The 127208-nt window shown below is 44.0% G+C and overlaps 1 protein-coding gene across 6 annotated transcripts; it reads right to left on the reverse strand.

The window, feature by feature from the left end:
• Nucleotides 1–6624: 6624 nt before the first annotated feature.
• On the reverse strand, nt 6625–69774 carry Fbxo34 (F-box protein 34). 6 transcript variants are annotated; one of them, XM_038310458.1, is made up of 4 exons: nt 69633–69766; nt 36422–36650; nt 14953–15057; nt 6625–9438 (listed from the first exon to the last, which is right to left on the reverse strand). In XM_038310458.1, the coding sequence occupies exon 4, from the start codon at nt 9426–9428 to the stop codon at nt 7299–7301; it is 2130 nt and encodes a 709-aa protein (XP_038166386.1). In that variant the 5' UTR covers nt 9429–9438; nt 14953–15057; nt 36422–36650; nt 69633–69766; the 3' UTR covers nt 6625–7298. The 6 variants fall into 6 exon arrangements, with proteins under 6 accessions (XP_038166386.1, XP_038166387.1, XP_038166384.1 ...); XM_038310459.1 differs by lacking the exon at nt 14953–15057 and adding an exon at nt 21550–21635; XM_038310456.1 differs by lacking the exon at nt 14953–15057.
• Nucleotides 69775–127208: the final 57434 nt, after the last annotated feature.

Below are 127208 nucleotides of genomic sequence, written 5' to 3' on the forward strand. Positions count from 1 at the left end.
GGTATAGACAAATACATGCATAGCTCTCAGTTTGCATAATTGCTAGGTGGTTTTGGCAGCAGTGGCCAGAAGGCCGCCGTAGTGACTGGCAGATGGTCCGAGCAGCAGCCGAGGAGGAGGAAGTCTAGTCTTGACAGGGACATAAGCTGCGGGTGCTACCACTGATGGCATCAGGGAACTCTGTCTCCTCGATGGCCCTACGAGCTGCGAGCTTCCGCTGCACTGGGCATGCCCAAGAGGCTTGCTCCAACATTCCTCACTTTCTACTGGTATGAGCCTATAACTGCAAAATCAGTGTCAGCTTGGGAACTTGATAGAAATTCTGCATCTGGGCACTCCGTTCCCATTAAATAACAACCTTTCTACGCCTCTCTGTACTAAGGTCATTGGAGTAGAGCTACACGGTCAAGGGGAAATAAGAGAATTTTTTTTTTCTTCAAGACGGGGTTCTCTAGATAGCAACCCTGGCTGTCATATAACTCCGTAGACCAGGCTGGCCTTGAACTCAGAGATCTGCCTGCCTCTGCTTCCAGCAATAATAGAATTTATGCAGAGATTTGCTCATGGTCACACTAATTAATCTGAAATTGGAATATCTGAGTACTAAAGGCCTTTGGAAGAGCATGAAGACTTAGGCAATAGGTCTCCAAGCACAGAGGAGGATATTCTGAAGCAGCCTTTAAGGGGCTGTACATGGGGAAAGTCTCTCCGACAAAGTGACTGCATTCTTGCTTCGTGTATTCCACTCAGGGCTTTCTTGGGTTATCTCCCATTGCCCCTCCAGATTCACTACTTTCTGCTCAGTGGCCAGGAAACAGTGGGCTGCATCAACTTTTGATGCTTTCCTGTTTCATCCCATCTATTTCTTCCATTCCTTCCCAGGCCTATGAGCCCTCAGACCTCACTATACGCAAAGCTGCCACCTTGGACTCCCACTTCCAGAAGTTGATTCTATAGTTTAAGGGTGAGCCTTGAGCTTTGTCCTCCACAGAGAAAAGAGCCTTTAAGTGTTTGCTTAGGAGGGAGGCAGAGGTAGGTGTTTGTTAAGTTGGAAGTTAGTCTGGTGTGATTGCTTTAAGAAAATGATCCCCAAAGGGAGTGCCACAATTAGGAAATGTGGCCATGCTAGAGGAAGTGTGTTACTGTGGAGGTTGGCTTTGAGATTTTATATGCTCAAGCTACTCCCATTGAGATAGACCGTTTCCTTTTGCCTACCAGCCAAGCTGTAGGACTCACGCCATCTATCTGCATGTCACTATGTCACACCATGATGGTGATGGACTGAACCTCTGAAAATGTCAGCCACCCTAATTAGATGTTTTTCCTTTATACCTGTGGTCATGGCGTCTCTTCACCACAATAGAAACCCTAAGACACCAGGTCTACATAGTAAGTTCCCAGGATAGCCAGGACTACTAATGAGTCTCAGCAAGCCCTGCCGTGTGTGAAGGTGTGCCTCTGTGCAGGGGACAGAAAGGGGGCAGAGGTGGGAAGGTGGAGGATGGGATGAAGGTGGGTTTTCTGTCTTTGCCCTGGGCTTGGCACATATTGGGGACAGCACACTGCTATACCCACACTCTTATAATAAACACACGAACCTGCTCATTTTCACTGTCGTCATTTGTTCTTCAGAATCTGCTTAGCAGGTTCAGGAAGGCCAGGGCCAAGACTGCTGGCCATGGAAAAGGTCATGCCACAGGTCCCAGTTTGAACCCCGGGACAGCCAGCCTCCTGTCTGTTTGGGAGGGAGAATAAGGGCAAAGTGAGCCAGCGACTATACTCCTTGCAGCCACTCGAGGACTGGAGATGAAGAGCAGAGCGGAGACCAGCAGCTTGGTCCCAGAATGAGAGAGGTTGGGCAAGCCAAGCTTGGCTCGACTCCTACCAAACACAGCTACGCAGACGAGTCATGTGATACCACAATGTAGCAGGGACAAATTGGATTAAATGCAACTTTCCATTTTTCTGATTGTATCTGGCCACTGATTTTTAAAGAAAAATGAACATACTCCACGATGGAGCCCATTATCAGGTCATAGACTCGGTGCTTTGATTTTTATAGTTCAGTGTGTACAGAAGAGGGACGGAGGGAGGTCACTGAAAGGCACAGCAGATTGTAACCTATGCTGTTGCTACTTCCCAAGTCCTGTGTCTGCATACTGCTCACCACAGCCGCATCAGCTAGCCTTACCTGGCTGACATGACATGCTATGTACTGGTAATAGCTGCCTTTGACTAAGTGGTAGGCACCACATTTTCAAAGTAAATTTGGCCATATGCTACTTCTCCTCAGTACTCATTTGAGAACCTAGTTCCCATGTGCTTATCATTTCAAAGTGGAAATGTTCAAGGGCCTTGTTTTGATTTTTGCAAACCCACCCTAAAATATAGTTTGATGTGTATAGGTATGTATAGGTATAGGTATAGGTATGTATAGGAGTAGACAGGAGTATTCCGTGTTCCATGAGACCCTGCCAGAAGTCAGGAGGACTGGACGGGGGTGGTGCACGAATTTAGCACCAGCACTCTGGAAGCAGAGGCTGGTAGATCTCTGAGAGGCCAGCCTGGTCTACAGAATGAGTTCCAAGACAGCCAGGACTACACAGAAAAACCCTGTCCCAAATAAAGAGGGAGCAGGCATGGTGACTCATCCAGCCCTGAAAAGGCTGCAGCAAAACAAGTTCAGCTCAGCCTGAGCAACTTGGAACCCATTTCAAAATTCAAATGCAACAAACCAACCTTTAAAGGGCAGAGTTGCAGCTTAATGGTGACCCAGCTACCTAGCCTGGCTCTGGGTTGGACTCCCAGTACCAGTGGAAAACAAAGCCCCTCTAAAACAGATACCTTTGGAAACTCACTTCTGTTCTCTACTAAGGGGCCTTAGGAAAAGGTGAAAAATGTTCATTGGCTTTTTAAAAAATTATAGTTCTTACTAGAGGGGCATGTGTGCTACAAACATGTAGAAGACAGCTTTGTGGAGTCCATTACTAGAGGGGCATACATACTACAAACACGTAGAGGTAAGACGACAGCTTTGGAGTCCATTCTGTCCCCCTAAGTGGCTGTCAGGCTCGCACAGCAAGTGCCTTTACCAGATGAACCATCTTGCCAGCCCTCCCAGCCCTCGCTGCTATAAGTAGGTTTTCTCTTTCCACAAGGGATGCTACCTCTGGTCCATTCTGTTCTCAGCTGCTAACTAGTGACTTCCTTCAGGTAGCAAGTTCAGCCACCCAGAGTGGGGTGCTGCTCCATTGAGGTTCTGCTTCAACAGCTAGGCACAGATAGATGTGGGGCACCCAAAGGTGCCAAAACTGTTTGCTCTTTCGACAAGGCTTTGCAAACATCAGCTCTGGCCATAAATGTCCATAAAGTTGGGAGTGGCGTGCATGTGAGGAGGAGTTGTGTACTCCCCACACTTCTAACACTAGCCCATTTGAACCCAAAGCAAACAGATGATAGAATTCTACTGTGTGCACAACATACAGATGCAGGACTTAGTTCCTGATGTGCAGTGGGTCACATCCATTCCCTGCTGGCACTGTTCAGTGCGAAGATCGGCTTAGTGTCAAATGATCACGGTATATATGATGCAGTCGGTGGGTGAAGGAAGACAAACTGTCTGCTCAGCAAAGCAATGGCAACAACTGATGTGGCAAAGAGCTGGTAGTCCTCATGTGAAAACTGTCCAAGGTGCCCGGAAGGCTAAGAGGCTGAAAGTCACATGACCAGCAAGTAGACAGCGCCTAAGGGAACCCCCAGTGCCTGCCCATAGCCACTGTAGTGTATAGCAAGCATCTGTCATTGGGTTGGCTCCTGTAAGAACTTCTCTAGACAAGCATGGTCCCCTGGGATCAGCTCCGTCCAGAGGCAAAGATCTTAAAATTCTCTTCAGGGAGTCAGTGCCGTCCAAACATGCCTGCACATGTCACACTGAGTTGGCACTAGGAAGCCAGGTCTGGTGTACATGCCTGTAATTCCAGGTACTCAGAAGGCTGGGGCAGAAAGATCATAACTGTGAGGATAGCCTGGGCCTATCTCGAAAAAAATGTGAAAAGGGTTGGTATTTTGGCTCAACTATAGAGAGCTTGCTGATCAAACACAGTTGAAAACATGAAGTGTGTACCATGAGGCAGTGAAGACAGAAGCTCAAGCTAGCTGTCCCATGGATCTACGGGACTCCACACAGTGATAGAGGATTGTGTTGGGGCACCTGAGAGGCACCAGAAAAGGAAATAGGACTGCGTTCTAGCAGATGCTGGAGTGGAGCTGTCGGTGCACAGGACAGACATCAACAAGTTTTGTTGAGAGGGTCTCACTGTGTAGCCAAGGATGGACTTGAAAGGTGGGAGAAGCACGAGCAGGCGAGGCTGGAGGAGCTGAAATTGCAGGTGTTCCTTGGCTGCTAGGGGAGGGGAGGGCCCTGGAATGTTTGTCACGGTCCTTTAGCGATACAGGGAGCACCACGTTCTCCTTGGGGCTTCAGAGACGAGCTTAACACTGGCGACTCTTCCAGAGCACTGTGGTTCGGTTCCCAGCACCTACAGGACAGATCTCAACTGCACTATAATTTTAGGGGAATGATGCCCTCTTTCAGCTTCCACAGGACTGCATGCATGCGGCACACATACATGCAGGCAAAAACATCTTCATGTAAAATCTTAAAACCAAAGTCAAAGAGTGGGCTATTTCTACATTCGACACTAGGGGGCCACACAGTCTTTCTCAAAAAGCAGCATTACATTCTGGCAGTAGGGACCAGCATGGGTGCTTTCTGATACAACCAGCAAAAGCTTCTATTCAGCACCGGGAACCCTGTCCTGCCACAGGTTAAATCAGGCCATCTATTTCTGAGGTAATGCCAAGTGGCATGGGGCCATCCTGTGCCCCGGCTCAGTCAGCCCAGCCCCACACAGGTGTCTAGCATGTGATAACCAGTCAGGAATGCTGACTCATGAAAACCCAGTTATTTGTCCTGTGCATCCATGGGGAGAACCATGGCCAGCAAGAGTTGAACACTGTTTTCGTCCTGTAGGTTTCTCCTTTAATCTCACATTAGGAGGGACTGGACAACACACTGGATACTGACTGCCAGTCTGCACAAACCAACAGCAGATGTCTTGAAGACGAGCTGTTCTCAGCCTGAGTCTACAGGCCAGCATAGCATGGCCCGTTTGTCAGGGATGGCCTCCCTGGCATGATGTCTGCAGTTTCAGCCTGCCCTCAACAGTTATGGTTAAGAATAAAAGAAAAATCCAAACCAGAGAGATGGTTCAGCAGTTAGGAGCCACAAACCCAAGTTTGGCTCCCAACATTCACATCCTAATTTGTAATCCCATGTGCAGAGGATCTGACACCTGGCTTACTCATGTATGTACACACACACTTTAAAATCAAAACTCAAAACAACTATATTCCAGTTTGGAAGCCACTTTGCTCAACATAAGTCAAGCCAGCTCTACCTAGCTGTCGTCCTGACCTCTGCTCCCTGGGAGTCCTGGCCAAGTTTGTATCCTCCTTAAAAGGGAACCACTGCTCTTTCCTTCCCTTCCCATTGCTCGCCCACATTTGTCATCTGTTCTCCCTGCCTACAACTACAATAACAAGGTGCGTGAGTGTGCACACACGCATGTGATTGTGTGTGGGCATGCGTGTCTGTGTGCTTGATTTCAGACCGACCCAGTTTTTGGATTATTTTTTTTTTACAGCCCCAACTTTTGGTGGTATCTCCCTATGAATAATTTTTTTAGGGTGTGCTTGAAATTTTTAACCCTGGGCCGGGCGGTGGTGGCACACGCCTTTAATCCCAGCACTCGGGAGGCAGAGGCAGGCGGATCTCTGTGAGTTCGAGACCAGCCTGGTCTACAAGAGCTAGCTCCAGGTCAGGCTCTAAAGCTGCAGAGAAACCCTGTCTCGAGAAACCAAAAAAAAAAAAAAAAAAAAAAAGAAATTTTTAACCCTGGGACACTTCAAGCTCAGCAATGCTTGCCTTGCCCTCAGAGTTCTGCGATTTCTGGCATAAGCCACCACAAATGGCTTCAAAACAAAACTTTAGAAGGTCCTTAACGGGGCTGGAGAGATTGCACCAGTTAGGAGCACTGGTTATTCTTCCAGAGGACCCGGATTTGATTCCTAGCAACTGCACAAGGGCTCAAAACCCATTCTAACTCCAGTTCTTGGGTCTGATGCCCTCTCTTGGCCTCATCAGGCACCTGGGAAGCATACATCAAAGTTTGTTTTTTAAATTACAACTCAATTCCTAAGAACCTTTAAAAAACCTCCCGTTCCAGAGCTGGAGAGATGACTTCGGCAGAAGTGGGTTGGGTTCGTGGGGGGCCTGCCACCTCTGTTCTCCACGGTGGAGGGCCTGCCATCTCTGTCCTCCACGGCGGAGGGCCTGTCACCTCTGTCCTCCAAGGGTGCTCACACTCAAAGCAAGCACAGACACATACAAAATAAATCTTTGGCCTGCAATGCCTCGGCAGTTAAAAGAACTTTGTTGCTCTTGCAGAGGACCCAGGTTTGGTTCCCAGCACAGTTTCAGAGGGTCCAACACCTCCCACATTCACACATAAAATCTAAAGAGATTATATTTTACCCCTCCCCCCAAATCTCTGTAAACTCAGGTCCCATTTAAAGTGTGCATTTTTATTGAAGTTTCAAGAAAAAAAATGAGACCAGACAAGAGGATGGACAATGTTTTGATCTGACTATTATATGACACTGTCTTATTCTGTGGTCAGCTGTCCATAATATACAATATTGGGTCTTAATCATGTCATTTATAGAGGGGCCAAAGCACTCATCTCCAGGTAAAGGCGCTCAGGTTTAATGTGCACTTCCACAGCCCCATGCAAACACAAGCACACGCACACTGTAAACAGCACAGGGCAGACCCCAGCCGCAGGCGTCATTCTCACAGCATCAAGCATACAAGGTAGAGGGGAAGGGTGCCCAGTTTTCGGTGTTAGGCAGAATTCTCAGAGGTCCGCTTTCTTCTCCACTCACGTCAAATACAGTCAGTACTGGAACAAGTCAGGACCCTTGTGCAGACTGCTTGGTGACCTCGGAATGTCCTTGGTGGAGGAAAACAGGCAGTTCTGCACAGCTGAAAGGGTTAATGTGAGGCACTACTATACAAAACCATGAAACGAATCTCATGTACGTTGGTAAATTCAGAGTTAAAAACTGCCTGAGCCACGGCAGTCTGATCTGAGCAGAGACTCTTAAAGGGCGAGGATGAGGTCACATGCCTCGGGGCTGACCCAGGTGTTTCATGGTCCCTGCCTCTCACGAGGACTTCAGCACTCCTCTTCCGTTTCGCTCCCTCTTGATTTCTTATGGATTGCCCGGTTAAAGCTGTGGCAGGCAGGTAACCAGTGATTGTCATGAAGGCCCAGCTTACAGCCAGGAAAGGCCTTCTGAGAGCGGTGGCAGCACATCCAGTATCCAGGTCCATAAGGCAGTGCCTGGCAGTAGGGTTTGGGGTGCCACCGGCACAGGGACACATCCCCTTTCACATACTTTTTCTTGCACTGTTTGCAAGGGTCTTCTCTATAGCGTGGGTCTCGAACCCACCGAGAATCCGCTGGCCTGATGTTGTAGTATTCGATGATGAACTTGAAATAGCGGCAGGTACATTTAAGAACTGCTAGACTCCTGGTAGGGAGTAGCCTGAAGATTTTCACCATGATGTGGTGAGGCAGGCATACCATGTACTGCTGTGGCTCCAGAAGCTGCTGGATTTTAAACCTGGTCTCCAGGAAGTCCTGAGACACCTGCTTCTTCCAACTGGATGCCTCTAGCACTGGTAATGTACTTTCCCCCTCAGAGGCTGCTGGGACAAATGGCTCCACAGAAACATCCTTCTCTTCACATACGCTGTTGCCCTCAGCAGCATCTTGAGGGTTATTGGCCTCTGAAGCCTCTTGTACTGTATGTTCTTTCAACTGGGAGCATTCTGGCTGGTCCAGTCCAGGTGACAGGAAAAACAGCATCCCTGGGAGAGGCTCTTCACGGGCGTCTAAAGCAGAAGGCTGGGCTGTCTCCACTGTGCACACGGTGATGCTGATGCACACGGTTTCCTTTCTCTGGGCAGGACTGGGCTTCGTGAGTGGTCCCAGGGCTCGGCTCATACAGCGGATGGCATCTGAGGGCACCTCAGCGGCTTGGAGGCAGGTGTGAGAAGAAAAGGACGGCTCATCAAGTGCATCGGTCATTTCTATGTCATGTCGACTGCAGTTTCTCACAGCTGTTTGCTGACCTGGTTCTAATTCTCTACTGTCCGTCTGGAAGCTCACAACTGCTGGCAATGAGGGACAGCCCTGAGACATACCATCCCAGGCCTGGTCACCCACAGAACAGTGGCCAGCTGTGGAGGGTCCTTCACCCACAGACACCAACTGCATGGGGTGAGCCTGGGTGTCAGGTGCGTCTGTGGTGCTTTTGTTATTCTTGTCACTGGCCTGAGCACCTTTAGTAAGCAGCACCCTGCCTACATTTCGACGGAAGCTGTTATTCCGTGACAGGGTCCCAGGTTCCCTCTGGCCCTGGTGCTTCAGGCACTCAGACTCCAGCCTGGCTACCATGTCAAGGACACGGACTGGCTCGCTCTGTGATCTGCCAGCCTCAGGATTTCCTCTTTCCGTGGGTTCTTCACAAGTTCCCGGAGCAGAGAAGGGCTCAGGTGCAGGAGGCAAACCTCGGGACTGGCCAGTAATCCTCACAATGGCAGGCGGATCTGTGCAGTTCCTTGCACAGCTAGCTAGCAGAGCACTGGCTCTCTGCTCGAGGAAGGCAACCATCTGGATCACCGACAGAGGCCTCCCACTGTAGACGCCATCCCCGCTGTCACCCACATAATGCACAGAGCAGTGCTCGATGCCACACGCAAATGGCTCAGGCTGGCAGCACTGGCTGTTGATTTCTCTCATCCTTTCTAACTGCACCTTGGCTTTCTTAAGATCTCCTGATTTTTTCCTTCTTTTAGTGGCTCTCCCATCGATATCCCAGGAGCTTTTTATTTTCATAGATCCTATCCTATTGCTATACTGGTGGGCTGCAAAGAATGCAATTTTCTCCTTTGTGTTTCCAGGTTTGACAATAGCCCAGCTCCCAGGCAGCCCCTCTTCTTCACTCTGGGGTACTGTTGCAGACGGCACATTCTTTTTGGCTTTCACATTCAAGCTGTTCTCCGCAGGACTCTTCCCACTCATACTGCACAGAACATTTGGAGAAAGGATCCCAAAAGGTTTTCTAGGTGTTGCTTTGACAGGGGAGGCTGAAGGAAAGACAGCTGGTTTCATGTAGTTAGCTTTGTCTTTCTCATCACTGACAGTGTTTTGGTGGCTCGCAGCTCTTCTCAGGGGGTCTTTGCTGACATCGAGAGGGTGCTCTCTTTTCTGGAGTTTCCAGTATGGCTTAAGGTGCATAACAGATGCCCTGGAACAAGAGAGAACAGAACTGACTTAGTGTAGCTTCTAGCAAGAGAAATTTGCTTTTCAATTTCTAAAGTCTTTACCAAAAGCTGCATTTCAGTTTGTTGGGGCTACTAGCTACTAGTTAATTTAAATAAGCTGAATTTACTGAAACTGCTTTCTTATCACACCTTGGCACAGAGGTAGGAAGGACAAAAGAACTTCTCCGATCTCCTAGTTTGTTCATTTTGTCTTGTTTTTAGGAGATAGGGTTTCACGTAGGCCACCCTAGTCTATAAATTTCTCATCCTCCAGCCTCCATAATCCCAAGATTACACTTGACACTGGGGATTGAGCCCAAGACTTTGTAGATGCTAAGCAAGTACTCTATCAGCTGAGTGACAAACCCCAGCCCACCCCCTCTTATTTCCCATAACTAGTGTCTCATTACATAGCCCATGCTGGTTCCAAACTTGTGATCCTCCTGCCTTAGCTTCCCTCAATGCTGGGAAAACCAGCATGCATACTATGCCCAATCCTAGTAGATTGCTTTTTTTGTTGAATTTTGTTTGTTTGAGATCATGGCTCAGTATGTAATCCCGGGTGTCCTGAAACTCATAGATCTGCCTGCTTCCCAGAGTGCTAGGACTAAAGGTTTGTGTAGTGAGAGCTGCGGGCAGGCCTGCTTTTCATCCCGCCCGGCTCTCGGCCGCCTGGCCAACCTAAGGGCTGGCCTATTAAATGGGTCAAGGCAGTTTCTTTATTAACAAATGAAATCAACACAAACAGAAGACTCTCCCACATCAGGTGTGCCACTACTCCCAGCCCCTAGCATATTTTTAATCATGATCTTTCTAGGTCATCACAACCATCATTTCATCGGCTGCATGTAAAAATAACTATCATTTCTTTAACCATTTCCACAGTGTAGGCTATTCTGCTGTCTACAACTTTTTACTTGTCTGTGCTGTGCTATATTCTAGTCTAGGCTTCCTAAAAAAAATCTAGTCATATGAACTATCCATCTTTATCGGCCCTTTGGCCAAATGTCAAATCTAAATGTTAAAACTCCTGTAGCTATATCTTAAATAAAGCATAGAGCCCATATTCCTTACTAATTCTAAAAAAAAAGGTTGAACTAGTTCAGACAAACAAAACAAAAGTCATGGTGTCTTTTTTTTTCTTTCTTTCCTGGCCAGAGGGTAAGGATGAAGGCATTTCAAAAGTGAGACAAAGATAATTCCTGGACACTGGCCTGTGCCCTGGTCTCTGCGCACCCGGGCAAGGCGCCCCCTCTGTGAGTCTGAGGAGAGGTGTGAGCTGAAGGGTGAAATACTAGACAGTCCAGTGGCACACGCCCTAGCCCTTGCCACACAGACTCCCCGGGGCTGAAGAAAGTGTTTTCTAGAAATGTGTGGTCTTCTGGAAAAATCCTACCAACCAAAATAAGGATCTGCAGTCACAGGTTTGTGGGAGCAAGGCTACACTTGGGGAGATCCACTCTAGTGGAGATTATCGCTTAAGACACACATCCTGGGGGCAACAAAGTACAGCCCTCTGCATGGTTTTCCAAGCCTTTACCCACCGTCAGCTGTCAGCACTGCCCGTCAAGTGTGCACGCTGTTCTTTACCTTCCATTCCCACTCCCGTGGTTCTCTAGCCCAGCAGTCAGCTGCCTCCTAACTATGGAAATGTAAACTCTCAATTTTGGCATATAAAGTTACTTTAAAGTTTTTTTTACATTTATATATATTTATTTCATTTATCTTGTTTACTTACTTATTGGTTTTTCAAGACACGGTTTCTGTGTCACAACCCTAGCTGTCCTGGAACTAGCTCTTGTAGATCAGGCTGGCCTCGAACTCGCAGAGATCTACCTGCCTCTGCCTTCCGAGTGCTGGGATTAAAGGCGTGCGCCACCACCACTCAGCTACATTTATTTCTATATAAGCACAAGTGAATGCCATATAGCACATATGAAGAACTCAGAGGACAAATGGCAGAAGTTGGTTCTTCACCACGTGAACTCCAGGGATCAGATTCAGGAATCCAGGTTTGGTGGCAAGCACCTCTCCACATGGAGCCATCTCTATCCTGCGGTGGATGTTAACTAGGGCCTTCTGATTGCTCTCTGACAGCTCACAGTCTAAGCATCTGTAGAAAGCTTTCCTTTTCTGCACCACAGCATTTCAATAGCTTTCTGTCATGTGCTTTAATTTGGTCTTCCCAAAAGGACGACACAGAATTCTTCAAGAACAAGATGATATATAAATAAATAACAGTCATATTGAGTGCTCTCTCTTTGTGCTAACTACGTGCTGGGTTTTCATATTTTCCTGTAAGTAAACTGAAAGCAATGCCAAGTTGGGTGTGTGTGTGGGGGGGGGGGTAATAAATGATAATGATTTTATTACAGAATACCTGTGAATACATTTGCACTTTAGCAATGTGTGTGCTGTTTTGCACTGCACAATGTTTGCTTTGCCTCCCTGTATCCTCGCAGTATTTTCGGTGCTGGGTGCTGTGCTGCCTAGTTTCATGTCAACTTGACACAAGCTAAAAGGAGAGCACCTCAACTGAGAAAATGCCTGCAGAATGCTGTGTGTAGCGAGTCTCTAGGGCATCTTATTTATGATCGATGGGAAAAGGCACAGTCCATTGTGAGCGGGCCATCCCTGGGCTGGTGGTCCTGGGTTCTCTAACAAAGCAGGCTGGGCAAGCCATGGGGGAGCAAGCCAGTAAGCAGCACCCTTCCATGGCCCCTGCATCAGCTCTTGCCTTCAGGATCCTACCCTGCTTTTTAAAAAAATATTTATTTATTTATTTATTAAGTATACAATATTCTGTCTACATATATGCCTGCAGGCTAGAAGAGGGCACCAGATCTCATTACAGATGGCTGTGAGCCACCATGTGGTTGCTGGGAATTGAACTCAGGACCTTCGGAAGAGCAGGCAATGCTCTTAACCTCTGAGCCATTTCGCCAGCCCCTACCCTGCTTGAGTTCCTGTCCCGACTTCCTTCACTGTGGAACAGTGATATGGAAGTATAAGCCAAATAAATCCTTTCTTCCCCAACTTGATTTTGGTCATGGTGTTTCATCATAGCAATAGAAACCCTAACTAGGAAAGGCACTATTACTGACAGACATTTGTGAAGAAATTAGTATAATTAGGGGAGGCATTTGTTTATACAAAACCTGTAAAGTCCACTCTACTGACAATAACTGAATCAACAGTTTTAGCAAGATAAAAACTGGAGGTATCCCAAAGAAGGGAGTGAGGGAGTAAAGGTATCCATAATCCAACTGACTGCTGGGAAGGAGGGCTAGGAGGCACCATATTTGGGTGTTGCCACTGGCTGAAGACTGGCTGAAGACTTTCCCCCTTCCGCTGGTGAACCTAACAGTTCTGAGGGAAAAAAAAAACAAAACCCCGAGGCTCTGGTAAGACTCAGACGACAAGCATCTGAGTTTTGGTTGATATTGGTGGGGAATTAGGATATGATGCAGAGTACCAGGGCATCTGTTACAAAAACCCCAAATTAAAAACAGATGGTATCACATTGCCCACTCTCATCCCACTCTAGAGACAAGCACTGTGGAAAGTTCCAGCCAGGTTTCTATGGCTGCCAGTCTCCTCATCTCTTAGTCAGAACCTGGTCCATGCTGGGCGCTATCTGTGCTGGGTAAACACTCAATCACTGAGCTACATCCCCAGTTCTCAAAATTCTATTTTCAAAGTTTGCTCTAAGTAGATAGGCCTGGCTGCACGTGCCTACAATGCCAGTACCATACACAGGTACAGAGACAGGAGGATGAGGACAGACGGCGTGAGGGCACTGTCAGTTGTGAGCACCCTCAGCTACACAGTGATTAAGACCAGCCTGAGTGAGCTACATGACCTTGTTTTAAATGAAGTCTGATATAATTAAGTGATGTGGGATTCCCCTCTGAATGCTGTGAATACCATTGGTTAATAAAGGGACTGTCCTGGGCCTGCGCAGGGCAGAAGAGGTTAGTGGGGAAAACAAATTGAATGCCGGGAGAAAGAAGGCAAAGTAAGGAGACATCATATAGCCGCTGCTGGGAACAAATGAGCCTGAGCAGGAACTTTGCCAGTAAGCCCCAACCACATGACAAAACACAGATTACTAGAAATGGGTTAAATTAAGATGTAAGAGCTAGCCAATAAGAAGTCAGAGCTAATAGGCCAAGCAGTGATTTAATTAATAGTTTTTTGTGTGGTTATTTCTAGTCTGGGCAGCCTGGAATGAACAAGTGGGCACCTACAACTATCAAGTCCTCCTCTCGTGATTAAATAAAATTCAAACCTATTCAGCACATACATATCAGCTTCTTTGGCCCAGATTCTGTTTTAAATCTTACACAGAAGTTGGAAGGGACTTTGGTGGCTGTGCCACATCCAACAGAAGGTGTTGTGGGCCTTTGACTTCAGGCTGGGGAGCTAAAGGGAGTAAGGCAGAGTTGTGTGACAGGAAGCCGAGGAAACAGTCTGTGTGAAGCATCTGTCCTAAGCTGGATAAACAAAGATGAACTTCCTTGTCTTTCTCCTTGAAACAAAGCTAAGTGATGGGCTTCTTATTAACCAAGCCTTTAGCCTCAGCTGCTCAGATTCCTTAACAGTACCCCCAGGCTTTGCTTTCCTTCCTAGCTCCTGACGTCAGAGCTCAGTTCATTCTGTTTACAGAACATGATTCCTTTTAGGTGATGTCTAGATGACCATTTCTAGCTCTAATTAGTTCCCACACACGGATGATTCTCCACCTCATCATTTCCTGTGGCATACTCTCCTAATGAGAGCCTGCTGTTGTATGGTAGACCTCTCTCACCTGGATGGGTCAAAACCCAACACCACTATATGACCACAGCCTCAAGTACCCACACTAGCAAGCCAGAAGCAGTCACTTGGATTCCTTCTCCCTGGTCCTACACCAATCACTAGAACACACCCTCCCTCCTGGGCATCCTGGCACCGTGCTAGGTTTAGCACCAGTTTCTCTCTGCTGCACTGTCTGCAGAGGGCGAGAGTCCATCCCAGCCGACTGTCCTGCCCAGAGAGATGAACGCTAATCACACCACTGATCAACTTTAATGCAGGAGGCATAGAACACAACAGCTTCAGAACTCATTCGCAGCGGTGTCTCCTCCTATCTCCTTCTCTCTGCTAGCATGACTGACCACTCGCACCCGTACGACACAGTCACTGCTACAGAAGACAGAAAACTCAACCATCACAAGAGAAGGTGGTAGGGTACACAGGGTGGTATGGGTGCTGGCTGTGCAAGTCCATGAGGGAAGAGAGGAGGGTGGACATTTTAGAAGTAAGGCTACCAGCATTACACTCGAGGGGAAACAAGTCTCAGAGGCCCTTACTTTCTAAGCTGCAGCCTTGAAATATACAAAGTCCTAAGAAGCTCCAAAATAGATGTTCTGGGGAAATGCAGGTCGAAGGGTCTGGGCTAAGAGTCCAACAGAAGAGAGATGGTATGTGCACAAGCAAGAGGCTAAGTTCATTACAATTGGAGGGTGCAGGAGAGGCATCAAAGGTCCTCAAATTTATGGCTTCGGCAACTGCATGAAGAATGGTTCCTCTGGGGATGGCAACAAGCTGGCTGGCCAGATCTGCAGGAGGGAAGGCGAGGTAAGTTCAGTTTCTCAGAAATGTGCGGCTTGAGTGTCTGTAACTCAGAAGATAAGAGGTCAGGGGAAAGGAGGAAGACAGTTGCCACTGAAGTATTGTAATAAGAGACTGAAACACGTTGTCTCAACGGAAGTCTCCCAAAATTCTGCATGATAAAAAACTTTTATAATAGGAAAGTGCATGTATTACTTTTGCAATAGAAAACTGTGTATCAATGGCAGCACTGCCTACAAACAGCCACTGAGGCAGAGGGAGAAGGGAAGAATCTGATGGACACATGCATGCTCGCACCCCCACCAAGACTTCATCTCAAAAAACCAAAAACTAAACTAAAATGGGACTAGTCACTGACTGAAGCGACACACATGCAGTGTTGAAGAGAGAATGTGTAGGAGTAAGAGGCAGAGTGGTCAGGAGAAGGGCGAGGGGGGTGTCAGCTGGTGGAGCCCTCGGCAACCCACTGTGAGGAACTGCTAGGGGCAACGCAGAGTTCTGATGAGGCAGCTATGGGGGCTTAGCTGTGGGGAGAACATGCCTATCACATGGACTCTGCGGGGCTGTGGGGAGAGCATGCCTATCACATGCACTCTGCGGAGCTGTGGGGAGAACATGCCTATCACATGCACTCTGCGGGGCTGTGGGGAGAACACGCCTATCACATGCACTCTGAGGGGCTGTGGGGAGAACACGCCTATCACATGGACTCTGCGGGGCTGTGGGGAGAACACGCCTATCACATGGACTCTGCGGGGCTGTGGGAAGATCACGCCTATCACACAGACTCTGCGGGGCTATGGGGAGATTAACAATCAAGTTACTCAGACTTGGACAACTTCACCAAGTGATGGCCAAAATCTGGTTTTCCAAAGCTCCAGTGTCCTGGTTAGATGCTATCTAATTCCAGCTCATAGAAGCTTGAGAATTGAGGTGGGAGAGATGCTCAGTGTTTATGTGGCTGCTTTTACAGAGGGTTTATTTCCAGTACCCACACGGTGGCTCACAGTCATTTGTAACCAGTTCCAGGGACCCAGTTCCCAATGCCATCTCCTGACCTCTGTGGGCAGCACGTTACTCCTATGGTACTGTACACATAGCAGACATGGAGGCAAACATAAAAATAAATCTTAAGAAAAAAGTGGGAAACTCATATGAAGATAGTATAAAACCACAAGTTTAAGCCACAAAAGATTAAATTTATGTGTTAAAAAATGTGTATGGGGTGAGGTGTGGTAGATTAATTACACTTGTAATCCTAGCATTCAGGAAGGTGAAGATGGCTGTGAATTAAAGGTCAGCTGGCCATAGTAAGTGCCATGCCAGCCTGGGTGATGATTAACACTTATCTCACCCCCACCTCCAGCCAAAAGTTGGGTATGAGCACCAAGCCATCAAAAAGTCAAAGTAAGGTTTTCGTATGTACAGTGCTGGAAATCAAATCCAGAGCCTTGCACAGGTAGGCAAGCAAAGCGACTAGCTTCATCCCTAGCTCTTGGTCTTTTTTTTTTTTTTTTTTTTTTTGATTTTTTGAGACAGGGTTTCTCTGTAGCTTTGGAGCCTGTCCTGGAACTAGCTCTTGTAGACCAGGGTGGTCTCGAACTCACAGAGATCCGCCTGCCTCTACCTCCCGAGTGCTGGGATTAAAGGCGTGCGCCACCACCGCCCGGCTAGCTCTTGGTCTTTTGAGGTAGGGTCTGTGTGTAGTCCAGAGTTTACCTGTCTCAGCCTGTTGCTTGCTAGGATTACAGGTATTTACTGCCAAATAATAACTCTAGGTGGAGCGGTAAACTTGATCGGTAAGGAATTAAAAGACAATGTGATGAGAATAAAAAAAGGACTAAGAAGTTTTTAAAGTTTCTGTCTCAAATGTTCAAAAAAAAAATTAGTAGGCTTGGCAATGCTGGCAGATGCCTTTAACCGCAGTACTCCGGAGGCAGAGGCAGGAGGATTTCTGAGTCCGAGGTCAGCCTGATCTATAGAAACCCTGTCTCAAAAATGAAACACACAAAAAGACTTCTAGAAAACAAGTACTGGCAGATTCTGTGCGGAGTAGGGGTGATGATTTCTAGTTAACCTTGACTGTCAACTTGATGGTACTCAGAACCACCACAGAAAGCAATCTGTGGGCAGGTCCGCGAGGAGCTCTTAATTACATTAGCTGCAGTAGAAGGTCTACTTCATTGTGAGGTCCCAGCTCTGCCTTCACTGCTGCCTGCTTCTCAGCAGTGAATGCGATGTAAGCAGCAGCCCCCGCCCATCCCCACCGGGAACTGGGAGTCAAAACCAGTCCTCTCTCCTGCAGTTGCTTTGGTCAGGCACTCTGTCATTAAAACAAGAACAATAATGCAGGCATGACTTCTGGAGACCCATAGCTATGTCATGATAAAAATAAGATTATATTAAGGATAAAACTGCAAACTCAGAGCTGGAAAGATGGCTCAGTGATTTAGAGCGTCTGGAAACTTTGCAAAGGATGGGAGCTGGATTCTTTAATTCCAATTCCAGAGGGTCCACTAATGACCTCTCCTGGCCTCTAAAGCTATCAGGCATGAATGTGGTAGCACACATACATATATACAGGCAAACATTTGTACACATAGAGTTAAAAAAAAAGTCTTAAAAACATGGTACCTCTTAAATTACTTTCCTCTCTTAAAAAAAAAAAAAAGGCAAGCCAAAGTGGTAGCTCATACCACTTAGGAGGTTGAGGCAAGAGAATCAAGAACTGAGAGGCTGGCCTGGACTACATAGTAACACAAAACAAAACAAAAACAAATTTAAAACTCTTCTCACAGGTGCCTGCTAGGCGTGCTAGCACACACCTGTAGCCCCAGTTACTCAGGAGGATGAGGTAAGACTATGTTAGCTCTGGAGTTAAGGGCCAGCCTGCACACTACATCAAGGCCTCAAATAAAATAAGGAAGTAACAACAAAATGTCTAGGCCCATCTACAGTACAAATAAAATTATACAGGATTCTGAGGGCATTTATCAAAAGAGCTTTTATCTCTGAAGTGAAGTGTTCGTTCCACTGAACGACAGAAGAGCGAAGCGCCGAAACAGGCATCATCAGAGCAGAAGTCGGCACAAGACTCTCCACTGTGGCTAACTGGAAAAGGTGCCAAGGCCAGGAGGGTGTGAATTCAGACAGAGGCACATCTCTAAGCACTGACAGGATGCATCCAACTCCCACAGAACACTAAAAAAAAATCCTGTGTGTGGGAAAATAGCTTCTTAAAATGAGCTCCAGAAGGCGGGCTGAGGCTTTGTTCAGCTCTTCTATGTGGTTCAGCTTAAGAGAACAATGTTGTCAGGCTGGTCGTGAACCCAGGGCTCAGTGCCTTCCTACCACCCATGCAGCCAGGGCTGCAGACACCTAGCCTTGCTCATTCACACATGGCTTTAAAGGAACACTCACCAAAGCATTTATGGCTGAATTTGTCCTGGGGAGGGGAATCTCTCATTATCTCTTAATTGATGGTAAAAACCAACCACCCAACCAACCACAACAGGGAGAATGGCCTTTGGAAACACGTGGTTCTAAAGAGCCTGATGGTCACAGACAGCTTCCACCTTAGAATTGGCAATGGCACTGAAGACGGCCGTGCCCACTTGACCCAAGGTTAATTGTTACATGACTTTTACACCATAAATAAGATCAAACAAAACTAGCTTTCATAAAATAAGTAATTTATGGCAAACTCCATGGGACAATGAAGTAGCCAAGCACAGGAGTTAACACTAAATTAGCCTTTGACCCCCCAAAGCCTCATTTGAAGTCATTCTCTCCTCCTCTAAGGCCCTCTTTTTATATTTAGTCACACCCTGAGATACTGGGGGTGAGGGCTGCAGCAGACAAAGGGGGGTATATCTCCCAACACTGAAGTATATAAAAGCTCCCCAAGTTTAATATGCCTTGGAATCACACAAAAGAAAAATGACAAATGGATCACATAACTTTAATCCCCAAATGGGAGAGGTGCAGAGGCAGGTATATCTCTGTGAGTTTGAGGCCAGCCTAGTCTAGTGATAGGAAGAGACAGGGAAGAGAGAGGAGAGAAAGGGGAGAGAGGAGAAAAAGAGGGATGGAAGAAAAAAACCGAACAGGAAAGCTAACTGATAGAAAGCCTGTGTAATCTAAGATGACTCAAGGCCTCACTGGTGAGACTACAATGGAAAACTTCTAACTTTCTGAAAAATACATATGGAAAGGAAAAATGTTACATTCATGTCAATTAAAATCTCTTTTATATCAAGTACAGTGACAATATATACCTTTTTTTCCAGTCAGTAAATCCGGATCAAAGAAAATGAACCACTCCTGAAGAAATGGCACGTGTCGTCAGGTCTGTCACTGTTTCAAGACAGTTACAAACCAGTCCGCTCAAGTTCAACAGGGTCCACAGACTTAGGTCAGGGGGCACTAACTTATAGATCGCTTGTTTATCGAAATGAAAAACCTCCTTTAGGCCAGGGCTGTGACTCACTGCTGGCACAGTGCTTGTCTAGCATGCTGGGAGCCCTGGGTGTGACTCCTAGCACTGCAGACCCTGGTACTGGGACGTGAAGGCAGAGTCAGACGTTCAAGACAGTCTTCAGCTACATAGCAAGTCTGAGGCAAGCTTGGACTCCGTGAGACTCTCTTAAAAAAATAAATACAAAACTAAAGGCCTCTAAAAAGATGAGCAAGTCCGACAACTTAAGCCTGACCCCAGCAACCCACTGTGGAAGAGACTCAGTTGTTCTACTGTGTACACATGCACAATGCACATGTGCACACACACATACGCACACAAACAAGGAAAATTTTTTTAATCGAACAAAATGCTAGAAACTTAGATCGCCTTGAAAATGACGATGGAGAAACATGTCCACACTTAGCTATTCTCCAAGGCACCAGAAGACGCATAATCAATTCTGTAATGGATTTTAACTATTATGAGGTAAGAGGAAAAAAAGAATCAGTCTTTTGACAAATCTAAACTAGGGGTGGAGAGACATCTCTGTTGGTAAAGTGTGTGCCTTATAAGCCCATATAAAAACCTGGGCAGAGTGACATGCACTTGTAACCCAACACTGAGGCTGGAGACAGTGGACTGCTGGGTTCGCTGCCAATCAGCCTAGCCTACTTGGAAAAACAAGGTGAGCATTCCTCAGGAGCAGCACCTGTAATTCCTCAGTCCTCTACACACACACACACACACACACACACACACACACACACACGTAAGTCTCACAGGCATGTGCGTGTGTGCACATATACATATTGCAGTTGGGCATAAGTCACTAACAGGTTACCATTTCACCATGTCAGACTCACAGCACAAGGTACTACACTCCGACACTCTAAAAGCTGGCTGTACTTCTACACAGCAGATGTTCTGCCTGTCCTTTAAAGGGTCTGGCTCCAGGAGTGTTTAGACAGCCCTACAAAGGAGAGGTGGAGGTGCAGGGTCACATTCCGCCTGTGCAACTGTGCATGCCAGCTTCGTGGGGCAGGGGCTATGTGACTAGTTTAATACTACTGCCACAAAGCCTCACTCCAACACTGAATCTGAATAATGTATTTTATATGAGGAAGCCTTAATACAGAAAAGGGATGTTACTGTGATAACCATCTGTACTGTCCAGGCTCAGTCAAATCTCTCTGACTTTGTACTAGACCCAAGGCATTAGAACAGCACAGCAAAGCACAGAAAAACTGGCTTCTAGTCACTAGGAATATTTGTTACACTATTTTCTAAAATTACTTTAAAACTTAAAATGCTGGTAAGCTGCTGAGAAACTTAAATTCTGCACTGGCAAAACAAAACAAGTAAACAAACCTTAAAACAATGCCTTCAATAAGCAGTGCCAAAGCCACCTGGACTAGTATTTTACTACAGACATATTTTAGCCTCCAATTTTGAATCAAGCCCAGAAATACTTTAGAAAATAAGTGTGTGAATTCATTTTAAAAACTTACATATAGCTGGGGATATACATCTCAATAACAGAGCACTCGGCTAGCATTTTAAGGCCCTGGGCTCACCCCAACCCCCAGCACTACAGAAAAAGCAAGCAGGTAAGGCCTTAAAACGGCCACATATAGTAACAAGTACAGAAGTCCATGTTAACTTGCGCACAAACTGAACCCTACCAGGCTGAGAGATGAGTGTTATTAGGCAGTCTAAGGCAGCACCCTAATAAACTATAGGGAATCTCAAGTTGGACTGTTGCCCGCTCCCCAGTGTCACAGAGGACACTAACTCTGCAGACCACACTCAAAGCCAGCTGCGTCTGTGATGAGAGTAAGACTTCTCGAGGGTGGCGGTTAAAGAAGAGAAGGAACACAGAAGAAATATGCCACTCTGCAGCTTTTCCTATATTAAGGACTTGAAATGGTAAGTCACTGCTAACAATACAAAACTGAAACACAGAAAGACATTAAAGGGACTCCTGGTGAGAGAGAAAAACACTTTCAAAAACAAAACCTACCAACTGCAATCGGGTCAGTCCTGGAAAACCAGCCACCAATGTACAGGAAAACACGGAGAACAGGAATTAGGAATGAGGTTAGCCACCTGAGGGAAATACAGAACAGCAAAATCCAGACCAGGCGAAGTTTTACAACAGTTTTTTTTTTTTTTTTTTTTTTTTTTTTTTTTTTTAAATCTTGATTCTTCGGATAGCTTCCAAACTCAAAATAGGAAAAAGGTAAGGGAGGATATATTTAATAAGAGTTCCTTTTGATAAGAGAATTAATGAACACACACTGTTAGCACTTGGGAAGCAAAAACAGGATCAGGAGTTCAAGCCACCCTGGGCTATGTGCAGTAATAAACTGCTTAAGCTTCATTGTATAGAGTTTACTTTTCTATTTCTGTGGAGTTGAATCTTTCTATTTTACTGTTTAGGAAGAGACATAAATACACAGAAGCAGGGAATGCCCTGGATAAATGAGCCCTCGAGTGTTGACTGTGTGTGCACAGTGGGGAGCTACAGGCTAACTGACTTGGACAGAGGGTCGGCGGGTGGGGCAGCTGGGCATCCTGAGTCCCGCAGCTGCCATACTCCTTCCTGGTTCAGACAATGGGCACCAACATAAGTTCTTGCTTCATTCCACACCCATTACTGAAAACTGAACAGGAAGTAAACCAGGAAGCAACTTGAAAAGAAAGAAAGAGAGACACTAGGAATCTGGGTAATAAAGAGCTCATGTACAGCGACTGACAAGGAATGGTCAACAGCGACCAGTCTCTCTCTCTCCTTTCCTTTACAGGAAGTTCTAGATGCACTGATTTGGGAAAAGGTCTCACTACTCTAGCCCAGACTGGCTTGAATGTGAGAGCTTCTAAGAGCTGGTATTACAGGCACGAACGTCCATAGCTGGTTCAACCAATTCACTCCTTAAAAACATGATTTTCTTTCTTTTTTAAGTTATGTACATGGATGCATTGGGAGAGAGGTATGTGTCTCTCAGCACTTGTGTGGTCAGATAACAATCTGCAGGAGTGCATTCTCTCCTTTACCATGTGGGACCTGTGCCTCAAATTCAGGTCTTCATGCATGGTAGCAAAAACTCTTATGCATCTTGTTGACCTTAGACAGGTATGACTCTCATTCCCCAGTCTGCATACTATAAACAGCCTACATAGTACCTGAATCTATCTTCTTTAAGTACTATTAACTTGTACCAACTTTAATGTAAGATATATGTAAAAATTTAATTTTGCCATTTAAATTTGCTATTTTAAACATCTTTCTATAACAAGAATCAGGAGACTGCCCACATTTACTCATGTGGGGAAAAAAAAGAAAAGACATTATTATGTAAATGTCAATCAATTAGTCATTTTTATTGAGCACTGACCACTTAGCTAGATACAATTAATATTCTCATTTCACAAATGTTTAATTTATCAATTAAAATGTATAGCTCTTGGGAGTTAGAAAGATGGCTCAGCACTTAAGAACACTGCTGCTCTTCCAAAGGACGCAGTTTTGATTTCCCAATACCACATGGTAGCTTGCTACTGTCTGTAATTCTAGCCCTAGCGGGATCCTACACCTTCTTTTGGACTCCTCCAATGGGACATGCATGGGGTGCAGACATATAATGCAGGCAGAACACTCATTCAAATACATTTAAAATAGTAAAATTTATGGCTCTTGTTTGCTTTTTTGAGACAGGGTTATTATTATTACTATGTAGCCTAGGCTGGTCTTGAACCCATAATCTTCCTGTTTCAGTCTCCCAACTGCTGGGACTATAGTCATTAACTGCCTCTCCTGGCTAGGTCATTTTATTTTTTAATCCACAGTGTCAGGGTGTGTGAGAGACAGGTAGAGTGCGCATTTGTGTCTGCAGAGCTAAGGATCAAACGCTTAAGATATAGTCCTAGTACACTTTATAGCATTTAAAACAAAATCATGCATGTTTATACGAACCCATATGGAACAACCAACAGTCATAAATGTCAAATGAGTCATATAATGAGCTGTACAAAAGTTCCTATCAGTAAGCACAAGGCATTTGATTTTCCCTTAACCCTACTTCTCCACTCTCTAAAAGGAGATTTAATCACAGGTCAAAGTTCTCAGCGGGGTCTGGTGGCACAGACTTGCAGTCCCAGTGTGGTGGTCTGAGTAAGAATGACCTCCATAAGCTCTTATGAGTGGGTGGCTCAGTGGTTAAGAGCTTTTGTTGTTGTAAAGGTCTTGGGTTCAATTCCCAGCACCCATGTCCTTGGGAATCAGGCACACATGTGGTGTACAGTTGTACATGCGGGCAAAACACTTGTGAGAGATTAGCAGGGGTGGCCTTGTTGGAGGAGGTGTGTCACTGGACAGGGTGGGGAAGCTTTAAGATTTCAAAAGCCCATGCCAGGCCCAGTCTCACTTGATCTCTGCTTGCAACCTGTGGAGCACAGGTGAGCTCTCAGCCACTTCTCTAGCACCTTGTCTAACTCTGAAGCTGGAAGCATGTTGAAGGCTTCTTTTTAAAAGTTGCCTTGGTCATGGTGTCTCCTCAAAGAGAACAGGAACTACAACACCTAGCTGCCGGGAAGAACGGACAACATAGCTAGGGTAGGAAGATTTCAAGTTCAAGGCTTAGCTGGTAATTTAGCAAGCCAAACGTGGTGGCTTAGGTTAGGGACAGAGGCAAGAACACCTGTGGTTTCTAGGCCATTTGCATAAGGGTTTTTGTTTTTCCTCTGTGTAATAGCTCTGGCTATCCTGGAACTAGCTCAGTAGACCAGGCTGGCCTCAAACTCACAGAGATCCACCTGCCTCTGCCTCCCAAGTGCTGGAGCTAAAGGTGTGCACCAACACTGCTTGGTGCATAAGCGCTTTTAGTTTCTGCAGTAATGCCGTTAAAGAAAATCACAGGGTCAGATCAGGCCATCACTAAGGTGAAATACAGAGAACTAAAGCAGGTTGCCTCTAATTAGAAGTCCTTATGTTTATCCAGAATCTTGTCACAGCCAATTTTTTTTGTTTGTTTGTTGTTTAAATTTTAAGACAAGAGTCTTAACTATGTAGTCCAGATGGACTGGAGCTTGCTATAGAGCAGTCTGGTCTTGGAGCCCTAAGCAGGACAGCATGCCCAACTCGTCAGAGTCCTGCAGAGGTCTATAATGGAAAGACGGGCTACTGCTGTTACCACCCTTCCTTGCACTTTTTTATTGTTAAAAGTCTATGTAGATATGCCTTTAGACAGCTGTGTTTGGCATAGTGAGAAATCATGGGAAGACCTTACAGCATTTCTAGTTAAAACTTGGTGTCTTTATACTTTAATAAACAGGATTTGGGGCTTTTGAAAGCGAAAGTTGCTGAATACCTGCATAACTATCTAGACTGTTCTATCCCAGACGCTATTAGCAATATGAAAGTTGCTTTTGTGTACTTAATTCGGCAGTATTAAAAAGTAAATAAATGAGCCGGGCAGTGGTGGCGCACACCTTTAATCCCAGCACTCGGGAGGCAGAGGCAGGTGGATCTCTGTGAGTCTGAGGCCAGCCTGGTCTACAAGAGCTAGTTCCAGGACAGCTAGGGCTATGACACAGAAACCCTGTCTCAAAAAACCAAAATCCAAAATAAAAAAATTAAAATTAAAATTAAAAAAGCCAAACTATTATCAGCACACTTTCTGATAAATAGGCTCCTAAACACCTGAACTAGAGAAGAAGAGAATACCAAGAAGCATAAAAATACTTAGAGGTTTATGTTATAAAATTTAATTAAGCTGTGTTCTATCATCATGTCCTGGTTACTTCTGTATAATAAGTTTATATTCATTTTAAAAACATATTATTAACCTCAACAGAAAAGCCCAGTTTCCCTGGTTCAGAATTCTTAGAAAGAATGCACAGATCGCATCTAGAACTCTTTAGTATTTCTGTCACTCACAAAGGAGGCTGACAGCAAAGATCAAGCTTCGCCGCTGGCCAAAGTAGAGGATACTGTTATGGTCGGAACGTGAAAATCAACCCAGGCTCCTGTGTTTGAACAGTTGGCCCCAGATGGTGGCACTGTTTTGGGAGGTTGAGAACCTTTTGGACATGGGAACTAGTTTCAAAATGTAAGGCCACGGGGCTGGTGAGCTGGCTCAGTGGTTAAGAGCTTTTGTTGTTGTAAAGGTCCTGGGTTCAATTCCTAGCACCCACGTCCTTGGGCATCAGGTACACATGTGGGGCACAGTTGTACATGCGGGCAAAACACTCATACACAGAAAGTAATACAAAATAAATCTTTAAAAAATGTGGGGACATGAAGGCAGGATGCCCAGGTATAGAGCAAAGCTCTTCCTGGTCTCTTTCCAGGGCCCAGCAGAAGTGAGCAAGGTAAGCTGTGTCTCTCAGGTGTTTGCTACAGGAAGGAGAAGGAGCACAGAAGACACGTGGAGGAGGAAAAGCCAGGGGACAGAAGAAAACGGAAATGGCATAAAGGAAATGACAAATTTTCTTCTTCCAAAGTTTCTGCTTACAAATCCCTTCCATACTGTCCATTTATAGATAATAAGCAACCAAAGTCACAGCTAACAAAGTGCTGGGATTTAGGATACACAGTTTCAATCTTTTCCTTTCTAACACAAGACAGGATGCTACTTCCTTGCATTGCTTGGTAGTCAACAGCAGGCTGCTGGGAAATAAGAAAGCAGCTCAGATTCAACCCAGCCTTCTTCCCTAAACTTGGCAGTTTAGTAAGAAATGATATTTAGTAAGGAATGCTTTAAACCTATGGTTTTCATGACATCTCATTTGGTTTTTTCTATTGCTGAATTTTTTTAATTTTTTTAATTTTTTAATTTTAATTTTTGTTTTTTGAGACAGGGCTTCTGTAGCTTTGGAACCTGTCCTGGAAGTAGCTCTTGTAGACCAGGCTGGCCTTGAACTCACAGAGATCCGCCAGCCTCTGCCTCCGGAGTGCTGGGATTAAAGGTGTATGCTACCACCCAGCTTGCTGAATCACTTCTATCTGAGGCCCACTCTGCCAGCTGATCCTCTTCTCCATTTTCTCAGAGGTCCTGATTTTAGCACATCAGTGTCAGCCCTCCACATCTGTACTCCTGCAACTGTGTGCAGAAAAGGAGCTAAGTGCCCAGAAAATGACACCAGCTCAAGGTCCCTGTGCTTAAAAACCAGGGAGCGTGACCTTCAGTTGAGGAACTGCTCCCATCAGGATTGGCGTGTGGGCACATCTGAGGAGAGATTTTGTGATGAAGGGAGAGGAGGACCCACCGGAGGCAGTACCATCTTTGGACAGTTGCGGTGTGGAAAGCAAGCCAGCAGTAAGCAGTTCTACAGTCTCTACTTCAGTTCTTGCTTCCACGTTCTTGACCTGCTATCCCTCAGTGATAAGGCTGTGATATGGAAGTATACACCAAATAAACCCTTTCCTCCCCAATCCCAAAAGCCACAGACAGCCACTGCATACAGATCAACATTCCTGATAACACTGATACAAAATGTGACACTTTCTTTTAAATAAAAAGCATATTTAAAAAAAGTAAAAAATATAAATAATGAGTTATACTAAATCCCCATTATGAAAACATTTAGCAGTATGGTTTACTTCAGGAACTAATACACTTATATCTCTCAGTTCTAGACAGCTTATATAAGATAATCTGAAAAAAATTCTATCTAAGAAAGCTTACAGTGATTAACAAATAAGACTGTCTGGAAGCAAACGTGAAGCTAACTTGCAGTGCCTGGGCTGTCAAGGGGAACTTATGCAGACCTAGTTTACACTCGAGTAGACTTTCTAAAACCCACAAGCCTGTAATCTGAGCATTCAGGAAAAGGCTCAGGAGTTTAAGGTCATCTTCAACTAACCGCAAGTTCAAAGTCAGTCTTGGTCACACAAAGATGCTGTATAGAAAGAAAGGAGAAAAGAAAAAAAAGAAATAAGGAAGAAAGTCAGCTCTTACAGTGAAAGTAACATTTATTTTTGCCTTCAAACAGAATTTCAGTTAAGAAAAATATTAAACACCCTAAGATATCCAAGTATCACTTTTTTAGCTTTTGAATTCACTAGCAAAGCATTTGAACCCCTGAAGACAGACAACCGCAATGTACTAAACCCTGACTTCGTGACGGTGAGATGAAGCTGAGCAGTGTGCATGTGAGGACTCCAGCAGCAGTGGACACAGGGGACAGTGGAGAGAAGAGCTGACAGGCTATCCTATACTGCCTGACCTAGCCAGGCGCGACGGAAGAGACATGCCTGAGCTCGGAGCCTTGTGAAGAACCATCACGAGTGTGAGGCTAGCCTATCCAAGACAGAGACAAGACAGACAGGTGCACACACACACACACAAGGGAGGAGAGGAGGGGAGGAGAAGGGGGGAAGTAGGAAAAGAGAGGGAGGGGCGGGGTGCGCAAGCATGCACGAGTGTGCCCCCCAAATGATAAGATGGAATTCTAGGGCAAAAACTGTGGGATCTGTACTTAGACTGTAAGCATCAACCTCAGTCTCAAACCACTATTAGTCAACTTGATAGCAAAAGAGTATTTTGCTTGTTTGTTATAAAAGCAAACATAAGAGAACAGAACATAAACTAGAAAACTGCATACATGAAAGGGCATAATTTAATAAATTTAATAATGTTCTTTTAGATGGAATTCATTACTCAAATTTATATCCTATGACTTTAGATCAGGTATCATCCAGTGCAGAAGATGAGAACAGTGTAGGAAAAGCTATTAACAGATATAAACCAGAAGGTCCACTGGATGAGGATTTGCTTACTATTGTGTTAGCCTCTGAAAGTCTGAAAGGATGCTTAGAACCTAGGCAGGTGCTCAGGAGCCGGGGTGACTGCAAGGACCATGGCTTTGGTAGCTTTGGTAAGCTTCCGAACTGGGATTTGAGGAAGAGAAACAGTTTTACTTGAAGGATCTGATTAGAGGCTGGAATTGTTTTACACTTGCTAAATGAGATGGGGAAAACCTTCTAATTTGGAGGTGAACTTAAGAAGTACGCAGTACATAAAGAGTAAAGGCTATGGACAAAAAGGGCAGTGAGCACACACACAGTGCGAGAGGAAGGGCAGTGAGCATGCACACACAGTGCAAGAGGAAGGCTTCACAAGCTACTCTGCAGACAACCAGCTCACAAAATAAGAGCTGTTTTTTTTAGCTGCTGTTTTTTAACATAAAATCCTTGAGGACAATATGAGCACTCAGGTAATGACAAACAAGTAGGAGGATAAGATCAGGCTACTGCAGAGAAACAAAACAAACAGGAACATATTTTGGGGACTGAAACCAATCCTGATACACAGTCAAATCAGCACTTAAAAGTCTCAGATTTGAAATATTTAGGAAAACATATATGGAGACCTCCAACTACTAATAGGGAGGATGGAATAATACAGAAAGAAAGATCCCAGGAAGCAGGTTAAAAATCTGAATTTTTAAAGTGTTTCACATTAGCATAAGTGTAGAGGAATTAGGGTTTATAACCCTAAAATTGTATCTGGATAGTAAAAAAATTATGTCATGACTATATGATGAGACTTAGCTGTAAACTTTTTTCATGATTCTCCTGCTCAACCTACAGAGTTGGGATTACAGGCATGCACCGCCACACCCAGCTCTTAGCTATAAACTTCTGGGGCACAGTTATGGGAAAGCCATAAATCTAAAACCACACATACTGCCTTCTGCAGACTCTCATTTGGAGAGGGGAGAGGGAAGGAAAGGAATGTCAAACATCAAGAAAACAAAAATCCACGTAAGGTAAGCAGTAGAAATAGCAGTTTTTAATTTAATATGGAAAAGAAGGATAGCAATAAAGAAAATCACCACTGAAATTAATATGTTTCCTAATACAGAACTAACTAAAACAAGAAATAAGAAGGGCCAAGAAGCTAAGAGAAAAATCTTTGAGACAGGGATTCGCCTCGGCTGGTCTCCAACTGGCCTTGCGGCTATACAGCCAAGGATGACTTTGAACTCCTGGCCTTCCTGCCTCCACTTTGCAGTGTTGAGATTATAGCCATGCATCACCATGGCTGGCAAAAACCTGGTATACACTACATTTTCAGGAAGATCACGTCACTGTCAATTTCCCTTTTGGTTTTCACATTCACAAAGACTTTACATTACAAAACACCCTCCCACAAAAATTCATGTTTAATTGTTCTATCACATTTCTAAAAACCCCTGAAAGCTATGTACCGCCTTAATTTTTTCCTCAAATTATTACGGAATAGAAAGCTTTACCTTTAAAAATGCACAGACAAAAAGTATCAAGAAGCCTAATGAAATATCCTTTCCACAATCATTGTGCTGCTTTATTGCCCGCTAACAAATGATGTTCACACTGCTCAGAACTTGAACTAAAGCTTCTAGATGCTCATTCCCTGATCTTGAGGTTGGGGAGATGTCAGTCAGTCAGCACGGTGCTTGCGGCAAAGCATGAGGAACTGAGTTCAAATCTCAACACCCACAGAGGAAACCAGCACAGGCAGTGTAATTCCAGAGCTAGGAAAATGATAATAATCCCTGGGGCTTGCAGACAAGTCAGCCTATTAAAATCGTGCAGAGAGCCTATTTCAAAAAATAAGGCGGGGAGTGATAAGAAACACTCCCCTTACAAACACATGTCTGACCTCACCCACCAGAACCTGCCTCTTGTTTCTTGGCAATCATCCCATTTTTTTATAATCATTAAAGAAGTCAAACTACCCATTTTTTTCAGGAATTCCTTTATTTTTGTCTATTTTTAAATTGAAAATAGATTTTTTCATACAATATATTCTTATTATGGTTCCCCCTCCCCCAACTCCCCCTAGATACCCCCCTTTGCCATCCCAATCTATACCCTATCTCTCCTTATGCAGCAGCAGGCCGCTTGTTGGTTCCTGACCACTTAGCCTCAAAATCATCACACAGAAACTGTATTAATTAAATCACTGCTTGGCCCATTTGCCTCTCACTGACTAACGCCCACATATTAATTTAACCCATTTCCATTAATCTGTGTATTGCCACATGGCTGTGGCTTACTGGCTAAATCTGTCTAAATCTGTCTCTGGTGAGGGCTACATGGCTTCTCTTTGACTCTGCCTTCTTTCTCCCAGCATTCAGTTTAGTTCCCCCCCCCAGCTCTGTTCCCCTATAGCTATAGGCCCAAAGCAGTTTCTTTATTAACCAATGATATTCACAGCATACAGAGGGGAATCACACGTCATCCTATTTCAATTCTCTACATGCACATCAAATAAGCTTCTCAGGCTCAGCCATGTCCAAAGTAAAAGTTCTGATTCCCTTTGCACACTCCACAATCTTCCCCATTTTAATAAACATAAACATTATTTTTGTCATTTCTTAACATAAGAAACCTTGACTCTTTCTTGGTCCCTTTTCCTTCGTCACAAATCCCATTGGGTCTGCCTTCAGACTTTAACAAGAAGCCAACCAATTCTTGCCAGTGTTCACTGCTGTCACCCCGTTCTATAAGCCACCATAGTTCAACTCCATCTTGCTCTCTTCATGTATTCTTGCTTGTGAAAAAAATCCAGATGCTCTACCCTACCACCTTTCTTCATGTGTGTGTGTGTGTTTTCTTGCACATTTGTCAGTGCACCACATGTATGCCCAGTGTCCACTGAGGTCATAAGAAGGCATTGGATCCCCTGGGATTCCAATTCAGGTCTTCTGCAAGAGCTCTTCCTCACTGAGCCATCTTCCCCAGTTCCCATCTTATCCTTTTCCACACTACACTCTTCAGAAGTTCCAGAAGGCAGGCCCACTTCCCATTTCTGCTTACCTGCCTCCTTTGTGCTTACTCAGTTTAATGGGAAACTACTCTTTTTCAAATATCCTACGCTCCAGCTTTGACGCTTGCTAATATAAAATCTGCTGCTTCCCAGTGATATGCACTTGTGTCTTTCTCTTCTTCTTCCAGGTTTCTGCTTGTGTCTTCTCAGAACACAGCTAACTGTTTGCAGAAGACTGCCCCTCTATTTCTGCTTCACTCGTTCTGCACCCTCCCCCTCCCCCTCCTCCTGACTGTGCTCCAGGGCTGCATGCTCCTAAACTAGAACAGCATTTCTAGGTGGAGTCTGAGTTGTGCGCACTCCCCTATGGACATTTACAGATACACAAATATTGTCAAGTAAAACTTACTCAAATTGTACAGGAGGCCTAACGTTCAATTCCCAGAACTTTTCATCCCCCAAATTTTAACATCTCTTTTAAGTCTAATGTTCTAATTACATTAAACTATCCACAATGCTTGTAATATTAGGAGTTCTCCTATACTATCTCCCCAAATTTTCCTGTTTGGCTAACAAAACATGATGCTTTCTCAGATCATCCTACCTACAGATTTTATTTAGCTAATCCAAATTAAATATACTTTGATTTCCCCCAAACTCTTTAATTCTATTCATAAGTTAAAAGATGAAGCAAGCAACTATATTTTACTAACAACCAGAAAAAAATTAAATTTTTTTCAGCCTACAGAACTAGGGTAGACAGCTTTGGTGACATATCTCAAATCCTTCTATGTTCCTTTTATTCTGCTCCCCAGCAACACGCTCTGCTACACTTTGCTTTACCCTTAAAGAAACCCCTCAGATGACGTAGGCTCTAAACAGCCTTGCCCCATAGTTGAGACCTAAGAAACATACTTCAAAATCTCAACCACACATTTAGATCAAAGACTGTGAGGGTCTCAAGGCAATTTGGCCTAAGTAAAGTCACTTTTACTTTTGTCCCATGTGATTCTCTATTCTCCTAAACCCCTGCCAGTTAGCTGTCTTCAAGGTAAACAGGGAGAAGGATGGAGATGGTAATGACACTTAACAGGAAGTAGACAGGTTATCTATCCTCAGGCTTATGTAAAGCCATCTGGATCTGATCTGAAGTCTTCACAAGGTGACAGAATCCCAGCTCTGGGGACTGTCCTTCCCTTACAATATACCTGAGTTGTGCTGCCATATTTATAAGCGAAGGTTATTTGGACATGACTCTGAATAGATCACACTGTCAAGTCTTCAAGAAGGCATTTGGATTGTTTTTATATTTCCTGAAAGCAAGAGACCAGAACCCTGCCTCAGTTAGAATAAACTGACTCCTTGTTACCATGGTAATGAGCTGCTTCGCTGAAAATGCAGAGCATTCTGGGGCTTTGTTCTCATCAAGAATGAGATAGGAGCAAATGAGTCAATTCTAGAGTATATTTATAAACATAAGGTAATGTTTTTTGACTCTAACAAACATTTTAAATTGCTTGGTTCACAGTAAGAAGACCAAAGAAAACGAAAGTGCTGGGCTATATTCTGTTACACAGAGCTTCACTCCATCACAGAGCTCAGCATGTTCAGACTAGTTACAAACTCAGAACATACTAGGAAACCGCAAAGGTCCCATGCACCAGTCTTGTTAAAGAGCCACTAAAGTGAGACAGGGAAGCAGGGAAGCAGAGGACAGTGCAGAGTGGTGGCGCTGACTTGCTCCAGCGTGAGACGCTAGCTCAGCAAGCTCTTGAGACCTCGCTATTCAGCGCTGCTGTGCAGTCATGTTTGTGTGCCGCATGCTGAGCCCCTAATCCCCAGTGTGATTATGTCTGGAGGGGAGACTTCTCGGGCATCATTAGATCATTAAGACAGAGACCTCATGAACAGGACCCGCACCCTTATAAGAGATCTAGAACACCCCCTTTCCCTTCTGATAAAATGACCATCAGCTCACCAGGAGCCAGTTCTCACTGGGCTCAGTAAGATTTCAAGCATGAAAAACACAACACAGCTCAGTGCCACATCAGAAATGCTGTAAACTATCTCAAGAAAAACACCATATACGCCTACTTTGGGCTGTTATGCAAGAGACAGGGAAGTGGGGGTGGCCATTCCTCTTGGCAAGCCAGGGAGAAGCTCTTCCCATTGTGAGGTATCCGGGAATAGCCTCCTGTGAAGATGACTAGGTATTCCTGACAAGTAAAACGCACTTCTGGAAACTCACTCGAGAGTGGAGTTGTTTTTAGTTTTACTCTTCTTCTTTTGGGCCCACCACCCAGCTCACAAATAAATAAGTCACAGTCTTATTTTTATTTATGAATGTCCAGTCTTAGCTTGGCTTACTTCTAGCCAGCTTTTCTTAAATTATCCCAGCTGGGATTTTACCTTTCTCTATTTTACATGTCTTTCTTTACTGGTGTCCTGTCCTCCTCTCCTTCTCCTTTTCTCACTTCCCTTTTTCTTTTTCTCCTTCTATTTATTCCCTCTGCCTGGCAGTCCCACCTATCCTCTTTCTCCTGCCTTGCCATTGGCCATTCAGCTCTCTACTAGACCAATCTGGTATTCTAGGCAGTCAAAATAACACAGCTTCACAGAGTTCAACAAGTACAACATACAAGAATGCAATACTTCTTTGCATCATTAAAACAGCATAAACAAATGTAACACATCAACTAATATTCCACAACAGAAGAGAAAGCAAAAAAGCAAATGTCTCTATCAACTTCTATAAACAATCATCTTATTGAGATTCTTTTACTTCATAAAATTCATGACCCAATGGAGAAATTCTAAAGCCATCTTTGGTTATTTCTTTTGATCTCAGTTTTGTTTTTTGTTTTTTCTTTTAAGAAAAAAAAATCATGTGCCCTGGTGGGCATGTAGAGGTTAGAATTATTCTGCTTCCAAACTAGGGGAGGAGACACAGGGAGCAAACTCAGGCCATCAGGCAGAGCATCACATGCCTTACCCTGCTGAGCCATTTTGCCAGCCTGCTTTGTCTACTTTGGTTTTTCTCAAATGATGAATTAAAACAGGATTACAGCATTAACAAGTTACCCCAAATGAAAAATATTTTAGTGAATCATGGAGATATTTTTAATTATGATTCAACCTACATTGGTTTTTTTGGTTTACATGTTCCCATTTTATCGCAGCCATCTGCCACATCAACAGCAGTTGGTTCAAAAAAAAAGTTTGTTCAAAGGCTTGAACAAAATTATGACTGTGCATTAGAAACTACAAACTTTCTCACCTTAGAGCTGTACAGATTTGGAGGTTTTAGAGACAAGGTTTCAGTATGTTACCTCAGCTAGGCTCAAACACAATCTTTCTGCCTTAACATCCTCTCAACCCCAGCTTAAAGTTTATTTAAAAAAAAAAAAAAGCATCCACTAGGAGACTGTCCACAGAAAAGGGGTACACTAGTACACCCCAAAGCCCGCCCTGTCTCTTGGAAGTGAACTGTGGAAGGCAAATGGCAGCAGCTTCTGCTTCTCCCACCACTCTAGAGCTGCCCACGCTCCCACCTAAGGCTGAAAGAGCTTGTTGAGTGGCTGGTCAACCAGGTCCACACCGTCTTCCACAGGTCCAGTGCCTGACTAAGCTCTCCAGAACCCTACAGTCATGGCTGGAGGAGCAGTGTAATGGTAGACTATCCTAGTATGCACAAGGCTCTAGGCTCAATCCTCAGTCCAGCAAAAATAAAATAATAAAAATCCTATGTAATTCTCTCTGGACCATGCTTTAAAATACCCTCCTTATTTATAGATTCTGTATTTCAAATGCATGTTGTAGGCAATGCCAAGGCAAATGAAGGTCAGTTTCTGGGGAAGGTAGATTGGTAATCACAGGACCCAGTTAACTGCGTATAATCCCATTTTTCAGTGAAAGTAATTAGTCAAACATCCAAATCAAGATGATTATTTATATGAATAAAGTTCTGGAGAAGAGCCTTTCAGATACCATAGAATGTTGGTCTCGAGCATAAGCTACTAAAGAAACCTGGCCCACTCCCCTTGACGCCCCTTCCAAAAACAGAAGCAGGTCTGAGAGTATAAATGGGAATCACAAGAACTGAAAACAGCAATAAGCCCATAGAATTCTGACCTAGATTTCATTGCACAAACTAGGGGCAAGAAGAACAGAAAAATCTCTTGCATGCAAAACAGAACAGTGAGAACAGACTGAACAGAGAAGAGAAACTCATTTTGTATAAATACTTAATAAAACCTAGATATTGAATATCCCCATCCACTGGACAGGAACCACTTGCTGTGGTGGTCTGAATGACAATGGCCCCACAGGCTCATGTATTTGAATGTTTGGCTTCTTGGTTGGTAAAACTGTCTAGGAAGGACTAGGAGGTGTGGCCTTGTAGGAGGAGGTGTGTCACTGGAGGTTTCAAAAGTCCACCTTAACCCAGTCTTTCTCTCTCTGCCTCCTACTGTCAGATAAGGATGCTAGGTTCTCAGTGACTGCTTAATGCCATGCCTGTGTGCCTGCTGCCATATAGCCACCCTGCCATGATGGCCGTGGATTCACCCTACGAAACTGTAAGCAAGCCCACAACAACTAAATGGCTTCTTTTGTAAGCTGCCTTGTTCATGCTGTCACCTCACGGCAAAAGAACAGTACCTAAGCCAACTAGCATTCTTCATAAGGCTGAACTCCATGCTTCATCTGGTCCATGTGTAATTCACATTTTCAGTGTCGAAAGGGATCTGATCAAGAATCTGTTCCCTCTAGTTACAACAGTCACTGTGTTGAACCACAAAAACTTTACACATTAAAGCATGTGTGTGCAGTATGGGTATTATCTCAGCAGTAAAGAACCTTCCACAGCCCGCTTCACTTTCCTCCCCTTAGTCTGATAGCTCCATTCAGGGTTCAGCTCTCTTGCTCCACTTTGATTCCCTCTACCTAGGCATGTAATAAAAGTTCCATGTTCTTTGTGTTATCTATCAGTTGCTAGTATATTTGATGAACCAAAAATGTACCAAATGTGTTTACACAAGTTTAACTTTCTTAACCAGAGACTATGAGTATGTTTTGCTATAATCAAAGACTAAACTAGACAGGGGAATATTGTTTGGTGGTAGAGAGGTCACCTACCATGTAGAGTCCTGGGTTCGATTCCCATCACTGGGAGAGGTGGTCGAGGGCATGGACAAGGACAGATGGGGTAATGGGATCTCAACCAGGAAAAAGAAGACATAAGCTCCAAATAAGAATTCCACACAGACAGGCACTGCTGGAGGTGGGACACGGCAGAGTGGCTCAGCATAAAACCACGGGGTCCAGGTGGGCGGGAGTCCTCAGGAACACAGGGCTATTAGGAGGCCTGAGGGGACATGGAAAAGACGAACTAGATTAATAAAATAGGTAATATAACTATATAAATACCAGGGAAGTGAAGTTTTCTGAAAGTGCGCTAGCTTAAGTGAAGAGTGCTTTCAGTCTCAGCACGGAGACACCGAACGACAAATGGTTTGTAAAAGAGCAAAAGACAAACATTTCGGGGGATGAGGAAAAACACTAAATCCTCATACCTGACGCTGAAAACTCAACATCCAGAATGTAGGAATTCTATTAATGGTCATCCATGGTGGCAAAACCATGTAATCCCAGTAGCTGGAAAGGAGGCAGACAAGAGGCTCAAGAGCTCAAGGTCCTCCTCAGCTACACAGGAACTTTGAGCCTAACCTGGGCTACTTGAAACCCAGGTCAAAATAAAATAAAATAAAATAAAATAATAAATAAAGAAGAAACAATGCTGTTAATAACAGAGAGTAAGACAGGCATGGTGGCAAATGCCCACATCTCAGAGTTTAGAGGCCGAGGAGAGAGACTGCCGTGGTCTGAGGCCGGCCTGGGCAAGGAAGACCTATGGAGAAAATCTAAGCCAATGAAAGGGAGTACGCGAAAGCACTGTCTCCAGAGAAGCACTACTGCTTTTTAAATGCTGCTGTTCTTCAAAGCAGCTCTTACAGAGCTACTGAACACACTGCATGCATTTAATATTAGATCAAAATACAAAAGTATAACAAAACTTCAACTATTTAGGTCACAATTCCTTTATAAAAGATTTTAGTTTTAACTGTGTGTGTATGTGTCTATGTGTGGACGTGTGCACTTTAGTGTGGGTACCCTTGGAGGCCAGACTATCCTATGCCCCTGGAGGTAGACACAGTTTTTTGTAAACTACTCATGCGGGTGCAGAGAACCAAACTCCCACACACTGCAAGAGCACAAGGGTCCTGAACCACTGCACAGCCTCTTTCATGCCCCCCTCATAAGCACAGCGCTGCCTCTCATGCCCCCCTCGTAACTCCTTTTTCACACGAATCCTTTTCCCACAGAAGAAATTTTCTTATTTTAGAAACATTACATTTCCACAACAAAAACTATAGCTATCTGATTCTGTGTGACACTCCAAACTTTCTGTAACTCCAAGTTCTTTTTAATTGTTTTGTTCCCATGTCACATGGTATACCTAACTCATCTCAGGAAACGAGGGAGTTACTTCAAAGGCTGCTACATTCAGTCACACTCTGGTTTTCCTAAGACAATATTCAAAACACCATGAAGGGACTGTTTCCACTTAACACTGTGTAAGAAGTTAAAATGATCAACACAATAAATTACCAAATGTGCCCTAAGATGGCAACACCTTTGCTCTTCCATATTTCCCAACACTGAAGGTAATATTTTAGTACGTAAACAACCTTAAATATGAAATACACTGTTTTAACTGGATACCATTTGTTTCTAGTTTACACCTTTAAGTACGTTCTATAAACGTTTTTATTTTATTATGATTTCTGAGTATGTGTATTCAGGCATATGTGTGGAGGTCAGAGGATTTCTTTGGGGAGTCAGTTTTCTCCTTCCACCATAGATTCCTGGGATCAAACTCAGGTCATCAGAATTGTGCAGCAAAAGCTTTGACTCACTGAGCCCTACCTGTCTACCTCTTTAGGTAGCTTTAAGGTTGATTCTGTTCAGTTAGGAAAGTTACCATGGGTTGGGGACTTAGCTCAGTGGCAAAGCATTTGCCTAGGAAGCTCAAGGCCCTGGGCTGAGTCCTCCTCGGCTCTGAGGGTGGGGGTGTTACCAAGGCCTGAGTTTTCAAAACACAATTCATGCAGTAAATGATGTTTCCAGACAGGATGACAATGACTATGATGGCATCATATTAAAGAGGAATTTGCTTAGCACAGACAGCTGAGACAATATACAGACTGTAATCCAACCAAGGCAGCTACATGTTTGCATTTATTTCCTTAAGAGTAAACTTGTTTTAATTTGGTATATTATCACTTCTGGATTTTAGAAAAACTGGTTTCATAGCTTGCTATGCTAGTATTTAAGGTTGATTCTTAAATCAGCCGTAAAGAAATCCTAACATAAAAATTCTTTTGCTCCTAGCTCTGAAATAAAATAGACAAACATAAAGGCAGCCTACCCTTTCACCCTTCTTGGCCTAATGATGCTAATCAATACCTTGTCTCCATCATTAATTAGTAAACCCTGGTGTTAAAGAGCAGTGTGGTTTAAAAGTTCATGAACACTTCTCACTTCTAACACCTGGCAGAGTAATCCCACAGCATGAAATGTTACTTAAAATTTTCTATCAAAAGGCGGCTACCAGGGCCTGGAGAGATGACTCAGTGGCTCAGAGAGCTTACTGCTCCACTACAGGATCCTATGTAATCCATTTCTGGCACCCACATTAGGTGGTTCACAAGAGCCTGAAACTCTGCCTTCTGACCTTCTTGGGCACCTGTGCACACACGTATCCTACACTCACACAAACACACTTACACGTAAATAAAAATAAATCTTTCCTTTGTAAATCAAAGCTGCTACCAGATGTTTTTTACTAATGTAAAATTGTTTAGCCAACTTATATAAAAAAATCTAACTTCTTTATATAAGTGCACACCTTTAATCCCAGCACTTGGGAGGCAGAGGCAAATTCAAGGCCAGCCTGGTCTACATGAGCTAGTTCCAGGACAGGCTCCAAAGCTACAGAAAAACCCTGTCTCGAAAATCCAAAAACAAAACAAAACAAAACAACCCCCCAACAACAACAACAGCCCTAACTTCAGATTAGCAGCTGTTACCAATTTCACGCTCTTCACACTTCATGTTAACCTGCAGTCCTCCAGATGAGTAACACTGCTCTTTTCTGCCTTCTGGAGAGCTCACCGTCTTCCAGAGATGGCTGCCACTTCTGTCAGTTCCCATCTCACCATCCCTAAAAAACAGCTTCAAATTTTTGTTTTGAAACAGTTTGCTTTTTTCCACCCTGAGTTTTCCCAAACTATTTCTGGGCTCTGACAATCCTGCGTGACTAAGTCTCCTCCTGGGAACAGCTGCCTCATTATCACTATTAAAACAGCCCCTCCTATACCCACTGATAAGGATCTGGAAACTCATTGTAACCTATTGGCTAAAGATAAACTTGTTAGGCTTGGAATAATGGCTCACCCCCGACCACCTGACCACTCCAGCAGTCTTTGTGTTCCAATTAAAATTTTCAGTTTTCCATAAATTCTTACTAACATTGAGACTTTATTCCTATTTCTTTCCTAAAGCCAGTTAATCCTGAACTACTGTCGCTCCCAGTCCTCTCTCACTCAGGAGCCAATGACCTCATATTTCTAAGGTAAAACAACTTCCCAACTGACCTGTCTCAGAAATATTTTGTATAGTTAATGTGTTATTTGGTAACTTCTGTTCCTGGCAAGCTAGTCCTCCTGCCTGGAAAATCAACAACAGATAACCTCAAAAGGTCTTTTCCTAAGCCCATCAAATGGAACAACTACTTACAACCTTAATTCTTCCAAAAAAAAAAAAAAAGTATCCAAAACAGAGAAAAGAAAAACATCAATAAAAAGAAATAAAAGAAAAGCAGATGATCACAACCACAAATTTGTCTTTACTGCCACCCAAATCACGTGTGACATCAGCAGAAATCATCAGTCTGAAAGTCCTTGATTCAGTCTGATAGAGTGCTACCCTAAACCAGAACCAAGATGAGCTATTTAATCCTTAATCTTTAATCCAGTGGTGTGCAATAAACTCCTCTGGCAGAGCGTTCAGCTCTTCTCGGCATATTTTAAAGTGTGTGAATGTATCCACAAGAGAAAATCAATTCTAGAATTCAGCTGAGGAACTCAGGCATGCTACGTCAGCAATCTAACACTGAACCACGGCCCAGTCCAGTTTCTTAGCGTCAACCCCCAAGGCAGTCTCCACTGTGTAACCCTGACTGGCCTAGAACTCAAGAGATCCTCCTGCCTCTGCTTCTAGTTTTTCCTTTTTAACAAATTAAGTAGCATGCTCTAATAACAAGTTTTTACTACCTTAATTTCTAATTAGTGACTAACAAACATTGACAAGATTTCTGCAGCAAGCAGGATGCGATAAAAGATTACTTATCCTGCTCAACAGGAGGGAAACTACACCTGGTACTGGAAACCTGGCTAGCTACTCCGCGCTAGTGAGCGCACTGCTATCGGAGAACCTACAACCACTACTTTACTAAATGAGCACAATCCTAAGAACAACCTAAACACTGTCTTTATAACTCAACAAGCCAAATTTTCAGCCCCCATGATGAAAATTTCTCAGTATAACAGACAGGTGACCACTACAGAAAAACTACACCCAATCAAAACACAGAGTTGTCAGGCACCCACCTCACGAGACATCTACAAAATACTCCCACACCTAAGGCTCAGCAAACATTGCAGAAGAGGAGGTGGAAAGACTGTTAAGAGCCAGAAGATCAGGGAGTCTGCTCTGAGTGTGTCTCCAGTAATATCAGAAACGACACCTATAAGGTTTACCAACATGACTGCCCCAACAAGAGCTGAACGATGACACCAGTACAGCTGCCCACACAGAGCAGAAAAGCCCACAAGACCTCAACCCACAGAGAACTACAAGCAACTAAGGGAAGCTGGGAGTGACAAAGTTCTTTTCCCCAGGGAAGAGCACACCTAGTGATTATCCAATAACAATGGTCTGCCCTGAAAACATACATACCGGTAACATATACATACAGACTTAATGCTATAGTTAGGAATGTATATGAATATACATATATGCATGTAATAACCATTAATGGAAACAGCAGGAAAGAGTGAAAGGAGGGGTATATGTCAGGGTTTGGAGGAAGAAAAGGGAAGGCAGAAATGTGATATTATCTGAAATTTTTTTTAAAGAGAGCATTTCTACATTCTATTGATGATAATGTCAAAGGTGTTGCTAACAGAGTTGAAAGAAAACATTGTCTCATTAGAAATTCGTGGAGGTCAAGTACTCTCCATCAAACATAGATGCAGCCCCTCCTCAAGCAAACACAGATAGAGCCCCTCCCCACTACCTCCATGCTTATAAAACATACTCAGCAAGCCAGCAAGATGGTTCGATGAACAAGCAATTTAGAACTGACTCCTAAAAGATGTCCTCTGACCTCCACACGTGTGCCAGCACAGTTCCACACACAAATACACACAGTAAAAATGAAGTAGACTATAAAAAGCCATCATCAGCATTTAAAAAGGTACTGATGATCACCTCCTACAATCTCGTGATTTAAATATCAGCAAACTAAGAAAGAATGTATGATACTGATTGAAGTATTTCAACTCCTAAGTACTAGATATTGTTTTCTAGTAAACCACCATTTTCTTCTTAAAATCTGATCCTCAGATGTAGTAGTACTTAATACTTATATAAATGTAAATAACAATATGCTTCAAGCTGAAAAAAAGTTTTAGCTTGTACTCATTCTCTCTCCCCCTCGCTCCCTCCCCCTTCCTCTCCCCCCCCCCCTCTCTCTCTCTCTCTCTCTCTCTCTCTCTCTCTCTCATATTTTGGTTTTAGAGACAGGTTTCTGTGTAGCCTTGGCTGTCCTGGAACTTGCTCTGTAGAAAAGGCTGCCTTGACCTCAGAGAGATCACCTGCCTCTGCCTCCTGAGTTCTGGGATTAAAAGTGTATGTGTGTGTGTGCGTGTGTCACACACACACACACACACACACACACATACACACGGTGCTGCAATCCCAGTGCCAGGGTTATTACAGTGCATTTTCTGAGAAACCAAAGGTACTACACTTTCTTTCGATGTGTACCATGTCATATATTCAGTATTTTGTCATCCAGTGGCTTTCCCAAAGGACAAAATGACCCTAGAAATCAGTCACTTAAAGTAAACATTTAAGGAAGGAGCAGAGGGGGTAGACTTAGCAACTCCGTAGCCAGAACACTCAAGTACAAAGCCCTGGTTTCATCCTCAGAACAACAGTCTCAATGTGATTATGTATATGTATATACACATGTGTGCATACACATATTGTATATATAAATACATGTGTGTATATATATATATATATATATATATATATATATATATATATATATATATATATATGAATGAACTGGAATTATGTGCCTGCAACTCTAAGCAAAATGATTATTTTTTCTGACCCTCCACTTGTCAGTCAATAAAATGGAAATAAATGCTAATAGTCACATAAAGGTGCCATGAAGGTCTCTCCTAAAGAGGCCAGTGAGCAAGTATTATTGAGATAACATTCTGAAGCAATACAGGCACTTTCCTAATCTACGGCTGGGTATTTACATTCTCCTTCCATATCACTAACTAGATACGATAAAGGGAAGGTGTGGGGCCACATGCCAGCAATGCTAGCTTAGCAAAGGCAAGAATATCACCACAAGTTTAAGATCAGTCAGGCCTACAAAGTAAGACCCTGTCTCATTGAGAACTGTCTCATTGCACAGTTGTCTCAGGTCATCAAAGAATTTCTCCATAATTTAAAGTTAGCAAACAGCAATTATTTTTTTCTATAGAGTCTGATCTTTTAAAAAAAACATTTATATGTGTGGGTGTTTTATCTGCAAGCATGTCTGTTCTATATGTATGGTGCCTACAGAGACCAGAAAAAGGTGTCAAAACCCCTGTGTGCTGGAGTTACTGAGGCTGGTCTCAGTGAGTGCTGGGGACCAAATCCCAGGCTCCTGGGAGGGCAGCCAGTACTCTTAACTACTAAACCATCTCCCCAGCCCCCAGAACCAACTTGTTTAAAAGGAAATAACATCCAGGCATGGTGACATATACCTACAACCCCAGCACTGAGGAGGCTGAGGCAGAAAGATCCTGATTCAAAGCCTATATAACGAGCCAGTCTCAAACAAAACAAGACTAAATATAACAAAACACCACCACCACCAAACACACATTGATTATACAGTAGGGATGCACACTACCAACAGAGATTACCAGTCTAGTGTGTTGGCACATGCCTAATCCTAGCACCCAAAGCTGAGGCAAGATTACTGTCATGAGTGCAAGGTCACTTAAGATCTACATAGCCAGTTCCAGGCTAAGGAGAGTGTGGTTTGAATGAGAACGGTCCCCATCAGCTCATATATTGGAATGCTTGGTTCCTAGTTGGTGAAGCTCTTTTGGGAAGGATTATGACAGTGGTTCTCAACTTGTGGGCTGCAACACCTTTGACAACCCTCTATTTCTAAAAATATTTACATTATGATTCATTAACAGCAGCAAAATTACAGTTATGAAGTAACAACGAAAATAATTTTATGGGGGGGGGGGTCACCACAACATGAGGAACTGTATTAAAGGATCACAGCATTAGGAAGGTTGAGAACCACTGGATTAGGAGGTGTGACCTTTTTGGAGGAGGCGTATTACTGGGCATTGAGGTTTCAAAAGCCCAGGACAGACCCAGCCTCTCTTTGCCCACTGCCTGTGCATAGGTAAGCTCTCTGCTCCTGCCCCAGCACCGTGCCTCTCTGCTTGCTGCCATTTTTCCTGCCACAATGTTCATGGACTCGCCATCTGAAACTGTAAGTAAGCCTCCAATTAAATGCTTTCTTTTGTAAGTTGGCTTGGCCATGGTGTCTCTTCACAGCAGTAGAAAAGAGAGCTACGGTCTCAAAGAAAGAGGAGAGAGAGGAGAGAGGGGGGGAGGGAGGGAGGGAGGGAAAACAAGCACTATCCCAAAGTGTATATTCTAAACTAGATAAAAGTAAATAAACATTTGATGGACAAGAGTCATGCACAATTATTTAAGTGCTTAGCTGTTCAAACATACTTAAGTCGCACATTTTGCTTTGCTTACCACTGTGAAAAGAATTCAAAGGGAGAGTGAAGCCAGTCTAGGCAACACAGTAAGGCCTCATCTTACAAAGATAAAAAAAGAAAGAAAGAAAAAGAAAAAAGTCAATATGGTTAGATATACTGCACACATGTTAAGGTTTGAGTGAGTCACAAACACATTTAGTTAACAAGGAAGAGAAAATACAGTAGGTAGGTCGCTCGGGAAACACAAGGCATAGAAGTGTAGAACAGATTTTATCTACCACTGGGAGCAGCACTTTGACCTGCCAGGCTCTCCTGTTGTGCCCTTTTATTTGTAGAAGTAACTCTAGGCTGTGTAGAACATAATGGCAGTTGTTATTAGGGTACCTTCATGCTGTGCCAAAGCACACACAAAGCAATTTTGAATAATCAGTCTTAGGTTCAGGAGAGCAAAGGCTGCAGCCTAACGAAATGGGTGGAGATCACATTTAACTATCTTGGAATTAGCTATTAGGACAAAGGAACAACTGGCCCTTCTGCAGATGAAGTGCCCTTTCTCCTTACACAGTAAAAACTTACTACTTAAAAAACAGTATCGGAAGAAGGCTTCCTTTCTCAAGACATAAATAAGGTCAGTTTTTAAAAAGAATTGGAAGATCATATATTACTTCCTTATATAATTTGTAAACTTACATGCATTGGATGCTACATGTGAGATACCATTTTCAAATGGCTGCTTTGCAGAGGCAGTGTCAGCGAAAGTCTGTCAGGATACTCAGGTGCTGCAGCTCGAGAGCGAACTCCGCTTCAGATACAGTTAGCGAGAGCAGAAATGGACCGAGGACCCCCAGGAAACAACAGAAGGCCAAAAGTCTGGTCTGATGTATGCTACTGCTGTAACCCTCAGGAAACGAGCTATTTTCCTAACTTCACTCTCTCTGTTATATGAAGTCTAAAGCATTAAGCAATTGTTTTTGATGCTGTTCACATATCTCAACCATATGAGTTGGAGAGATGACCCAGGTTAAATCCACTAGCTACTCTTCCAGAGAACCTAGTTTTAATTCCCAGCATCCACACGGCAGCTCACAACTGTCTGTAACTTCTTCCAGGGGATCTGACGCCCTCCTTTGGCCTGCACAGGCACTGGATACAGGACTGGTGCATAGACACAACATGGAGGCCAACACCCAAATACATAAAATTTAAAAATGTGTGGAAGAAAATGCCCCGCATGCTCACCTGCAGGCCGATCTGATGGAGGCACTTTCTCAACAGAGGCTCACTCTTCCCAGATGACTCAAGGTGACAAAAAGCTGAACACAGTGGCACTGCCATTTCTAAGGTCTCATCAAAGGCAGCAGCAAACTACAACTTCAACTCGGCCACTTCTGCAGAAGCCACACGAACTTCCATCAAATAATCAGGTGCAAGCACACACACTCGAGGCCAGGCTCAGTTCTCTCTTCACCATGCACCGGGATCCAGGCATCTGAATTCCGGTTGTCAGGCTTGGTAACAAGCCCCTTTCTCCACTCACTGAGCCCTAAATAATTACTTCTTTGTTGATCCATTGAGTTGTCCTTATCACAGCCAGCACTGGATGCTCTAAACCTCTCACAGCCACTCAGAAAGACTGTCAGCCCCAGACATCCTATGGAGTCTTACTATGGCCACAGAAAGTACAGTAACAGCTACAGAAGCCACTGCTTCTGCTTCAACAGCTTCTCTATCAGCCACTGCCTCAGAGACTGCTTCAGCCACAACCATTCCAAATGTGCTGCCAAACCCCTAGGAAACTTTGTCCTCCACCCCACCCCTTGTAAAAGCTTTTACTCCCACACCCCGCCTCCCCGCCTACCCGGCCACCTCCCTGACTCACAAGAGACAGGACAGGCAAACCAAGTACTCCTGTGCAGCCTAGTATGACTGTGCAAAAAGCATGTGCCTAGCAGACAGATGTACGACTACATGCATGGCTGCCTATATAACCAGCCGTCCCCTCAAATGGTTCAGTCCGAGAGCCATGCCTTGTGTGCGTGCACTGCCTTCCCATGCTGTGTCACAGACCCCAATAAGACTTAGTTCAGTGACCTTACAGGTTTTGGGAAATACTCATGATCTTTTGATGCAGTTAGAACAGGCTGAGTTGGTTACAGGAAGAGCAGATAACACCAGGGGCAATTAGCTCTAAGCACACCCCCCAGCTAGAACGGATGAACCCTGGAGAGCAGTCAGGAAAGAAAGGAAGGTCTACAAAGACCAGAGACTGCGAGGGTGAAGGAGCAGCACAGGCACTGGTGGAAGGACCGTGACAAGGCTATGGAGCTGGCTGCTAAGCAGTCACCATGGTGGCAGGGAGCTGAGCTGCCAGCACTCAGGGGTATAGTGACACTGAGAACTGTAACCCTTAACACTTGGAGCTGCTAACCCTAAACAAACCTCGCTTGCCTGCTCCTGACTTCTATCCAGTTGATCAACAAACCCCCTAGCCTACTGGTGACTACCACTGATTTATTCCTCCAGCCCGTATTTCTAATCTCTCCCCAAAACATTTGTGTGTGTGCACATGAAAGCAGTGGGCGACCTTGGGAACAGTCACCAGCTGTGCAACCACTCTAGATAGGGCCTCTTACTGATCTGGAACCCAGCAAGTAGGCTAGGCTGACGAGTGAGCAAGCTCAGAAGATCCACCCACCTATCTCTGCCTCCCCAGCACTAGGATTCCAAGCATGTCACAGATTGAGCTGCCTTTAAAAAAAAAAAAAAAAAATGGGTTCTAGAGATCAAACGCAGGTCCTTAGGCTTGCAAGGCAAATATTTTACCTAATGAACCATCTCCCCAGCTTCTTCAAAAACATTAAAAAACATTGCACCAGCAGCCTAGAAAGATGACTATAACAAAAATGGGTAAGAGCTCAAATTATTTGGTACTTACAATGACTTAATGGGAAAAAAAAAAAACAACACTTACGACTGAAGCTGCTGGTAAGTCCTGAATAAACACACTAATATGAAACAAATTAAGTCCCATCATTTGCCAAAAATAAGTAACAAAAATTTTCTACATTATATACCAGGAATTTGAGTGAGGTTTTTTTTTTTCTTTGTTTGTTTGTTTTAGTGGTTTTCCAACAGGGTCTCACGCTGCCCACAACCAGCCTGTAACTCTATGTACGTAGGCTAGCCTCAGACTCATGACAGCTCCCTGACCGGGCCGGTCAAAATAAGAAAAGAATTAAAAATCAATATTCTACATATTCAGGACCTATTTAACTGACAGAACACAGCACAAAGACGACTAGCAAACTATTTCACTCAGGCCCCACACACACTCTGAAGTAGACACTGCTATTCTCTGGACACCGTGGGCGCTGCTACCTGCACATTTTGTGAAGGGTTTGTTGCTGTTTTGCAACTGATGTCTATGAATCAAAGAACACCCATAATGACTTTAGATCATGTCTAATTAGCACCTCAATATATTCTTAGACATATTTTCTCAGATGAGAGTGGCAGTAATTGTGCCAGTGATTTAGAGGACTAGTATTCCCAACTATTAAACATACTCCACTACTGACAACATCAAAAAGTACAACACTCAAATACACAGTAGATTTTTTTTTAAGCTTTTAATGGTAGAATAAAACCACCATGGCAAATACTAAAATCAGAAGCATAATCATATACCTTCAGCCAGCTTCATTAGAACTGAGGTATTTACTAACAACTTTGTCTCCTTAGCAGCAGAATGCCACACAATAACTAAGCAATAAATCTAGATATTATTCTTTCTTTTGTGTACCTTAAAAGCAGAAAAATCCCTTGTTCAATTTTTTTTACATAGAATCCCAAGTTTAATCGTATGTTTTTTTAAAAAAATGTTTTGATGCTCTTTAAAATTTGCATTTTAAAATATACATGCGTATATGTTAAATGAGTGCATCGATTTCTCAATGTTTGGATCAATCAACTCCTCTAATGACTCCCCATCTGGCTACTGTTTGGCTGATGGCTCATTAGATTACTCTGTAATGTCCCTCTGCTGTCACATCACAGACCCCATGTCCTCTGCTGTCACATCACAGACCCCATGTCCTCTGCTGTCACATCACAGACCCCATGTCCTCTACTGTCACATCACAGACCCCATGTCCCCTCTAATGTCACATCACAGACCCCATGTCCTCTGCTGTCACATCACAGACCCCATGTCCCCTCTACTTGAGACCCAGGTAGGTAGGTAACTGACCCATGCAATTGTTTGTTGCCAACAAGAGAACTCTCTTCCTCCAAAGATTAAGTATGCATATTTGTGTGACAAATCCTACAATATTCTTGAAAGAAAGTTATAGTAGTCAAAGGCAAAGGCAAAACTCTTCTTTCCAAATTCTATTCTGACATCCAATTTAGCACTGCAGAAACAAAGAATGATGTGTGCCAGGAAAATGCTGCCATCTTCTTAGTGAAAATAATTAGAAAACTATCTCTTGGTACCAACTGGCGGTAACACTCAATTGCCTAATAGTGGCATGATAGTTAGGTTTCTCAGAAGGGATCCCAGAAATCTGTACACATGGGACTTTCTCACTGGTCCCCACAAGAACAACCTGTGAGGAGTGTAGAACTCGAGTCTGAAAGGCAGTGCACTGCTGCTCAGCTACAAAGCTCAGTCCTTCAGAGCCAGAGACCACGCTCTACGTACTGAGAAAGACTACGATAACATGCATACTAAATCTCATCATTTAACCTAGAATTTAACTCCCAGCAAAACAATCATATTTCAGTGCCTACCTTTAAAACGAGACAATGTGTTCAAATAGGCATTTCTCCATTTTGTAGCGACTCTCTAGAGTCTCAAACTTCATATCTTGGTTTTTTCCAGGTATCTCCAAGTCTGCCCTTTTTCTGTTCGTTTTTGTTTTCTTTCTTCTTCTTCTTGTTTTTGTTTGTTTGTTTTGGTTTTTTTTTTTTTCAAAGAGTCAGGGTTTCTCTGTGTAGCCCTAGCTGTTCTGGAACTCACTCTATAGAACAGGCTGACCTCAAGGTCACTCAGAGATTCATCTGTCATTGTCTCCCTAGTGCTGGAATTAAAGGCACACACCACCACTGCCCAGCTTTCAAATTCGCCTAACTTCATTACCAATGATTATTGAACATATATTGGAAATGCTTTGAACACTGGGCCCCGAGTGTTGGAAGTGTGATCCTAGCATGGCACTGTTGGGAAGTGGTGTGGACTGCTAAGAGGTGACCCAAGTAAAACAGATCCTTAGGTGGCTCACTCCAGAGACCAGACAGAGGCAGGCGGATCTCTGAGTTCAAGGCCAGCCTGGTCTATAGAGTGAGTTTCAGAACAGCCAGGTCTACACAGAGAAACCCTATCTTGGAATGAATGAATGAATGAATGAATGAATGAATGAATGAACGAACAAACAAACAAACAATCCTTGGGTTGTGGTGGCTTTGCCTTTGGAAGGGTTAAGGTAGTGTTCCAGCAGTGCTCCCTCCCTCCCAAGCCTTTCTACCACTGTAAAGCCGTCCACCAGGAGTCCCCGCCAGAGCTAAACCAACTCCTCCAGAACCATGCTTTGAACCTCCAGATGAATCCCAGCAGTTGAGGTGGAGCCAGGAAGCCAAGAGTTCAAGGCTTGCCTGGGCTACTTAAGACTGCCTCAAACAGGGTGTTGAGGAGCTAGAAATGTGATTCATTTAGCAGAGTACTTGCCAAACCGTTTTCCCTTTCAGGGGAGAACAAGAACAGCCCTCACTACCAAAAACTATGCAGTCCACTTTCCCACATCTGGGGAGGCCACAGGGTTATTAGCACATCTGGAGAGCCATGGAAAACCATCTTCACGATCATGGCACTGCCTACTATTCTGGAAGCCTTAGGTCCAATCCCCAGACTATACAAAACCAGAAGCAGTTAACACCTATAATCCCAGCAGCTGTAAAGAAGCAAGATTAGAAATTCAAGGTCAACCTCCTCTACACAGTGAGTTCAAGGAACAAAACATAAATAAATGCTACCCAGACTCAGTCTCAATAGTCTGACTACCCTCACTTTCAAGGGTCTCAGGACATCAATGAAGACAAACTAAGACTATTACTAGCAACGAAGACTGACTATTTCTAGGCCTTAAACTAGGTTAAAACAAGTGAAGACAAATATCCCAGATGGACTATATGTAACAGGACATGTACATGTATTGGGCCCTGGGTTCAATCCTCAACAAAATAGGGTTTGAAGAGACATTTCTCCAAAAAAAAGATATACTAACAAACATGAAGAGATGGTCACTCACATTAGCTGTTGGGGAAATGCAAATTATGTCACAATGAGATACTCCAAGCCTGGTGATAGAGAGCTGTAAACCCAGCTAAGGATACAGCTCAGGGATGGAGCACTTGGCCTAGCATGACCCAGAGCTTCAAAGCCCCACCTCTAAGCACTACTGCATTAGCGGGAAAGGCTTCAATGCAGGAGCCCTTGGGAGACATTTCAGATTCAAACCACAACTCCAGATGAAGAATGAAGTCAAGCAAGTTACTACATTGCCATACCTCTCTCTGTTGAAGCCTCGAGGGCTCCGATAGGAGACAGATGTTTATTTGTACACTGTGGGACAACTGGAATCTAATGGAGTTTTCCTCACTATCCCATCCCTATTAAGCTGAAAAGATGCTACACTAGGCATGAGGTAGATGCTGTAGTTTTCTTTTGACCTTTCAGCTTCGTGTGTATATATAGTATACATATGTACAGGCGAACATGCACATATATGCACAGGTGTGTATATATAGTATACATATGTACAGGCGAACATGCACATATATGCACAGGTGTGTATATATAGTATACATATGTACAGGCGAACATGCACATATATGCACAGGTGTGGAGCCAATACAGGGTGTCTTCATCACTCTTTACTTCAATTTTAAGACCAGGGTCTCTCACTGAACCTGGAGCTCACTGACTCAGGTAGGCTGCCTAGCTAGCTAGCTAACTCTATCTACCTCCCTAATGCTGGGATTACAGCAATTATTGCAGGGCCTAGCTTTTTATGTAAGTGCTGGGGATCTGAACTGAGTCATATTAAGCCAAAACTCAGCGCCTTTTCCACCAACAGAATAAACAGTCTTTGCTGGGGATGTAGCTTAGCACAGTACACCTGTTCAGCATGTGCAAGGCCCTGGGTTGAAGACTCAGCAATGCCAAAAAAAGGGGAAAAAATATGTGTGTGTACACACACTCCTTGTCTGTTTATCCTTGCTATCATTACAGAACACAGTAGTCTCCAAAATAAATAATTTTTATTATTTTAAGCTCCCAAATTATTATTTTTATATTTATTTATTTGGGTTTTTTGAGACAGGGTTTCTTTGTGTAGCCCTGGATGTCCTGGAACTCACTTTGTAGACCAGGCTGGCCTTGAACTCTGAGTTCTGTCTGCCTCTACCTCCCTTGCATAGTGGCAGACCAATAAACATTCAGGACAAGGGGCAGGTATGACCCTCAGATGCCCACACTAGTGACCTTCTTCCACTAGCCAGGCCCCACAACCTAACATGCCTCCATGTGTGTGTGCAAGCGCGTGTGCATGCGTGCACGCGTGTGTGTTTTCCATTGCTTCAAAGTTGTTCTAAAAGGCAGGAAACAAAGTACTGGGATTAAAGGTGTGTACCACCACACTGGGCTCCACTCCTAAATTATTTTTTAATTAATGAAAATAGTTTTAAACACAAATATTTTCTATGTAAACTATTTTGTTGCTAACTTCATAGTTACATTCTTCCTACCTTCTGCAGGTGACAAATGTCTTCTGAGCATGTTAAGTACTTGGAATGCAGTAGACAAAGAAACAAAGCTCTCAAGGACTAACAGTTAAAAAGGGCTGAAAACAGCAGACATGCATAAATATTTCAGGCCAGGAGCAGTGGCACACATCTTTAATCCCAGCACTCGGAGCACAGTGCTAAGGTAAGAAGACGATCACAGATACCCACCGTCTTTCCTTCAGAGAGGGGAAGCGCAAGGGAGCTGGGAAGCACAATGGAAAATCAGCAGTGGCGATTAAATAAGGTGTCAGCACAGACCTTCTTGAGGTGATGTCTAATAGTCCAAAGGAGTTAGATTTATCTATTTAATGACAGCAACCCAGACACGGGGAGACACCAATATGAATCTCAGGGCAAGTGCTTGCTGGTCTAATTAGTTAGGTAATGGTGGATGTCAGCAATAAGCAAACCATCAGATACTGCCCTCAGCTTCTTATAGCTCCAGTTTCCCCTAAAAAGTACGTGCTCGTGAAACAAAACAACTTATATACTCACTTAACGAATCTCTCTGTAACACTATGGTTTGTGCCATTTTCAATGTAAAGTACGCGACCAGCATCAGTTTCTATTCTAAGCAGTAAAAACCTTATGACGGACCCTGGAGTCACACAGCTCAGTATTGGAGTCTTTGACATGCAGCCTTCACTGCTGTGTTGTCATGCTCTAAGAAACAGGAGAGATAAGGAGAAATCTGACCTCCGGACAAATGAAGGATTCTGTACTGGAAGTATCTCAAAACCCCTGTTGTAGGTAATGGGTACCAAGCTCTCATTAAAGTTTCTTTAATTAGTGATAATTCAAAAGTATGATAACTTGCATTATAATATTTAAGCTCCCTTCCCTCCTAGAAAGCACAAAACACTGCTACTGAGTTGGTCTGGCTGGAACTGAAAAGTCTGTTACTATCTTTTGTTGGGACACTTGTTTCCCGCCGAGGGTGGGCATCTGAAGGTCATCCCTACCCCCTGTCCTGGATACTTACTGGTCTGTCACTATGCGAATCGGCCAGCACCTCAGGCTCCCATTTGAAGTCCACTCCATCATCTGCCTTCCCTGCCAAGATGGACTGAAATTCTTCCAGAACAAGGAACCATAATAAACACTTTCTCCTTTATTTCTCTCAGGTATTTGGTAACAGCCATGTAAAGGTTCCCAATCAGAAACATAACCCTTTTTCTAACACTCCCCCAAAATTCAGAGAGAAAAGCAGAGTTCATATGTATACCAAGTACAAGGTAATATATGCTGTATGCCATGAGAGCTAAGAGATCTCTGCTAAGCCCTCGCCATGTGGTATAAAAATATACACATACTTTCCTTCATGGGGGAGGAGGGTACAGGCTCCTTATACAACCTAAGCTGGTGCTCAAGTCCTGAGCCCAATCTATCTTCAGACTCCCAAGCAGCTGGGGCTATAGATCACCTTTTAGTAACTGCTCCGACCTATTTCAGCAGTAAAGATAGCTTGGAACACTCTCCATAGTATTAGCTGGAAAAACACTACCAACTTTTCTTAAGACCAACTCACAGTTCCTATTTGTAGTTTTTTTAATTAAAAAAAAAAGTAAAAACAAAGCAAAACAAAAGAGAACAAAAACCCTCACTATGTAGCCCAGACTGGCCTCAAACTATTGGTCTGCCGTATGCATCTGAGTGCTGGAATTATAGGCATACCCTACCACACCCAGCATAGAAATGCACTTGAAACAACTCAACCGCCTACTAGAGAGTTTTGGCAAAATATATTTTATGTAATCTGAACCCATCTGAACTGGAGAGTAAAAAGAAAATTTAGAGAATCTCAACAAAAATAATTACATAAAAAAACAAAACATGCAAATTTCTGTAAAAGAAAGCCAAACAGGACATATGTTTATTACTTTGTTTTTTCTTCTTTAGGCTAAGAGAACAATTAGAAATCACAGCGCTGGGATGCTGAAGCACGTGGACTGTGAATAGTCCATCTACAGGTGAAATAGATAGGAAAGAAAAATAGACAAAAAATAAAAAATTAAAGTTAAATTAACCTTGTGCCCTAATCTAGCTTTCATTTTCACTGACAGAGGCTCTCAAACTCCTGGAGTCCACTCCTGCCCTGCGGCTGTACTGCAGCAGGCTGACACACTCCTGCCCTGCAGGTGTACTACAGCAGGCTGACACACTCCTGCCCTGCGGCTGTACCACAGCAGGCTGACACACTCCTGCCCTTCGGCTGTACCGCAGCAGGCTGACACACTCCTGCCCTGCGGGTGTACTACAGCAGACTGACACACTCCTGCCCTGCGGCTGTACCACAGCAGGCTGACACACTCCTGCCCTTTGGCTGTACCGCAGCAGGCTGACACACTCCTGCCCTGCGGGTGTACTACAGCAGGCTGACACACTCCTGCCCTGCGGGTGTACTACAGCAGGCTGACACACTCCTGCCCTGTGGGTGTACTACAGCAGGCTGACACACTCCTGCCCTGCGGGTGTACTACAGCAGGCTGACACACTCCTGCCCTGCGGGTGTACTACAGCAGGCTGACACACTCCTGCCCTGCGGCTGTACCGCAGCAGGCTGACACACTCCTGCCCTGCGGCTGTACAGCAGCAGGCTGACACACTCCTGCCCTGCGGCTGTACCGCAGCAGGCTGACACACTATGCTTCCTCCACTCATTACCACGCTGATCTGAAGCATTTCTGAGTTCAAGTCTTTCTTCTTTTCCATCAACCATTAGTTTCCTGTTAGGACAATGAAATGTGCCACATGTGTGTCAATCATCTGCTTGATGGACAGTCTGCATTTTCAAGGCACTGTCAATACATTACATTAGGATAGAATTACTTTCTCTACCTATCCTACTGGGCCAATCAGAGATGGCCTCGGCCATAATTCCTTTATACTTATGAGATTAGCAACTATAAAAACTGTAACAGCAAGAAAAAGCAGATGTGCTCTCCAGCTGCCTGTCCTCCGTAGCAGCTCAGCTTCTGGTGACTCACAGACAGCAGAGTGGTGTTCACTAGACACAGAAAGATGGTGATGGCTGGATCTCCAACCTCCCTGACTTCTCATGTGACCGTAAAACGCATCCTGGCTAGCAAAACTGCTGTGAAGGGGCAGCTTCTAGAAACTTTCCTTTTTAAAAGGCTGGCATGTAACCTTTGCTCCTTGAACCCCACTGCCTAGAACAGTTCCATCTGGAGAGGAGATCCAGACAGGCCACCAAGGACTTGGAGCATACATGAAGGGAAAGATCCCCCAGAGCCTGGAAAGCACCGGGAGGGAAGAGCTGGCGGCCAGACTAGATGATGGTGCTCATGAGTGCAGGCGGCACGTACAAGTACCGACCACCAAAACCCCAGAGCCAGCCGTGCCACATACATGCATTTTTCCAGTGTTAATTATACCTTAACTTAAAAGAGAGAGAGAAAGAGAACCATTACAAAAAGTGCACCATGCCTAAGTGCTTCCTGGACTCTTGTATCCGAAATACTTGCTTTTAACCTACTGTTCAGGCTTTCTATCTACTTTGGTCATATACTAAGATAAAGAATGACAAAAATGTTTTAAAAATTAACAAAAGCAAAGTACCATATATTTATTTTTTAAATTTTTTTTAGATTTGTATTTTATGTGTTTGTTTTTATATGTGCTGAAAGAGCAGGTAATACACGAGCAATCCTGTTGTTTCTAAAGAGGGGACTGGGTAACCAGTAGACAGATAAAGGAAACGACACCTTTGGAATTCTGAACCATTTACAACATGGTCATAGTTTTAGATGATTCTTTGTGGAACTAATTGCCTGAAGAACCACTATGTCTTAGTGTTCTGTTGCCGGAAGAGACATCATGACCACAGCAACTCTTAGAAAGGAAAGCATTTAAAAATGGGGCTAGCTTACAGTTTCAGAGGCTTAGTCCATTGTCATCACGGCAGGGAGCATGGCTGCAGGCATGCAGACATGGTGCTGGAGAAGTAGTTCAGAGTTCTACATACAGATCTGAAGGCAGCAGAAGAGAGAAAGCCTCTGGGACTTCTGAAACCTCAAATCCCACCCTCTCTGACACACTTCCTTCAATAAAGCCACACCTCCTAATCCCTCTTAAGTAGTGCCATAGACTGATGACTAACCTTTCAAATATATGGACCTATGGGGCCATTCTTATTCAAACCACCTCATACTAGCTATAAGAAAACTGAAGTGTTGTAAAGAGGAAAGGGAACGGAAAAGTTGAGAAGTCAATTCCTTTGAGGAGGGATGAGAAAATATGTCCCATTAAGCTACACTGGGTATCTTTTAGTGTCTCATTCACCTGTTTTTAATAGAAACAGGCAAAAGCAACCAAATGCAGTTAAAAAGCCAACAAGGGGCTGGAGATGGCTGAGCAGTTAAGAATAGCTGCTGCTCTTCTTCTAGATGACCCAAGGCTCAAATCCTAGCACCCACATGACAACAACTATCTATAACTCAAATGTCAGAGAATCTGACGCCCTCTTCTGGCCTCTGTGGGTACCGTATGCATGTGTTGCACAGATATACAAGCAAAACACTCAAAAGCATACAACGAAAAATAAATAAATCCGGTATTTTTAAGGAAAAAAAATCAACAAAAAAAGGTCCCATTAGCCAAAAGAATCATTTAACAGGGCTTATTGGGTGTGTGTGTGGGGGGGGGGAACGACAAGAATAGAGATCCTGAAGAATTGCAAATAGGAACATTTGCAAGCCTGCAGATGGATTAAATGCAGAAATAGATGTATCAAACTGACCACAGATGGTGGCCTTTTCAACAGGTTTTGTTTTCCCCCTTTTATTTTTGAAACAGGTAGTCTAAGCCAGCCTGAAACTCACTGTGTAAGTAAGTCAGGCTGTCTTCAGACTCCTGTGGTATCCTGCTACCTCAGTTCCTCAAGCATTAGGATTACAAGTGTGAGCCACCACATCCAGCTGTCAACACCACTTCAAATATGCATGTTACCCTTTCCCACGGCATAAACATAAATATGTAAAGTTTTATTGTTTGAGCCAACCTTGGTGGTACATCTCCCATAATCCTACACTAAGCAGAAGAATCTGGATGAAGTTCAAAGCCAGCCTAGGTTACATAAACAAGACCTGCCTACACCTACACCTACACCTACACACACACACACACACACACACACACACACACACACACACAGTTTTCTTTTTGTTTCACTGTATGTAGCTCAAGCTGGCCTTGAACACAAAATCCCCCTGCCTTAGCACCCCATCCCCTGTTAAGATTACTGGTAAGCATCATCATACATTTATAAATTAACTACTCTTAGATCATTTGAGATTGGGTCTATTTTTGGATATATAAGTTTAGACTCCATTTTCTACATATTTCTATGTAATGATTATAATTACATCATATAAAATAAAAAAAAGTTCTTTACTTTAGAAGTATACATTAAATCTGAGATGTTTAGCACCAAAGACTACTAGAGTCTTGCAGATGCTATGCACACAGAAAACTACATCTCCAGCAAGCCCTATTTTCTGGCACTAGTACTCAGCCGTGAGACACAGCTCTCCAGTGGGTATGGATCCACTGCAAACACAAATAGCCTTGAAGGCTAAGCATCCACACATTTCAACACAAAAGGAGACATCATCTACCATTTCTGGTGTCAAGAGAAAAAAACAACATGTTGGACCAAAACTATAGCTCAAAACCTAGGTTTTGTGGGGACCTGGGTTTCATCACCAGTACTGTATAACAAAAAAGAGTCAAATATCAGACTGTGTCTATTAAGCTTGGAAAGTTACAAACAAAACCATCAACTATTTAGAAATTCTTAGTCAGCAGTGGGTCCTCAGGAATACATGTTAGCATAGATAATAATCACTAACCTTTTCAAAGTAAACTCTCTTGAAGACGAGGCTGTACTTTCTAACATTATTTTTCAGCAATGTAGAACTGGACATTCAAACGTAGAAGGCTCCAAGCAGTCACACAGTTGGTGAGTGTGATGAGCAGTAACCGTTTGGAAATAAACACACCAACCGGGCGGTGGTGGTGCATGCCTTTAATCCCAGCACTCGGGAGGCAGAGGCAGGCGGATGTCTGTGAGTTCGAGGCCAGCCTCGTCTACAAGAGCTAGTTCCAGGACAGGCTCCAAAACTACAGAGAAACCCTGTCTCAAAAAACCCAAAACAAAAAGAAAAAAGAAAGAAAAAGAAAGAAACACACCAGGCAAATGAAATTAAGCTGAAATTCTCTGAATAAGATGTTTATACTAAGAGCCTGATAAAACCAATACAAAATGTCTTAAACAGCAATTAGTCTAATTACTGCAAGTTCTAGGCCAGCCAGGGTTACAGAAAAAGATCCTGTTTTGAATGAACAAATGAACAAACAAAAAAAATGAATAAATAAAATCAAAGTGGTAAAAAAAGATGGATTCAAGAGTTAGTCCAACCAGAAGAATGCTAGAAAACACTCAGGGCTCATGAAAAGACCTTTACCAAAGAAAGATTGCATTTTAAAAAATAATTACATTTTTATTTTGCGATCATTTGTGTGCTTCAGCATGGATGTGGGTCACAGAATAACTTGTGGGAGTACGTTTTCTCCTTCCACCATGTAGGCTCTGGGCATTAATTTTAGATCGTCAGGCCTGATGATCCACTGAACTGTCTTGCCAACACTTTTTTTTCCTTCCTGATGTAGGGTCTTGCCATACAGTCGTCTGGTCTCAGGCTTTCAAGTGTGGGGATTATAAGCATGGGACATTATGCCAGATCAATATCTTCACAAGTGTGCACTCCCCTTCTCACGTCTCCTAAAGTGAGTTAGGGGTGGGGTAAATCCTTAAGCTTCATTCTCTACATTAACATTTAATCAGGTAAATAGATCAGCAGGGTAAAGTGTTTCTTACCCAAACATGAGGAACTGAGTTCAAAACCCCAACACACACACACACACACACACACACACACACACACACACACACACACACCCAGGGCATTTCAGACCAAGTCTGTAATCCCAGCACCAAGGGGGCAGAGACAGAGGCTCTTGTGAGTGTCTAGTCCATCAGTGAATTCCAGATTCAGTGAGAAACCTTGTCTCAGAACATAAGATCAAAGGGGGTGAAGAGAAAGCTCGGCCATTAAGAGCACTTGCTACTCTTGCGGACCTGGGTTCAGTTCCCAGCCCCTACACAGGGGCTCACAACCATCTTTAACTCCAGGTCCACTGGGATCCAATACCCTCTTCTGGCCTCCACAGGCACTGCACACACATGGTGCACAGACATACCAATAGGCAACACACACACATAAAACAAAAACAAATCTTTAAAAATAAATAAGATAAAGAGTGATTACTAGAAACCCCTGGTGTCAACCTCTAGCCTGAGTGTGCTCAGCCACATACCCAGACACACAAAGAAAACACATTTCAAGCAAGACAGGCAAGCTAAAGATTCCCAAAGGCATATACTGTCTCAAACAAAAAAACTAATGCACTTAGCATCAATGCTATTAAATGGGTGTGCATTTCCCAGGAAATAATGGATCTTAAAATTCCACAAATGAAAGCATCAATGTATTTCTTTTTCATCAAGCTAATCATTACAACTGCCAAAGAACTGGGGGTGGGGGTCAAGTTCTCAGACCCTCTTTGAACTTCTTTTCCAGATCTTTTGATCGTCCTCTTCATAGCACACCAAAGAACCAGCATTATCACAATACCGAGAGAGTGAGAGAACTGTTCATCTAAAATAGCCAACAGCCTGGACCACAGAACCTACACTCTACAACTAAGTGAGTGGGGGCTGTGAAGTACTGAGAACCCCCAGGGACCAAGCCTGATGTCTGAACTTGAAATAAGATCTCCTGCCCTACTTTGGAAACTGGTCTGCCTCTTCTGGTTCTTCAACAAGAAAGTAAATGGGTCCTCTGAGACATCCTTATCAAATACAGATTTTTTATCTTAAGAAACTCCAGCTAATCAAAAGTTATTTCTGTAGTTCCTAGAGTGATTCTATGGCTTCAAATAAGCAATTATATAAACAATCATTTTAACTTTTAAAAAGCAGTTTCCTAGCTCATGTGAAACCCTGGGTTTAATCTCCAGCACTACACACACACACACACATACACACACACACACACACACACACACACACAAACTCCCAACACCCCAACGTGTTAACAACATATCTCAAAGTTAGTAACAAAGTAGAAAACTTTAAGAAACTTTAAGGATACAAATTTAAATAACCTGCGATATTATAACCTTATTAAGGAAAAGCTAAATCTTCAATTATATGTCTGCAACTTAGGGACATAATAACATGTGATGCTTATGATTTAGAAGAGGAAATAAGGCTAATACACATGAGACGATTGGAGAACAATTAAGCAAATGCACATATGTTGAAACAGAAGTACTAGGTAGTAAGTATTCAATATGCACATATAGGGGTTTAAGGAACCGGAAAGGTGAGGTGGACCTGAGGACCCAAGGAAGTTTGATGGGAACAGATTTTTCTTTTTAATAGATTACTATGGTTTGGGTTTGATTACTGGTTTTTTTGAGATAAGGTCTCACAAAGCCCCGGCTACCCTCAAACACAGCGGAGCCTGGCCTTGAGCTCCTGATGCTCCTTCCACCCCCGTCCCAGTGCTGGGAATGCAGGTGTGTCCCACCATACCTGGCTTTGGCTATATGGGAAGCAATGTAAAAGGACAGGCACGGCTGAAGAAAAAGTAGAAGAGGGTGAGGCCATGTAAAATAGTTACAAAAACGGTTTATAAGTATGGTAATCAAAAGTCAGGGTATGTTCAAACTTGAGAGTAGCATCAGTAGGTGAGGGGCTGAGCCAGGAGACTGATCTCTGGCTCAGCTTAGGCTGTACCAAATCTAAGACACAAAGTGACCAGAGAAAGGGGAGGAAACAGCACCTATGGAATTTTTGTCCAAAACCACACACACAATGATTTTCACAGACAACTGGAAATTGCACGTGTGATTCACACTGTTTTTTTATGCACAGACTCCCGTACATTTCTCCCCACCTCTCCTAACACGCTCATCCCCACTCTCGGCGTGCTCATGAAACAAAGGATAGTTTTCTTTCTTCTACCCACCAGACTACCCTACTTCATCCGAGGCTTAGGAAAATGGCAGATTAAATAGGAAAAGATAAATTCACAAACAAGTACTTGGCTGATGGGAGCAAGGAAAAGGTGGACTTAGGGCGGTGAATGAGCATGTGCTGTCTGCAGCTACCGGCCTCGGCCTTAGGAACCCCCTCTCCAATAGCGATGTGTAAGTAGTATGTTAGTCAAGTTCTGCTCAAGAAAAGGGGTCTCAGGCTTCACACACAATTCCTTCCCCTCTGCACATGGCATGAGGACATGAGATCTGAGCTATGACAATTGTACTAGGACCACAAAGGGACAAAAAGCATAAAAGTTGAGCTCATTAAATAAAGGAAGGAAAGCCAAGTGGTGGCAGCGCACACCTTTAGTCCCAGCACTTGGGAGGCAGAGACAGGCATGAGTTCGAGGCCCCTACAGAGCCAGTTCCAGGACACCCAGGGCGATTACAGAGAAACCCTGTCAAAAAGAAGGAAGGAAGGAAGGAAGGAAGGAAGGAAGGAAGGAAGGAAGGAAGGAAGGAAAGAAGGAAGCAAAACTGAGATCAGAACACACAAGTATGCAGTCAGTCAAACCCCATCCTTGGACTTCTCAATGGTACTAGCTTGTGAATGAGCTAGTTTTCTGTTATAACGGGCGCACGCCTTTAATCCCAGCACTCGGGAGGCAGAGGCAGGCGGATCTCTGTGAGTTCGAGACCAGCCTGGTCTACAAGAGCTAGTTCCAGGACAGGCTCCAAAGCCACAGAGAAACCCTGTCTCGAAAAACCAAAAAAAAAAAAACAACATTTTAAAAATCAAACAAACGTTACCATTGATTTCACTAGGCTTGTTCAGAAAACTACAAGCCATTGCTTTGTTGAGAAGCAACAAAATTAGAAACTTTATCTTCACACAGGATAATATGGGAGAATTACTTCCATTCTTCATATAGTACATTGCAGACAAACTCCAATTGTGGCATCACATGGGAACAAAAATCTCACATAAAGACAGAAATGAAATTCTCTCCAAAGGACTGCTATCAAATATAGTGGTGGCAGCAGCTCCTGGTTCAAACACCGACCCCAAGGTCTGTGCTGGCAGTAGGCACCTACTGCAGGCAAGGCTCTGCAGTCACTCTAGTAGAAGCACAGTTTAATGAAGCGAGTCAGCCCACCACTTACAAATACTTCCTTATGAACTCCGTGGCCACTACTATAGAGAATGCCATCCATCTTGAGCAGTGACCACAAAGTGAACAGACACACAAAAGAAGTTCTCCTCTTAGCAGAGGCAACCCTAGCAAATATAAGGATGACTCCTGAAAAGCCTAAGAGGGTCAAGGACACAGGACAGTCTGAATCTGGAGGGCAAAAAAACGCCAGCAAAGGTGAGAAGACAGGCAGGCAAGAAAGAGAGGAGAGCAAAAGAAACAATGTCATCAACAAAACCTAGGATGACAAATAGGCAAAGATGTCACTAGAGTCTGGTTTTCACATCACTCCTTCAAATCATGTTATGAAGGGTCTGGAGAGATGGCTCAAGGGTTCAGAGCACTGGCTGCTCTTCCAGAGGACCCAGGTTCGGTTCTCAGCACCCACATGGCAGCTCCCAACCATCTGTAACTTCAGTTCCAGGGATCCCAACATCCTCTTCTGACTTCAGCAGGCACCAGGCTGTACATGGTACACATGCATGTAACAGGAAACCACCCACACTTGAAAACCAGTTTAAAAACTTCTCCCTAAATTCTGGTACTCCTACTACTGATACTTTAGACCAAAACTTCTAGGCATTTTAAAAAGAGACAAAAAGTTCACTTCTCCGACTCCATAAATAAAGGCCTTTGTCTGGTAATGAAGAGAATGGACGATTTATGACAAATTTCTCATGGTTCTTGAGGCTGGGACTCGACGATCAATACAAGAGCAGAGAGGGCCCGTTCTTCCTAGCCAGCACCTTACTGTGCTCTCACATGGCAGAAGGGTCAGGGTTCCACCAAGACTCTTCTAAGCCCTAGCCTTCATGAGAACACACCTAGTCACAGCCTGAAGCTCCTAAGAACCCTTCACTTGAGTTTAGGATTCACTACAGAATGGGGGGGGTACACATATTCAAACTACAGACTTCCACCCCTAGTCCTCCAAAGGTCACACAAAATATCTTCACTCCTTAGCAACAACCCCAAACATCTTGACCAATCAAAGCAACAACTCAAAATTCTAACATCCAGGCCTTCATCTAAATCAGTAAATGAGAATCATCATAAAGCAAACTGCTGTCTAGCACGGCCTGTAACACCAAACAGTTCAAGTGTTTCCAAAATACAATGGTGAGTCAGGCACAGTTCCAAAGGGGAGTAGAACACACATTAAAAGATAAATAAATCATTTCTTAAAACTACTGCAAGCACAGAACCTCCCAGAGCAGTTAAGCCTCAAAGTTCCACAGTCTGACTTGATATTCTGCTTCCCAGACAAACCGTGCTAGGGACTGGACCCCCAAGGATACAAGTAGCAGCCACTCCCATGGTTTCACTGGACACAGCCCAAGTGCTGGAATTGTTAGCTAGAGATGCCACAGAGGTCGTAGGGACAAGCCCCAACCCTAAAGAGCCACTGAACTTTGTACTAGTAGGGGTGCTCTCCATCAGCGCCTGCCCATTGCAAGGGTGGAGTCTGTGTAGAATCCAAAGTTCTCTAGAGCAGACTTTGAAATCTAGGTGAGGCTGGGAGGTGGTGGCGCAGGCCTTTAATCCCAGCACTCGGGAGGCAGAGGGAGGTGGATCTCTGTGAGTTCGAGGCCAGCCTGGTCTACAAGAGCTAGTTCCAGGACAGGCTTCAAAGCTACAGAGAAACCCTGTCTCAAAAAAACAAAAAAGGAAGGAAGGAAGGAAGGAAGGAAGGAAGGAAGGAAGGAAGGAAGGAAGGAGAAATCTAGGTGAATACAGAATGTCTGTCCTGTCTACACTCTTGGCGTCTCTCTCTCTCTCTGTCTCTCTCTCTCTGTCTGTCTGTCTGTCTCTCTCTCTCTCTCTCTCTCTCACACACACACACACACACACACACAAAAAAAAAATTTGGCACGCTATTCTGAAGGAGCCTGAATCACACAGCCAAAGTTTAAGACCTCCAGAGCGAGGTGGCCGTTGTGAACAAGACTGCACCTGGGGAAGTGGGAAGTCGACACTGGAATGCGAGGAACAGAACCCTGAAATCATCCAGGGCCTGTGCAGGGCAGAGCTGCTGTAAGGAGTGGACATGCCTTCGGGATTACTGTCTTGATGAAGAGCACCTGGCATCCGTCGCCCTAATCTCTTTATCCAAAGTTCACCTGGCTACACCCTGCCTGCTCTGTACTGAGTATCTCTCTCCATTTCTAACAGGGCCAGTCTGAACTGTGCTGACTCTCTACTCTTTCCATCCCTCTTCCTTATCAAGTGTCCTGTGTAACTTGCCTTTGTCACTATATATCACTCTAAGCAGTTAGAGAGGCCACTTTGCTGAAGTGTCTCTTCTGCCACACACCTAGCGCTCGGACAGCATTGTCCTAAAAGCACCAGGACACAAGCACAAAGCCCCAGTTCTGCCCACTTTAGTAGGGACTGCCATCCCTACCTTTCCCAACACACTCGGCACTTCACCTGAGGCTACAGTAGTCCCAGCAGCCCCACTCACTCCAGAGCCACCCCAGTTTCAGTTACGGCTTTCAGGGCCACTCACCACCCTCACTCAAAAGGACTCTAAAACAAAACCCTCTCCTAGGTTCTTCCACAGAAGCAAAGGCTACGCTCTGTGGGCCAGGAAGATTCGGATTCCCTCACAGGACAGACAAGGTCAGACAGGTCTCCAACCTCTTCCAGTGTCCACTCTCAGTCAGTAACAGCCGGCATAAGCCTGCCCAGTGGTCACCAGGAGAGCAGGGAGGAGGGTTTAAACAGACGGGGCCAGAAGACTCACGAACAACAGAGACTCTCTGTGAAACCGTAATGCTCTGTGATCCTGACAGGATACACGGCTCAGGATATGTAGACACAGACCTGGACACTTTACCATACATGTTACCTAAAATCAAGTAAATAATAAGTATTCTGAAGGATTTACATGTGAAGTATACTTATTATAAAATACAACAAAAATCTAAGTTTGGCTTGTAGACAGGAGGGAAATGAGCAGGCAGTAAAATAGACCCACCTAACTATTTCATGGCTATGGAATTACAGATGTGGGTATTTAGATATTCAACATTCAAATATTTTTCTGTAACGATTAATGGTTTTCCTCATAAAGTGTCAGGAAGATATGAAAACTGAAGGCTAGCAGCTCAGGCGCTTCTCAAGTCCACAGACTAACAGAACTCACTTTAGTGAAAAGATCCACACATATCTTAAAGTGGAGACAGTCAGGCATGGTGAAGCTTGCCTAGAGCCTCAGGCCTTGAAAAGCTGTGGTAGGGAGACCATGAGTTCAAGGCCAGCCTGAACTATGTGATAATACTCTTGTCTCAAAAAGCCAAAAATTGAAGGGAAGGAAGGCGAAGAGAGGACACATGTAATTTTGACCGTCCACAGACTAGCTCCAGCCTTGGGCACTCATCCTTCTCACTCACTCCAGGACAATACACATCAGTGGTGTGATGAGTCCTTTGTCCAAGCCTATGTTAACTACTCCAGCCTTCCTACCCGAGTTTCTAACCCTCTTCACACTGACACTCGGGATGGAACACTTGGCCAGCCAAGTGCAACAGCAGCACCAGCAGTCTGCCTAAGCCGCCAGACCCAGTACTCACGCCCGTGAGTGAGCATTAAAGGTGCAGGACAGCTCCATCGATGAGGGGTAAAGTGCTTGCCATACCAGCATGAGGCCCTGAGTTCGGATCCCCAGAACCCGTGCAAAGCTGAGCATGATGGAGGAGGGTAATCTGTCTATGTGATACTCTTATTGGTTAATTAATTAAAAAAAAAAACACTGCTTGGCCTGATAGGTCAGAACATAGGTGGGTGAAATAGAACAGAATTGTGGGAGAAAGAAAGCAGAGTCAGACAGACGCCTCAGTCAGACGCCATAGCTCTCCTCTCTGAGATGGACACAGGCTAAGATCCTTCCCTGTAAGACACCACCTCGTGGTACTACGCAGATTACTAAATAAGGGTTAAAACAAGATATAAAAGTGGCACAGGCCTGGAGCACACTTAGACTCACACTGTGCGGGCACACTGGCACAGACCTGGAGCCGCAAACTTATATTGTGATTAAGGTATGAAACAGACAAGCTAGGTTATGAAGCTAAGCATTTCTGACGTGAGTGCAGTAACTAGAAAATGAAGTTGAAAATGAAAGGTTAAGTAATTTTAGTGAACACTGAGAACCACATACATTTTAATTAACTCCATCCTGGATGATACAGTGGGCTCATCTGCTTCAACATCCCATAGACAATGTAAGTGGGAAAGATAAGGTAGACAGGACCGACAGAAATCATTTCCAAATGGCCCTCTGTTGCTGCTCCAAAGGCCAGCATGCAGCTCATGCACTTGAATTTTGCCTGTCACAAATGACCTAACAAGGAAGACATTTATCACACCATAGTCGCTTCCCCCACGTATCTGGCTTTAAACAGCTGCAAATTTTGGAAAGTAGCTAGCTCTAAATGAAGTCTCTCGAGTATGTTCTCCTACCAACAAATATTAAGACACAAGTGAAGCCCAATGGGATTCCAGTATTACAGAAATTAAACTAGGTGAGCATAAAGTTTGGAAAATAAAGTAGAAAATGTTTAGCATGTTAGTAAAATAACTGAGCCAATGAGCATATCCTAAGGACTTCTATCTAATACCACACTCTGCTCACAATGTTGCCTTATTCGTCAGATGCCAAAATGATGCTTTAGTCCCTTTAAATTCTGTAAGTGAACTAAATGACAAAATGTTTTAAAAAATAAGCTTAATCTCCAATTTCCATAAAACCATTTAAGTAAAAGCTGCTTCCTGGACCAAAAACTGCAAGACGTGGGTGAGAAGCATCGAAGCAGAAGCAGGTTATAGAAATGTTCCATAGTCATGGCTTGTTATGCAATGACACACATGCAGGCGGCTTTCTTGTGCCCACCACCGTCTCTTAGTAACATAAGAACACACGAAGACTCTCATTCTCCACCCAGTCACTCTTCTTTCTCCACGTAAAAATAAAAACTAACACCGAAGCAAGATAGACAGTGAGGTGGCCAAGCACTGCCAAGCACTGCGGTCAGCTACAGGGTTTTTACTCCCGTTTAGACTGACCCCATCCCTTCCATTTATATTAGCACTGCCTATTTACATAGAGTGAGCGACCCCTTCACAGGGCTCACACACCAGATATTTACAATTCATAACAGTAGTAAAATTAGTTATGAAGGAGCAAAGAAATAGCTTTATGATGGGGGGTCACCACTACATGAGCAGCTGTATTAAAGGGTTGCGGCATTAGGAAGGTTGAGAACCACTGACAGAGCCAGTCAAATCCAACAGTCAGGGCCTGGGAATGTAGCTCAGTGCCGATCCTGCAGGAGACACTAGACTTGAATCTCTGGACACACATCCAAATCCAATATTAACAAATAATTTTTGCTTTCATTTCCTGTGCTAGTTTGCATTGCATCTGCATACTGATGCAAAATCCAGAAAGCCATTAAAAGTCTTCAAGGAGCCAGGTGTGATGGCACGCACAGGTAATCCCAGCACACCAGGGGCAGGCTGAGGGTTCAAGGACAGCCTAGACAGCACAGCAAGTACCACGCCACTCAGAGCTAGAGTGAGACCCTTTCAAAAAAAGTTATTAAGGATATATTTGCCTATAAAAATGCAAATATTTGAAGAGCAAATGGGAAGCAGAAAGTATTGTAAAGAGGGGACCCTACTATTGCAAGTAACTGTGCATGAGGAGGCACGGACAGTTCTGATGAAGGCTTCCTGCTGAGGACCCTATTTGTAAGCACGCTTCGGTTTTAAGTCTGCTATCTTTGAACAAGAGTCTAGAAGGAAGGAAAGTTGAAAGGACTGAGTCTCTGGAATGTCTCCTGCAGGTTAGTTCAGCACACCAGCTTCTAAGCAGGTCAAAGCCAAGAAAATCATCATACACAAAATCTCCTAAAATTTATAATTTCGCATTCAAAGCACTACTGATGAAATTTTAGTTACCAGTCCCAAAAGCAATCTTCAGATGTGTTATTATATTAAGTTGCAGCCCAGTCTGGGTTTTTTTTTTTTTTAAAAAGCAAAAAAATAAAAAAGTCTTGTTGCTGAGCTATAACCACAGAAAACCTCCAATTATCCTTCGGGGGGGGGGGGGGCAAAAAACAACTGGATAAATTAAATCCTCGGGTGATTATTATTTTAAAAGAGCTCGTATAAGTTCGTTTAAGATCTTGCCATGGCCATTCGCTAACAAAAAGGCTAACAAGCAGATCACTAACCAGAAAAAGGTAAATAAAGCCAAAGGCACTCCAGTTGGTTCTGCCCCCGCTCACCCCTCCCCAGCAACTGCTGTTATCAAACCATTAAACTGAGTTTAGCTTCCTGAAAGGCACTCACAGTGAATACCCCCAAACCCCTTCTCCCGCCTCCCCTCAAGATCTCCCACGATTTCTCTACTTCTAAACCAAATGTCCTTAAACTGTACTAACGATGCTTCCTGAAATGAAGTTTAAACACCTGACAATTATTACATTCAAATTCTACGAAGCCGATATCCCACGATTTCGGTTCAAATCTGCGAGGACTGAACTTCCTTTTTCTCCCCGCGGGTCCTCCCAGCCCTTCCGCGCGCCAAGGTCGCCACTCGGGGCCTGCTGTGACATCACGGTCTCTCCGGGTAGAGCCCTGACATCACAGGCACACACCGAGCCTCGGAACTGTGACCTCACCGCCGCAGGCTCCCACGGCGGGGCCCGGGAGGGTGGAGGAGACGCGCCGCTCACCTGCGCGGGGACGCCTCCCCCACTCCCCGCGCCCGGCACGCAGCTCCCCCGCGGCGGCCTAGCTCGGGTCGCCCGCCTCGGGGCCCGGGGACCCGCGGACGCACGACCTCGGGGCCAGGCCGCGCGGACGGCGCCCGGGAGGACGCGGCGGCTGCACCCCCGAGCGCGGCGCCCCGCGGTCCCCGCCCCCAACGCCCGGCCCCACCGCGGGGAGCAGCGGGAGCCGCCACGGTGTCCGCCCGCCGCGCGCCCGCGCCCCCGCCCGGCCCACCTGTGCTTCTGCCCGGCCGGGGCCTGGCCCGGGGCTGCGGCAGCCCGATGCGGCAGCGGCAGGCCTGACTCGCTCCCCGACACTGAGGCGGACCGGGAGCTCAGCGCAGCGCGGCGGAGCCCAACGCTCGCCCCGAAACCCATTTGTTTGGCTAAACCGGCGTGACATCACGCGCCGGCCCAATCGACGGTTGCCCGGGGGCGGGGCCGCGGAGCCTGCATGCGCCGGCGCCCCCTGCCGGCGGCCGCGAGCGCTGCGGAGAGAGGTGGATGGTGCCGGGAGGAGCGCCTGCGAGCCCCCAAGTGGTGGAGAAGTGGGGGGGGGAGTGTGACCGAGGGCAAGGACCCTAACCCTAGAGCAAGGTTAAAGCAACAAGTTTATTAGCGCTCCCGGGTGGTCCAGAAGTCGAAACGTGCTTGACACTTAGATGTCAAAAATGCCTGGGTCCTTATCTTGGTTCTGCCACTAGCTTAAATGATTTTATTTCAAAGTTCAAATTTGTAAAATAATTTGTGGGGTTGCTTCACATTTGTAATCCCAGAATCTGGGAAGTGGCTGCAGGTGGATGAGAGGGTCGCAGGGTGATGGTGGCACACGTCATTAATCCCAGCGCTCGAGAGGCAGAGAAGGCGGATCTCTGTGAGTTCGAGGCCAGCCTGGTCTACAGAGTAAATTCCAGGGCAGCCAGGCCTGTTTCACAGAGAAACCCTATCAACAATATACATACATACATACATACATACATACATACATACATACATACATACATACATACATACATGAATTAATAAAGTTAGTTCAAGGTCACTCTCAATAACAACACCACAAATTTGAGATCAGCCTGGACTGCTCTTCTGGGGGAACTCACTTCAATTCCCAGCACCAAAGGGTGATTCACAGCTGTCTGTAACTCCAGTCCCAAGGAATTAGATGCCCTCTTTTGGCCTCCTTAGACACTGAATGCACATGATGCACAGACACATGCAGGCAAAACACCAAAAACATAAAGAAAATTTAAATTTACCAGAAATTATATTTTACATGAAATTATGACAGAAGTACCCACCAGAAAGTACATAAACTTTGAGGTTGAAATACTAGTCTATGGCAACCTACAGGCTTGTCAATTAAAAAAAAAAAATCCCAGACTTCCAATACTTATATTCAAGTCAGAGAATCAATAAACTAACTTTTTAATAATCTTTAAAATTATTGTTTCCATTGAATAATTTTAACCACATTGTGCTGGGTAGTTCTATAATAACTTGACAGAAGCTAAAGTCACCTGAGAGGAGGGAGCCTCAACTAAGAAAATGCCTCCATAATATCAGGTCATAGGCATGCCTGTATACAGTATTTTCTTAATTAGTAATATGGGAGGGCACAATCTATTTGGGTGGTGCCATCCCTGGGCTTGTGGTCCTGGGTTCTATAAGCAAGCAGGCTGAGCAAGCCCAGGGAGCAAGTCAGCAAGCAGCACCCTTCCATGGCCCTTGCATCTGCTCCTGCCTCCAGGTCTGTGTGTGCCACATGGGTGGGTTCCTGAAGTAAACGGAGGAAGGTATCAGATTCTCTGGATCTGAAGTTACAGGTGGCTGTGAGCCTTCTGGAGGTTAGCCCAGGAATTGAGTACAAGTCAGTGTGTGAAAAGTACTGGGTTCAAATCCTAGCACCCAAATCAGGAAACTCTGGTTTTACCAAGCCCTTTAAGAAAGCAGGGGCTGGAGAGATGGTCCTGCAGTGATCTCCCACCTCTCCTTGCAGGAGACCTGAATTCCGTTCTGCGCACTCTCATTAGGTGCTCACCTGTTACCACCTGTAACTCCAGTTCCTGGAGAGCTGACACCCTCTTCTGGCCTCTGCAGGTGTCTGCATGTACACAGTGCACTTAACTCATCTAAGACACACACACACACACACACACACACACACAACGCATTATAAACATTCATGCTAGCCAATTATCTTAATATAAAACTACTCTTGGGAATGTTTGTTGGGAGTCTCAGGCAGGAGGTTTCGATGTGTTCGAGACCAGCTTGTCCAGTGTGTAAAACCCTGACTCACGGGTGGAGAGATGGCACCGCAGTAAGAAGCGCTGGTTGCTCTTCCCAGGGACTCAGCACCCACATGGTGGCTCAAACCGCCTGTCACTTCAGTCCCAGGGACTCTGACGCCCTCTTTGGGCACCAGACACATACCTGGCGCACATACATGCAGGCAAAACTCCCATACACATAAAACATTTTTTTAAACCTTACTCAAGCCAGGTGGTGGTGGCGTATGCCTTTAATCCCAGCACTCAGGAGGCAGAAGCAGGGAGATCTCTGTGAGTTCAGGGCCAAAGAGAGTTCCAGGAGAGGCTCCAAAAACTACAGAGAAACCCTCTGTTGAGGAAAAAAAGAAAAAAGAAAAGAAAAGAAAAGAAAAAAATTACTCAAACTAGAGGGGAAAAAACTTCTTGTAAAACATATGTGTGTGACCTGCGTGTGAAATTTAAGTGTCAAAATGTCAAAACTGTGCCTGTGAGATGACCCGACAGATAATGGTGCCTAACATCAAGACTGACACCCCGAGTTCAATCCCCAGAACCCACCTGATAGGAGAAGCAAACTGATCTCCAAAAGTGGTCCTCTGACCTTCACATATATACCATGAATGCCCCCCCCACACGCGTAAAAATAAGCCAAGCATGGTGGCACACATCTGTAACCCCCGAATCTGGGAGCCAAGACAGGAGATTGCTAGCAGTTCAGGGCCTATCTGGGCGATATCAGTACCAGGCCTAGTGGGCTATATCAGTCACTTTCTCTTTGCTGTGATCAAAATACTTCACAAAAACAACTTAAGGAATGCAGGGCTTATTTTGTGGGGCTGGAGAGATGGGTAAGAGCTCTCACTGCTCTTATAGAGGACCATGTTTCAGTCCCAGCACCCACATGGCAACTCACAACCTGCTATAACTACAGGTGCAGGGGCTCTGACTCCCTCTTCTGACCTACAAGGGCACCAGGCACACATGACTCCCAGACGCAGATGCAGGCAAAACTCATAAATAAGAGATAAAATTAAACATCCAAAGCTCTCTTAAGAAAAAAAATGAAGGGTTTCTGTTGCTCACAGTTTGAAGCGGAGAAGGTGCAGTGGCATTAGCGAGCAGCTGGTCACACGGTGTCCACAGTCAGGAAACAGAGGTAAATGACAGTACTTAGCATCTTTCTTACGTTCAGTCCAGAGCCCCAGCCCGTCCAGTGGTGCTGCCCACATTTAGGATGAGTCTTTCTCACCTTGCTAAGGAGGTAGGATCTTTGGTTGTTTCAGTTGCTAAGCAGCAGAAGGCTTTGTATGTATGTGTGTGTAGGTTCCAGGGATGGAACTCTGGGCATGAGTTTTGCAGCAAGATCTTTGACCCACTTAGCCATCACTTTGGATGTAGTTTTAAATGCCCTATTTTTTAACACCAGATACTGCACTAGAGTCCAGGAAATCAGAAAGAACTTTGGATAATGAGATGCTACCAGCATGCAAGACGCTGACATCTCAGTACAGTGGCGTCTGTGAGAGCTACCAGCGTGCAAGCTACTGACATCTCAGTACAGTGGCGTCTGTGAGAGCTACCAGCGTGCAAGACGCTGTCATCTCAGTACAGTGACATCTGTGAGAGCTACCAGCGTGCAAGCTGCTGACATCTCAGTACAGTGGCATCTGTGAGAGCTACCAGCGTGCAAGACGCTGTCGTCTCAGTACAGTGGCGTCTGTGAGAGCTACCAGTGTGCAAGCTGCTGACATCTCAGTACAGTGACATCTGTGAGAGCTACCAGTGTGCAAGACGCTGACGTCTCAGTACAGTGGTGTCTGTGAGAGCTACCAGTGTGCAAGCTGCTGTCGTCTCAGTACAGTGGCGTCTGTGAGAGCTACCAGTGTGCAAGCTGCTGACATCTCAGTACAGTGACATCTGTGAGAGCTACCAGTGTGCAAGCTGCTGTCGTCTCAGTACAGTGGCGTCTATGAGAGCTACCAGCGTGCAAGCTGCTGACATCTCAGTACAGTGGCATCTGTGAGAGCTACCAGCGTGCAAGCTGCTGATATCTCAGTACAGTGGTGTCTGTGAGAGCTACCAGCGTGCAAACCGCTGTCGTCTCAGTACAGTGGCGTCTGTGAGAGCTACCAGCGTGCAAGCTGCTGTCGTCTCAGTACAGTGGCGTCTGTGAGAGCTACCAGCGTGCAAGCTGCTGACATCTCAGTACAGTGACATCTGTGAGAGCTACCAGCGTGCAAACCGCTGTCGTCTCAGTACAGTGACATCTGTGAGAGCTACCAGCGTGCAAGCCGCTGACGTCTTAGTACAGTGGCGTCTGTGAGAGCTACCAGCGTGCAAGCCACTGACATCTCAGTACAGTGGCGTCTGTGAGAGCTACCAGTGTGCAAACTGCTGTCATCTCAGTACGGTTTCAGCTGTTAAGCTCATGAAACTCCCAGTAACAGCACAGTAAGGTGGCACATGCTCATAAAATATTTGCATTTGCAAGGCTGAGGCAGAGGGACTGCCAGGAGTTCCAGGTCAACCTGGACTATATACTGAAACCTTCTACCAAGAAAACAAAAACCAAATCAAACAATTAAACTATATGTAAATGTCTGTAACATAATATCCAGATATAAATGCAATTAATGTTGGGTATTAACAAACTGCCGTGCTAAGCATGCATGTCTGTCCTAGCACTGAGGAGGCAAAGGCTCCGGATTGCTGCGAGTTCCAGACCAGTCTGGTCTACATGCAAGATTCTGTCTGTTCTGTCTAAAACAAACGAACAAACGAACGAACCGAACGAACCGAAACAACAGCCAAATAACCAAGCTGTAGGGCTGGAGAAGAAGAAGCTCAATTGGTGTTTTGAGAACCTGAGCTCAATCCCCAGAACTCACATTAAAACAAACAAAACAAAACAAAACAAAAAACAAACAGAAAAGTGGCCAGGCTGTGGTGGGTGGTGGTGCATGCTTTTAATCCCAACACTTGAGAGACAGAGACAGGAGGATCTTTGTGAGTTCAGAGATAGCCTGGTCTACAGAGTGAGTTCCAGGACAGCCAGGGCTACACAGAGAAACCCTGTCTCGGAAAACAAACAAACAAACAAACAAACAAAAACCCGTGTTTGTCATCCATCTTCCACATGCCTGTGTGTCCACATAAACATACACACATATGAATACACAGAACATGCATAAAATTGTTCTGCCTCATTGCCAGCTAGTAAAGTCCCAGACCAGCCACTGGGGCACAGCGAGCAGCACTGGTCTAACGTCTAAAGCGTGACGTCATGTTAGGAAAGTGCTCCCTTGCCTCTAGCAAGAAAAGGGCCAGGAAGCCAGAGCAGTGCCCAATGCGACACTCAGGAGACGGTGCCTCAGGAGTGCATGGGGGGAGGGTGACAATGAGGCAGAGAAACCCATAGGAGCTAACAGTCCAAGGTGGCCCAGCAGCAGAAAAGGTATAAATACACCATATGCAACTTTTGTTACCCTGCCAATGACTAGAACTGAGTTTTCTCAAACCAAGAAACACTACAGACACTACATTAAGTTAATAGCAGCACAGTGGCTTTGGTCTTACATAGGCTTTTCTTTCACTGCTGTTCTGTGCAGGGGTGGGGGGGGGCGGTGGAACACAACATCAACTAAGAGAAAAACTAAGACATACCACTTCCTGTTTAATAACCATATTCCTGTCTCCAACGGAGGTAAAAAAAAAAACAAACTACCCCAACCCCCAATCTATTCCACCTTTTGCTTCTTCCTCGAGCTCTCTTTTTTTTTTTTTTTTTTTTTTTGGTTTTTCAAGACAGAGTTTCTCTGTGGCTTTGGAGTTTCCTCAAACTCTTAATGCTCACAGGTCTCACTTCCCCCATCTCTAGGGAAAGGAAACCAAGACACAGAAGGCAGATTCCATTAGGCCTTGCATCAAGGTGGTCGGTCTTTACTGCAGAACACAGGCCAGTCCCGTCTACTTGGACTGTGCAGTTGAGAAGATCAAATAAGAAGGCAACAGTGCTCTCTAAAGTCTAAACACAGGGCCAGAGAGATGGCTCAGCCAGTCACGGGTTCCCCAGCAAGCAGGGAGACCTGAGTTCTACCCCCAACCCCCAACCCCCCCGCACTCATGTGAAGGACCAAGGCCTGATAGCACAAGCTTGTCAACACAGTTGGGGGAAGTCGAGATATGAAGAACCCCGGGGACCTGTTGGCCGGTCTAGCCAGATCATCTAGTCCCATGTTCAGTGAGAGACAAGGTCCCCCCTCAAAATGGGAAGGAAGCTATAGATGTATTTCAGTTTGATAAAGTGTGCGTCCAGTGTTCATAAAGGTCTAGGGCTCAGCCTCCAGCATCATATAAACTGAGCACGGTGAGGTTCAGCTGTGGCCCTACCAAAGGTGGAGGCAGAAAGAGCAGGAGTTCAAGGCCAGCCTCAGCCACATAGTAAGTCTGAGCCCAACCTGGACTACATGATACCCTGTTTCAAAGATAAGTCAATAGGAACAGTGAGATGGCCCAGCTGGAAAAGATGTTTCCTGCCAAGCCTGGTGATCTGAGTTCACTTCCTGGGTGCCACATAGGAGAGAGAGAGAGAGAGAGAGAGAGAGAGAGAGAGAGAGAGAGAGAGAGAGAGCTGACTCCAGTACGTTGTTCTCTGACCTACATATGTCTTGTGGCACACACAAATGCACACGATATATAAATAAATGAAATAAAAATACCTCAAGTGACATACACGGATCTAATCTACATGGGAAGTAGAAAAAGACAAGATCTCCTGAGTAAATTGGGAGCATGAAGGCCATGGGAGAGAGTTGAAGGGGAGGAAGGGTGAGGAGCAGAGAAAATATATAGCTCAATAATAACAATTTAAAAAAAAATCTCAAGTGAACGAGTAAATAAATGGAACCAGAGAGGTAGCTCAGTTGGTAAAGGTCCTGCTGCCAAGCCTGACGGTCCATTTGATACCCAGAATGCACATGTAGGAAGTGGAGAATTGACTCCCCCAAGCTGTCTTCTGACCTCCACACATGTACCATGACATGTGCATTCATGCATGTGTGAGCACACACACACACACACACACACACTCACACACACACACACACACACACACACACACTCACACACACACACACACACACACACACACACACATAAATGTTAAAAAATATTTACCGAAGGACTGGACAGATGGCTGAGCGGCAAGAGCACTTGTTGCAGAGGACCCAGGTTGGATTCTTTGCATTTACATGGCGATTTGAAACCAACTATAATCCCAGTTGCAGGAGATCCAATGCCGTCTTCTGACCTCTGAGGGCACCAAGCACGTATGTGGTGTACATACACACATGCAGGCAAAAAATTCACACATAAAATAAAATGAATAAATTGAAATTTTAAAATTTAAGTAAATAAGTGCCGGGCGGTGGGGGCACACGCCTTTAATCCCAGCACTCGGGAGGCAGAGGCAGATGGATCTCTGTGACAGTTCCAGGACAGGCACCAAAGCTACAGAGAAACCTTGTCTCAAAAAACCAAAAAGTAAAAAATAAAATAAAATTTAAGTAAATAAATTAGGTAGAGAGTGACTGAGGAAGATGCCTGGCATGTACTCACATGTATGTATGCACACACATACACACTTGATCGTGGGCATGCGTGAAGTTTAAAACTCACCTAGCATGGTGGTGGGCATTTGTAATCGAGCACTCAGGAGGCAGAGGCAGGAGTGCGGTAAGTGGCAGGTTAACCTAGGCTAACAGGAGAGTCTATCTCTAAAAGGGGAGAGTTGTATTTTTTAAATGTCCCGTAGGTCAACTTTAGTTCATCCACACTTTCATAAAGAACATGTGGACTGTGGTTGACAACATCATGGCAAACCTAGTTAAGGCACCAGGCCTCCTGATGCCTGTGACATCAGCCTCAGAAGCTCTGAGTGCGGGTGTCCTTAGCCTTTCAGCAGCATTAGGAAGAGAGCTTTTACCACCAGCACTGGGGACCATGGCACCTTCCATAGATATTTCACTTCCTGGTGACACGGAAGAGGTGACTGACTCCTTCTGCTGCAGAATTCCATGAAAGATTTGGGCCCGAGACTTCCCATTCCTATCATAAAAATTACCACCAGGGCAGAGTCTGATAACAGGATACAGTGCTTCCCAATTGCGCCCCTGCGTGTTTGACTTTTGACTAGAATTCTGGGCATAAGCAGCAATCCTGCCATTCTTGTGACCTTCATTTCCCAAGCCTCCTGCTGCTATCTCCCTGTTTGTTTGCTTGTTTATTTATTCAGACCTGTTTCTCCCTGCAACAAAAGAAAGCCTGGAACACAAGATCTTGCTACCTCAGCCTGCAGCACCTTAGGGTACAGGTGTGTGGCCCTGAGCTCAGCCCCTAGTGAATTCACAGTCAGTCTGGGATACACGAGACCCTATGAATGAAGCGAATGGAATGTCGTCTCTAGCAGAGTTCAAGTGTAGCAGAGCAGGACTCAAGGAAGTCAGTTTGTTCGGGCCTTTTCCAAGTTGAGCAATCTCTGCTCACTCTCAAAACCTGTTCTTATCCCTTAGCCCGGAAGGTTCCTCCCTGCAACTGGTTAGCCATAACACTAGTTTGGGTGTTGGTTTAAGGATCCCCTAAAAGCACTTAAGATGCTGTGATCTATGTGTTAAGATGAAGTTTGACTTGCTACATTTTCTGAGCAAGTGTGTCTTTGGCTGAGATTCTGCCTGTCCTTTGAGGAGGCGTGGAGACACAGATGAACTTCCCTAGCCATCCTAAAAGTGTGTTCTTTCACAAAACCGTAGCGTTCTCTCAGCACAAACGGCTCTCATTTTGATGTACCGTTTCCTGTGGCACGACTGCCCCTCAGAGATGGGGAGCTGAGTTTGATTCATCTTTATACCATGTAGCTAACCTCGAGTTCTGAGGCTTAGGAGGTAAGCAAAGGTTGAGGGGATGCTTTTAAGGATTTTTCCGTAGGAACAGCAGCGAGCTGTACTGAGAAGCATTTAGCCCCTGCAGTTACAAGCGATGGAAAGAAGCATTTGAAAAATAGAGGGGAAGACGAGAGACATAGTCTCGATCCCAAGACTTTTCCTGAAACTTCCCTAGAGGCCCTTAGCCAGTGAAGTCAGAAGAAAAGAGAAAGCTGAAGAAGCCATAGACCCTGAGGTCTGAAGCTGACCAAGCAGGAACACGGAAGTTGGGACTTCTTAAAACAAAAGGCCCAAGAGTTACGTCTAGAGAACCAAGAGCTGAGGTAACAATGCTGACATAAGAGTCAGAGTAAAAATCACAAAGGAAGACGGCCACCTTGTGTATCCTGCTAGTTATAGCACAAAGGAATTAAAGCCAGCCTCGCCCCGAGGACAGAACTATATCAGGTCAACGCTCACCACACACAAGTCACCATTGTCGTCACCATCGCTGTCTCCAGGCTCTTGGTTCTTCAGTCTGCTCTCAGAAATGTGGCCCGTCCTTGTCAGGCATGCCCTCATCCCTGTCCATTCTCCCGCTTCCTCCTGTCTTAGCTAAAATGTCTCTCCTCAGAGAGCTTTCCCTAACTGTCAATCCTGGCCATTTTCCTTTATTAATACACATCCCCAGCCATAGCAGGTACCCAACGCATAGCTGTTGAATTCATTGAACGACTCATACTTTCCCTCATTAAAACATAGTTGACGCTGGGACGTGAGAACTAACCTCAGCGGATGACTGATAGAGGAACAGACGAGAGCAGAGAGGCGTGGCTGTCAGAAGGCAGGCATGGAAGAGGTAGGTCCTGAACTGCTGCACAGATACCCCGAAGACAGGGCCACCTGCATCTCCTAGAGACAGCGGAGCTACTTCACTAGATATTCTCCATCGCTGATCACAAAACCACGTCACTGAGCAGTTGGGTAAGTGGTTCTCGACCGGTGGGTCACGACTCCTCTGTGTGGTTGGAATGACACTTTTACCAGGGTCACCTAAGACCATCAGAAAACACATTTATTTATAATACAGTTCATAACAGTGGCAAAGTTACAGTTTTGAGGTAGCAATGAAAATCCTCTTATGGTTGGGGTCACCACAACATGAGGACTGTATTAAAGGGCCGCAGCATTAGGAAGGTGGAGGACCACTGGTTTAGATAGACTAGCATTAACTGGGAAAGCATAGGTAACTGATCGCTGCTGGCCTTTCTGTGCTCCAGCACGGCAGGTCTGCACCGGTGGAGTGAATACCGATTGCCCTAAGCTAATTACTTTCCTGTCACAGGAAGATTGATTTCACTTCCAAAAGGCTTTCGGTGTTTCTAGAGACTGGTTGTCACCACTCAAGGGGAGACACTGTAGGTGTCCAGTCCAATAAACACTTCACATTGGGCATCATGAAGTACAGCTCCCAACACACACACAGTCACACCACGCAAAACGCCAGTAATCCCTAACTTGAGAAACCCTCCCTCAGCAAAACAGCATTGGCCAAAATCCCTGTAACGGATTGGCTCCTGTGAGTGAGACTCAAATCTTGGCAATAAAATACAAAGGGAAGTTTGCTGAGATATTGTTGGAAAGGGGGTTATGCTTTGTTTTGGTTTGTTCAGAAGGAATCTTGCTGGCCTGGTTTCTCTGTGTAGCTCAGTCTGTCCACAAGTTCCCAGAAATCCTTCTGGTCAGCCTCCTAACACGCACATACCTCCATGCTGGGGTGAAAGGACTTTTCTTAACCTTAAAGAAGACTGGTGAAATGCATCACCCATGTTCCTGCTTGGGGGAGGGAGGGAAGGAAAGTAGGACATAAGACGGTGACGTAGGCTGCGACCCTGTTGTGAGATGCATGCCTGAGGTGGCAGAGTCTAGAACAGTGCCTGTCTGGAATCTTGGGACCTCAGAGCAGTTAGCAGAAGAAATTAACAAGGACAGCAAAGCAGAAGAATAGAAGGTGCCTGTATCCTTCAGGACATCCATGAAACTGATTAACCAACGCTTAAGACTTCTTGCCATATGAGGCAATACATACATTAAAGAATTTATGGAGCTCAAAAAATCTGTGGCTGAAAACATCCTAGAGTAAACATTGTATATTTTATTTTGTTTAATAGGGTGAATAGAAAATAAAACAGGAAGGAAGACTCTGGTCTATTCTTTTGGGAACAAGCTCGGTAGTCGCCTAATAATAAAATAATTTTTATTTTTGTACTTCTAGAATATTCTTGAATTCATTATATCGGAGGCTAATAAAATTCAGGGATAGGGAGAGCTTTCTCTATTAATGCTTACGGCAGTGTTCTCTAAGTAAACCATTAGAATCTCCTGTGCCATTCTGAAGCCTTTAAGAAGATGGCATTTCCTAATGACTGCAGTGTAACTGAAGGAGCCTTCAGCATGCGCACGAGACCAGCCAGCCTGCCCCTGCTCTTGTGGAGTGAGACCTAATTAGCAGGCACCTGCTGCACCAAGGAGGCACTGGCTGGCTAAAATAACCCGGCTTCATAACTTGCTAAAACTGCCCATGGGATGGATTTTTACTCAGAACTGAGTTCTTTGAAAAAGCCAGCAACTTCCGGTGCAGCTTCTGAGTTTGCTGACATTTTCTTAGCAGCCGTAACGACACCTCTAATGCCAAGTCTTGCTGGAAAAGACCAACAACACTTTTCAAAACGCTTGCCGTGTGAACACGCGCATACACATGTGCACACACATGCACACGCGCATACACACTGAATAAATGTGATGAAAAGTAAAATGCATGTGTGACTGAGACCTATGCCAAAGGCAGCGTTCAACCATAAAGAAGTCCTCCCATCACGCTGAACACAGAGGAAGAAGGGGAGGGAACGGCAGCAGAATGAGCCCCAGCTGGAGGGGACTGGGCCAGCCTAGCCGACCATCTGGTCCAGTTTCATGCTGTTCTTTCCTTACCTCTGGGACCCAGAGAGGAGTGGGCTGCAGATGCATTGCCCCTGACCAACCGGGGTGCTCTAGAGATGCCCACACATCAGTGACTGAAGAACAAGGAAGAACTGCTGCCAAGGGGCCAGGGCCTGAAGCATAAAGAAGGGTTGGAGGCGGCTTGGGGAAGTTCTCCAGCAAAGCCCCAGCTTGATTTACACAGCACTTGCCTGAATAGTGGTGTAATCCTCCCACCCTGGTCCGTTTCAAGCTTTTAATGTGTTGGAGTTGGGAAGGGAAATCCAGACTTGGCCCTCAGCAGTTCCCGGGTGCTGGTCTGGGTCATGTGGAGTTTTTGATGGGGAAGCGACAACAAAGAGAAAGTGACATTTTATGGCCTTTGGCTTTGCAACTTCTCTGTAACATCAGGTCCATGACAGGAGGATAAGAGAAGGACCACTCGGACCAGTGACCTCCACTTCAGGTGGTGATGGAACCGAAAGATAATTGTGAGCATCTGTAACCGTGATGAAGGCTAGGGTAACGCCTTCCGAGTCTCTAGGAGTTGGGAGTCAAGATGGGACTGGTGTAAGTGAACAATATTTTGTTGGAGGGAGCCAGCCCTAGAGGAAACGCAATCCATATAGGGCTCTGGACCCTTGATCTTGGCGACATTGTTGAATAGTCCTTCATTGTGGAGATGATGGTAAGAGGGTTGCTTCCTTAGTGATTAGCCTTGGATCTCTGACCAATTTGAAAGCTAGGAACATAAGGGTGTTTTCCAAGCACCTAAATGCATAAATTTTCTCTTCTTAAACTCCAAGGATTCTCCAGCCTTAAGAACTCTCAATCAGTTGCTTTGAGTCTTCCTTTTATAAAGAAATAAACTAGATTTGATGATCTCTCGTCAATTCCTTTCAGTCTCTGGAAGGAGTTTAGGTTTTGACTTTTTGTTCGGCTCTTCTCATCCTTCTATCATGACGCCTCTACCCCGATCTTTATCTCTGTTTCAGAAAGAGTCTGCACTGTCTGTATAGAGGAAATTGCCTTGGAATTGGTTTTTGTTGTTGTTGTTGTTTGATGAAATTTCATTTCTTTTTCTTGAAGTTATTCTGAAAGAACTTGGAATTCTGTCATAGCTTTGGCTTCTCCCTTCCTGGGAGCTCTGTGTTCATTTTGGTTCTGGTTTGTGGTAGAGTGACGTCCTAACACAAAGAGGACATCTAGTCAAAAAGCGCCACTCTGAGGACAAAAAGATCCAAGGGCAAAAGATCCAAGGGAAGCAACCAGACCACGTGCTGGTGACAGTAGGAAAAGTTCCTGAGACCTGGGTAAAAGAACTACCTGCTACCTTCTGCTCTCACGTTTGGTCAACCTAGTTCTTGATCCGGAACCAAAGTCATCTCTGAGCTGAGGGTGCCTCTTTTTCCCTTGCTTTCTTTCTTGTGAGCAAGGTCATTCTGCCGCAACCGTGCCTCTCAGTTGAGTCAGCCACACCAGGACTTCCGGGGAGACTTCCTTCCATAGCTTTGTCTGAGGTTCTCAACTTTGCCTACTGGGATCAGTGTCTCTACCATCTGTGAAACCGTTGCCCCTGAGGTTGGGAATGGGTTCCATTCTACAAGCAGAACATTCTTCCTTGACGCCCATCCTCCCTCAAGCTCTAACACCATTTCCCCTCTTCGTGACCCGTGTTCCATAATGTTTGCGGCTGTCTCTCCAGGTCTCCTAACAAAACGGTACCTCTTCTTTCATCCCTTCCCACCCTTGCTTGCCCTCCACTCCCACTCTGCTTTAGAGAGCTTGTCAATTTGTGTCAAGCCCAATGTTGCTGGGGTTTCTATTCCCTCTCTAATTGCCCAAGGGGCTCAGAACCCTAACATCCCCTTCCCTTTCTTACCTTCTTCTTGGGACATAGATGTCAGGGCTTAAGTCATGGGAGGAAGGCAAAAGACATGAATAGAGCAGAAAACAGCAGGCTGAAAAATAGTAATTATGGTAACTTGAGCACTGGTTTGGAAATGTCTGCTATAGTCACCAATTGTACCGATTTCTTCCCTGCTAACATACTATGTAGATTTAGTTTATTTTTTCTTCAAAAGCCTTTGCATGAATAACTCAACTGGAGTAACCCATTTTTTTCCACACTCCATTCAGGCATCCAATTCCAAATTCCTTTCTTTCTTTTTGGTTTCTTGAGACAGGGTTTCTCTGTAGCTTTGGAGCCTGTCCTGGAACTAGCTCTTGTAGACCACGCTGGCCTCGAACACACAGAGATCCGTCTGCCTCTGCCTCCCCAGTGCTGGGATTAAAGGCATATGCCACCACTGCTCAGCAATTCCAAATTTCTTATATTGTGTGGTTTTCTTCCAATCTTTCTTTCCAATGGAGTAAAATTTCTCAATTTTTGGTCACTTTCACCCATACACTCGCCTCCCCAGACCCCAATTGTTTAGAGGTTGTTCCATATATCCTAAGCTTTTAGATTCTTTTTCTGTAGGATAAGTTTATTTAATCTCTCATTCTGTTCTTCAGCTTCTTGTGAACATGGCTTTACACTTTCTTGAAAACCAGAATTTTCATCCAAACTTTCTCTAGCGCTTCTGACGTTGCTTGTGTTTCTGTCACACGTTCTGAATTCTGTTTTGAATTTCTGTCACGCATTCTGAATTCTGTTTTGCGTTTCTGGCGCGCATTCTGAATTCTGCTTTGGTAGCAGTCTTGTGTGTCTTGTCGCACCTGAAGTCCAAATCTTTCTCATGCTGTCAATCACATTCAGTTCGTTTTGAATGCTTGCATCTTTTCTTTAAGTTCTTGGTTTCAAGCCCAAGGGAAGAGCTAGCAAAGACCAGGTCATCATCAAATCGCACTTCAATTAAAACTAATGAAAGTTTCCTAGTCCTCGTTTTCTTCTCCCCTGAAAGGGATCGGAATTTTCACACATATTTTATATATATATATATATATATATATATATATATATATATATATATATATATATATATATAAAACCCCTGATGGAGTCTAACGGCAGCCTAAGAAACAGTAGTGATATTTACCAATGTTAACCTCTGATTTTGATGAGTATATGGTGTAAGATTATATTATTTGTTTATTCATTTATTCGGCTTTATCACCCCACCCCAGCCCTCTTCAGACAAGGTCTCACTCTGAGACTGTAGATTAGTGCTACCTTACCAGGCTGGTTTAAGGTGTTTTTTTTAAAGTTTTATGTCTTATTCTTGCAACCTTTCTTGTAAACTTTAGTTTTTTTAAATGAACAAGCTATATACTTACAGTAATTCTTAAGTTCACAACACAGTGAATGGGAAGTACAGAGCTCCCACCCATGCACAGCATCTTCCACCATTTACAGCACAGTGGTGGTGTTTGTTACAGGGCTCAGCATATACACAATCATCATTATGTCAGAGTTATCACAGCACGCATCATGTTCCCCTAAAATTCACCATTACATCAGAGTTATCACAGCGCGCATCCTGTGTAGGAGGAGGCCACTTGTTTGTTCCCGGCTTCTCAGCCCCGAAATAACCACACAGAAACTGTATTAATTAAATCACTGCTTGGCCTATTAGCTCTAGCTTCTTACTGACTAGCTCTTACATCTTAATTTAACCCATTTCTATCAATCTGTTATTGCCACATGGCTGTGGCTTATCGGCAAGATTCAGCTCGTCTGTTCCCAGCGGCAGCTACATGGTGTCTCCCTGGCATTTCCCTGACTCCGCCTTCTTTCTCCCAGCATTTTAGTTTAGTTTTCCCCACCTGGCTCTATTCTGCCCTGCTATAGGCCCAAAAGCAGTTTCTTTATTAACCAATGGTAATCACGCATACAGAGGGGAATCCCACATCAATCATGTTCCCCTCAAGTTCATCATTATGTCAGAGTTATCACTTGGTGTCATGTAGTCTCCAAGTTTGGTGCAATGCATGATGATATGCATACATCATTGTAGTATACACAGAATAGCTTCACTGCCCCAAAGCCCTTCTATGCGTGGGCTGCTCATCCTTCCCTACCGCATCCCTGGTGATCAATAATTTCTTTTGTTTCCATACTTTAACTCTTTCCAGAATGGAGTCTAGCATACCGTTATTTCTTTTTTTCTTTTTTAAATGTCAGTTTTTGTTTGTTTTTACAGTATTAAGGATTGAACCAAGTTCTTCATTAGTACAGTGGCATCAGGCATTAGCCTCAGTTGGCGTGATAGAAAGTTCTAGTAAAACATAAGCCAATGACTCTTTTCCTCTTGTAGCTATTTTATTCTGAAGCCCTGAAAACATTATAATGTCCATAAAAGTGAGAATAAGAATTCCTCATTGTATTTATCAAGGTTCTCTAGAGGGAAATATGGAGATAATGAATGTATGTTAAAAACCTTAAGGTTGTGACCCTGCTAATCCAACCACAGCTGTCTACCAGGAGAGGGCCTGCTTTTTGCCCCGCCCGGCTACCTTAGCCCCGAAATAACCACACAGAAACTGTATTCATTAAAACACTGCTTGGCCCATTAGCTCTAGTTTCTTATTGGCTAATTCTTACATCTTAATTTAACCCATTTCTATTAATCTGTGTATCGCCACGTGACTATGGCTTACCAGCGAGATTCTAACCAGCGTCCGTCTCAGGCAGAAGATCCATGGTGTTTCTCACTGTGCCCTTCTTCCTCCCAGAATCCAGTTTTGTTTTTTCTGCCTACCTAAGTTCTGATCTATCAAAAGGCCAAAGCAGTTTCTTTATTCATTAACCAATGAAAGCAACACATGAACAGAAGAAGCTCCTACACCATTACTTGTCATTAAAAGAGAAATATTTAAATTAATGATGAACTGAGATGTTTAAAGTACCCATCTTTCTGAAACTTAATCTCTTTTAAGGGGTTCACCATAGACAACATCCAAGAAATGGGCAAAAAACATGTAGGTGAATGGAACACCATAAGAAATGCATGAAGGAAATCTGGGTGCCATATAGCACCCTAGAATCCCAGCAGTTGGAAAATGGAGGCAGGAAGATCAGGAATTCAAGACCAGCCTCAGCTGCATATTCTGTTTGAGGCCAACCTGAGTTACATAAGATTTCACCTAAGCAACAACAAAAAGATATGCAAGAAGGGAATTCAATATTCCCATGCCTTTAACATGTAACATATCTTGTGGGCCATTTTCCTGTAAAAAAAAAAAAAAGATATAAGAAGACAAGAGAGGGAGATGGCTCCATCAGGAAAGCGCTCACTATGCATAAGGACCTGAGTTTAGATCCCCAGTAAAACAAAAAATAGAGTGTGCAGTACATGTCTATAATATGAGCGCTGGGGAGGTAAACACAAGAGGCTCACTGGGGCTTGCTGCCAGATAATCTAGCTGAACGTAATTAGTGAGCTCTGGATTCAGTGAGAGACCTTGTCTCAAAAACAAGGTAATTGAAGAAAACACCTAACATCGACCTCTGGCCTCAAAACCCAGGAGCACAAACATGTATGAGCACACCCACATGCATGTGCACGCGCACACACGCCACACACACACACACACACACACAAAATAAAAATAAAGAAAAGGAAGGAGAATGGCATGGCGGCTCACATTTGTAAGCTAGCATTTAAGATATCATAACTCCACAATTCTTGGTTTGACCCCATTCTGGGCTATATAGCAAGTTCCAGGCCACCTGGAATTTGTTGTAAGAAGCTGCCTCTACAAATTAAAACAAAAACAAAGAAATAAATGAAGAAGAAAGAAAGAAAGGAGGGAGAGAAGAAGGGAGGAGGGAGAAATTCACAAAAGAATGAATTTCCAAAAGGAGTACCCTCTGGTTGGGTGGTGGTGTTACACACCTTTAATCCCAGCAGTTGGGAGGCAGAGGCAGGTGGACCTCTGTGAGTTCAAGGCCAGCCTGGTCTACAAAGCAAGTTCCAGGATGGCCAGGACTAAGCTACACAGAGAGACCCTGTCTTGGGTAGGGCCAGTAACCGCCATGTTTTGATTTTTCTTTTATTTTGAGACAAGGTCTTACAATGAGGTCTTTGTTGGCCTAGAACCTGCTATATAGCCTAGGTTGGCCTCAAATTTGCATCTATCCTCTGTGTCTGTCCCCTGAGGGCTCAGATTAAAAATGTGTTCCATCTTGATAACTTCATCAACTTCAATTTAAGACAGAGAGTCCTGTAGCTCAGGCTGACCTTGAACTTGCTTTAGAACCAAGAATGACCTGGAGCTCAAGACTGACCTCAGATTCTGGCCTCCACTGCTCCCCTGCCTTCGGGACTGTAGGCCTGTGCCGCTGAATTCAGCTGGGGAGTATTTCTGAAAACTGACGTGATCTGAAGTCACGGGAAGGTGAAAAAGGCGATAACGTTGTATGCTAGTAACAGAAAACCCAATTCTACTGCTATTAAATGATCTTAGTGGATATTTGGTGGCCTATTTTCCTGAAAGGAACACATATTGGCTTTAGAGTTAGTTCAGTCTCAGAGAAATCCCCCACAATTCCCTTGGATCTCTATTTTTCCACCAGCTACATTCCCCTTACCTTGGTTTCTGTACAACTAGCGACTTCCGTGTTTGCATGTGGAACGGCATTATTTCCGAAGGAGAAGGTGACTCTGCCAAACTTCCAATTATTTGTGTCAGCCGAACCAATCATCAAGAGTACAGAAAGGTCATAGGTAGATTGTCACTAATGAACGACCACACCCATTATTGAGCCAGTTCTTTACACCCCACTGAAACGACCTAGAGGAACCCTGTCCCCAGGAGGGTAGAGCTCTAGACGTGAAGCTGATCATCTCATTTACCTGCTATACTGATTGATGGTAACAGAAGGCAAGTCAGTGCTGGGGAATCCATAGAGCCCACAGAAGGCTAATACATGTGAACCTAAGGATGTCTCTGGGTAAACCAGAATACCAATGGATCAAAGAGAGTCGCTCTCTACTAACATCTATAATGTGATAGTACAGAATTGAGCCATAGCTCTCTCCATTTTCCTTGATACCCTTGAGTCCTGGTCCTGATGGCATTTCTAGGCTACAACCTTCATTGTCATTACCCCAGGCAGCTCTCTGCTTCTGGCAGCAGGATGGAGAATATACAAGGAAGAAGGAGTTTAGGGGCACCTTGGAAGGAGGCCCACCAACAGCTGTGCACATGACCGCCTTTGCCAAGTGACCATGCTCACCTTAGAAGGACACTCAGACAAGGACTTTACCCCAGGGAGGCCATTTTCCTGTAAACATTCTACAACTTGAAAGCAAGAGAAACTGAATTTTAGGAACAATGTACATGAGATTGGTGGAGCTGATAGAATGATCTCGAGCCTGGCGGCACAAGAGCTGACCTGATAATACCTGGTAAGGCAGTAGTTTGTTTCGAGCGTAGTAAGCAAGTCAGCATGAGGATAGAGAACAAATCCCAATCCAGGAAGATAAACTAGTGGAAAGGGACCAATAAGTGATGAGTTAAAAGAACTGTGTTGGGTGCTGGAGGGGATGTTCAGCTCTAACAGAGGATCAGGGTTTCATTCACAGCACGGACATGGCAGCTAACACGCATGCATGTGCAACTCCAGAGTCAGTGGCTCTGAAGTCCTCTGGCCTCCTCAGGCACCAGGCACACATATGGCGCACAGACTTAAACACTCGTACACACAGATAGAATAGAACAGTTTAGTTTATTTAAAAAAAAAAAGGAACTGTGTCTGGATTCTAATTTTAATAGCTAAGTGACCTGTAACAAGTTACATTATGTTTGGTTGGTTGGTTGGTTGGTTGGTTGGTTGGTTGGGTTTTTCAACTTTCTGTTTTTGTTTAGACAGGGTTTCTCTGTGTAGCTGTGGCTGTCCTGGAACTTGCTCTGTAGACCACGCTGGTCTTGAACTCAGAGATCTGTCTCCCTCTGCCTCCCGAGTGTTGTGATCAAAGGTCTGCTCCACCACTGCCTGGCTAACAAGATACATTCTTATCAAGCCTGTAATGTACCTATCAAGTACCTATCAAGTATCAACTATGAGCCAGGAGAAATTGGGATGTTAGTTCTTGAGTGCTTTGTAAACCATGGTACCCATGCTGATAACAGCTGTCTTTCTTAACAGCAAGGCTTACAACCATGTAGTAAATAGAACACATCTGTTGAGTTAAAAGTGAGATTTGAGTTTTTTCCATTACTTCTTCAAGATTGGTGTCCATGGCTAAATGAATTTAAAATTTTTCCACTATTTTGCCCCACTGGTCAGATCTCATTTGTCAAATTTGTATATCTAGAAAGAAGTGGAACAGCCACTCTCACGCAGTAAGTCCGTAAGCAGAGCAGAGGCAACAAGTAAGACAATTCCAGCCATAATACACATAGCAGCAACGTCTTGAGTGAAATAAATTTCTCAAAGCTCTCATAAGTGGAGTTCTAAAGTTCATCTGTGACTTTTACACACGGAGGAGGCATTACCTGAAAAGAAAATGTCCTATGGTTTGGATAACATGCTTTCTACAGGTTACAGTAGGAGCAGCAGGTGGGGTGCCTCACTATGGAGACATCATTTCCTCTCTTGGTTTAGCCACAGTGAAGGTGGTGCTTCAGTCTGCAAGATGGTCATTGGTGGGGAAATGGTTTATATGCAGGGAGCTTATCTGAAGGCATTGCGATCATAGGCGCCATCTTTGTTGTGGTCAAAGAAGAGAATTAATACAGGAAGGGAGCTCCATCCTCCATAATGAAGATACAAAGAATAAATGGTTGACTTGCTGAGATAGGGTAAGGTCAAAGTGTTCCTGGAACAGCTTGCTGAGCAAGAAAGTAAGAAAACACTCAAAAAATGATGAAGACATGCTAGAAAGCTAGGAACCATGTGAAGGTCTCCCATTAGCTAAACTGAGACCGTGCGGATGTCAAAGGCTGAAATCTGTACTGGGGGCATAAGGCAAAGCTTACCCAAGGAACTTCTGCCATCTGGGCATCTGGATGGATGTACTTCTCCATCATGCACACAGCATGCTTTACAGACAAGACTCCTTGTCCCTGGCCCCAGCAAATACAAATAAGACTGTCAAAACTGGGAGGAGGAGGTGAAGGGTCAGCATGGTGGAATACAATTGTAATCTCAGTACTTGGAAGACTGAGGCAGGAGGATCCTAAGTTTAAAGTCTAACATACGGAGACCCTGTCTCAAATACACACACAAAGAGCATGAGAAGAAGTGAACCTGAGTCTGATGAGGCCTCTGGACATAGTGCCAATTTCTAGCTTTTTTTCCCTTTCATTCTTTCTTTTCTTCCTTCCTTCCTTCCTTCCTTCCTTCCTTCCTTCCTTCCTTCCTTTCTTTCTTCCTTTCTTTCTTTCTTGTTTTTTGTTTTGTTTTTGTTTTTGTTTTTTTGAGACAGTGTTTCTTTGTGTAAAAGCCCTGACTGACTGTCCTGGAACTCACTTTGTAGACCATGATGGCCTCAAACTCACAAAGATCTGCCGGCCTCTGCCTTCCGAGTACTGGGACTAAAGGTGTGTGCCACCACTGCCCAGCTAACTTCCTAATAAGCATAGAAGACAGAGGAATAAGTAGAACAATACGAGTGTGTAGTCAGTGTAGTCAGCGATAAGGAGATATGAGTCAGACACACTGCATTCTACAGTAAATAAGTACAAGGGGAAGGAGTGGAGGAGAAGCCTGTAGACCCAAAGGGACTCTAGACACAACAAATGTTTGGGGGGCTCCCCCCAGCATTAGACATCTGCTGAGATTGTATAAAGTTGATACTATAAAGATCTCAAATGTTCATTGGCATTGCATTGACTTGTTTTTGAGACAGGGTCTCACTCTATGGCCCAAATAGCCTGGAAGTCATGACTTTCCTGCCTCCACACCACCAATGCTAAGAGCCCAGGCCTCCTGGGGCCATGCCTGGCTCATTATTCATTATTTTTTAATTATTGGCAGGGATAGAATACACTCAGGACACATATGTGGTCAGTAATATCATTAATTCTATGCAGTTAGCTTAACCATCTTTACCAAAATCTAAAGTTCATCAAATCCAAAGACAATAGCTTTAAATTTTTAAATAACTTTTGAAAGCATGATTCTGGGCAATAGTAAATTAGCGCATAAGAAGCTGCACAGGAGTGAAGAAGTGGGAAAGAAATGCCAGAGAGTGGCTGATTCAGAAGCCAGGTGAGGAGCCGTGGAGGTAAGGAAGGATGTGAACAGCTGGGGACTCCTGAGGATGCTGGGTTATGTCTGAGGTTGGAGCTATGTTACAGGGGGAATCTTCTTATTATAATACAAAAACTCTATATTCGTGCTGTTTAGTTGTATATTTCTATTTAATTTAACAAATAAAAGGTTTTAAGAGGAGGAAATTGGGGTAGATTTGATCAAAACATATTCAGTTCATTATGAGACTATTATTGTTATTATTTTCTTTTATTGAAAATAAATATTTTCATACAATATATTCTGATTATGGTTTCCCCTCCATCAGCGCCTCACAGTTCCTCACCAACTCCTCCCCCCCCTTTCTGTCTCTCATTAAAAAACAAGCAGGCATTTAAGGGATAATATAACAAAAATAAACAAATAAAAATAGGATAAAAGAAACATAAGACATAAGAAAAACAGCCACAGAGACACACATGTTCTCAAACACAGAAAACCCACAAAAGCACAAAACCGAGTTTGTTTTGATAGCCATCTATTGTAGGCATGGGATCCACCCTTAAGAGTGTTATGTTTCCCCAGTGAGATTCCCTTGGAGAAAAGTAATTTTCTATTTACAAGTGGTTATCGGGGTTAGAGATGAGTGTGTGTGTTCACTTCTTTCAGCTCTGGGACACCATTTGGTGCAGACTCGTGCAGGCCTCCTGCGTGCCGCCGTAGTCTCTGTGGGTTCTTATGTGCACCTGTAGTGCTTGCTGTCTTTAGAAGGCTTTGCTTCCTTGGTGTTCTTTATTCCCTCTGGTTCCTATATCCTTCCCCCCTCCACTTCTGCAGAATTCCCTGAGCTCTGAGAGGAGAGAACTGATGGAGACATCTCATTGAGGGCTGAGCGCTCCAAGTCTCTCGCTCTCTGCATGTCTGGCTGGGGGTCTCTGCATTTGTTCCTGTCTGCTGCAGGAGGAAGCTTCTCTGATGATGACTGAGCAAGACACTGATCTATAGGACTCATTTTACTACCGAGCTCCTTTAGCAGAACAGTAGAATTTGGTTGTCCCCTAGGTCCCTTGTGTGCGAGGAGATTTCTGAGCGCCTTTGAGAAAAATCCAAGAAAATAAGACAGGAATCTTGTGACCTCCAGTTCTTCAAAACACAGAATTGTTTTTGGAATATGTTTGTGTATTCCTCCTAGGTGTAGCAGATAGGAGGGCGTTTACTTCAGCTGTTTTTATTCCTGTTTTTATTCATGAAAACATGTTTTTTTTGCCACGTGCAGCTTTCTTCTGGTGATTGTATATACAGCTTGAACTTGTGAAAATTTTACTCAGATAACCGCTCTTGACCCTCAGGGTATAACTTGTCTGATGCCCTGAATAAAGTCTATTGCATGAGACTTTAGTCCTCCTCATTTTTAGGCCCTGCTCTCCCAGGTTCATATCGCTGACTGGAGCGGTAAACAGTCCCTGGCCTATCTAGTTTTGTTTCTTGATCACCCAAGGAGCATTGGGTATGGGTTCCATTTCATGGAGTGGACTTGAACCCAAATCAAATATTAGTTGGTTACTCCCACAAGTTTGGTCAACTATTGCATTAGCGTATCCTGCAGGCAGGTCACCATTGTAGATCAAAAGGTTTGTAGCTGACTGGTGCTTACATTTCTGCTCTGGTAGCATACAGAGTACCTTCTAGGTCCAAGAACTCTAGTCCATAGGGGTGAAAGCTCTGTTGTTATGGGGTAAAAAATCCCAAAGACCACTGAGCACAACCAAAGTTCAAACTGAGGGTCTGTATTAAGCCAACTAGCAACTGCCTAGAGAGAAACACTTCTCACAGAGCAACCCCAAATGTATATTACAGGGAGGTTGTTGATTGGCGTGTGTGTGTGTGTGTGTGTGTGTGTGTGTGTGTGTGTGTGTGTGTGTGTGTGTGCAGCAAGCAGGCAGTTTAACAAGAGTCAAGAGCATGCAGTTAACTGGGGCATTTCCACCCTGAGTTTCTAGAACAGGGTAAGGTGCTTTCTCAGGGGACTTTTCAGGGCCGGGGGTAGAAACCAAAGATGGCTTCGGCGAGACAAAATGGAGAAACCTACATAGGTAGGCATCAGCTTGACTTCTCCATGTTCAGTGAGTTGTGTAAGTGTTGTCTTCAGCAATAGGACCTTGCCATCCCTTAGTGGAGAGCAACCAATAGCCTGGGCAATAACCTGGGTGGTGCCCATAGGACACCCTTGGCCAACCACTAGATGTAACCCATTCCTGGTACTTCATTTGGTGGTACGTTCAGCCAGGGCTCTATTTCCCCCATTATTTGGCAATTTTATTTAGATCATCTTTATATATGTATATATTTTAGAAAGATTCTACTGTATTAGATTTCCATCAGGGGCCCTAGTTTTGGTTGTCCCTCGTCGCATTCCCTCCCCTACTCATCTGATCCTCCTGTTACAGCCTCCCCAACTCCATTGATCTATAACTCTTCTATTTTCCCTTCCTAGGGAAAAATCCATGCTGTTTTAATTACTATAGCTCTGTAGTACAATTTGAGATCAAGATGGTGATACCTCCAGCAGTTCTTTTATTAAGGATTGTTTTATCTACCCTGGGTTGTGTGTGTGTGTGTGTGTGTGTGTGCTATATGAAAAATGTGCTTTGAAGATCTGTGAAGAATTGTGTTAGAATTTTGATGCAGATTGCATTGAATCTGTATGTTGCTTTTGGCAGAATGGCCATTTTTACTATATATTAATTCTACCTATCCATGAGTGTGGGAGACCTTTCTATCTTCTGATATCCTCTTTAATTTCTTTCTTCAATGTCTTAAAGCTTTTATCATACAAGTCTTTTGCTTTCTTGGTGCAGTTACTCCAAGACATTTTATGTTTTTTGAAGCTATTGAGAAAGGTACTATTTCCCTAATTGCTTTTTTTTTTTTATCATTGTGTGTTTAGGAAGGCTAGCTGTTCTCTGTGTTAATTTTGTATCCTACTACCTTGCTGCAAAATTTTTCAGCTGTAGCAGTTTCCTGGTGGAATTTTTAAAGTCATAAATGTATCCTATCATATCATCTGTAAATAAAGATATCTTGACTTCTCTTCCTGTTTGTATCCCTTTGATCTCCGCCAGTCCTCTTACTGCTCTGGTTAAGACTTCAAGAACTCTATCAACTAGGTATGGAGCGAACGGGCAGTCTTGATTCTTGCGAGCCACCATGCAGGTGCTGAGAATCAAGCACACACAGGTCTTCGGAAGAGCAGCCGGTGCTTTACTGCTGAGCTGTATCTCCAGCTCATGCACATATTTTTCGTCTTTTCCAAGAACACAAGCGTGTCACCAGGCAGCACACATAACTTAACCGTGAATGAGATCTACTGCCTCTGTCACTTCATAATACTTTCTGCATGTGAGCCCAGGAGCTTTGCTCCGTTTCTCGCTCTAAGGCTAGTGCCTACGGCAGCATCCGATCAAGAGTGAGCAGGCGAGTGACCTAGTTCTCAGCATAGGAAAAGGATGAATGTAGTTAAAGATTTTTTTTTTGCAGAAAATCTAAATGAACTTGTAAAAATCAGAGCAATGACCTCATTAACGAATTGCTGTCTGCAAAATAATCACCAGTGTCCTCTCTCCAGGCCGCAGAGTGGCCTAATATCTATCTTCCATATCATTGGATTTCTTGCAGTGAACCCACAGGGAGGATTATTTAAGGAAACCTAGAATAGACAAGTGCTAAGTTCTATTACTTAATGAATAATGTATAGATTAATTGCTCCTGGAAAATCGGCGAAACTTTCCTTCGGCTGTCTACAAATTTATGTTTGCACCTTACACTCCTGGAGAGGCAGAAACACATCAGAGTTAATTAAGATCACAGGTTTGGAATCAGGCAGTAACACCCCATTCTACTCACTTCCTTCTATTCTTTAAGAGGAAATTTTAATTCCACAACATTCTGTGACATCATGCTGGAAAGGAACCAGAGCCGGGCAGTTGGATTAACACCCGAGCCAGGCCCTCTGCCCTAGCAGCTGTACTTCCGCAGGGTCCTACACATCTCTTTAGTGCAGTTTGGCATTTTGACAGAAAAATAATAATCTCACGATTCCAGGCTTGCACTAAAATTAGAGCACTAGATTTCATCTCCAGTGCTACCTCTGGTAAGCATTGTGACCATGAGAAAATTATTTAGCATACACATTTCTTCATCTATGATAATGACAAATCCCTATCACAGGAAAGCATGTAAAATTAGGGAAAAAATAGCACAACATTTTTTTTGGTCTTAACATATTAAGGAAGAGTAAGTTGTGCTAGAAAGTTCAGTGGGCTAAAAGAAATACAAATTCTAAGAAAAAGAAAGAAATACAGATTCTATTTCTTCTAACTTATTGCTCGAAGACTGGGCAATGTGGGGTGAGCTCTTGCTACTCTGGGTTAGACACTAGCAGTCACATGAGCTCCACGGTCTATCTGTCTAGATTCCCTGCTGACTTTTCATCCCCATAATAAAATACTCGGTGCAATCAGCAGAAACAGAACAGGTTTCTTAGGGTGCACAGATTCATGGCTTCTAGTTCCTGAGCAGCTGGGCCTGATGTTTGGAGCTTTGATGAACGAGCCCATCACGACCACAAAGCCCAACCTTTCCCTAAAGGCTCCACTTTCCACCAGCATCACTTGGCGATCCTGCCTACAGCCTAGATGTGGGGTAGCACGTGTACAAACCACGGCACCCTCAGACTGAAACGTCCAAGATTCTTGTCATTTTTCTGGGCATTGTGCAAGTTCAAAATCTTCTCCTCTGATCAAATTGTGTGTGTGGAGTGAGGGAACGGATAGAACCATGCTAAATAAATGCTAAACAAATGGGCATGTCTCCATCATCCCCAGTATCCCCCAGGTTTTTTTTAAAATTGATCTTATAAATTGAGAAGAGAGACAGCGGTTCCCTTCTAATGGGGACAAGATTGGCACAATTTGCTCCATCTTTCACACGGTTGCTTTTCCAAACCCAGGTGAACAAAGCAAACTCAACAGTCATTCCCAAGGTAAGTGGTGTTGATTTGCTATTTGGCAGATTCCATGGCTCCTCTAATCCTCAACCAAATGTCTGGCCTAGGTTCTTGCAATGAATATTTATAGAAAAATCTTTCTGCCACTGGCATATCTCAAGGTCAGATTTCAACCAAAGAAATTGAATATACTTACTGTGTCATAAGAAATTGACTTAACTGTGAGCTAGTTAAGCAAGCCTGAAAGTCCACAGAGAAGGCAGTAGATAAGGCAAGATCTGATGTGCTGTGTCCCCGTGGGGCTGGGCTGAAGCTTGCCCACAGGGAGTCAGGAAGGAAGAGTCCAGAGGAAAGGAGAGCAATGACAAACTCAGCTGTGCTTTCGAGTCACCGAACTCAGGAGAGCCTTGAGTCTCTCCTCAGAAAGGTTAGCTTTGCTGAGGTGCAGCATGACCTGGGAGCCCAGGTCAGTGCAGATCTCAACTCACGGCAGAGCCCACGCTGGAGACGTTAGTCAGTGCGGAAGTCCAGCACAGCCCAGTGTAGAAGAACCAGAGGCTCAGCCCTGACTCTATCACTCTGTACCGTATCTGTAAAATTCCCCAGCCCTGAGGCTCAGGGAGCGTCTTATAAGATTGTAAGAGCCAGAGGTGATGGATGACTTCAGGCATAGTGCTTTCCAGAACAACAGGGTAGTTGCATGTATGAACTCACAGCAATAGCAGGCAAGAGGCCTGTGGGAGCTCAAGCCAGACAAAATCTGGAAGGGCAATGGCTATGAAGTCCCACCTTTCACCTCAGGAGCTATGCACAGTCAACAGCTGCTGGAAGAGGGAGAGTCTATTGTCCTTAAGCATGTGGCCCTGGTAGGTCAACCGCACTTCAGAGCAAGCCCTAGTCCAAAGAGGAGTTGGGTGACAAATTGAACTCAGTTGTTTTAAAATTAGAGAGAGAGAACAGGAAGGTGGGTGAGGATGTGTGGGTGAGCCTGGGAGGAGTTGAAAGACAGAGGTGAATATGATTAAAATACATTGTATGAAATTCTCAGAGGATTAATAAAATATTTAAAAGATAATAATAATAGCTTTATTGAGGTACAATTCACATAAAATAAATCTAATTTATCTGTTTAAAGTATTAATTCAGTTGGTTACAGTGTATTGCCACAAGGCGTTTGTCTTAGGGTTTTATTGCTGTGAAGAGACACCATGACATGTCACAACAGCTCTTACCAAGGAAAATATGTAATTGGGGCTGGCTTACAGTCTGAGAGATTTAATCCAGTATCATCATGGCCCGAAGCATGGTGGCATGCAGGCAGACAGGGTGCTGGGGAGGAGGCGGAGAGTTCTACATCTGGATCTGCAGAAGAAGGGAATAGTGACATACTAGCCAGGTCTGAGTTTCTGAGACCTCAAAGCCCACCCTGTGTGACACACCTTCTCCAACAAAGCCACACCCACTCCAACAAGGCCAGAGTCTAACAGTATCAATCCCTATGTTCCAATGGGGCCCATTTTTATTCAATCCAGCACAGCAAGGACCTTCCACAGATACCAGAATCCATAGATGGTAAAATTCCTCAGATATAATGGTATAGTATCTGCATATAATCTATGCCCATTCTCCCATGTAACTGCGGCTTATTTTTATAATACTTATGTGATAAAATAAAAATAAATAGGACACTAATGGTTGTTACTCTACACTGCTTAGAAGATGATGGTGAGACCATAAAAGTCTAAACATTTTAGTAGAGAAACATTGTTTTAAAGATTTATTTAATTTTATGTGTATGAATGTTTTTCTGTGTGTATGTCTGTGTACCATGTCCATGCCTGCTGCCCATGAGGGTCAGAAGAGGCATCAGATCCCCAGAACTAGAGGTACAGGCGGTTGTGAGCCATCATGTGGGTGACTGGAACAAAACCAAGTCTTCTGCGAGAGCAGCAAGTGATCTTAACTGCTAAGCCGCCACTCCACTCACAACAGCAGCAATTTAAAAAATAAATTCAGGATAAAGGATACCAGAGAAGGAGAGAGGAAGGACAGAGAAGGGGAGGAGAGAGACAAATATGAGCAAGGCACAATGACATGTATGTACCGAAATGTCATAGTGAAACTCATTATTTTGTACACCAAAGGTTACTAAAAGAAAATCAATGTGTTCGGGCAGCTGAGGGTAGGGTTTAGTGGCATAGCATATGTTTAGCAAGCACCAAGCCCTGGGTTTGACTTCCAGCAAACATACATTTAGTTTGCACACATGTGTTTACTCCCTGTTTGCAGTTGGTTAAATGTGAAGATGAACTTGCAGATTCAAGGAACTGAGTGCATTGCAGAAGCAGTGCCATTGTCACCACAATCTGTCTTAGAGAAGGTTTCATCCTGTGCGTATGTCTCTTTCCCTTCCCACTCTCTCCAATCTCTACACCCAAGGCTACATCAGCCACTTTTTGCTTCTTTAGAACCATTGGATTAGAGGACTGGTACAAACGAAATCAAGGAATGTAGTCGGAGGCTGCTTGTTCATTCCTGGCTGCCCAGAGCTGAAATAATCACGCAGAAACTGTATTAATTAAAACACTGCTTGGCCAATCACTTAGGCATATTGCTAGCTAGCTCTTAAATCTTATATTAACCCATCTCTATTAATCTGTGCATCACCATGAGGTTGTGGCCTACCCGAAAGGTTCCCATCACATTCCTGCCAGCGTCTTTCTCCTTCAGCAGCTACATGGCATCTTCTCGACTCTCCCTTCTTTCTGACTCTCTCTGCTTGGAATTCCCATCTTGCTTTATTCTGCTACATCACTAGCTGAAACAGCTTTATTCATTAAGAAATAAAAGCAACACATATACAGAAGGACTTCCCATACTATTTCCTCTTTTCTGTTCAATTAAAAAGGAAGGTTTTAACTTTAGCATAGTAAAATTATATATAAAAAACAGGTATCAAGCAAGAATTACAGTTACAATACTTATATCTACTTTATCATTTATCATAACAAAGGAAAACTATAATTATAACTATCTATTCTTCAAATCCATCAAAGACTACAGGAGGATGTAATATTACCAAAGTAAACAAGAAGTGCATTGTAAACAACTTCCAAAACTCTAAATTTGACAAAGACATCTCACTGCCTTGACAGTCACCCAAAGATCTTCTGTAACATTGGGACTACAAGCTTGACTATTATAGATGATTATCTATTAACCTGTATTTCTTAATTATACAGTACTTTTTTTGGTTTATCGAGACAGGGTTTCCCTGTAGTTTCTAGAGCCTGTCCTGGAACTAGCTCTTGAAGACTAGGCTGGCCTCGAACTCAGAGATCCGCCTGCCTCTGCCTCCCGAGTGCTGGGATTAAAGGCGTGCACCACCGCCGCCCAGCTTACAGTACATTTTTAAATGAGCTGCACAAGCCCAATACCTTAATCAAGAGCAGAAATATACATATAACAAAATTGACTTTAAATTTATGTCAACAGACCAAGATCCATATCAATGCAAAGTTTTCATCTCTATATCATTATCCTCCTTTAAATGTAAACAAACATTTATGAACAATATTTGGGAATTTGGGCACAGTTGTCTCCAAACTGCTTCCTGCTTTTTGTTGGGTGAAGTATTTTTTGGTGTTCATGGATACCTTTCAGGTGGCCTTGGTCCATCAAATCTTATTAGCCTGTAAGGAATTAGCTTTCTAACCTCTGTGGAAACAAAAGCAGAACTCTTCCAAAGCAACATATCCTTAGACCCAAATTTTGATGTCAAGATACCTTTAAATCATATATGTTGGTTTAGCTTAGCAACCCATACAATGAAATGTCTCTCTGTACTTAGCTCATTCCCAGTCAAAAAATTCAAAGAAAACACAATAATATACATAATCCATACTCTCTGTGTATTTTCCATCTTTACATGATTTATTTTTTTTACTCCTTTAATCTATGACTGTCTGTACTCTTTTATATTACTTTTACTGTCTCTTTACTCTTTTTCTTCTCTCTCCCAAACCCACGTATATTTATTTAACACTGTGATCCATTTAGAAGTCTTTTTATATATATGAATCTGTCTGTATTGCATATCTGTAATCCTTTTCTGACCTGGACCGCTTTTTGCTAAGCAGTGTGTCTAAGACACGCTGCTGCCCATTCTAACATGGCAGAGGCATGTTCATTGCCTCTGTGAGCTGTGCACATCATCCCAGTTCCAGGTATGTAGCGGGTCTATGTTGCACTATTAAGCAGTTTATAACATGCTGCTTACAAACCCCATTTAAGTGCTCAACCTCCTGAAAGAGCCAGATCTGTTTGTGCAACTGACACAGACCAAGAAGGCCACCCCTAAAGAAGCCGAGCAGCCTTCACTGCCAATGCTGCCTGAGTCAGAAAGACCTCTCTTAAAGGATCCGTGGTGCCCCTGCTCACCACCAGCAAACAGAGCCCATCTGAAAAATAATGCAGCTACCAAGAAGCCATGCTTAACTCTGTTCTTTTGTGTCTAGAATTACTTCCCAAGCTCTCTCATGTTTATTTATTTATTCATCTACCTATTTATTTATTTATTGGTTTTTCAAGACAGGGCTTTTCTGTAGCTTTAGAGCCTGTCCTGGAACTAGCTCTTGCAGACCATGTTGGCCTCAAACTCACAGAGATCTGCCTGCCTCTGCCTCCCGAGTGCTGGGATTAAAGGTGTGCACCACCACTGCCTGGCTGCTCTCTCAGGTTTTATGTGGATGTGATTGAACCACATTGGCACCATTCTGTTGGCAGAGGCTGCTCATTCGTTTCCCGGCTGCCCAGATCTGAAGTAATCACACAGAAACTATACTAATTGCAATACTCTTTGGCCAATTTCTTAGGTGTATTGTTAGCTAGTGCTTGTATCTTTAACTCATCTCTATTAATCTGTGCATCACCACGAGATCATGGCCTACTGGCAAGGTTCCAGCAGACTCCGATGGGCATCTATCTCCTTCAGTGGCTACATGGCGTCTTCCTGACTCCACCTTCTTTCTTTCTCTGTCTGTACCTTGCTCTATTCTTCTAAGCCACTGGCCAAAACAGCTTTATTCATTAACCAGTAAAAACAACACATATACAGAAGGACTTTCCACACCAAAGGAATATAATATTTTCATTAGTGTCTTTGATTTTATTTTATGGGATGCTAGCTGGTGGATGTCAGCCTCATGCATAGAATCACTGAGCTGTATCCCCATCCCCACATGTAAAATCATGTTAATTTAATTCCCACATGTAAAATTATGTTAATTTAAAACATAGATAGTTTTCATAGTTCTCTTTCTAAATCAGATGCCATTTTTTTAATGGCTTGCCCAATTTCTGTGGAAAGAACGTCTAATGAAACAGTTACTTGAACTGATGAGAATAATCTAGGCATGGTAGGCCAAGCCCGTAGCCCCAGCTATGTGGAAGACTGGGGTGGGAGCATCAAGGGAGCCAAGGAGTTGGACACCAGTATGGGCAGCATTGAGACTCCCACCTCAAAAACAAAAGGGAGATGGAGAGAAAGAGAGGGGTTCTTGTCTTGCTGTTCTTGTCTTATCCCCAATTTTAGGAAGAACAGTCTTCTACTAGGATGTGTGAGCTGGCTGTTGGTTTTTCATAGGTGTCCTCTTTAGGTGGGGAAGATTCAAGACAGGGTAGCCGTTGCTGACCTGGGACTCACTCTGTAGACCAGGCTGGCCTCATACTCATGTAGATCCTCCTGCCTCGGCCTCCTGAGTGCTGGGATTAAAGGCGTGCACTACCACTGCCCAGTTAGTTTCTCTTGCAGCTCTCTCACAGGAGGTCTACTGTGATCGAAACCACAGGCGATATGCCAGAGAGGAATTCTGGGGATTGTAGTTCAGCTTAGACAACCGCTTTCCAAGGCCATCAGGTCCACACCTATAAATGCTTCAGAATTAGCTAAGAATCTGAGACAAAGGGGAACTTTGAGGTCCGCAGCAGCCCCCTCGCACTCCTGCAGTGACAGTGAGAATGTTTGTGCTGTTACAACCCTTTCAGGGGTCACAAATCTACTGAGTTACAACCTCCAGAAAAGTTAATTTCTCCATACCAATATGTCCTGGGATTTGTGGCTGATAACAATTATACAATAATAATCCAGAGGATTTGAGATATTCATAGCCTGAATCCCAGTGATAAAGAGGCAGAGACAGGAGCATCCGGAGGCTTTCTGGCCAGTCAGTCTAGCCAACTCATGAGCTCCAGGTTGAGAAAACCTGTCTCAGAAACAACTGGAGAAAACACCTGATACTTAGCTCTGTCCTCCACATGTGTGTGCAAGCACACGTGTATTCACACACAGAAACAACAATAATGGTGAGACAAACAATACACAGGAATTCAATCAGTAAAATGTGGAAATTTGACCTGGAATTTTCTCTCTTCCTCTTCCCTGTCCTCCCCCTTCCACCACCCCCACTTCCTTCTGCTTTTCCTCTTCCTCTCCCCTCCTCTCCCTTCCTAACTGTTTTTGCTTTTGAGACCAGGGTTTCAGCATTCACCCAAGTTGGCCTCAAACTTGTGACTTTCTGCTCTGGGCTTCTCAAGTGCTGAGATTACAGAAGTGTGTCACCATGCCTGGCTTGGGTTTGAGGGGTTTTGTTTTCGTTTCAACGTTAAATTGAAGAGAATAAGATGGATAGGAGAGGGAAGGGGAGCCTCAAGGTCTGCGGCGGCCCCTCACACTTTCTGCGGTGACAGCGTGGATGTTTGGCCATGCTGTCACAACTAAGAGACTGTGTTTTAATTTAATTTCAGTTCATATGTGTTGGAGTCTGTCACATGTGTCTGTAATATTGAACAACACAGCTATAGACTAGACTGGAAAAGGCAGACCAGCCAAATTGTATGTGTAGACCCTGTGAAAATACCAAGTCACATGAAAGAACTGTAAAAGAACCATGAGCCAATTAGGAAAATGCACAGGGCTGAGTGTTTGTCAGCTCTTGAAGGATGACAAGAGTAATAATGATGCTTCAGAAACAGACTTCTCAAAGTACAATCTAAAGGGATTAATGGTGGGAGAGGCATGGGTTTATAACAGTCTCTTGAGGGCTAGGGGAAACTTGATGAAATGGGAAAGCCACATCACTAGCTGTGAGCAGATAATTGTTGACGCTGTTTATAGTTGATACTTGAGGTGTGGTCTTCTTCTTCTTCTTCTTCTTCTTTCGAGGAGGAGGGGAGGAGAGGGGGGGGAGGAGGAGGAGAGGCGACGGCTGGGAGGAGGGGAGGAGGGGAGGGGCGGGATGAGGAGATGAGGAGGAGGAGGCGGAGGCGGGGGGGAGGGAGGAGGAGGGGAAGGCGGGAGGAGGAGGGGGGCGAGAGGGGGGAAGGCGCGAGCGGAGAAGGAGAAGGAGAAGGCGAAGGAGAAGGAACGCCCTTCTCTCTCTTCGACTACCTTCTTACTTCGATCTGGGCGGATGCTTCTCTCTTTTTGGAGGCTGCTTCTTCGGGGGAGAGTATTCGGAGGAGGAGGAGTGCTATCTTTCTTCTTCTTCTTCTTCTACTTCTTCTTCTTCTTCTTCTTCTTCTTCTCCTTCTTCTCCTTCTTCTCCTTCTTCTCCTTCTTCTCCTTCTCCTTCTTCTCCTTCTTCTTCTTCTTCTTCTTCTTTTTCGGTATGGAAAAGATCTCTAGGGGCTGGAGAGATGGCTCAGAAGGTTAAGAGTATTGCCTGCTCTTCCAAAGGTCCTGAGTTCAATTCCCAGCAACCACATGGAGGCTCACAACCATCTGTTATGAGATCTGGTGCCCTCTTCTGGCATGCATGCATTCAGGCAGACAGAATATTGTATACTAAATAAATAAATAAATGAAGGTTTTTTAAAAATCTCTATATAGATCATGCTGGGCTTGAACTCACAGAGAGCCACTTGCCTCCTTGCCCCTTGGGTTGCTGGGATTAAAGGAATGAACCACCACACCTGGCAAAGATTTATTTTATTTTGTGTATTTGTGTTTGTGTGTGTTAGTGTGTACATGTGCGTGCAGATGTCCGTGGAGGCTAGAAGAGTATGTCAGATCCCCAGGAGCTGGAGTTACAGGGCAATTGTGAGCTGCCCAGAGTGGGTAGTGGGACCCGAACTCTGGTCGTTTGCAAGAGCAGCGAGTGTACTTATCTATTGAGCCATCTCTCCAGCTCCTGCTTTTCTTTCAAAGAATATGGTTGAAATTTGTATCAACTTGGTTTGTTTTGGTTTGTTTTATGTGGATGGAGAGCAAACCCAGGGCCTCTTGCCTGTTGAGGAATACTCTATGACTTCTCTACAGCCCCAGATCAAAAGGATGGTTTTTATTTTGTTTGGTTTGTTGAGTTCTCCTGAGCAGCCCAGGCTGACTTCTGTCTCTCTTTCTTTCTGTTTCAGCCTCCAGAATGATGGAGTTCCAGGCTTACATCAAAATGCTCATTCCCAAATGTTTTTGAATGTACTTTCTGTGTTTCTTTTCCAATGAGCTACCTCATTTTGTCATCACTATCTTGTTTGGCAACTTAGGATCGTTTACAGACAAAGATCTAAGAGACAGAGAGATTACATTGCATATCTGCGATCACACAGCTAGTTCGAGGATGCACTCAAATCCAGGAACAGTACCTCCAAATCTAGGATTCTTTTACTCTAAGACTCTCATCAGGGGCTTATTGAAGAATGCACAGAGAATAACTAGGAAAGGGGTAACAGCCGTTGCTTTCATTCAGGATGATGGATCTGTAGCACGGGCTTCTCTATAGGAGTTATATGAGCCTCCAGCTGCTAGTTTACAAACCAAGAGTGTTTAACCAGGATGGACTCCGAAGTCAGAGATGTGCAAGGACTCCATCTGTGAAAGAAGGGTTCTACCAACATTTCTGCATACACCACAGAATACAGTGTGAAAAGCAAATTTATTGTTAAATTGATTGCAGTTGCCTTTCTTGGGACTCAAGATCATATTATGCACCCTTTTCCTTTAAAATAGAGAATCTGCTGAGAAAGATGAGCCATTAACTGCTGCTTAGAACCTGTTAACACAGCCGTTCTCAAATCAGTTTGTCATGGGTTGCTTTTGGCATCCTAAAGTGCTGAGGTCGGGGATTTCCTTTGGCCATTTACATCTCATACATAAAAGATGTCACAGCAGAGGGACAGATCAGCGAATGCTCTTAGCAAATATTTTCACTCTTTAAGAATTCTAATGCAGAGGAATGTCCTTAAGCTAGTGAATTAACCTGCATCTCTTTAGTAGAAGATAGAAAAGGAGACGCGGCTATACCAGTTATCACTCGTTGTACCCCACAAAGGAGGTTTCCATACAGAAGTCCAATGAATGCCCATCTGGAGGGAAAATTCCATGTAGGTTTATATGGAGGTGAAAAAATCTGATCCCCGTAATCCAACATCCGGAGATGGCACAGGGAATTACGGTTAGGTGACATACTCTTAGGTACTATGTTTTATGAAAAGTGTTAAACATAAAAAAGAGAAAACATCCCTGGTTTCTGAAGAAGCAAACCCATTTTCAGTCCACATCAAGACTTCTGATTTGGGACTGGAGAGGTGGCTCGGGTTAAGTGCACTGGCTGCTCTTCCGGAGAGGTCCTGAGCTCAGTTCCCAGCAACCGCATGTGTCTCACAGCCATATATGATGGGATCTGGTGCCCTATTCTGGTGTGCATGAATGCGTGTTGGCAGAACGCTATATACATAATAAATCAATCAACCCTTTTTTAAGGAAAGATTTCTGATTCACTACACCTGATACATTCCATTCCCACTTTATAAACTTATTGCCTGTTTACACATGAGCACTCAGCAGCAGTCTCGTCTGGTTAGCCTGTAGGTTTGGAGTTTTAATTGACTTGTAGCCAGGATGCTGTGGCACTGTGTAAGGTCATGAATAAGCTTCCAGGGCAGAAACAGCCTGATCTATGGCACAGGCAGGAGTTGCCTGAGTCCTCAGGATTGGCTTGATAAGGACGAGAAAGCAGGAGAGGAGGAAGGACACATCAATCCTGCGACCCACCGAGTAGACTGCTACTCTACCCTAAGGCTGACGAAGGCGGCCTCAATGACTCAGTTTTGGGCAATGAGCAAACCCTTCTAGTGAATAATGTTGAGAAGTTTCCAAAACATGTCTTCTGAATTTAATTTGACTTTACTGTTGGCATCTCTTAGTAACTGGCAAATATAGTAGAATCAAATTACCAGATTTCTAGTTGGCTAGAACCATTTTCCTAATTTCTCCATTGTGACCCAAAAGGGGCAATAATAAAACAAACTACATTTGTAAGAAATAATCTCTTATCACTAAAACTGAATATAACAAGAAAAATCAAAACCATAAGAAAAAGATATCTTCCAAGCATCACTTGGTAGAGTGTTTGCCTAGCAGGCTAGAGCTCTGGGTTTGAACCTCAATAGTATGTAAATCAGGTGGGGTGATACATAGCTGTAATCCCAGCACAAGAGAGGCAAAGGCAGAAGAATGAGAATTTTAAGAACATGCTCAGCTATACAGTGAATTTGAGACCAGCCTGGGTTACTTGACATCTTATATCAAAAAAAAAAAAAAAAAAATCCAAGCTAGGAGTATAGTTCCATCAGAGAATGAACCACCTGGCCTTTGTGAAGCTCTGGGTTCACATACTGCAGTAAGTATGGAGGTCAAGCCATGTGGTGGTGGCCCACGCTTTTAATCCCAGCACTTAGGGAGGCAGAGGTAGGCGGATCTCTGTGAGTTCAAGGCCAGTCTGGTCTACAGAGTGAGTTCCAGGACAGGCAGAGCTACACAGAGAAACCCTGTCTTAAAAAAACAAAAATAATCAACTCTGCTGTGGTGTCTCCTAGGCAAGCCCCAGCCCTGAGGAAGCAGAGCAGGACGGCAGTGACTTCAGCGCCAGCATGGGCCACAGCGCGTCTGAGGACAGCTGAGGCTGCAGAGTTAGTCTTATCTAACAAAACAAATCCAAAAGTGCTCAGGTATGCTCCCGTTGGTTCCATTGCTTTGCTTGCTAGACAGATCCTTCAACCTGCAAGCCCCAGCTGACTGGACATCCCATCCCGCTACCCTCTCCTTTCATGGAAGCAGGACAAGTCTTGTCCTGCTTTCAAGCGAATGGACAGATATTCTAACCTCAAAAATGATTTCCTCTCCTTGGGTTGAAATAAGTTCTAACAATGTCATCTAATCATAAATCACTGGCCTTGCTGAGGCAAGTTTGACGGACAGGCCCTTCTGTCCTTTATTAGCAACATTAATCAGAGGCTGGCATGGTTTGTGGACAGCTTCTCTTGGGGAACCTTTGTTGTGAAACGAGTCTATCGTACAAAACTCCTTGTGGATTCTGATGAGACTTTTTTAAGGCCACCTGCTACGGTTTGTTTATTCAGTCTTTTGTTGTTTCCCGTCTCGTTTTACCTTGAAGGAAAATAGTTAAGCCTTTGGTGCATATAAGGAGGTTTCGGGTAGACAAATGACCTCCACAACCTCGCAAACTCGATTGTATCAGCTGCAGCCGGGTGGTTTCCTCTGGGGGAGGTGGAGAAGCATGAAATCAGGGCGGTGCACAAGAAGTTTCTACTGAACTTGCAACAGTCTATTCTTTAAACAGAAAAATGGCTGGACTGGGGAGATGGCTCAGGGTAAAGATGCTTGCCACCAAGCCTGACAAATGATTTCGGTTGCTCTCCAGGAGGCGCGTGGTGGAAAGAGAGAAAGCCAGCTCCACAGATGTCTCCTGGTCTTCAGATATGTGCTATGGTCTCCTGGCCTCCAGACATGCGCTGTGGCACACACACACCTAATAAAAATTGTAAAAACATGCATCCTATTGTGGTTAGGATGGAGTATTTCCCTGTAGGCTCATGTCTGAACACTTGGACCCAACTGGTGACTTTTTTTAAACTAGCCATCTTTCTAGCCTCATATAAATATTATTTTTTTAATTATCACACATGTTATCATGTCCCTCCCCCCTTTCTTCCGAGATCCTCTCCACTTCCCTACACCCACAATTCTAGGTACCTTCTCTTTCTCCTCCAAAAAACAAAAACAAAAGCAAGAAACAAACATACCCTGAAAAATCAAAAAGCAAAAATTAAAATAAACAAGCAAAAGACCGGTAAGACAAAAACAAAAAAGCAAACCTTCCAAACAAATTAAAAGAAATACCTCTGAATTCATTTTGTGTTGGCAGTGGCTCTAGTTTTGAAGGCTGTGGAAACTTCAGGAGGCGAGGCCTCGCTGGAGGGAATGGGTGACTGTGGGCTCACTCTCCTGCAGCCAGCAATGCCTTCCCACTATGATGGATTGTACCCCTCCTTAAATTATGAATCAAAATAAACGCTTCATGTCCATGTCATGTTGTCATGAATGTTCAGGATTGAGAAAAGTAACTTACACGTATGAATCTGTGTAAAAGTTTAAAGGCATGTAGTGTGTGTGTTTGTGTGTGTGTGTGTGTGTGTGTGTGTTTTATATGCAAGCAAGTATCTGGACTCCTCAGCATGGCTGGTGAGTCCTAGAGCAGGAGGTTGGAGGGCAGCAATGAGAAGTCTTCCTAGATTTTGACAGTGCCGTTCAGACTCAGTGCACAGGTGGCTGAGTCAAACAGGTGCATCCATTGGCTCAGTTTAAGGCTTGTCTGATCATCACTCTTCTTCTTGTATAACTTGTATAACGGAAGTTGCCTGGTAAAATCTTTAATGCTTCATTTTATGTAATTTTCAGATATATAATTGTCTTGATTTTTAGAAGTATGCTCTAGAAATTATATAGCCCCAGATATTGATTGCATGGAGATATATTAATTATTGTTAGAAATCGGTTGTAGCTCAAAAGTAGTTTGTCTATCATGAGTTTGACCCCCAGTCTTGTAGAACAAACCACAGCGCCATTTATGTGAGGTTTACATTAGCTGGACATCCTCTATTTAATTTTCTGGTGTTCTGTGTGTGTTAAGATCTGGCCACTCAACAGATAATTCCAGGAGCTTACAACTATTTTGAGTTAGCTAGTAGATAAAGCCCTGGGTTTCTTGGAGTATAAAATACATCATTGGGTTGTTTGGTTTTTTTATCTTCTTTTTGCTTAAGGAGTAATTATTTGTAGTCATAAAATAAAGCCCTGCATTGATGTGGAATTCCCCTCTGAATGATGTGAATACCATTGGTTAATAAAGAAACTGTCTTGAGCCCTGATAGAATAGAACAGAGTTGGGGGCAGGGACTAAACTGAATGCTGTGAGAAAAGAGGCAGAGTCAAGGAGAAGCCATGGAGCCACCACCAGAGACAGACATGGTGAAACCTTGCCAGTAGGCCATGAGCCTCATAGTAAAATATAAAATAATGGAGATGGGCTAATTCTAGGTATAAGAGCTAGCTAGCAATATGCTTAAGTAATCGGCCAAACAGTGATTTAATTAATACCGTTTCTGTGTGATCATTTCAGGGCTCAACAGCTGGCAACAAACAAGCGGCCTCCTTACAACACTGCATGACCACCACCCAGGCTAAGCACTGTGAGGGACGCTGCTGCACCTCAGCAGCCCTCTCTGTCCCTATCCTTATCTTAGTCAGTGTTCTACCATGGCAGCTCTACAAGTGAAAGCGTCCAATAGAGGCTGGCTTACAGTTCAGAGGTTCTGTCCGTTATTATCACAGCAGGAAGCAGGCAGCAGGCAGGCAGACTTGGTGCTGGAGAGGAAGCTGAGAGTTCTACATCCACATCACCAGACAAAAGGAAGAGAGTGTGACCCTGGACCTTTCTGGAGCATCTGAGACCTCCAAGCCCACCCCCAGCAATACATTTCCTCCAGCAAGGCCACGTCTACTCCTACAACGCTACACCTTCTCATAGGGCCATACCCTATGGGCCTATAGGGCCATTTTTCATGCAAACCAACAATCTACCTCCATCCTCTTAAGAGCAGCTACTGTCTGGATTTCACAGGACAACAATAACTGTTCTCTGGTATTTTTCTTTTCTTTTCTTTTCTTTCTTTTTTACTAATTAATATTTTTCATTTATTTTACACCCCAACTGCAGACTCCCCTCCCTCCTCTCCTCCTGTTCACCTATCCCTGTCTGGCATTTCTTTAACATTGGCTATCCATGTGGACATCCCTAATTACATTTTATCTTGAATATTTTTGGAACTTTATATAAAAGTTTACATAGGAATGATATTTAGACATTCCACTCAATATTGTGCTTATAAATTTTGTGCATGTTAATAATACTTGCAGATGTGGTCTCTTAGCCCTCATTCACATGGCATTCCTATCTGTCAGCATAATGTTCATGGTTTATCCACCTGTATGTTTTACATGTACTACAATGAGCTAAAATAATTATTTTTGAAAAATAGATGTTCCCACTACTCAGGAAAATTGCTCACACTTAGCACTCCCTGTGAAGTTTCAATAACAGGGAAAAAGTTTATAATTCTTTATGTAAAATGCCCCTCATTGATAGTTATTTTATTTTTTAGCTATTTAGTTATTTTTCCAGTACTGTAGATCTAAACACTTGTTTTCATCTGGGAGGGAGAGGATTTGTCAACCTTAGCTATTTCACAAATTTGAGCCATCTTGGTCTACATGAAACCCTGTATCAAAAAGAAGAATTTTAAATTTTTACTGATGTGTTATACGTGTGTAGTAAAATGTGCACATATTAAACATATAGTTTAATTGTTTTTCATAGATGCATGATATATTTAACACAATATCTTACATCCATATATTTCCTGCTGCTGTCTACACACTTCAAGTTTTGAACGGATATAATCAGGATTGTGTGTGCTGTTTGCTAGACCCAGAGGCACCCCCACTTGGTGAGTCCACTGTACTTCTATTGGTCCCTTTAAAGAAGAGCTCAAGAATAGAATTCCAGATGGGTTAAGATAATATAGATTTTGATGCAGGTGATGATGAAAGCAGGTCTATCTACTAAGAAAATAAGATTTACTTTCCAAAAACAGAATTTAAAGCCAGCCATGGTAACTTGTATCTGAATCCTAGCCTTCAGGAGACTGAGTCAGGAGGATTGCTGGAAGTTGGAGTCCAACCTGGTCTACGTAGTGAGTCTGAAGCCAGTCTGCACTACAAAGTGAGAGATTATCTCAAAACAAAAACAAACCAGAAAGAAAGATCACATCACATATATGACATCACATATATTTATAATAAAATTTAATGTGTAGACTAATTAGCACACAAAGCAAAAATGAGGTGAGTTAGGAAAAGCCTATAACCCCAGCTGTATCTCAATTTCTGCTTTAAACATGAATTTGGCAATGGGTTTGCCTGTGCACTGACGTGCTATGGTCTGTTTTCTGATGACCTGTGTTGATCTTCCTCACACGGAAGGTAGGGAGGCATTGAAATATCATCCCTGCTGGCTGTAAAATGCCTTGAGTTTGATGATATGTGGAAATGATAAGATTACAGGCAAGTAGTTTATTCTAACTTTCGGACTTGCTGATATAGTTTTCATTATCATCTATTCTGATGACAAATGCCTGTCATTCCTATTGAAATGATGCTAATCTAACTACTGTGGCAGTAAAAGCTCTCTAAATGTGCATCAGTTTTGAAAAAATATTCACTAGTATGGTGTTACTCTGAAATGCCTCCCACGGGCTCATAATTTGGACACTTGTTACACAGCTGCTGGCTCTGTTTGGGGAGGCTGTGGAACTCTGGAATTTTGGATACTTTCCCAAAAGCAGGGATAGCTGGTAGCAAAGAGCATAGGGGGAACGTAGGCTGGCACAAGTAGCTCATTGGGATTAGGCCTTTGAATGCTATCTCTGACACCTGGCTCCTTCCTTCCTCTCTACTTCTGGCTCCACTGTGATATCAATGCATCCATCACACTGTGTTGCCACGGTGAACTGCCATGATGGACTGAACCCCTCTGAAACCATGAGCCCAGATAAAATTTCCTTAGGTTGTTTCTGCTGACTACTTTGGTCGCAGCACTACAGAGGAACTAATGTGCTCACTAAGGCTCATAATCCTAATAGGATTTTCTAGTGCTGTCCAGAAAGGACAGAAAGAGAATCCAAGAACTGAGAGCTTAGTGGACATTAAGCAGAGGTGTACAGATGGCGGATCCAATGATTAAACAGCTGCCATGGCCTGCTCGACTTTGGGATGGGCACTACTGATGGTGTGGGACAATGGTCTGTATTCTGTCAATTATATTTTAAATAAACGCTGATTGGCCAGTAGCCAGGCAGGAAGTATAGGCAGGACAACCAGACAGGAAGTAGAGGCAGGTCAATGAGAACAGGAGAATTCTGGGAAGAAGGAAGTCCTATTCGGCAGTCCTGATCCAGCCACAGAAGAAGCAAGATGTGACTGCCTCGCTGAATAAGGTACCGAGCCACACAACTATTATAGACAAGAATAATGGGCTAATCTACATTATAAAAGTTAATAAGAAGCCTGAGCTAATGGGCCAATCAGTTTATAACTAATGTAGACCTCTGTGTGATTTCTTTGGGACATAACAATTGTGGAAACCGGGCAGGACAGAAAACTCAGTCAACATACTGAGGTGATGGGGAATGAAAAAAATGACAGATGTACAGAGAAGCTGGGAGCAGGAGGGCTGTGTGCTAGGAATGAGATTTACTAGTGGCCCTGGAAACTCAGTGAGTTTATTCTTTGAGCTGAATGAAGAAGTGAGCCAGCCAATCTTGGTAGGTTTCTGCAGGGGAGCAGTCATCCTGGATGAGGAAATGGATGGAGGAAGCATGACACACCCATGCGTATGTCATGAACCTGTTCACATGGGTACACTTGTTCTCCACAGTCAAACACATTCTAAAGATTTATTTTTTATTTAATTGTGTGTTTGGGGTGTGTATCTTCTCTGTGTGAGTACGTATATATAAATGACAATGTCCCATGAGGTCAGAGGCATTGGGTTTCTGGAGCTGGAGTTACAGATGGTTGTGAGCCACCTGACATGGGTGCTGAGAGCTGAACTCAGGTCCTCTGCAAGATTACATGCTCTTAACTACTAAGTCACCTCTCCAGCCCTATTGCTACCAATGCTGTAATGCAAAGAGCTCTAGATCAAACCACAGATTCTGCAATATGGCTAATCCCTCTGAAATACCATCAAAGTTATTTTTAAAACATAGCAATAGTTATTGAAAGGTATCCCAGTGGTTAAGAATGCTGTCTGTTCTTCCAGAGAATCTGGGTTCAAGTCCAAGCACCCACATAGTGGCTAAGAACTGTCTGTAACTCTAGTCCCAGGGGATCTGATACCCTCTTCTGCCTCCATGGACAACACTTGACTGTAGTTCACAGACTTACATGTGGCAGAACATCCATACACATAAAATAAAAACAGATAAATCTTTACAAAACCATAATTGTGGAAAACAATTTGAGTATCATTGACGTATTCCAAATTTTGAGAACTACTTGGATTTAAATTTCCAGAAAAATTGAAAAAAAGAAAATTGTTCCTCAAAACTTGGAAAACAAGTCAGGTTCTTTCTAAGACAGCTTCAGAGATGTTCCAGACTCAGCATCACAGACAGAACAGTGGGCTGCAGAGCCATGAGAGTGCTCACTGACAAAACAGTGGGCTGTAGAGCCACGGGAGTGCTCACTGACAGAGCAGTGGGCTGTAGAGCCACGGGAGTGCTCACTGACAGAGCAGTGGGCTGCAGAGCCATGAGAGTGCTCACTGACAGAGCAGTGGGCTGCAGAGCCACGGGAGTGCTCACTGACAGAGCAGTGGGCTGCAGAGTCACAGGAGTGCTCACAGACAGAGCAGTGGGCTGCAGAGCCATGAGAGTGCTCACTGACAGAGCAGTGGGCTGCAGAGCCACGGGAGTGCTCACTGACAGAGCAGTGGGCTGCAGAGTCACGGGAGTGCTCACAGACAGAGAAGTGGGCTGCAGAGTCACGGGAGTGCTCACAGTCAGAGCAGTGGGTTGCAGAGCCACAGGAGTGCTCACTGACAAAACAGTGGGCTGTAGAGCCATGGGAGTGCTCACTGACAGAGCAGTGGGCTGTAGAGCCACGGGAGTGCTCACTGACAGAGCAGTGGGCTGTAGAGCCACGGGAGTGCTCACAGTCAGAGCAGTGGGTTGCAGAGCCACGGGAGTGCTCACTGACAAAACAGTGGGCTGCAGAGTCACGGGAGTGCTCACTGACAGAGCAGTGGGCTGCAGAGTCACGGGAGTGCTCACTGACAGAGAAGTGGGCTGCAGAGTCACGGGAGTGCTCACTAACAAAACAGTGGGCTGCAGAGCCACGGGAGTGCTCACTGACAGAGCAGTGGGCTGTAGAGCCACGGGAGTGCTCACAGTCAGAGCAGTGGGTTGCAGAGCCGCGGGAGTGCTCACAGACAGAGCAGGGCACTGCAGAGCCACGGGAGTGTTCACTGAAGATCTTCTGGTGACAGAATTGGGGCCAGAGAGGGAATTCAAAGTCTGATTGGCAACAACTTTAAGATTTGGACCAAAAAAGAGGGAAAAAACCCACTAAACAAGGGACAGTGGGAGAACCCTGTGGGTAAATGGGCAAATATACCTGTCACTAAGGCTGATGGCCTGAGTTCAATCCCCCAAATCCACAAATTGAAAATAGAGAAATAAGCCAGGCGCCTTTAATCCCAGCATTGGGAAGCAGAGACAGGAGGATCTCCATGAGTTCAAGGCCAGTCTGGTCTACAAAGTAAGTTCCAGGACAGGCTCCAAAGCTACAGAGAAACCCTATCTCCAAAAAAGAAAAAAAAAGAAAGAAAATAGAACTCACTCTCATAAGTTTGTCCTCTGATCTCCACATATGTGCCATGGTATATGCAAACGCAAACACACACACACACACACACACAAAATAAATAAATAGTATTTAAAAATGCAAACAAGGTATCTTGTAATTTTAAAGGGGGAGCTCACAATGAAGCTACACCAAGTAACATAGCATCAACGTCCATGAGGCAGACGTTATGAAGGAGTCTGAGAAGCGTTCAGCTCCCTTCATTCCTGTTAGTGCACATAGATGAAAATAGTAACACTCGAGGAATAAGGGGGAATAACAGTTTCAACAGTCTGAGAAAAATATTTTTAACACAGTATCATTATTAATTAAGCATGAGGCCAATATAAAATAGTTTGGGAAGTAAAAAAAAAAGTATAACATTCACTCCTTCCTGCCAGGCGGTGGTGGTGCACGCCTTTAATCCCAGCACTCGGGAGGCAGAGGCAGACGGATCTCTGTGAGTTCGAGGCCAGCCTGGTCTACAAGAGCTAGTTCCAGGACAGGCTCCAAAGCCACAGAGAAACTCTGTCTCGAAAAACCAAAAAAAAAAAAAAAAAAAAAAAAAAAAACATTCATTCCTTCCTTAGAAAAATCACTCAACAATAATGGCAATTAAATGGAACTATAAACAATAAGAAATGAAATAGTAAACTCTTAGAATTTTTCCTTCTAAAGTAGTTTAAATCATGCTATTTGACTTATAGTGGATTATATGTATTTAATTATAATATTATATTACAGACTATTTTTTCATTTGTTTAGACTTTTGAACTGTACATGTGTATGAGTGTTTTTGTATGTCAGTGTATGTATGTACACACTGTATATGCCTGGTGCTCTCAAAAGTCTCCCTGGACTGGAGTTATGGATAGTTGTGAGCTATCATACAGATGCTTGGTGTGGGATTCCCCTCTGTATACTGTGAATATGTTTTATTATCATTGGTTAATAAAGAAGCTGCTTCAGCCTATAGCAGGGCAGAATATAGCCAGGCTGGAAGAGATATAGAGAGAGAGTAGGCGGAGTCAAAAAGATGCCATGTAGCCGAAGGAGATTGATGTCTGCTGGAACCTCATGCCGGTAGACCACGACCTCGTGGTAATGCACAAATTGATAGAAATGGGTTAATTTAAGATGTAAGAGTTAGTTAATAAGAAGCCTATGCTATTGGCAAGTCCATCCCTTCATTGGCATTAGACCCTATGTCTTTGGGGCTCTGGCATATCCTGAAGACCAGTCTCATGGACTAAATGACAACTAGATTGTTGGACTAGCTGGAACATAGGCTGTAAGCCATTTGATTCTATTGTTCTGATTGTATTGATTCTATATTTTCTGTTCCTCTAGAGAATCAAACACATTATTTAAAGCCAATGAAGCAACCGATAGAACAATGTTTAAAAATAATAAAATATGTAATAAAAACACAGAGGACGTGGGCACTATGGTGCATGCCTATACCCTCAGCATCCAGAAGGCAGAAGGAGGAGGCTCATGAACTACAAGGCAGCTTAGGCTATATGGTAAAACTGAAACAAACAAATAAACAAAACCAGTATCCAGAGGTTGAGAGATAAACATAAGAAAACTTCAAGGGTTAATAGAGGAAAATCAACTGATTCTATGTGAATCTGATAAAACGTGAAGAGCAGAGATACATTAAACTAAAAGCAGAAGCTATCACCATAAGTTAATCATAGAAATGAATCACAGACTAGGAGAGTTAGGCAAAGTAATGAGATTTAATTTTTCCATATTAGGCTTGTTTTATTCTATTTTTATGTTATATGAATGGCAACACTTTACTAACAAAATTAGAACAATTAAAAATAAACAAGGCTATTTTTAACACATAGCCTCATTGGTATTTATAAGATACAGTTAATAAAGAACTTATTAAAATATGCTCATGGGCGCTAGGTTTTCACTTTGAAAATTCACTGCTAAATCTCTTCCTGTATTATAAACAACTGCCAAAATAGTCAAGGAAAACTCCTGCAGTCAGTCAGATTTCTCAGTGGTTAGGGGCATTTGATGCCAAGCCCCAGGGGCCTGAGATCAAGCCTTGTGAACCACAGCGTGAAAGAAAACTGATTCCTGTAAGCTGTCCTTGGCCCTCCACAGGCACAACTATTTGGAGTGTGCAAATAAATATACAGAAAAGAAATGATATTATATGCACAAACCACTTTTTCATTTGTTTAGACTTTTGAAATGTACATGTGTTTGAGTGTTCATTGCCTTTCTGCAAATGAACAACGTCCTCCAAAGAAAAACAAATTGTAACTATAACTTGTTTATAATGTAACAAAAATTAACAGGAGTAACAGAACGGTATCAGTGAGCAGGCAGTCCTTTGGAAAAGGAAATCATTTAGTCAAAAGGCAAGTCATGTTATTTGATCCAGTTGGACTTTATTACTATTGTAACAAGGCCCCTGGACCTTCTAGGCTCCCAGACCTTGGCACAACTGACGCCATGATGGAAGCACCGTTCAGGCCTAACACTCAGCACTTAGACAGCATCACCAGCCGAAAATGAGAGCGAAGACTTAACCACCAAAATCCATAGTTCTGGGCAGCTCTGAATGTATGAACCTTGCTTTTTGGCTTCCATAGTTCCTCTTCTGGCTAACTTCTTGTTCACTGTAGTATATCAACCTAGGATGGTTTTGGTGTTTAAAATCTCACTGTAAGGAAGGCTTGGGACTGCTCTAGGCTCCTGAACACCCAGTGTAGTCACTAGTGGGCTAATAAAGACCGTCTACTTAAACCCACGTCCGAGGAGTTGTCTCTGGTGGATCCCCCACACTTTTATTTATTTCCAGTGGGCGTGTTTATTATGTGGTGTAGAAGTGTGGGCCCAAGCATGCCATGGTACATATGCGGAAGTCTGAGAACTGTAGGGGCATGGAGGTCTTTGTGCTCACAGACACGCAGTGGGGGGACCTAGAATGTTAAGCACAGCTGTCTTCTGCCCAGAAGGCCAGAGCGGATGCACTTTCTAGCCTGGTGACTTTCCCAAACAGGACCTTCCTCTTGATCCCTCATCACAAACTTGTCTAAATACAATCTATCTTTGTGTTTTTCTTTCTTTTTCTTTTCTTTTCTTCTTTGTTTGTTTGTTTGTTTTTTGAGACAGGGTTTCTCTGTAGCTTTGGTTCCTGTCCTGGAACTAGCTCTTGTAGACCAGGCTGGCCTGGAACTCAGAGATCTGCCTGCCTCTGTCTCCCAAGTGCTGGGGATTAAAGGCATGCGCCACCACCGCCCAGCTCTTTGTGTCTATCTTTATGGAAGGTGTCACCCACACTTTACAAAGAGGTTTGATGTAGTCACGTGTGATCTATACTCAGCTTACTCTATTCCTCACAGAGATTTAGATAGTTTTGCTGTGTCTGTGTGATTGAGTATTAATCATCACAAGAAGAGTTTTTACTAGATTGTTCTGTATTTAAATACACCTAAAATAAACAACCCCCAAGGTTTGAACCAGCATTGGCTACTGAGTCATTTTTCTCTGAATTGCATTTTTGCCTCCCAATGCTCATCTCTCTGCTGCCTGTGAAGGTTGCAGAATCCCCGGCAGAAGACAACTTCAGAGAGTCGGTTCTTCCCTACCATGTGGGACCCAGGTATCAAACTCAGATTGTCAGGCTTGGCAACAGGCATCTTTGTCCACTGAACTATTTCACCAGTATGAACTTTTTTTTTTTTTGAGATGGACATGGTGGAACACACTCGTAATCCCAGAATTTATACAGTAGGAGGATCAGGAGTTCAAGACCAGTCTCCACTACTGGCCAGTTGGATGCGAATTTGGGTTACAGGACAAACAACAACCACAGAAGTATCCTGACCCTGAGTAAAAGAAAGTATAAGATATTGTAGTCATTAATCCCATAGACTTAGCATGCTGCTCCTGACACGGTAAAGTTCGTAAGGACTGGGCGAGTTCTTTCAGCTCTCACTCATTGTTCTCCTTTGTAAAAAGGAGACGTATCCATTGAACATCGTGTAAGATATTTTTTCATCACTGTGGCTAAATTCCTGACAAACAGCAACACAAGGCAGGCAAGGTTTACACTGGCTCACACTTCAGGGGTGCAGTCCATCTGGGTAGTGAGGCTGCGCGGGAGTGGGCGGTGCCACGTCATTTTAAAAGACACACATGCTGCAAATCACCCAGCCTTGGGAAACTAGAAGTTCTGTCATTGTACCCAGACCCCTTCCTTTCTAACAAAGGTTTTGTTTGTCTGTTTCAGTTGAGCTCAGGGTGGCCTCAATCGAGATCCTCCTGCCTTAGCTCCCCTTAGCCATGATCACAGCCGAGCACCGCTGCACACCCCCGCCCTGGCTCCTTTCGTTATTTGTCTGTGGTTTTATATACTATCGTCCTCCAGACTCTTTGCATCATTGGGATTGGAGGGTCTATCTTGTGAACAGCAAATATTTAGGTTTTTAAATAAAATCTACCGTGAAATTGCTAATTTACTAGCATTTATAGTTACCATCTTTATTTATATATTTGAGATGGTTTCTATCCTCCTAATTTGTAATTTCAGAGACTAGAGAGGTGACCCAGAAGTTAGGACACTCACTGATTTTGCAGAGGAACCTGGGTTCAGTTCCCAGGACCCACATGGTGGATCATACATCTGTAACTCCAGTTCAAGGGGATCTGGCACCTTCTTACGGGCTCTGAGTGTTGACCAAGGTTTCTGTCCCACCTGGTCCCACAGCCACTCAGTCCCAAAGAAACATACAGAGGTCTACATTAATCATAAACTGGTTGGCCTATTAGCTCAGGCTTTTTATTAACTCTTATAACTTATATTAGCCCATAATTCTTATCTGTGTTAGCCATGTGGCTTGATACTTTTTTCAGCAAGCCATTCTCATCTTGCTTCCTCTGCCTCTGGGTGATGATTACAGACTGATTCTTTCCTTTTTCCAGAATTCTCCTGTTCTCGTTGCCCCGCCTCTACTTCCCTGCCTGGTCACCCCACCTAACTTCCTGCCTGGCTACTGTCCAATCAGCGTTTTATTAAAATACAAGTGACAGGGTTCAGACCATTGTCCCAAAGCATCTGAGGGCACTTAGCATGCACATGGTACATAGACAGACATACAGGCAAAACACTCATACACATAAAATAAAGATAAATATTTAATATGTACTCTTAGCTGATCCTTACTTTTCTTTTTTTTAAGATTTATTTATTTATTTTGTATACAGAATTCTGTCTGCATGTATGCCTACAGGCCAGAAGAGGGCACCAGATTTCATTACAGATGGTTGTGAACCACCAAGTGGTTGCTGGGAATTGAACTCAGGACCTCTGGAAGAACAATCAGTGCTCTTAACCTCTGAACCATTTCTCCAGGCCTGCTCCATACTTTTCTATACTTTTTTCTTCCTTTTAGATACTAAGATTTAAATCTGAGGTCTTATACACACCAGGATAAAACTATATCAAATGAGCTATATCTCCTGCTATGTATGCAATATTATAAAAATTAGATATATGTAAAGTTGTTTTGGGGTTGTTATTATAATTATTTGTTTCTATCAACTTGACAGATATTAGAATTATTTGGGAAGGGATACCTCAGTTGAGATAAATCTTCCATCAGATTGCCTGTAGACAAGTCTGTAGGGCATTTCCTACTGTGGGAGTGTCTAACTCTCTGTGGCCAGTGCCTGATGGAGGACTCTCATTGGTTAATAAAGAAACTGCCTTGGCTTTTTGATAGGACAGGATTTAGATAGGTGGAGTAGACAGAACAGAATGCTGGGAAGAAGGGAAGTTAGTCAATCGCCATGCCTCTCCTCTCTGAGACAGATGCCATAGAGCCAGCTTCCAGGTCATACATGCTGAATCTTTCCCGGTAAGCCACCACCTTGTGGTGCTACACACATTACTAAATATGGGTTAAAGCAAGATGTAAGAATTAGCTAATAAGAGGCTGAAACTAATGGGCCAGGCAGTGTTTAAAAGAATACAATTTGTGTGTTGTTAAGTCGGGTGTAAAGCTAACCATGCGGGAGCCGGGCAGGATGAAAAGCAGGCCTGCCCGCAGCTCCTTCTACAAGTGTCACTCCTGGGCAGGTGGTCCTGGGATGCATAAGGAGTTGAACAAAGAGATCCAGGAGGAGCAAGCCAGTCAGCAGAGTTCCTCTGCTGTTTTTGCTTGAGTTCCTGCCTCCAGGTTCCTGCCCAGGCTTCCCTCCGTGGACTGCAACCAGGAAGAGGTAAACCCAGTAAACCCTCTCCTCCCCGCCCTGCTTTCAGTCAGTGTTTTGTCACAGCAAGAGAAGCTTTCAATTAACATTTTTCTTTTAATTATTTTTATAAAAGACAGCAACCTCATGATGTGGTTTAGGCTGGTCTTGAACTAGGGATTCTCCTGCCTCTGCCTCCAGATTGCTGGGATGACAAGCATTAACCACCAACCTAGCTGTGGAGAGTTGAGTGAGAAAGGTCCCCATATGGTCACATGTTAAAAATTATTAGATTTTATTAAAATGCTTATATATTAAAGTGCTTAGTTACCTTAGAACTTTTTGAGAGGATTAGATGGATTAGGAGATGTGGCCTTATTGGAGGAAGTGTCACTGGGGGGTGACACATACCAAACCAGGCCAACGCTCTCTCTTTTTGCCTGTAAAGCTTTTAGCTAATGCTCTAGCACCACATGTGTGATTGTGCTCCCTCAGCCAGTGCTCCAGCACCACGTGTGCCAGCATGCTCCCTCAGCCCGTGCTTCCTCAGCCCGTGCTCCCTCAGCCAGTGTTCCAGCACCTGTGCCACCGTGCTCCCTCAGCCAGTGCTCCAGCACCATGCGTGCCCCCCCCCCCCCCCCCGTACTCCCTCAGCCATTGCTCCAGCACCACGTGGGCCACCATGCTTCCCACAATGATGATAATAGACTACCCGCTGAATTTGTAAATGAGCTCCAATTGAATGCTTCATGAGTTGCCTTGGCCATGAAGTCTCTTCACAGCAATAGAACGGTGACTAAGACCCCAGTAAGCAGGAGTTTTGGTCTGTGCTCTTTGTTTTTTCCTCATTCCCCTGTAGCTCATTGTCATGAGACACTGATTACAGGTTTTAACGGATGAATGCCCTCCCTTGATCTTTTCCCTACAAATTTCTTTTATTGAGCTCTGCATTTTTCTCTCCTCCCCTTCCTGCTTCTCCCCTCCTCTCTTCAATCTTCCCCCAAGGTCCCCATGCTCCCAATTTACTCAGGAGATCTTGTCTTTTTCTACTTCCCATGTAGATTAGATCTATGTAGATCTCTCTTAGTGTCCTCATTGTTGTCTGGGATTGTGGTTTGTAGGCTAATTTTCTTTGCTTTATGTTTAAAAACCATCTATGAGTGAGTACATGTGATAATTGTCTTTCTGTGTCTCGGTTACCTCACTCAAAATAATGTTTTCTAGCTCCATTCATTTTCCTGCAAAATTCAAGATGTCATTACTTTTTTCTGCTCTGTAGTACTCCATTGTGTAAATGTACCACATTTTTTCTTATCCATTCTTTGGTCAAGGGGCATTTAGGTTGTGTCCAGGTTCTGGCTATGACAAACAGTGCTGCTATGAATGTAGTTGAGCACATGTCCTTATGGCATGATTGAGCATCCTTTGGATATATACCCAAAAGTGGTATCGCTGGGTCTTGAGGAAAGTTGTTTCCTAATTTTATGAGAAATTGCCACACTGACATCCATAGAGGTTGTGCCAGCTTGCATTCCCACCAGCAATGCAGGAGTGTTCCCTTTACCCCACATCCTCTCCAGCATAAGTTGTCATCAGTGTTTTTGATCTTGGCCATTCTTACAGGTGTAAGATGGAATCTCAGAGTTGTTTTGATTTGCATTTCTCTGATGACTAAGGATATTGAACATTTTCTTAAGTGTCTTTCAGCCATTTTAGGTTCCTCTATTGAGAGTTCTCTGTTTAGGTCTGTACTCCATTTTTTTTTATTGGAATATGTGATCTTTTGGTGTCCAATTTCTTGAGTTCTTTGTATATTTTGGAGATTAAACCTCTGTCTGATGGGGGGTTGGTGAAGATCTTTTCCCATTCTGAAGGCTGTCGTTTTGTCTTGTTGACCATGTCCTTTGCTTTACAGAAGCTTTTCAGTTTCAGGAGGTCCCATTTATTAATTGTTTCTCTCAGTGTCTGTGCTACTGGGGTTCTATTTAGGAAGTGGTTCCCTGTGCCAATGCGTTCAAGTGTACTTCCCACTTTCTCTTCTATAAGGTTTACTGTGGCTGGCTTTATGTTGAGGTCTTTGATCCATTTGGACTTGAGTTTTGTGCATAGTGATAGATATGGATCTATTTACATTCTTCTACATGTTGATATCCAGTTATGCCAGCACCACTTGTTAAATATGCTTTCTTTATTCCATTTGATATTTTTTGCTTCTTTATCAAAGATCAGGTGTTCGAAGATGTGTGGATTGATATCCGGGTCTTCTATTCGGTTACATTAGTCTTCCTGTCTGTTCTTATGCCAATACCAGGCTGTTTTCGGTACTGTAGCTCTGTAGTAGAGTTTAAAGTCAGGGGTTGTGATACCTCCAGAAGGTTTTTTATTGTACAGGATTGTTTTGGCTATCCTGGGTTTTTTGCTTTTCCAAATGAAGTTTAGTACTGTTCTTTCGAGGTCTGTGAAGAATTTTGCTGGGCATTGCGTTGAATCTGTAGATTGCTTTTGGTAACACCCTACAAATCTCTTTTACACATTCATGTCTCTTTTGTTTTGTGAAACCTCCTCCCTCAAGCATAGCCAGCTCATCCTTGGTGTTCTCAGCAGCAGGTACCAAAGAACGACAATGACTCTCCCTTCTCTATCGCTTCCCAATAACTGATGGTTACCCAAGGGGGAGGAGGCCACTATTCATTTTGAAATTTTTATTTCATTTTTCATTCTGTGTATGTAGGCATGTCTGTGTAGACATGTGCACAGGCCTCTGGGTGCCTAGGAGGCCAGAAGAGGGTACCGGATCCCCTGGTGCTGGTGCTACACAGGCTGCCTCATGTAGGCGCTGCTGAACCCCAGGCCTCGGCAACAACGGCATGCTCCTATCCACTGAGCCATCCCTCGAGCTCCTGCCTCAGCATTTTAAAAACAAAATTTGTTTTGTTTTTGCAGAGAGCACTGCCCATGGACTGTGAGGCTGTCGGCAATAAGGATGTCCACATAAGATTTGTCTTTCAAATATGCTCCATTTGTTCACACAGACATTCTTTATACGACCACGCCAATATAAAAGTTAGGCATCTCACCAAGTGGACAGGAAGTGCTCAGGCTTCTACTGGGGAATCTTCTCTGGGCAGGATGCTTTGGGAGGTTTGCTGGCTCATCCCACATTAGCTCCACCTCAGCTGTGGAGTATTTCAGCGTTGGCAGGCTGGGAGGATGGCACCAATGGAGGTCTACCAGGTCATTGAGCCCAGAGGCCAGTGGTCAGCATTGACAGGCAGGCAAGTGTGAGTCCAGGGACCATGCCGGAAGTGGAAGTTCGCTGGTCACTGACACCACAGTGTCATACAGTGTCCACGTACAGGGGCCAATCTCCAGCCGGCTCACCCAGGGCTATCAATGCAGAGGGCAGAGAAGCCATGTCTCAGGAGTAACCCCAGTGAGATTCAGGTTTTGCATCATTCCACTGCTCAGTAGCCTTTGTGCTTTAGAGGCTCAGATTGGTGGTGGTTCACTAACCTATCAAGGATACCTTGGGGTTAGGTCATTAGCATATCTAGGCCTGCCCTGGCTTTGGCTTCTACCTGAGCTATAATGTGGCTGGGTTTACTAACATCATCAGAGCTTGGTTCTGAGGTCCAGCTCTGATCAGAGCTACCTGCTGGCAAGCTCTTGTCTTATAGGTATTACATTATTCTAAATCACACAAAATGGTTTCACTTATGTTCCTAATAGTTATGTTTTTGTTTTGTTTGTTGATTTTTTTTTTTCGAGACAGGGTTTCTTTGTAACTTTGGAGTCTGTCCTGGAACTAGCTCTTGTTAGACCAGGCTGGTTTAGAACTCACAGAGATCTGCCTGCCTCTGCTTCCCGAGTACTGGGATTAAGGGCGAGCACCAGCACTACCTGGCTTCTTTGTTGATTTTTCCAGACAGGGTTTCTCTGTGTAACCGGGACTGGCTGTCCTAGAACTCACTCTGTAAAACCAAGTTGGTCTTGAACTCACAGAGATCTGCCCCCCACAACGCCGTTCCAAATGCTGGGATTAAAGGCATGTACCGCTGCCGCCTGGCTAACAGTTATGTTTTGACTGAGATAAGATCTCACTATGTAGACTGAACTTGCCTGGAACTCACTACGTGACCAGGTTGTTATCCTGGAACTCACAGACCTCCAGACCACAGGATTAAAATACCATAGCCAGTCTGGGCTCTGGATTTTCCTTTAAAAAACAAAGCAAAATTTTTATTAAATGTTTTAAGATTTTCTTTCCTGCATGAGTGTTTTGCCTGCATATGTATCTGCATCACGTTCGTGCCCACAAAGGTCAGAAGAAGGTTATGGATCTTCTGGAACTGGAGTTAGAGTTGATTACAAGCCACTGTGTGGTTGCTGGGAACTAAACCTGGGTCCTCTGCAAAAGCAAAAACAGCATTCCCAATTGCTAAGCCAACTCTCCATCCTCTAGTTTTAGCATTTTTAAACAAGATATTTTATACCAATTATCTATTTTTATTTTTCTCTTTGTGTGTCCTAGAGGTCTCACTGCAGCTGTGGAGGAACAGGCACAATCTGCAGCAAGAGGTTGGCAGAGAAGAGCAAAAGACAAACTCTTACAAACACTTTCCTAATTTACCTTCCTGTGTCTGTAGGAAACCCAGCAGCCTATAAAGATAAGGTCAGCACAGCCGCCCTGGCCCGGGATGTTTGTCGTTTTGTTTTGTTTACTTGATATTCTAAGAGTTTATTTAGCCTTAGGCTGGAGAGATGGCTCAGCAAAGGAACTGGGTTTGATTTCCAGCACCCACAAGGCAGTTTCACAATTGGCTGTAACTCCAGTTCCGGAGGATCTGACACCCTTATACAGACCTACATGCAGGCAAAACCCCAATGTACATAAAACAAATTAATTAATAAAAAAAAAAAGTTTAGCCCATGACTTGGCTTATATGTGTGTTGTTGTTTTTATTGACCTCAATGGCGGCTCTTAATTTCACCATCGGTTAGAAGCAGAAATGGAATAAAGCAGAAATGGGATAAATTATTTCAGTTGACCTTACTAAAACCTTTTTCTTTTATGAGCTTGGTTGGTTATGCCTTGAATTCCAGCACTCAGAGACAGGCAGCAGGATCTCTGTGAGTTTGAGTCCACATAGTGAGTTCCAGGACAGGCAAGATGACACAGTGAAATCCAATCTCAAAAAAAATCAAAGAGGGCTGGAAGGATGGCTCAGTGGGTAAGAGCATTGCCTGATCTTCCAAAGGTCCTGAGTTCAATTCCCAGCAACCACAAGGTGGCTCACAACCATCTGTAATGAGGTCTGGTGCCCTCTTCTGGCCTGCAGGCATGCACGCAGACAGACTATTGTATACATAATAAATAAAAATTTTTTAAAAATCAAATACCAAAAATGACGTTTAATTCCAGCACTTAGGAGACAGAGGCAGGTGGAT

The sequence above is a fragment of the Arvicola amphibius genome, chromosome 13 (genome assembly GCF_903992535.2).
Source record: "Arvicola amphibius chromosome 13, mArvAmp1.2, whole genome shotgun sequence".
In the NCBI taxonomy this organism is placed as follows: domain Eukaryota; kingdom Metazoa; phylum Chordata; class Mammalia; order Rodentia; family Cricetidae; genus Arvicola; species Arvicola amphibius.

Excerpts from the sequence above, each read along its gene's own strand:
- Fbxo34 (XM_038310456.1), bottom strand. The coding sequence starts at position 36,474 with ATGCCCTCGACCACCTCTCCCAGTGATGGGAATCGAACCCAGGACTCT. Across the intron at positions 9,439-36,421 it reads CGAACCCAGGACTCTACATG|GGCATCTGTTATGCACCTTA; the intron begins GTAGGTGACCTC and ends CTCTTGTTCCAG.